Genomic DNA, 121,896 nt, shown 5'->3' on the forward strand with positions numbered 1-121,896 from the left:
GGTTTGGAGATGAAGCAAGGAGAAAGAAATCCCTCACAGATAAAGAAAAGGCTTTGGTAGGTCAGAATAACCTCAATTCCACTGTAAATCTAGGATGAAGGTCACTGTAAGCTTCTATTTGGCTATTAAAAAACTTGTCCCTCACACCTATTTATGTTACTAATTACTTTCTAGCCTTACAGAGTGCTCCTGCTCCCCCCTCCTAGCTTGCTCTGGCCTTAGCCTCTTTGCCTCTGTCTCTGGAGAGGTGCCACATCCTCCTATGACAACTCCCAGCGTGACCTCGCAACACTCTCTGGTCCCAGGTTTCATTTCTTCCCCACCCCTGGAGCAGGTCCCAGAGCCATACCTGTCACCATGCCTTCCCAACCAGCAGCCTTCCTTCCTGCTGCACAAGCTCCTCCAGTTGCATGCTACTGGATTCCACTGCCAGTTGGACTACCTTCTTTTGTTGGAAGACATGCAGACACAACACAGGTACAGCCCCAGCAATAGCTTACTGAGTTCATGACAAGGATGCAGTAGGAAAGCAGGAATCCTCATTAACCCTCTGGGGACATTTTTCCCTGTTCACATGTCCTGGACCCATCTGCTCTTGTCTTGTAGAATCATAGAATAGTTAGGGTTGGAAAGGACCTCAAGATAATCTAGTTCCAACCCCTCTGCCATGGGCAGGGACACTGCACACTAAACCATCCCACCCAAGGCTTCATCCAACCTGGCCTTGAGCACCGCCAGGGATGGAGCACTCACAACCTCCCTGGGCAACCCATTCCAGTGCCTCACCACCCTAACAGGAAAGAATTTCCTCCTTATATCCAATCTAATTGTCTATATATGTCTATATTGTCTTATATCTAATCTAATTGTCTTGGGCAAGTCCTAACAATGGTGTGTGCTATATTAAGATAGCCTGCAAAAAGATACCTCTGGAACCACTGCTCTCCATTGCTTCTGATTCCTCTGCTCCTTAGATCTCATTTTATCAGTCCATCTTGCTCACACAAGAGGTCCAGGCCAAGGATCACAGTACTGCAGTGAAACCATGCATGTTCCAGAAAAGCAGAATTCACTTTTCCCCAGATACACGCTGCAGAGGATCAGCACTACTCAGGACTCTTTACTAAGTGACAACCACCTCAAAAGATGGCCCAAGCAGAGAACTGGAGCACCTTGAGCAAATTAGTATAGTGAAGAACTGGTGAGAAGAAAATGACAGGTTTTCTCAGGTCAGAAGAAAATCTTCAGCCAAAGCTGGATGACCACTAGTGGCTAATCACAGAGCCCACGCACAGAGAATTGACTGGAAGCCACCCTCTTAGACCAGGATGTGGGTTGAGTCATCCTGTGGCTGCAATGAATCAGAACCATATGACAAGTGCCCTGAGGTCTTGCGAGCATCAAATGGAAGCAGCATGTGGCAAGACAACGTTGAAGGCTGTGTGAGATGTAGCACAGTGATAATAAATCTCCTGGAGCAGTCACCTCTTCACCTCTTCAAAACTTGCACTTATCTCTGCCTCATGGGCCTGAACTCTCCAGCACAGACTCTAACACAACAGGATCTATGATCTGGTGGACCAACTGCAGCCTGCAAGATACGCCTCTAGCATGGCCTGAGCCCATCTGCTTTTGTCTTGGGAAAGCTGTGACAGTCGTGGGTGCTGTATTAAGCTAGCCTGCAAAAAAATATCTCTGGAACCATTGTTCTCCATTGCTCTATCTGTGCAAGACTCTCTCTGTGATTTAATCCAGCACTGTTGCTCTGCAGTCTCTGTATATTGCATACAGCCTAACAGTGAAGGAAGTCAATGGCAGCAACATACCTCACTCTGTTCAGAGGCTGACAGGAGCTTAGCCAAGCCAAAATTCATGCTGCAAGGGTTGCTGCAGCACTCCTTGGTAGTTCTTGGTAAGAGGCTAAAGGGGAAAACTACTTTCACAATGACAAGATGCAAATAATGACTATCTCTGACATCTCTTAGAAAAGCTACTTCCAGAGACAATAACTGATCTGAGAAACAGAAGGCTGAACTTTCAAGAAAACTGGCCCCGAACCCCCACAAAGAACGGACTATACACTGGGAAATCTATGGTGCCACACACCCCTAACTCACGACAGCACAAAATCATCAATTTAATATGATCTTACTACGCGAAAAGGAGTCAGATCCAACTGTAACCACGCCTTAAACTGTCTTAAAATTTGTCAACTGACAGATCTGCCATGCACACACATTGTAAGTGCTCATAGGAACACATCCTCATGGGTCTCTGGACTTCCACATGGTATGCAGATCCTCCCACATCTTTTTCCAGCTACCCTTTCTCAACTTTGGCAAGCCTATCTGTCATTCAATGAATGTTTTGCTTATCCCTCCAGGAACTGAGTTGCAGATCAGATCTTGGGTATTTTATGATGATTCTACCCACATTATCAGGCAGAAATTCCAGAAGGGAATGCTGCCTGGGTTTGCCAGGAATGCTGCTGCCACAGGCATTAGAACAGTCGTCCACCTTCTACTGTGACACTTCCTCCCCTCACATGTACCTCTCAAAGCCACAGAACCTCACAACCAGGATATACCTTGTTGATGCCCTCCTTTGGTCGAGTAGAAAGGTTTGCTCTACTTCAGCCAGTTTTGGAAAGGTATTTGTATTGTGTCAATTCTCTGATGGCACAACAAAACATGCGGATGACTGCATCCAGGGTGTTTAATTAACTAATTGGTCAGTATATCTCCTAAAGTTGTTACTGGAGCATTACCACAGCATCTTCACCTGTCTTCTGTCATAGTCCCATTTTGCAATGCAGAGAATGGTGACTTGTGGTAGTTACCACAGAATGTATCTTTTATGTTTTTATCTAATTCTAGGGCAAGGAAAAGATCTAGGTAGGGAGCAGAGACAGTGAAAATGTATTCCACTTATTATGCTTCACTTTCACATTCAAGTGCCAAGTCCACAGAGATATTTGTATAAACACCAAATTACTGTTTAGCTACCAGACATCTAAGTGGTTTCAGTGACAGTCTGGGTGCTTAAATTCCTCTGTGTGTCCCAGTTAAGCTTTCTGAGATAGACCAGATTTATTATTTTACAAAAAAATAGAAGAATAAAGCTACAACATTATGTGCTGGGGAGAGCAAGAAGGAAAGGCAAGAGCAGAAAGGAGGTAAAATTTGTAACTATTCTTACTGAAGCAAAAAAAGATTACTTAGAATATGACACATGGATCTAAAAGAAATATTGGGATTATTAAGTCAAAAAACCTAAAAGTTCAGAAACTGTCAGTCTGACCCATCTGCATGTGGGCAGTGGCTAGAGCTTTGCAATCCTTGCCATTCAAGCACACACACCAGCACTGAGCTGCCCGCTGTGGAATTTCCACATTATCCCAGGCCACCAGTTATCCACAAGGCTAACAACAGTGTTCCACTTACTCTTTGGGTAAGCTAGAGAATGCACTAGAGACAGCAAGGTAGTAGTTGATAGCAAGATGCTGTTAGAGATAGCAAGCTGTGTTGTGACAGCTGCCATGTCCCAGCTGTTCCCCAAACAGATGGATGAGGAAAGCCTCACTGTTGGATAAACCTTAAACACCTACTCACCTTAAACAACCTTAAACACCTACTCACCTTAAACCAACACTGAACTCAGGTCAGCCTAAAGACAAAAAGCAGATAAAAGAGCATTTGTTCATCACATTCAAGATAGACAGAAATCTGTAGATTTAACAGGAATACTGAGGGAATCAGAAAATTTTTATTCGGATAGCCAGATGATCTGTTTTTTTTAATGGGATTAAAGTATATTGTCCTTGACTGAGACCAATGTGACCAACCAGCTCAGGAGGATTATTAGTTTTGGGTGACTGTTCCCCACGATCTTTAAAACATGCTGTACCACACTCTGACTGTGTTTAATAGCATGAGCTCCACAACATACTTTTCACAAACCAATTGAAGATATCCAGGCTCTCTCTTCCAGGCACTGAGACGTGTTTCAGAGACAGAGAAGGCTAGAAAATGAAAAAGGCAGGCATGTTTTCTCTTTGTCTTACTTCTGTGTCTTTTCCCTCCCATCACCTAGTCTGGCTCAACTCATGAGCATGCAAATCAAGTGCATGGAACTGGCTTGCAGTCACTTGCCCTTATGAGTCAGAAAGGATTGAGCATGCTCAGCCACAAGAGACCTTTAGAAAATGTTGATCTTCTATTTTAAGAAGCCAGTGCTGAGCTACTTGTTGGTGGCCTGAATGTTGGCCATTTTTCATTAGCAAAACAGCCCAGTTGTTACAGATTCAAAGGTCACATTCTGCTGATAGCTGAGGCCCTGGTCTGATGCACATGGGCAAGAGATCACCTGAAAGAAGGTATCATCAGAATAGTTTTAGCATTGCAAAAATACTTCATTCTCCAAACTTAGTGTAAACATATCCCTTTTGTTTGTCTATTATGGGACTTAATCCACTGTCTTTATTCTCAGTTTTATCCTCTTAATCTTGAGGAACAATTGACATCACTAAAGTATTTAGAGTAGATCTTGTGCAATGACTTTCATGAGGGACTGGATCAGGATTTTTACTTCTTAAGGTTTATACCAAAAGCAAAGGTGTCCATTTTGCAGTGTTGCATCGTTTGGCAAAAGATCATGTATCCTATGTAAAGTTATGTGCAAAGTGGAAAGATTGCAGATGTCATTTCTGATCAGGCTTTTCATGTCCTTAGTTAACAGTGTGTCATGCATGTGTGCACAGGTATGTGTATATTCTATGTATATATTCTTGCTGAAGTACAACTGCTTTTGGTGTGTGGTCCGCAGAGATGAACTGCTGAAGTTTGGCCTCAGTGCAAGCTGTAAAAGCTTCATGTCACACAGCAACTGTGACAGTAAACGGTCAACTACACAGTCCTTTTTAACATCAAAGTGTAGAACCTCTAATAATTTTCTCAAAAGCAATCTGAAGACATTTTCAGCTTTCAGCAGCAGAGACAGATTATGGTATTTAAATAAGAGGAAGGTCAGACAGACTACACTTGACACTGCTGGGAAATGACAGATGGTTTTGAGAAAAAACAAAAAAGGTCACTTAAAAAAAACAGCCAAAAGATTCCCGTTTCTTTACTACACTGGTAATTAAAAGAGGTTTCAGAAACAGTCACAGGGAATTTCCCGAGATGTTACAACTTCTTGTCCCTCTCTGTCCCTGCTCATAGACAAAAGTAGATGCACATTATGTAACAGAAGGAAGACCATTATATAACATTACCCAGAAGCGCATTTCCAGCAATTGAGCAAGAGATTATAAAGACAAAGAAATAACACAAGAAACTGCAAAATCTAGCTAGTAGAGAAAGTAACTTATATTCACAAGAGACCATTGTTCCAACCTTTCCATGTTATATTAATTCTATTTGCCTAGATCACATTAGCACTCGAGTAACACAGTTGGGCTGTCTTCCAAAGCACTTCACCTTTCCTTATCTGAAATGGAATTACTAACTTTCCTTCTTTACTAGTAATTCTATTAATAGTTTACACATGTTTTCCTTTTACATAGAGGCATAGAATAAGTGGTTCACTAGGAACTGAGCTGAAAGTGCCCAGAGAATAAAAGGAGTAAACACATGGACACAGTAAGGAGTGGGATCTCAGGAACGCGTTAACAGTGGAGGTTAATAGTGAGTTGCTGACAGATACTCCACGCAACATACAACAGAGCTGTGTCACTGGCCCCAACCAGCCACGAGCTTCTGTTTTCCTCCAGAGACTGTACAGAACTGAGCAAGAGGAAACCCTTGTTAACATATATCTGTTAACACTCCCTGTTCTAGGGCAGAATCACAAATCCATATGGATCCTAACAGATGTCTGTGAACTACTCTTTCTGATGGTGATAACTGAAAACCCTCCTGAGATTCATCTTTCAGCCTTTTGTGATCCCTCATGAATTTTCCTAATACATTATATTTCCCCCATGTCTAAGCAAATCTTCCTTTACTGCAGTTAAAACTCACTTTCAGAATATTTCTATCAACTATTTCAGAATAGAGAAAAAAATACACTATTGCTTCTATCTTTAATTCAGCCCATTATGCACTTGAAGACCAGTACTGTGCCTGTTTTTTCCCTGTGCCTGTTTTTGCCATCTTTCCTCAAAGATCATGTACCTTCAAAGATTCCATATTGCTGTTGCTCTTCTTGGAATTGTCTCCAATCTGTCTATATCCTTCTAAAGACATACTGCTCCAACTAGACATAGTGCTGCAGCTAACATTTTAGTAATGTCAAGTGGAAAATCTTGATGCATCCTGCAAAGCAGGATGATCTTTGTTTATATGATCCCAGTATGTGCCATCTGCAGAGTAGCAGCACTGTTGATGCATTTCAATGTTTTCAAGCACTCGGCCCTTTTTCTGCAACTTAACTACTTGTTCCCCACCAAAACCTGTGACTGACTGCTCGATTTGTTTTAAAATCACATCCTATTTTTGTCAAATCATTCTTCAATTTGCCAAGATGATTTTGAATTCTACTGTCCTTCAATTTGCTGAAAATATTATTGGACACAAGACATGTCCATGAAGCACCTGATTGCTTATCTGAACAGCATCAAAAGCCTCAGTAAAATCACAAACATCTGAAACCTACTTCTTCCTCCATGCTCACAAGGCCAGTTACACCAAGTCCTAGAAGGCAGACAGACTGATCCACTTAGAAATAGTTTCACAGTTTATTATGACTTTAAATTAATCTATGTTGATGAGTCTTAGTGTTCAATTCTTCTTTCTACTTTCCTTTTCACTGATGTGGAGAAAACACAAAACCAGGGTTTGGGCAGTAGATACAGATGTGTATTCAGCTCATGAGAATTTTGCAGATAAAGTCACTGAAGTTAGCAGTATACAAGGAGATGCCATAAAAAAATATTTATAGAATTAAACATAACACTATGTTCAGTTTACTGCAGCAATGCAGGATTTACTGGAAGGTCAGAAACTTTACAAGTAGCAGTAAACAGCTAGTGTTCAGAAGGAAATAGAAAGTGTCATCAAAAGTGCATGAAAATTGTTAGGACAAAGTGAAAAAAATGTTTCTAAACTGTAGTCTAGAAGTAAGTTTAACAATTGGAGGATGTCCTGTCCTTTCCAGGGAAAGAGAAAAACCTGCTTTACATATTCCTGGCACAAAAAAATTAAATCTTATCTCCAAATTTGTTTTTAATTTAACTAGACTGAAAATTCTGAGTAGATACTCCAAAAAAGTGCAGGAGCAAGGCCTTGCTTAAACAAGAAACTTACTGGCTCATTATGCTTGTTCTGAAAAGTTATTCTTAATGGGCTGAATAATATTTCTTTCAACTGACTATGGAAGTGCTTCAGTCATTGCAGTTAAGTATGCTGATGACAGGGTGTTTTTCTTCACATAGACAACCCTTCTGTAGCTTCCTACTATTATGACAACGGAATATTTCCATTTTCATCCATTAGATCTCATGGAACCATTGAAGCTAACCGGTTAATGTGTGGATAAAATCAGTGAAGTTAGGACCTTTAGAAGTCACCAGCTTCAATGTGAGATCAAGTTGCTCAGGGCCTTGTCTAGTCAAGTTCAGAAAAGCTTTGGTTAATATTATTATTTCAGTATTTATCCATCACTAAAGCCTTTCCTGAGGAATGCTGTTGCAATTTGCCATGTCAGTTGGCTTTACCACAAATATTGCATGTGGCTCTCTCACACTAGATGAAGCCGAAGTCTATGACTGCAGCATTAGCACTCTATTTATCATGTACTTATTATATTTTATTCAAATAGGCACTCCTAAAAGAAGTGCTTCTGGCATATATGACATGAACTGTAAGGGTTAAGTAGCAACCAATTAATTTGTAGTTTATTTTCTTGTAATATCTTCGTGTTTGCAGAATCACCTATAAAAGCCTTCCAAACAGTATTAGACCACAGCTTCCACACAAATTTTTGGTACTATTTAGTGAAGAAAGAAACCTTTTGGGCACTAATATAAAATGAGGAAGGTGGGATTTGGCATCAGCAAGATACTTAAAAATTATTACACAATTTTTCATAATGAGAGAGGAGAATTTGTCTGCCAAATAACCATGCTGTGTGGAGCCACGCCAAGTGCCCTAGGGGGCATGGGCAAGTTCACCTCACTGGTGAAATGGAAAGTATGAATGCATCGGAATGATGACAAAACTACATGTAGGAGTGCAAATCACTGAGTGAAAGTCCACAGGCCTACTGTAGTTTCAGCCACCTCATGTCAGCTAATAGAAACAAGTCTTAACACAGGCAGGTCTTACAGTCATGGAAGAGAGAAGCACGGGTAGATACCTATTCTCATTAGAAAAATTTCCATTCAGCTGTTCAGCTTCAAGAAATGGGAATCCCTTTAAACAAAGAAGAATACTCTCCCATTCTTGCCTATGTGTTAGGGTATGCAAGGTTGACACAAGGCTCAGAACTTTAAAACTGATTTATTTACATCATCTCTTCTCCATTGATCCCTGTGCAGGGGGGAGAATCTGACACATGAGAGGAAAGCCTTCAAGTAAGATAAAAAAATAAAATAAAATAAAATAAAATAAAATAAAATAAAATAAAATAAAATAAAATAAAATAAAATAAAATAAAATAAAATAAAATAAATACATAAAAATTTGCATAACCAATTCCAACACTTAAAAATCATTATTTTAATTTAGATTCCTTTGAGAAACAATCCTATTTTTAATATAGAATCATAGAATCAAAGAATAGTTAGGGTTGGAAAGGACCTCAAGATCATCTAGTTCCAACCCCCCTGCCATGGGCAGGGACACCTCACACTAAACCATCCCACACAAGGCTTCATCCAGCCTGGCCTTGAACACCGTCAGGGATGGAGCAGTCACAACCTCCCTGGGCAATCCCTGTTTGAGTCTGTTACCACTTTACATGTTTAAAAACAAACACCCTGAAAATACAACATGTGATGTTCCACAAAGTAAATAGTCTGATGGAAGTGTTTCCTGGGAGAAAAAGAAGAGTTACAGCCTGCTCCAGTTAGTCCGATCCCCATGTTCAGCCATGCTGATTTTTCTTTTTATATCCAAATAGTCAATATACTCTTGCCACTGAACATCCCTATCATTACTGAAACCAAAAACGTATCTGTTCAATGCAGTGAAGCATCCAGATAGGCCTACCTCTAAAGAATAAAATGGACCAGGCAACCCTGCTTCCAGCCATCTATGTCTGTATTTTCTCTTGCTCTTCCCAGGACTTACAGTTGAACAGATGTGCACTGGGACCCTTGAACTGAGTTTTCTCCCTCTTTCCCTGTGCATTGACAAAATATCCCTTCCTTCCACATTCATGGTATAATTCTTACCAGTGTTGCAACCATGTTACTCCTCAGTTTGTTTTTGCAGAGAGGCAGATCCTGCAGACGCTTTCAGCCTTAGGGTTCCCTCCGTACCATAGAGCATAAGGAAGGACATGGGAAGATTTCTTTCCATTTAGAAAGGTTTACCATTTATTAAAGCTCAGTGGGAGACTGGTACTGTCCCAGTGCCATGTTTTCACTGCTATCATGTAGCAAAGTAATATTTCCTTCCTGAAACAGCAGCGCTGCCACTTTCTGTAATACCAAAGTGTTGTTTCAAGATGGTAGATGGACATTCCACCCATGGAATTATCTCATAATCCACTCCCATTTTTTTTGCCAGGCATTGGTTCACAGTGAATGCTGTGGGCAATCATGCAATCATACACAAATACAAGAACTACCAAAGCCTAGCTCAGAGTGACAGATATGCTCATGTTCTGTGACTTGAGGCTAGCTTTAGGGCAATTCAGTTTTCCCAAAAAGATTTTGTGTAATTGCATCAGGTGGTCTTGTTTGGACCCCGTTTTTCACATCTACTATTAAAGTCATGTTATATGACTGACATCAAAGAAGAGATTTCAGGATCATTCCTACAAATTTCCTAGACACGCCCAAGCATTGCCTGCCATGGATACATATTTTGCAACATGAATAATGGGCTTGGTGCAAACTACCTACAGGAGCAATATGGAAATGAAGCATCAGTCTCAAGATCACCTAAGGTTTTGGCTGCTCTGGGCCTGGCCAGATCAGGTAGAACACAGACATGGGCAGAAAGTCTCCAACCATTTGGACCTACCCAAACTGAATGAAGATGCCCGCAGGGATCACCTAAGGAATGGAGAAATCCTGTTCCTCTGGGAAACTGTTCTGAAGAGAAGGGTGGAAGAAGAGTTAAAGCAAATCAAGGGAAGAAAATAGCATTAGTTTATTGAACAAAACTTGTGAAGAAGTGTACTAGGCGGTAAAGGGGCTCAAGATAGTTGGTTAGCATTCAAGGACCGCTTCTTCCAAGCTCAGGATCGGAGCGTCCCAATGAGTAGGAAGTCAAGTAAGGGATCTAGGAGACCGGCGTGGTTAAACAAGGAGCTGCTGGGCAAACTCAAGTGGAAAAGGAGAATCTATGGATTATGGAAGGAGGGGCTGGCCGCTTGGGAGGAATATAGGACAGTTGTTAGAAGATGTAGGGAGGCAATTAGGACAGCTAAGGCCTCCTTGGAACTCAATCTTGCTAGTCGGGTTAAAGACAATAGAAAGGGCTTCTTCAAATACATAGCAAATAAAACTAAAACAAGAGGCAATATAGGCCCACTGCTGAACGAAGTGGGTACCCTGGAGACAGAGGATATAAAGAAGGCAGAGGTGCTGAATGCCTTCTTTGCCTCTGTCTTTACTCCTGCAGACTCTCCCCGAGGGCCCCGGATTTCTATAGCCCCAGAAGGAGTCAGGACAAAGGAGGAGTTTGCTTTGGTAGATGAGGATTGGGTTAGGGATCAGCTATGCAAACTGGACATCTGTAAATCGATGGGTCCGGATGGAATGCACCCACGGGTGCTGAGGGAGCTGGCGGAGGTCATTGCTAGGCCACTCTCCATCATCTTTGGTAAGTCGTGGGAAACGGGCGAGGTGCCTGAGGATTGGCGGATGGCAAAGGTCACACCAATCTATAAGAAGGGCAAGAAGGAGGACCCGGGTAATTATAGACCGGTCATCCTTACCTCCATCCCTGGAAAGATGATGGAACAACTTATTCTTGACTCCATCACTAGGCATATCAAGGATGAGGGGGTCATTAAGAACAGCCAACATGGTTTTATGAGGGGGAAGTCATGTATGACCAACCTTATAGCCTTCTATGAGGAAGTGACTAGGTGGAGGGATGATGGTAGAGCGGTAGATGTAGTTTTTCTTGATTTCAGTAAGGCATTTGATACTGTCTCCCACAGCATCCTCATAGATAAGCTAAGGAAGTGTGGGCTTGACGATCAAGTAGTGAGGTGGATCGAGAACTGGTTGAAAGGAAGAAGGCAGAGAGTTGTGGTCAATGGCGCAGAATCTAGCTGGAGGTCTGTGACTAGTGGAGTTCCCCAGGGGTCGGTGCTGGGACCGGTGCTGTTTAATATTTTCATCAATGACCTGGATGAGGGAACTGAGTGCACCCTCAGCAAGTTTGCTGATGACACAAAACTGGGAGGAGTGGCTGACACACCAGAGGACTGTGCTGCCATTCAGCGAGACCTGGACAGGCTGGAGAGTTGGGCGGGGAGAAACTTGATGAAATTTAACAAGGGCAAGTGTAGAGTCTTGCATCTGGGGAAGAACAACCCCATGTACCAGTACAGGTTGGGGGGTGACCTGCTGGAAAGTAGTGAAGGGGAAAGGGACCTGGGGGTCCTGGTGGATAGGAGGATGACCATGAGCCAGCAATGTGCTCTTGTGGCCAAGAAGGCAAATGGCATCTTAGGGTGCATTAGAAAGGGAGTGGTTAGTAGGTCAAGAGAGGTTCTCCTCCCCCTCTACTCAGCCTTGGTGAGGCCGCATCTGGAATATTGCGTCCAGTTCTGGGCCCCTCTGTTCAAGAAGGACGGGGAATTGCTTGAAGGAGTCCAGCGCAGAGCCACAAAGATGATTAAGGGAGTGGAACATCTCCCTTATGAGGAGAGGCTGAGGGAGCTGGGTCTCTTTAGCTTGGAGAAGAGGAGACTGAGGGGTGACCTCATCAATGTTTACAAATATGTAAAGGGTAGGTGTCAGGATGATGGAGCTAGGCTTTTTTCAGTGATATCCAGTGATAGGACAAGGGGCAATGGGTGTAAACTGGAGCATAGGAAGTTCCACGTTAACATCAGGAAGAACTTCTTTACTGTAAGAGTGACAGAGCACTGGAACAGGTTGCCCAGGGGGGTTGTGGAGTCTCCTACACTGGAGATATTCAAGGCCCGCCTGGACAAGTTCCTGTGTGATGTACTGTAGGTTACCCTGCTCTTGCAGGGTTGGACTAGATGATCTTTTTAGGTCCCTTCCAACCCTTGGGATTCTGTGAATTTTAGCTGTAGATGTTGAAAGAATAGAAAAAGACCTAAAGGCTTAATGCTAGGCACAAAATCAGATGCCCAGATAGTGAGTACTCCAACTAAGGAAATGCTAAATTGCTAATGCTTCACAGGAGGAAACATCTCATTAATAACCTTAAGAGAATAAACACTTGCTCTCACTTCAAAAGATAACTCTCCTCTGCACATTCCAGTCACTCAGTTCCCACCAAAAAGGAAACCTTTAATAGTTTAACAAAGGCTTGAACACTGAAAGAGACAACTTAATGACTCACCAAACATGTTGAGATCCCAAAGAGAAGGGCATGTCTCTAGAGGAAACATCTGGAGAGATCAAGAGCTTTTTACCTTGTTTGATTCTGGAAAACATAATCTTTGAAGCCTAGCTTCTTCTCATAAGTAGACAAAAATATTCCTAGTGGAAGACTAATTTTCGTAAGAAGAATCAATTTTTTATATTTGGGGAAGGAAACAAATATACATATTGCAATATGTGAGTGATATGGAGAATCTGCCAGAGATAAACATATCCCAGGGAAGCTTCTTTATTTTTCTTCATTATCATAATTACTTAATCTTAAAAAAACGGGTGTTGGGTTTTGTGCAACGAGAGTTAAAATGAAATTAATCTAATTTTCTAAATCTCAAGACTTATTTGCCAAAATGTTCTGTCTGAGCTCAGATTTGGTAACATTTAATAAGTGTTGGAAGAAGCAGCAGGGAGCATGCTGAATCTTTGAAGACTACAAATGAAGCAAATGCACACAAAGTTCTCTAACTTCATAGTGTTCACTTCTTGAATTAAATTTAATTTGGCATTGTCTTACAGGTGTCCCCAGATGTTGTTTATACTAGGCTGAGCACTCTGCAAGTATTTTGTGTGATTAGATCCTACTTATTTTGCTGTTTCCCACAAAGGAACCCTAATATTTTGGCTGTCCCTGCTAACATGGACCACCAGATGTCATCCACTGCTGTCACAGTTGAACTGATTGGCACATCAGGAGAGCACACTCACTACCTTCCAGATCATACCAGTGAATAAAACTTTGGAAAAAAACCCTTAAATCTTACTCTCCGTTTGCTTGATAAATGGCACCATGGATTTTCAACACACTGTAATGAACATCTGACAATTTTCAGATTTCCCTGCTATCTAATACTAATACAGACCAATTATTCTCTTCAGATACCTTCCTGGTTCTCCCTTCTCACTCCTTACTTTATTCTGTAACTTACTTTGAGAGGGAGTGTAATGACTCAAAAGCCTTCTTCAAACTTGAAACTGATAATTTCTACTATATACAGTGGAGAGGCATGCATTCAGATGAGTAGGATAAAATTTGGAAATGAAGCAGCTGCTTCAATAGGCTTATTAATATGGGTTATTGAACTGTATAATAATTTCTAAAAAAGCAGCTTTGAAATACATGGTTGGAGTTCATATGTGGTGTTGGTTACAACTCCCCAAGTACTTCCTCTGCTTTGGAGAAAACATCATATAAACAGACACTTACATGGTATTTAATAAGTTAAAACATTTAGTTACAACATAGGCCACTGTATCACATAGAACTTACTCAAAAAATATAATGTTCATTTAGAGTCCATATATTTTATAATTTAAATGAAGGCATGCAATTTGTCAGTAAACATTGCCTTTATAGGAAAATACAATAAAGTTTATCTTTTCCTGTATTTACATAACAGTCTGTCCACTGAGACTTATTGTTATTATTGGCTTGCCTGAAGCCATTAATAGCATAGATCATCTCCTACTTAAAAGCCATGTATTAGTCTTGAATACACTCATCATTCTTACAATGACACTATCACCGGGGAGCCGGCATAAAGAAAATGAGCTCCCAAAATGGGACTGCTAAAACCCTATGAAAATGAATACAAGATTTTGTATCATCAAATAAAAGCAAGTAACACTGTAGTCGCCTTTGTTAATCAGACAACATTATGGACCAGCAGAACATTTTTCTGAGAAAAAGTAGTGTGCTGCATCACTGATGCAAGGGGAAAGCAAATAGAAGAAAGAATGATACTGAAATACACCTGAGACCATAAGCCTGGATCCAAAACTATAGGTCCTGTATATATCCTAAATGTCAGCAGCCCTGGAATGTCCCTAAGAAATAGAATAGGGAACTAGAACTCTGACAAAGCACGCTTTTTTGATCATATCTAGAATGTCACCAGGAAGTCAAATAAAGATATCAGCCTTGTCATCTGAAGCTAAGAGATTCTTTGATGGAATGCTATCAATAGCAAAAGCTTTGATGTTGCTAAAACATCAAAGCTAGGACAAAATAAGGCATGCTAAAACTTTAAGAAAAAATATGTTCTATGAGTACTTACACTTTTAGTTTTCTTCATGACTTACTCTTGCCATTCTGATGGCTGCCAATGCAGTCTGCAGAGTCTTTATGCAATGAGGTAACTTGTTTAAAGGTAGAGGAGATTCTACAGGAAGCAAATGCACATGAATATTTTAATCATATGAATACAATGTCTTCAGGAAGTGATTGTTAATAAAATAGTGATAGCAACAGTAGTGACACATTCATCACTAGGAAATCACAAACCTAAGGAACAGTTCACTATATAGGATAATTGTCTAATAAACTGTACTCTACACAGATGATTATTTTGAAGTAAATTGCTACTCCACAAACAGAAAGGGTAAAAGCTTGCTGCCCTCACTACACCTTGCCTTTCCTTTCAAAGGAATATATTAACAAAACATTGTTCACCCTTCATTTCATAAAACTGCACAATTTGAATAGCCTTTTGAATAGCTCCCAAAGTAGTAAACTTTTATGGCAGTAGGGTGTTGAGAACATCTGTTATACTTCTTTCAAAGCCAAGAATAAAGACATTAAAAATGCAGGAACCAATCTGTACGACATAGTGCCAAATATAATCATAGTGTAAGTCAATAATATTGTCCTGTCTTTTATCCCCAGCCTAAAATACCTCTAAATTGAGCTTGTGTGGGTTACTTTAACACAGTCACGAAAAACAGAAAGATCTACCATGTCACTGAACTCATGCTTTTTCCCTCAGAAGCAGAAATAACTTTCATGTTCAAACCCATCCATTTTCCACTGCATACTTGGCACAAGCTGAAGGCAAGGGTGAGTTCCCAAAGCCATTTGGTCCATTACTGTTACATCTAAATGAGGAAAGAGTCAGCATATGAGCCCTAGCTGAGAGGCAACAGACACCACATCCACCAAGAGGCTAAGGTAAAACTGGCACCCAGCTGCAGAAGTGCTTCTTCATTATCTTAGGAATAAGCAACACTGGGAAACTTAATCCATGCCTGGCTTGAACTAACATGCTTGCTCCTGCTTGGGAACAGAGAAGAGCACTTAAACAGTCAGATAGCTCTACTGGGTGTTAATTGCTATAGTTTCCATTGCCCACGTTAGAAGCAGCTTAAAATACCCTAAATGAGTGCCTGTCCTCTTACATGTTGCTTCCAGTTGGCTTTCAGAATAGGAACATTTGGCCAAAGAAGATACAAGAGATGGACCAGATAGATTAATTGCCTAAATGATTTACAACTCAGCTCAGCAGCTCCGGCCTGATGGCTCTTCCTAATGTTTAAAAAACAACTAAAAACCCCAAACACCACCATCCCAGCCCGGCCCCCCCCTCCCCCCCCAACAAAAGCCACCACTAACACCAAAAAATCCCAACACTTGGCTTATGCAATTATTCTCTGTAGAATAGTTGCTATGTATTCTACAGCTGAAAAACAAACTTCCATTAAAGTCAGTGAGTATTTTACTATGTGACTGCAGCTGGAACAGAACATTGCCCAAAGAGATTTTTGGAAGTGGCCTTATCTATTTTAAGGGCTATTTGCGTGGCATATCCAATGACCAACTAAATTTCAGAAGTCTCAGGAAATGCTTGAAATTTTTAACTCGGGTTAGCTGTGGTCTTTCTACAAGAGCAGGCAACCTAATTCCCTCATTTCGTCCTCAGAAAGACTTTGGAGGCTGAGTGTATTTTCTGAAGAAAGCCCTGAGTTCTCCTTCTGGGAAACCTAAATATTTCCAAGATACACACTTGCTGTTCATAGATTGCTTGGAAGTAAAGCTTTCCATAAAATTCTAGTTTAGCTCAACAAACACTGTCTTCTGTGAAGGAAGTATTCACCTGTTAGAGTGGCACAAATTTTGACACAGTAGATTAAATAATTTCCAGCTCTGGAAATCAAGTCAACAGATCCCTAGTTAGATGGCCACCTTCCTTGCCAGGACATGCTCAGGCAGAAGTTGTACAGACCTATGCTGACAGCATGAAAAGATCAGGTTTCAGGTAGCACACAAAGTTCACATCTTCCTCTTCCAAAAGGTACATATCTAGTCTCTAACAGATTCAAAGAAACTTGTTCCTCGTCAGTTTTTTTACTAGCCTCCTAAACAGTCAGAGAATACTTAGATGTATGTAGAGATCCAGAACTTTAACAAGAGAGAAAAGTACTTAACATATAGCTTGTATCAGGCAGCCCAGCTGACACATACAGATAACTCTGCGCTCATCATTTTGTGTGAACACAGTTCTGACAATATACTCTTGAAACACACCATCTTCATCTTCTCTGGAGTATCTTCCAGCTCTGCTGCTACTGCACTTGCCTGAACACACTTCCGTGTAACTCTGTCTCTGCTTAGGAAAGAGACCCATGTAATCCAAAGACACTATGTTAAATAAGGAATTGAAAGTATCTGTACAGAAAGAGATTTATATTCTGGGTTTCTCTGAGTTATAGCTGGTTTCAGTATGACCAGCAATGTACAAGACCAGCTTTATTAAAAACTTTTCAGTAGCCCAGATCTAAAGCCTGAATCAAAGCTGAAGCTGACTATCTTATTTGCTCCAAAGCTAAAACGTTTCTTTTGTCTGCTTGCTTTCTTTTGTCCTAAACAAACAAAAGGTCATCAACTTTTTACTTGCGAATTTCATGGTGAGAAGATGATTCATATTCATGTCATCCTGTGCCCTTCTCAGTATGGGAAGTGATCCAGGACTTGAATCCTATAACCAATTATTTTGATCCCTGACTGCTTGAGGTGCTTGTCCTTGTTAAGGACATTGAGTTCATTAGGCCACATAATCTGACCTGCTATGTATCACAATCCATACATTTTACTCAGATTGGTGATGACCAAGAACATTGGTCCTGTAAGACAACCCTTAAAACAGGTGCAGAGAACAGGAGAAATCAAGTGTGGTCACTGCTACTTGGAATGGAGGTGTCACTAGGCAACTGCAGGGGCTAGACAGGTTTGTGGGTGCTTGGTGGCAGCAGGGGGATCTCAAGGCACAGGGGAGACTGCATGAAAGGGGAAAAAAGTAAGAGAGAGAGAAAAAATAGACAATGTCTTCATCCAAAATTGGCTCTACTATTAACTCTTTATCTCGTTCTCAGAGCCCCCTTGCAACGCCCTTTTTCTCTCTCAGCTACTTGTTTATTTCACCCCAAACACCAGTTCCCTGCTCCCAGCCTTTCTTCCCTTTTTTCTCTCCTGGTGACCTTCTTTTTGCTACGGCTAGAAAATAAATTTGGAAGCCTCTGGCTTTCTCTGCATAGGAACATTCAAATTAGCCTCACCCCCTAAAAAAATTTTGCCTGCTTCTGTCAGCCAGGAGTTTCCCAGCATATAAAGACCTGATTAATGCGAGATTTGACATTCAAGTATCATTCATACCTATATTTTCAAAACAGATCTAAAAATACTAGCAGAAGTTATTATTATGCTTCCACAGCAGAAACATTCCCTAATTTCCTACAATTACAGCTAAGCCTCATGCAGAAAGGGTATAATCAGAGTAATAAAACTGTTTGTTAGAGAGCTCATTTGGTAAGACTAAAATTGCAGTTTTAAGCAAGCTGCTTGTGCTTTCGCAAAAACTCCAAGCATCAATTCTTTTAACATGAATATGGCATGAAAATAATTTTTATATAATAATATCAAGTCAGTTTTATATTAAAAATTAACATTTTCTGGAATGCAAAAAGAAGGGATGGTGTTGCTCAGCCTATTCCCTGTTAACATCAACAAAGACTCAACCTGACTTCAGGCAAAGCTCATACAAACACCACAACAGAATGAAAACCATTGATAAAAGGAGGCTTCTCTTTAACCTGCACAGAAATGCTTTAATTTATGCTTTACTGTATGAACTGGAGAAAGATGTATTCTGCAAATAAATCTGTAACCTGACTCATGCTTTCTCATACATGATTAACCACTGCCCTTACTATTCAAAGACACAAATCACATATGTAAGAATGAATTTGAAATTAGAGAAAGATTCTGCCATATATCTAGCTAGGCTGGTTCTCATTTTCATTCAAATAATTTCAAATTATTCCTGAAAATACTCAAAATTACTGTAAAATTCCTTGGAGCCCCACTTCAACATCAGAAATGCTGTTTGTCCAATGTGGAAGTAAATACATGTTTTAGATCTTCCTCTAAGAATCCTGGCTGTAGAGATTATAATGATAAATCTCATCCTCACCTACAAATTGCACAAATTAGGAAACTACCTTTGTGATGGAGAAATTCAGCGGGACATGCTGAATGACAGCATGCCAGCTGACATGAATGCCAGCATACACTGACAACCTCTTGCTTCCCTCCCACACAGGAATACACTCATCTGATTAGTCTGCCACCTACATAGCAACTTCTACAAGTGAAAAAATATTCCTACTACCCCATGGATGCTCTTTGTGTTGGTGAAATTGTGATGTCCAAGAAATGGCAAGGCTGATAGAGAGCAAACATTATAGTAAGAAAAATCTAGAGCTTAAAATCTTCAGAAAAAAACCCCCAAAACTGCACTTTGATAATCACAGAAGTGAGTTATGGACATCAAGAAAACTCAGTCCAGCTGTATAAGGTAAGGCAACTCAATACTCCATAGTTAACTAAGGCAGTGAGGCTGACCTTCATGTCTGAAGCAGGTTTGATCTGTGTTTAAACATCAGTCACAGTTCTATCACAAGTTATCCAGACCCTCCAGAAACTCCTGGAGATCTAGGGACATTGAGAGCTCAGAAGAAAACAGTCACATTAGGAGCATGCAATTAAAAAGGAATGACCAGCTATGAGCTCAACAAAATCCACAAGGTTAACAGATCCTCAAAAACCCTACCCTTATGCCTGATACAGCTATACCCACACTCACTGAAATATGGCAGACAACACTGGCTCTCATCTCTGTCTCTGCAGATGCTACCATTTCTAACAGTTAATGCCATCTTCCATGTTCTGCTTGCTTGTAGCCTGCTTCTAAGCCAAACCTAGCCCTTCTTCAGCAGGCCCTGAATTCAATATAATCTTTACTAGCCATGGAAGCTGTCTCTTGCTGCATTACCATAAAACAAGTCATGATGAAACAGCAAGCTCCTTTTCTAGACTTTGTTTTCTACAGCTAAATGAGGTACCATATGGTGCTAAAGCTCCCTTGTGTTTTGGGACTGGAATTAGCATTTAAGAAAGCCATGAGAGCCATTTGCTTTCAGAGATTCTATTTTTCCTTTTATCTTCACAGACTTTAAAGGGTCCATACAAACTTTGCTCTCCCGGCACTATTTTCTCAAATATTGACCCTGAACTGAGCTTAATATACATACAGCAGATATTTCAGTGTGTCCAAGGTGCTTAGGAGCTGGGTTTCTTCAAACATCTGTCTGACCACAACCCTAATTTACCCACCACCGCAACCAGAGATCAACCTCTTCAGTCATTACCAGACCTAAACAAAATACTTTCTATTTAGTAGATGATTGGGAAGTAAACCTTCCCCACCATATACAGCTGCCTCAAACACTAAACTAATACCAAACAGCACACTCTCCCTATGTGTAACCTAGATATCACGGCTGGCCACTGAACACAGAGTAAACCATTCTTTCCCATTGGTACAAATTCCAAGTCTGCCTCTACAGGCAGTGCAGGTTTCCTCCTCAAGTGAACAAAACAGGCTTGAGGGAGGAAAGCTATACCAGTATGAACGGGGAAGAATCTTCTAGGAACACATATATATAATGGCAGCAGATCCAACTTGCAAACATGCACTTGAGAGAGAAGAGATGGGACAGGAAAGGGGCTCTCTCACATGATGATGTCAGTGTTAACTTTAGGGGAATGATATAAGCTCAGTGTCCTGTTCACGGAAAATAGAGAAAGAAATGCTACTCCGAATTTGTATGACAATAATTTCACTTCCTCATTAAGGTTCACATTGCTGATTATGTTTTGCCATTGTATTTGCTGAGCCAAGCTTTTGTACTGCACTTGAAAGAAAATGATTGAATGAAAGAACATGCATGCTAGGAAACATCCTGTCAAGTCATTAATGGAAAAGAAAATGCCAATATTATTGCTTAGAGTCTTTTCTCTTTTAAGTGAGTTTGTACTGCTTTCTGTTTCTTTACCTGTCATAGCTGGGACAGCAACAACAATTTTATAAATCTCTCATGTTTTTCAGGAGTTGAGCTGTAAAGCACCCATGTGATGTTTTCTGCTCTTACTAAGTTTAGCTGCCAGTAAGCTAATTCTCAGTATGTTAACAGCTACATTAAAATAAATCTAAGTATTAGTATTATAAAGTACAACACCAATCTGCACTATAACTATAACTATTCCTATTAATAAAATTTCTGGTTTTATTATTAGTCCTTATACTATATTATAGGTTAAATATTGTAAACAATATAGTAGAATTATAAATAAATTTATTTAAAAAAATAAATCTGAATTAAACCCATCCTATGCCTGATCTAAAAATGTCACAAAGGTGCCTTTGCTTCTTATGCTTTGGAACATTAACACTTTGACTTATCTATAGTTCCAGATCTAAAAACAAAGCCCTCAAATAGCATTTTTGTGACAACTGAAACCAATAACCAAAACCATGAACAGTTTCAACCAAAGAAGATAATCAGAAAGTATGCTTTCTGGAAGTCAACAAAATGCTGCTAAGAATCCCAAAGCTATTAAGAAGCAAGCAAAAGCTTGGGTTCTTGGGTTTATTTTGATATCAAAGTTAACTGTTACTCTGAAGCAATGTTTATTTCTATGCATTACATATTTGAGTTTTGAACATGCTATGAGATGGAAAAAGCTATTCTGTCAGGTAATATATTTTATTAAGCAATTCAATATTGCTGAAAAAAAAACCCCAAAACAAACCAGACTTTTTCCAAGAACATTGTCTGGTCTAGCAAAAGATAATACAATTTCCTACAAACTCTGTTACTCATTTTCGTAACAGTTAAATTAATCTGTAGTCTGCTTGGCTTCCTTCCCTTCAGCCTTGCTAAATTTAGCTGTTCATGCCTCAGTCCATCACCTTCATCCTTCCTGAAACCAATAGTAGAAGCAAGCTTCGTTTTTAGTTCTCCACTTTCATTTTGAAGTCTATTTTTTCATTCTGTTTGAAATGTCAGGATTGGGTCAGTCTAAGCCAAATTGTTAAAGAGGTTTCAAATATAATGTGAATCTCATAAAAGTATGTATTCGTGCTTCTATATTCAGACACGGTTTAAAGCATGCAGTGAAATTTTTTTCCCTGAGGATACGATGAGTAATTTTGGAAAATATTTGTGAACGGTGTTCACAAATTCCTCTGAAGAGGCTCATTCAGAGCAGGAGCCTTGCAGGTAATCTGAAGTATCTCCTTAGGAACCATGTCCCCTTGGCTATAACAGGAGTACTGGAAAAATAACAACTATATGTAGAAACTAGTCTTTTCAACTAACCCCTACAGCTGGATTCCTGTGAAAGTAACAGGTAGAGAAAGTCTTTTTTTGCAGACGTGTGTTTAAGATGTCTAGGTTGCATACAAAACAACTGCTTTCGGGAAGTTTTAAGTGTTGAACCCAGGGAAGTTGACTCACACAAATCTATGTACTTACATCCACAACTACAAATTTTAATCAGTATTCTAGGATATAAAGCCCTCTGATTTTACATGCAAAAGAATGAGCTACCAAAGTTCCTCATCCAGTCTCTCTACTTACTTTGCTTGCTCCTGTCATTCCCTTCTGAGAGCATCCCCTGATCTGTTTCATGCGTAGTCATGTCACTTCCATTTCATCCTAATTATTTCAGGATATTTCTTCTAAAGACTCAACACACCTTCAATTCTCCAGTATCAAAAATATCCAGGTGTGTTCCTGGCTTCCTTCTGCCTTTCACCATCAAATTCATTGAGCATATTCTGTGCAACCACAGCATGGAAGCAGCTTCTTCCCTTGTCATCCAACCTGTATTGTGATCCTGGCACTTAAAAGAAGCTCCTCTGGGCTATAAGCAACCTGAGAACCAGTATTTAATCCTTTCCCCTTTTGATTGTCAGGTGTTTTCCAAGCCATTGTATATAAATATACAATCCTTCCCACTTCTCCATTCATACCTTATCACTGGTAAATCGTAAGATTTGCAACTCAGCTTCCATCTCTAGTCTGACAGTTTACAGATCTACCACTGAACACTAAGTACTTTTCTCCCAATAAAACCTTTCTTCCATGTATCAAGTATGTTCTTATAGATGTTGAGACGACATCTGAAGCACAGCAGAATCTAAAAAGGGCTCATAATTCCCTTCCAAATATCTGTCATCCTTTTTCTCAGGGACAATGGATAAGATGCATTCTATCACTAAAATATTCATGATGCTATTTCTAACTTTGGTTTGTTCTTAAGTCCTCACATAGAAGCTTTGTCTAAGTCTCGCCAATTAATTTTCAACACCACCACCAAGACATCCTTCCTTAATCTTTCTTATTAGATAAACAATTTTTATTAGAGTCTTCATTGGCACAGGATGTTTACAGAATAAAAGCATACAAAGCTTTTCTAGCTTTATCTAGCTAAAAGAATATAAAGTGAGCTTGCTGACAGCAGTCAAATGCCTTGTTGACTTAAAAGTTGACCCTTGCAATGTTAAATCACCTTCCCTTGAAAGAAGTACCATTTGATATGGGAAGTGGCATCTGGCATTTTCAGTTTTTGGATTGCCAGCATCCCCCATTCATGGTCCCTCACCCCTCTGTTGCCATCAGTGCGGGTAAGCGCGGCTGGGAAGGGCCTGAGCCCTCTCCCATCACAACCAACACAGATGACCTGATGAAAACCCTTTCATATGGTAGTGGTAGTGGTCCTACAAAAGGAAGGGGATGTTGCTTGGAAGAAGCAGGTATAGGGTGAGCTGGAGCAAAGTGAGACAAGTGAGGAACAAAGGAGAGTTGGACAGTTTTGACTTGCAGTCTCTAGGGATAACTTCCTATATGCAATGCTCTACTTGACTCCTCTCATCAACGGTCCACTGCATGCCAGTGGTCTAAGACCAGAAAGGCATCAGGAGATGGCAAGTACTGGTAATTTCTCCAAAATACACTCCTGTCTTCCATAATGGAGCCTTTATTTTCAGATGAGTGTGCGGCAATTTTGGACAATGCAAGACAAAAAGGAAACTTAACAGTAAACACATCAGGATTAAAATACATGTAGGTCAAGATTAAATCTCAGGTCCTTTGCTGGTGATTCGTTCAAACCCATTTCCAAATAACTACACTGATCTTGAGATCTCAGGAGCTACCAGGAGTTTTCCAAGATCTGTCTACATTAACTCTGTATATAGAGACACAGAGCTAAGACCTTTTTGGCTGCTTGTCTGAGATTGCAAAGTTCACTCCCACATGCTAAAAATCATTGCAGATCCACCACAGCACTGTCCTCACAGCAAAGGCAATTCTTACCTCCCCTCCCAGAGCCTACTAACACTATACTAACCTATTAAACAATAAATCCCAAACCAACTAACACTAAAAATAATAACACAAAGGGGAAAAAAATGAGCTCATTTCATACACTATATTTTACCAAGATGCTCTGATGTCAAAGCACAAACACAAATGACTCAGGGCTGTGCTTGTCACAGAGGAGTACCAAGTTGTGAAATTCTGCTTATGAAATCGCTGAATTGCTGGTTTATACTCCTTTTTCTATCTGCAAGGGTAGGCCAGAATAATTTTTTGACACAAACTTATAATTGGGAAATTTTTGTTAAAAAACCCTCCTACACCTTGTGCACTGAAAACCGTAGCAGGAAACGTAACATAAAAGCAGCATAGTCAGTAAGTGTTCTAGTCAGGGTAAAACCAAAAGAGAAGAAAGGGCTTAGATACAGTTTTATGTGCTGTACCTGCCGAAGTTCCCACATCAGGTTGCATGGGTTTAGGCTCATATTTTCCTTTAAAAGGTATTTTGTCCTTTCACTGTAAATGGAGCTACACTGTCATCAGAGGAAGCCAACCAGACGGAGTACTTTCTCTATAGTCAAGCTCACCATGAAGTCAAACTGAAAGAAAAAAGACACTGGTAATTTGGCTCTGTAATTTCTCCCATTCAGCTTTTAATAAAAACAGGTAATGCAAAACTTTGCTGTTCCTTGTGATTGCTGAGCTGATAAAGGTTGGAGTTTCTACTTGGGAATCTGCCAATCTCTATAGCAAACGGCTTTACCTGGTTTGTATGAATTGTTCAGATATCAGTGTCAAACATACCTAAATACTTCTAAACATGTACTTTGATTTCTTTTTTTAATACTTTAACATTAGGCTTTACCATTGTGAGCTGCTTCTCATTTTTATTTTTAATTTTCTGGCTTTTCATTCCTGTGTATTTTTCTGCATGGGAACTGAACCCTCTCAATCAAAATCCAATCAAAAATTCAACTTTTGTTACGTGTTTTGCACTTAATGTCATCTTGTCATCATTAAGCAAAAGTTATGCATTCTGGGTCTAATTCTGATCAGTAAAATATTTCCAACTGTGAAATCAGGTTCAGTCTCAGAAAGTTAAATGAAACTGGATCCGCCAGCTGTAGGAATGGGATCCATCCCTCCCCACTTACCAGCCACTCAGGGCAGGCAAAGGGGAATCACCCAAGGGATCACCTAAAGTGTGCTCATATCGTTGCCCTGATGAGCTCTGGTCTCCAGCACAAGAAAGGAGGAAATATGTTGCCTTATCTCATTCCCTCATGTCATTATCTTTCCTTGTACTGTGACTGGACCAACCCACATGTCATCCAGAGATGGGAGCCAGCTCCTGTGGCTGCTGAATTCAGGGCCATGAGGAATTAATTGCCTGCCTCATCTGTGTGCCAGATGAGGGGAGAAAAAAGTGTTTCAACTCACCTGTGGCTAAGTAAATGTTTTCAGCTTCATCTCATTACAACCTGTGTGCTGCTAACTCATGAGTTGATCCACCCATGACACCAGCACATGCTTCAATTGCCAGATTTCTCATAGGGCATAGAGAGGATTTTCTCATACGGGAAAATTTGCAGACTGCAGTATAAACATCCCAGCGGCTCAGGCCTCTGGTTACACCTCCATCTGTTACAACTTTAGAAGTTTCTAATGCATCTGGCAAACAAACAAACAGACTTACAAATCCATTACAAAAGTGGAAAACACTTGGAAGGCTACAAGACCTACTTCTATGTTTTCACCAAACCAAACTTTCTTAAAATATAAAACTTAGGTTCTAAAACACTGGAAAAAAAAAAAACCAAAACCTACCTCTAAATGAAAACCAGGGATTGAGGCATTCCCCTCTGCTTAGGTGGTGGAGACAATACTGGGTATTCCAACACATGAGGTGCAGACAGTCTGCTTAATTCAAGAGAATTCCCTCCAAGCTTCCTGCACAACAGAGTTTCCTGTAATAGTACGTTTGTCTGTGAGAAGGTATTATCTACTCGAAGTGTGTCTTGCTAAGGAAAAATTGAGCCCCACTAGCAAAATAGTGAGAGTGTCATTGCATCATTCAGCACTGATTCATCTTAGTTTTGACTGGTATCTACCTGATAAACTACAAATAACCTAAGGTACTCTTTAACACTAAGCACTTTCAGTCTTATTTGTCCAGATCAAACATAAGGAAACAAAATGTGACAAAACTAATTCTTAAAAACCCCACCTTCTTTAGGCTTGCCAGTGGTACCACAGCACTGAAAACTAACACCATATCTCCTTTTTCAGAACTGTGGGGGTATGCAAAAGTGCATTTAATTTTGGGTTAGTCAATTACTGGGGAACAGATGCTCCAGTGTGGTTCAGAACACTCCTTCTCTCTGACTTACGACTTGCATTGCTTTCTCTAAACTCTCATCTCACACTCCATGGTCTCTGCTTCTCTCTCCCCGCTGCTTTTTACTTCTTCCCCAGTAAAAAACAAGAAACAATTGTAACAAAATTAGCCTGTACAACCCATCTATACACTAAGTCCTTGCCATTTTCTATGTTCCTATGAGTCAGTGTTTCAACCACAGTCTATTTTCAGCAGATCTGACCTTTTGTATACCTTCCTTCCATCCCTCGTTCCTTTTCTTTTAGCACACCTTGATAGCCAGTCCCTATCTTCTACCTCTAAGTGATGTTATCTGGTCTCAATTTTACCAGACAACTTAGATAGGTAACAGAAGTTTGTTGACAAGCTGCAATCTAGTGTACATAAAACTGGAGAGGGAGTAACGTATAAAGGAAAAGGGAAATGAGTTAAAACGCAAGCTCCTAATAAAACCCCTTAAGAATGTGCCATGCTAGAGTGCCAATGAACTGTAATGCAGACCATGGGGAAGACTATTCAATGAAGAGCTATAAAAACCTCCTGTAAAATAAGAGCTGCAATTCAACTGTTTACTTTTATTCAGACATGCCTAACTTTTAATCTATATCAATCCTCTATTTTTCGCCTGAGTACTTTTCAGAGCTAGCAAACACTTCCCCAGCTAACCCCATGTAAACACTCCAACTCATCAGTCATACAACACTACATGTCACAGAAAGTGTTTACACCCACACTACAAACTGGCAGCTTCAGTAAAACTAGCTAGAACAAGGACATCAACTAATGGACTTCTGGTTTTGACAAGAGAAGAAGCCTTCACTAAGTAGCTCACCAAATGGCTGGTTTACGCTCAAAATTAATGAAGGGGCTATTGTGAAAAGAAAAAGGAAGTTCAGATGTCTGTTCCCCAAAAGAATATTACTGTATTTCATCCTCAACAAAGTTTTTAATGCCTCTTATTTTCCTGTCTCCTCACTTGAAGCTATGCTTTTTGTCTACCCAAAACCAAGAGAACAGGCTTGGAGGTTCAGCCCACAGCTAAATCACTGCAGTATTTTCCAAGAAATTTCTTACCCCAGTCAGCCAAAAATCCTATACAGGATCTCCCCACTGTTTGTATCCAGAAGGCATCACTTGCTAAAACTCACACTTGTAAGGAAATCCTATTAAACAAAAGCAAATGCATTTTGCTATCCTTTTCCAAGGATACACAATCCCTTTTGCCATGGTACACAGATGAGAGTGGTTACCAAAATTACCTCCCTATCTCCTTCCAACTCCTCAGATCTTTCTGTTATCCCATGCTTTACACTCTATGAATACACTGTATTCTGGGGGTGTGAGAAGAGGAAGGGAGGATGTTGTACGTACCGTATGTTTACACAGTTCCAGTCACAACAGAGGTCTTCAACCATAAGCAGAGTTCCTAGACACTGTGATAATAAACAAAGAGTAACAGCATGCCTGGCAGAGACAGGCATCTCAATCCAGGCTGTGAGCACTGAATCAATCTCCAGCACACTGCAGATTTCACATACAAATGGTAGCTGCTCTCATTTCAGCTCAGTTTCCCTAAAGAGGCTATTCCTGGTGTCTCCAGCACTCAGACCTGCTCCCACCCATGGCATGGGAGGAGCCAAACTGGTGACAAAGCTCCCTGGGCAGCCAGGTACTTGGAGCAGACCCTTGCACTGGCACATCCCAGCTGCTGGCAGGGCCCCTTCCCAGCTAAGCCAGTGTCAGAAGCTCCAGAGCTCACAGTGAAGAAGGGAAAGCATGTCAGTAATCCCACAAGGTGACTCAAAGTGATTCACAGGTCCCACTAAGCACTTTCCTATTGAGATGACTGTGCTCCCTCACCTACACATGCTCTGCTGACAGGCTGCAAACAAGTTCAAATGGTCAGCAGCCCTGCAGCAGGTGCAACCAGCAGAACCACCTTCAGCTACATCATAGAATCATAGAATAGTTAGGGTTGGAATGGACCTTAAGATCATCTAGTTCCAACCCCCCTGCCATGGACAGGGACACCTCCCACTAAACCATCCCACACAAGGCTCTGTCCAACCTGGCCTTGAACACCGCCAGGGATGGAGCACTCACAACTTCTCTGAGCAACCTTGGGCAACCCATTCTAGTGCCTCACCACCCTTATGGTAAAGAATTTCTTCCTTATATCCAACCTAAACTCCCCCTCTTTAAGTTTTAACCCGTTACCCCTTGTCCTGTCACTACAGTCCCTAATGAAGAGTCCCTCCCCAGCACCCTTATAGTCCCCCTTCAGATACTGGAAGGCTGCTATGAGGTCTCCACGCAGCCTTCTCTTCTCCAGGCTGAACAGCCCCAACCTTCTCAGCCTGTCTTCATACGGGACGTGCTCCAGTCCCCTGATCATCCTCGTGGCCCTCCTCTGGACTTGTTCCAACAGTTCCATGTCCTTTTTATGTTGAGGACACCAGAACTGCACACAATGCTCCAGGTGAGGTCTCATGAGAGCAGAGTAGAGGGGCAGGATCACCTCCTTTGACCTGCTGGTCACGCTCCTTTTGATGCAGCCCAGGATACGGTTGGCTTTCTGGGCTGCGAGCGCACACTGCCGGCTCATGGTCATTTTCTCATCAACCCAGGTGCAGGACCTTGCACTTGTCGTGGTTGAACTTCGTAAGTTTGGCATCGGCCCACCTTACAAGTGTGTCAAGGTCCCTCTGGATGGCATCCCTTCCCTCCAGCATATCAACTGAACCACACAGCTTGGTGTCATCGGCAAACTTGCTGAGGGTGCACTCAATCCCCAGTCTTTGCATGCAGCCATCCAGCCAGCTCTTTATCCACCGAGTGGTCCATCCATCAAATTGGTATCTCTCCAATTTAGAGAGAAGGATGTGGTGTGGGACAGTGTCAAACGCTTTGCACAAGTCCAGGTAGATGACATCAACTGCTTTACCCCTGTCCATCAGTTCCGTAGCCCCATCATAGAAGGCCACCAAATTGGTCAGGCAGGATTTCCCCTTAGTGAAGCCATGCTGGCTGTCACCAAGCACCTTGTTGGTTTTCATGTGCCTTAGAATGCCTTCCAGGAAAATATGCTCCAAGATTTTGCCAAGCACAGAGGTGAGACTGACTGGTCTGTAATTGCCTGGGTCTTCCATTGTTCCCTTCTTGAAAATGGGGGTTATATTTCCCTTTTTCCAGTCGTCGGGAACTTCACCTGGCTGCCACGATTTTTCAAATACGATGGCCAGTGGCTTAGCAACTTCATTCGCCAGCTCCTTCAGGACCTGTGGATGGATTTCATCAGGTCCCACGGACTTGTGTGCGTTCAGGTTCTTAAGATGGTCTCGAACCAGATCCTCTCCTACAGTGGGCCCAAGGTCTTAATTCTCACAGTCCCTGCGTCTGCCTTCCAAGACTTGGGTGGTGCGGTCAGAGCATTTGCCAGTGAAGACTGAGACAAAGAAGTCATTCAGAACCTCAGTGTTCTCCAAATCCAGGGTAGCTTTGGAGAGGGCCCACATTGTCCCTAGTCTGCCTTTTATTCACTATGTACCTACAGAATCCCTTCCTGTTACCTTTCACATCACTTAAAAAGACGAGTGATGCCACTGCATCACATCACAGCAGGAGCAGGGAGAAGAGTGTCAGGACTCCCCTCAGGGAGCATCACTGGCCAGTTTCATAACTCCACGGACAATATTGTCAAGGTTAAAAAAAAAAAGTTAATCTACCAGTAATGTAGACGTCTCTGCACTTGAGAGGGGTTCCTGCTGGTGTTTACTGCTCCCCTTCCAACTGAGCAGGCTGAGTACTGGTAAGGGTGAGAAACACTGGGGGTGCACAGCAGAGAACTGGAAAAAATTCAGAAGTCACCGATCTCCCACAGGGAATGGCAGTGCCTGGCACAGACCAGCACAAGGTGGCTGGTTCACGCCCATCTGGCAACAGAGGAAACCATCTAATTGTGGAGGCTGGCAGGGAGTTCCGGAGATCACCCAGGCCAACCTCTCACAGCAAGGCTAGCTTCAAACAGCACCCATACACCTCAGTTTGCTCTTATCTCATGGCTTTCAAGGCCTGAGTTGAAGTCAGATGCAGATGGTGGTAGTAATAGAAATATAAGGTGGCTTAAACCAGGTGAATGCACATGGTGCCTTAACTAAAAGGACGGGGGATACTTCCACCGTATACAGTATTTGTTCCTCTACCCTCCTGTTCTCTCTGCATCGTTGGCCAGATGCAGTTCACTATCTGCTGGAAAACCAAGCAGTCTCCTCATCTGTGTTAAAGAATAAAAGGAAAAGGAGCCAAGAGTCACTTTCACAATGAAGATATTGTGTCACAGACTTCCTTATTACCCGTTCTGCTCATGAGGGAGCTGGGGGTGGGGAGGACATCAAAACCCTTGGTATGGGAAGCATTTGAGTTGACATTCAAGTACAAATAGCTTTGTTCTATTAGACTTTATGCCACCAGAAGTGATTACATCAGCTGGAATTTGAATACACTCTGACCTGGATTTTCAGGAGCTCGCAGAGAAGATGGTTGTCTCAATCCAGCTTCACAGATGTATTGATTCACATAGGGTTTGCTCTTTTATTTTTTGAAAAATAAAACAAATCAATGTATAGAGACAGCAGATTGACAGATTTTGGGTAAGGACACAAATGATTGGGTCAGGGAATGGGAGCAGTTGGATTTTTTATTCCCCAGAAAAATATGGGAATTTCTATCTTGCATCACTGTTGGGGTATCAGCAGGAATGTTGTAAGCAGGTTGATCTGAGAAAGTCAGTTAATTTCCTGATCCTGCTACTATGTTTGCTGTTAATCTGTCAACTGATACTTGGACAATGAGTCATCTCATTACCAGCAACATGTCATTTTTCCTTATCAGCATTTCTAAGATAGCCTGGAAAACAGAGTGTACTGGAAACCTTACAGGAATCTTCTGCTGCTTCTTTTGGGAAGTTACCTCGCAGACCTAGGCCTTGTGCTAATTACCATCAAAGATCTGCTGTTGTCTTACAGTGATTTATGTAATATTATATTAGTAAGGAGACACAAAGAGCCGTATTTTCTCATAATATGAAGATTGCAAAGTATCAGAAGTTTTCTCCAAGAAGTATTAAGTCAGTTTTATGGTGGCAAGGAACTCTAACAATTTTAGCAGGGAGGACAAGCGAGATGAGGGTGCTGATCTATTTTCCTTGACAATTGTCAGTATCATCTTTAAAGTTTTTAGTATATAAGAGGAATGTTTCTAATTCAGCTGAGTTGATTTAGAACACATCTCTAATGTCCAAGTGAGAAAATGCTTCTGTGATCACTCAAAAGTTATTTACTGTTGCAGTCTACTTTCGTTTTCCTTCTTGTGAACGTCCCTGTCATAACAAATTACCTTAGGCAATTTAGCAGTGATTGTTACCAACCGTTACAAGCCTCCTCCTGAGCCTCACTGGTGATTCAGCAGTTCACCTTAAGCTGTCTTCCTCCTCTATAAATCACCTCCTTCAGACCTGCTATTCCAACCTTCATTCCTTTTACACCATGCTTAGTTCCACTCCCTGTTCATGATTTCCTTTGGCTCCACATTCCCCTTGGCACAGCTGGTTTCTCAATCAAAACAATCCATCAAGATTTTGCCTCCCTCCTCCGTAAGGAAAATGGTAGCATCTAAAGCTACTAAATCTCGCTGCACAGAACTTCGCTTTTAAAAAACTCATTTTTATTTTGTGAGGGTTTTGTTTATGAAGGAAATAAGAGACAAGGATACCAGGACACACTGTCTTCCTTCAGTCTCACTTTCAAAATATCTCTAAAAGTTGCAGAGCATCATTAGGGATCTCAGCTGTGATTCTGACCATGCTCTCTTGCAGAAAAACAGTGTCCCAGGCTGCTGAACTCTACGTGACTTCTAAGGTCTTTGAAACACAGACCACCCTCCCCTTCAGCCCATTTTTAATAGGCTGAGGCTCTGAGAGTTTCTTTGCTCAGTCTCACCCTCATTCGTGCGATACACAGAGATTACACTGACATTCAGAAAAGAACAGATTTCAACAAAAGAGCTTTGTAGACCAAACTCACGCAAGCTTTAGTGATCTCTTCAGTAAAGAGCTAATGATTAGTTTCAATTCTGAATTATATGTGGTATTTTCTATGTGACCTAGCACCTATGGTTATGACTCCTAACAAGTTAGAAGGCATGTAATCAGAACAGATTAAACAAGCAGGAATGAAATTGCTTTTTATGTGGCAAAATAATTCATGGTTATAAGAAAACCACAGCAATTAGGGTAAAAAAAAACCAAACTCAGAATGTATGTAAAATAAACACACGGGGATGATTCAGCTGCAAAATGCAGAATGATCAACTGCCTTTAAGAGTGGTGGAATGGAGGCTTTTGCTGTCACCATTAGAAAACAGAAGCAGCATTTACAACAGGCTTTGCTTCTAGATAATCCTCAAATCCCCCAAAAAGTCTCAAGTAAAATGAGAGCCCAGTGGTAGGAATATCATTATTTTCAGCATCTGTGTACATTTAATGTACAAACTGTGCACAGCACCTTCAAAATAGCCCACATTTTTCATTCGCTTTTGACTTCAAACCATCCATCTAAATAAATTAAAGGATTAAAATACCTAATACACCATAATACACATGGTCAGTAGCCAACTAGGAAGAGCTTTTCATTAATGAAGTTATTAGATTAAATATACATAATAACATGCAGAAAATAGATGCCTTGTGTGCATTCCTGGTTGCTATACAATACCAAAAAGATAAGCCCAAGTAAAGCAACGTAAAGAAAGGAAAAAGCACTGGCTTTTGATGTCAGTGTTGAAACATGAGACCATATCCTTCTGAGAGGATGCCATAGATTGAATTTGTACATAGCAGCTAACAGATTTTTTTTCATAATAAAACTAAACTTTATCTGCAGAAAAGATGTGTATTTGGATTATTAAAATCAACTAGGAAATTGATTATTTTTGTTAGAGCTAAAAGTCCCTCTTTTAAAGTAAAACGTTGTTATGACTCATTTCCATGCTTCAAAATTAAATGCATTTAGTTTTGTCTCCAAATCAGGATAATAATTTTGGATTAATAGAAAAGTTTAAAATATCAAGAAATAGATAATGTTTCTTTTCTTCTAAAAATGGGAGGAAAACCACCCCATTTGGTTTGATTCCAAATTACTGTTTTTCCAAATGAAGCAGTTAAAGTCATAGAAAGCTCCAGTTTTTCTCTGATGCATGCAGCTGTTTCTAGACACCTCTGAACATCTGTCCTGGGTTCAGCAGTAGCAGTCATTTTCCCCCTTCTTAGTAGCTGGTGCAGCGCTGTGTTTTGACTTTCGGCCTGGGAACAGAGCTGATAACACCTATGTTTTAGTCTGACCAAGGACTTTCTGAGCCTCATGCTCTGCCAGGGAGGAGGGAAAGCTGGGAGGAAGCAGAGACAGGACACCTGACCCAAACTAGCCAAAGAGGTGTTCCATACCACAGCACGTCATGCCCAGGGGAGGTAACTGGGAGTTACCCAGAAGGACACTCTCTCTTCTTGGTCAGGCTCATTTCGGTGGGTGGTATTGTATTCTCTTCCCTTGTTATTTTCTATTATCATTATTATAATTGGTGGTAGCAGCAGTGATTTGTGTTATACCTTAGTTACTGGGCTGTTCTTATCTCAACCCGTGGGAGTTACATTCTCTCGATTCTCCTCCCCATCCCTCCGGGAGCAGGGGTGGAGAGGGAAGGAAAGAAAGAGGGGGAAAGGTGGGGAGTGATTGAAAGAGCCGTATGGCTGGGTTTAAACCGCGACAATCTGTGTACCCCTTCCCATGTGGCCCTGGAGGAGGGAGATGAAGGCCACCTGCCCCTGCAGGGGCAGGTGGGGACACCAGAGCACTGTGCCCTATCCCAGCCTTGAACCTGTCTCACTTGCAAGCTCCTCTTGTGCTATCAAGCTGTTTCCTTCAAAGCCACCATGAGTTATAGCTACATTATGCTGTGAGTTCTGGGAGGGCTCAGGAGCTTTTGGTTAGAAACAGCAGATGCTAAGTAAAGAATAATAGTTTGAGGGTAGAGGAGTAAGAGTCTGTGGAACTGGTCATGAGGGGCAATGTGGAGATGGTACAGGAAAACTGTACAGCATGGAATAAGGTGAAATGAAGAGACAAAGGAAAAAACAAACCTTTTTAGCTAGTACTTTTGAAAGGAAGTGCCAGAGCACTTTTGACTGTTGATCTCTCAATTTTCATTCCCCTAAAAGGAGGTCCAGTAGTAAAGTTAACCAAGATCCAGAAAGCTTTTGGAGGCAAAACTAGCACTGAAGAGTAATATGGCATCACAAAAAAGAAGGTGGGAGGCAGGGCAAAAAACACCCAGAGAAAGAGAGGATGAATGAGAACTGTAAGTAGAAAAATATCAGTATTCAACAGAGAAATTCTTGCTGCAGAGATAGTTAAAATTAGCCAATGTTTAGATCAATTTCCACATATTTTGTTCTACTACCTTCACTATGCTGCTTGAGGTCTAACCCAGGATATCAAATGGACAGGAAACTCCCCCTTTACTACATGAAAAATTCCACCCACTCTGTCCTAAAGGAGCGTTATTCCCCTTTTGTATTACAAAGTTGAGAAACCCCCCAAAAACGTTTCATATCCTTATGCTTTTGAGTAAGCTTTTTTCCCACCCTTCCAGAATCAGACACTAACTTTGGTTCAAAGCATTGCTGAGGTCTGCATCAGCACTTCCTTTTTATTTGGAAGGGAGGTTTAATTCCCATCTTGATATGCTGCAAGCTAAAACCAAGGTTTTACCTGGGAGAAAGGATTAAAGCCCACTCAGGGTTTGGTTTTATGTAGGTTTTTTTTCCCATTCTTTCTATTCCAGGTGCAAACCAGCTTACATCAGCTGGGATGACACCACTCAAACCAATGCAGTACCTGCAGGTGAGGATGAATGCTTTCAGAGTGTTGCTCAAAGTCAGCACAACTTGTTTCAACCAATCTCCAAAAGAGGAAGCGGTTCTGGAACCGATAAAACAATGTTTTAGCCAGCTGTCACTTGCTCAAGCTGACAGCAAAATGCTAAAGAGAAACTAAATTAAGGAAAAGAAAAAAACAAAAGCTGGAGTGTTTTGATTTAGTAAAGTTTGAAGCTACCTTTTCCAGGGAATGCCAGGTAAACTATCGCTAATCTCTCCAGTCTTGTTCCTTGGTGTGGTTTCAGAAGTTGAGCATCCTTCAGCATGCTGTTTCTCCTCTTCTGATTATCATTTTTTTTTCTTTCTTATTCTTCTTTTTTCCCCCTTTAATTCTACTTTTTTCCCCTCCAATTTTCTTTTATCAACCCCATATTTGTTATGAAGCCTCTAAGGTTTATCTTCTTTTTAGGCAGAATATTCCTACTGTGAATACATCAGACTTTCTGAAGACCAACAGAAAATATGTGAAATAGTTCAAGGGTACTATATCTATAATATATTATACACTGTCAGCTAATTCAAATAGGTTAGCATGCAGTAAGAGCCAAAATAAGAAACACAGCAGTACAGTTTTATCAACTGCCAGTCCTTGTAGCAATAAAGGCTAAATATAAGAAGATATTATCCCATCATAAAATACTCCTGGTACGATAGCAAAGACTTCCAGAAATATTTGAAAAATCATGGCAGTCAGGTGAAGTTCCCGACGACTGGAAAAAGGGAAATATAACCCCCATTTTCAAGAAGGGGAAAATGGAAGACCCAGGGAATTTCAGACCAGTCAGTCTCACCTCTGTGCCTGGCAAAATCTTGGAGCACATTCTCCTGGACAGCGAGCTAAGGCACATGAAAAACAACAAGGTGCTTGGTGACAGCCAGCATGGCTTCACTAAGGGGAAATCCTGCCTGACCAATCTGGTGGCCTTCTATAATGGGGCTACAGAATTGATGGACAGGGATAGAGCAGTTGATGTCATCTACCTGGACTTGTGCAAAGCGTTTGACACTGTCCCACACAACATCCTTCTCTCTAAATTGGAGAGATACCAATTTCATGGATGGACCACTCAGTGGATAAAGAACTGGCTGGATGGCCACACACAAAGAGTTGTGGTCAATGGCTTGATGTCCGGCTGGAGACCAGTAACGAGTGGTGTCCCTCAGGGATCGGTGTTGGGACGGGTCTTGTTTAACATCTTTGTCACTGACATGAACAGCGGGATTGAGTGCGCCCTCAGCAAGTTTGCCGATGACACCAAGCTGTGTGGTCCGGTTGATATGCTAGAGGGAAGGGATGCCATCCAGAGGGACCATGACACGCTTGTGAGGTGGGCTGATGCCAACCTTATGAAGTTCAACCACGACAAGTGCAAGGTCCTACACCTGGGTCGGAGCAATCCCAGGCACAGCTACAGACTGGGCAAAGAAGAGATTCAGAGCAGCCCTGCAGAAAAGGACTTGGGGGTGCTGGTCGATGAGAAAATGAACATGAGCCGGCAGTGTGCGCTCACAGCCCAGAAAGCCAACCGTATCCTGGGCTGCATCAAAAGGAGTGTGACCAGCAGGTTGAAGGCGGTGATCCTGCCCCTCTACTCTGCTCTTGTGAGACCTCACCTGGAGTATTGTGTGCAGTTCTGGTGTCCTCAACATAAAAAGGACATGGAACTGTTGGAACAAGTCCAGAGGAGGGCCACAAGGATGATCAGGGGACTGGAGCACCTCCCGTATGAAGACAGGCTGAGGAAGTTGGGGCTGTTCAGCCTGGAGAAGAGAAGGCTGCGTGGGGACCTCATAGCAGCCTTCCAGTACCTGAAGAGGGCCTGTACGGATGCTGGGGAGGGACTCTTTGTCAGGGACTGTAGTGACAGGACAAGCGGTAATGGGTTAAAACTTAAACAGGGGAAGTTTAAATTGGATATAAGGAGGAAATTCTTTCCTGTTAGGGTGGTGAGGCACTGGAATGGGTTGCCCAGGGAGGTTGTGAGTGCTCCATCCCTGGCAGTGTTCAAGGCCAGGTTGGATGAAGCCTTGGGTGACATGGTTTAGTGTGAGGTGTCCCTGCCCATGGCCGGGGGCTTGGAACTAGATGATCTTGAGGTCCTTTCCAACCCTAACTATTCTATGATTCTATGATTCAATGATTCTAAATAAGTACAAATAGGTGTTTAGTGTGCGCAGAATGTCATATGAATTCCTCCTAGAACTCACTCCATGCTTCCCACCATGTGTTTCCATGTCGTCAGTCTGCCACCATTCCCTTCCCTACAGCACCTCTTGCAAAGACTGCTCTCCCTTTTGGCATGTAAGTGTCACAGCTCTGGAGTTCACATTCTTGTGAATAACTGTGACAGTGCTGAGTTCGTTGTCAGGTCTATTCTGCAGATCTGACAAGTGATCACAAATAGACCTGATCCAAACGAACTGTTCTGTTTGGATCACAAGGTGGTTCCCTATTTTGTCACATTTATATTCACCCTTTTTTTAACATAGAAAAGAAAGACGGCCATAGTTCAAATCAAAGAAACAGCTTGCAAGCTGTGAATCCTTGTTTCCTCTGAATTATTGTCTTTATGAGTTACACACCACAGCCACAAAAACCACAGAACTTCTGCCAGGTCCTCCCTGACGCAGCAGTATCTCCAGCTACCCCCAGGTTTTCTGTACTGTCCCACAAAATCCTCAGTCCTCTTCCACGTTCCCAAAGGTCACCTCCCCTCCCACACACACTGCAACATCACACTTATGTCTCATTTGGCTTTTAGCTAAAGAACAGACAGCACAGGGTTCAATCAGTGCAGAGCTGCGCATTTGTGCTGGGGCCAGCAGACAGCTTTCACACACTGCAAACCAGGGCTGTCCCTCCTTGCCCCTTTGTAAATGCTTAAATAAAATGGTGTAAACATCTTTCGCCTCTTCCTAGCCAGTGACTGATTTTAATAAAATGTGAGAACATGTAATATCTTGGGACCCCTCCTCCTCTGATTCTGCTGAGTTGTGTAACAAGTCCACAAATTACTGGAAAAGCCTGATGGATGCTGTGGTTGTGTAACTGTCATTTCTGTCTGAAACAGAGTGAAAAATGATACTATCACCACCACACAAGTTTCAGCTTGGAATCGTAGACTGATAGATCAGTTAGGGTTGGAAAGGACTTTAAGATCATCCAGTTCCAACCCCTCTGCCACAGGCAGGGACACCTTCCACTAGACCAGGTTGCTCAAAGCCCCATCCAAACTGGCCTTGAACACTTCCATAAACAGGACACCCAGAACTTCTCTGGACAACCTGTTCCAGCACCTCACTACCCTCACAGTGAAGAATTTCTTCCTAATGTCTAACCTACATCTAGCCTCTGTTAGTTTAAAGCCATTCCTGATTGTCCTGTTACTGAGGTGTTTAATGCTGTCTTTGCCTCAGTCTTTAATAGTCACACCAGCCATCCTCAAGGTATTCAATCCCCTGAGGTGAAAGACAGAGATGAGGAGCTGACTGAAGTCCCCATAATTCAGGAAGAAAAGGTTAGAGACCTCCTGCTCCACTTAGATATACAAGAGTCTATGGGGCCATATGTGTTATACCCAAGTACTGAAGAAGCTGGCAGAAGAGCTTGCTAAGCCACTCTCCATCATCTATCATTAGTCTAGTGGGCAGGTCCCAGAGGATTGGAGATCAGAAAGGGGAGATAGGAAGACCCAGAAACTACAGGTATGTCACCCTGACCTCAGTGCCAGGAAAGGTCATGGATCTGATGATCCTAAGTGAGGTCATAAACCATGTGTGGGAAAACTAACAGATTAGTCACAGTCAGCATGGTTTCATGGAGGGCAGGTCCTGCTTGACCAACTTGGTCTCCTTCTATGGTAATCACTTTCTGGTTGATGAGGGAAAGGCTGTGGACATTATCTATTTGGACTTAGATAAAGCATTTGACTGTCTCCCAAAGTGTTCTCCTGGATAAATTGTCTGCTCATGGCCTGGATAGGTGTACTCTTCACTGGGTTGGAAACTGGCTGGATGGCTGAGCCCAAAGAGTGGTGGTAAATGGTATCACATTTAGTTGGCAAGTGGTCACTAGTGGTGTCCCTCCGGGCTTGATGTTAGTTCCAGTGCTGTTTAATATCTTCGTTAATGATCTGGATGAGAAGATTCAGTGTACCCTCAGTAAATGTGCAGATGACACCAAGCTGGCTGGGAGTGTTGATCTGCTGAAGGATAGGGAGGCTCTGCAGAGGGATCTGGACAGGCTGGATCGATGGGATCCAGCCAGTGAAAGAGGTTTAACAAGGCAAAGTGCCAGGTCCTACGTCTGGACCACAACAACCCCATGCAAGTCTACAGGATTGGGGAAGAATGGCTGGAAAGCTGCTCACTGGAAAAGGACATGGGGGTGCTGATTGATGCCGTTCAACATGAGCCAGCTTGTGTCCAGGCAGCCAAGAAGGCCAACAGCATCCTGGCCTGTATCAGTAATAGTGTAGCCAGCAGGGCCAGAGAAGTGATCATCCTGCTGTACTCAGCACTGGTGAGGCTGCACCTCAAAACCTGTGTTCAGTTCTGGGTGCCCCACTACAAGACACTGAGGTGCTGGAGCAGGTCCAGAGAAGGGCAACAAAGCTGGTGAAGTGTCTGGAGAATGAGTCTTATGAGGAATGGCTGAGGGAACTGGGCTTGTTTGGCCTGGAGAAGTCTCAGGGGGGACCTTATCACACTCTACAATTACCTTTCAGGTATTTGTAGACCTGGGGATTGGTCTCTTCTCCCAAGCAACAAGCAATAGGACAAGAGGCAACGGCCTCAAGCTGCACCGGGAGAGGTTTAGATTGGATAGTAGGAAAATTTCTTCACAGAGAGGATGATCAGGCATTGGAACAGGCTGCCCAAGGAAGTGGTGGAATCACTGTCCCTGGAAGTGTTCAAAAACCATGCGGATGAGGCCCTCAGTGGTATGGTTTAGTGGTGATCTTGGCAGTCCTGGGGTAATGGGTGGACTTTATGGTCTTAAAGGTCTTTTTCACCCTAGTTGATTCTATAATTCTGGAATTCCCACCCAAGCAGAATGAAAATGAAGTTCTTCACTGAAAGCCACTGGCAAAGTTAGAGTAAACACCAGTTACCTTTGTGTAACTGGAGTCCAAACCTTGCTTTGGATTCTATGTTGCTTTTAACATGCTACTGTCAGGACTCTTTTACACCAAAAGGCAGAAGTACTGCAAGAACAAGCTGTAATGGCATAATTATTAGAGAACCCTTACAACACTGGAGTTTACACCTTTACACATGTACTGTAACAAGCAAAACAAGCTTCTAAATCCCTCTCCTTGCCACAACCAGCTAGAAGCTTAGAGGGCACTACATCTACATTAAATAATTAACATTTTTTACAACAGCATTAGGAAAGAGATAAAGCCCCATTACTTGTTTTGTTTGGATATTAGTGCTTTGTAGATAACACACACCCATCAGGTTTTTGGGTATCTGAGAAGACCAGTTACTGTCAAGTTAAATTTAGATGCCTGTATTAAGAATGTTTTGATTAAATTCTTCTAACAAAGAAGTGAATACAGCTTTACCAGAATACATGTTATAGATTTCTTCGCTTTTCATTCACAACTTCACTGTAGCCACCAGGAAGGTATAGCTACCAAGAAAGCTGTTTGGCATAGGAGGGTGAAGCAAATACAATAGAACTTTCCTGCTAAAATGCCTGGGAGGCAAAGAGTGAATATTTACTTCTGACTGCTATCGTATTTTTTGAGTTAAAAAGCTCCTACATTTTTGAGTTCTTATTTATTGCTCCTGAAACTAACGGGAAAAATACATCGGGTCACAGCAGATGAAGAACATGTATATTGGTATATTTTATTCTTCCATTTGGTTTTCTTCAGCAATAATGATTAGAAATATAACTAATCCTCAGGGAATGCTTAGCTCTCAGAAGAAATTTTGGCAGCAAGAAGCAGATGCTGGAAGTATTTGTAAATGCAGAAGGTCCATACTGTACCTCTAGCTGCCTGGGAGACAGCTTTTTCCTCTGTGTTTGCAAAGTTCCTGGCACCTAGAGTTTGTAGGATTTCAAAACCATATTATACATAATAGTACTTAAAACAGTGAGGATCTATCAGTACAGCTAATTTCTAGAAATAACACTGGTGCTAGCACATAAGCACTGATTTATCCCATTACTCTCTGATTAAGAGAGTTGAGAAAAGAGAAGGGAAGCAGCAAACTGAAGTTCAATAGACAAAGGAAGTAGAACAGGGAATCAGCTTGTTACACTGATATGGCTGAGTGCATGTGCCTTTCCACATATAATATGCTCTGCTTTTTTGTTATCTGTCCTGAGCTTTCAGAGTAAAACAGTGCTTTTCTGCTAGCTGCGCCAAGAGCGAAGGCAAGTGAAATTCCTTCTATTAAAAAATGATTCAATTACTCAGGATACAAATCTAATCACAAAAAGAAGGGAAAAAAAAATAAATCTAAAACCCTGTTGTGGTTTAAACCCAGTCAGCCATAAATCAGCCACGCAGTTTCTCACTCACTCCCCACCTTCTTTGCCTCCCCCTGCTCCAGAAGGGATGGGGAGGAGAATAGAAAAGAGTGTGACTCCCACAGGTTGAGATAAAAACAGTCCAGTGACTAAGGTATAACACAAATCACTGCTGCTACCACCAATAATAATAATGATAAAGGAGATAACAAGGGAAGAGAATACAACATCACCTGCCGACTGATAACTCACCCCACTCAGCAGTCAAATAGCCTTCCGGGTAACTCCCAGTTAACCTCCTAGGCATGACGTGCTGTGGTATGGAATACCTCTGGGTAATTTGGGTCAGGTGTCCTGTCTCTGCTTCCTCCCAGCTTCCCCTCCTCCCTGGCAGAGCATGAGACTCAGAAAGTCCTTGGTCAGTCTAAACATTTGAACAGTAACTAAAAACATTGGTGTTATCAGCTCTGTTTTCAGGCTGAAAGTCAAAACGCAGCACTGCACCAGGTACTAAGAAAGAAAAAAAATGACTGCGACTGCTGAACCCAGGACAGTATCCACCCCTTATTCCATACCATTCACGTCATGCTCAGATCCCACATTTTCAATATACCATCACTCTTATCTCAGTGCACTCTTATCTTAGTGCATGGATCAGTCCCTATAAAGCTGCTGAGTGCATCTGGTCCATGATGTCAGGTTCCATCCCTTGTAGCAGTCTCTCAGAGCAGGAGAGGCTGTGTGCAGTGTTCACACTCGTGAATAACCTGAGCAATAGTGTCTATTGTTAAGTCCACCCCTCGATCATGAGTCCATCTCTGTGTTGCATCTCTCCCCTGATAGCCTGAGGTGCCATGGGCCCACCAGGCTCAAAATAATTCACTGTCCCCTTTAGCAGTTTCTGCAGCTTGTTGCTGGGGACTCCACACAGCTGCCTTCCATCTCCAACGCTTCCAAAGCACTGGAGGGGACCAGTGGACTAGATACTCGCCCATACTGTCCCACACACCCTGCCACTCATGACTGTCCAGCCTTGGGGAAAACCTCTTGGTCCTCCTATATAGTTTAACCCTAGACAAGACCCAAACCTGACTCTGCTTAACTTTTGAGATCAGACAAAAAGGTTGTGGGTAAAACACACTCTGCGTGTGTGCCAACATGCTGATCCCCATCACAATCAGCAGGCAGGTCCCAAGGGTATCCAAAGGCCATTCAAAACCTTCAAAACTCTCAAGTGATACTGCTGTACTTGTCACTGGGGCTGGTGTAGCTGCTGTGCTTGTCGGCTCTCCCACCATCAGTTTCACTTTTTCTAAGTCCAGATCTTACAGAATCATAGAATAGTTAGGGTTGGAAAGGACCTCAAGATCATCTAGTTCCAAGCCCCCTGCCATGGACAGGGACACCTCTCACTAAACCATCCCACACAAGGCCCATCCAACCTGGCCTTGAACACTGCCAGGGACGGAGCACTCACAACCTCCCTGGGCAACCCATTCCAGTGCCTCACCACCCTAACAGGAAAGAATTTCCTCCTTATATCCAATCTAAACTTCCCCTGTTTAAGTTTTAACCCATTACCCCTTGTCCTGTCACTACAGTCCCTGATGAAGAGTCCCTCCCCAGCATCCCTATAGGCCCCCTTCAGGTACTCTTCCTCCTCTGCCTTGCTGGGAAATGCTGCGTGGTCTCCTGCATCCTCCACTTGTGCTGGGTGCCTGAGGCTGGACCCAGCTGAGACTCCCAAAGGTGGCATCTTGCTCTCCACGTCCTCCTGGGGCTCAGGCTCATGGGGCTTCGCGGGCGGCTGCTGGGGAATGCTCCTCCATCGCCTCCTCCCTCTGCTCTGTAGCCACCTCCTTCCCCTCCTCAACCGCCCCAACCTCCTCCACCAGCAGCTGCTCCGTCCCGGCCGCCGGTCCCGCTCCCGCCACCGCTTGCTCCCCAGGGCCGCTCTGGCTGCTGCCAGCTCCCTGGGCCACTCCCCCACAGTTCCCCGCAGCCTCACAAACACGGAAATGAAGACAAGGGCCAGGATGGCGAAGAGCAGCGGGACGGCCAGGTACAAGTCCACGGCCATGTCCATCTCCCCCTGCTGTCGGAGCCTGCCCATATTACAAATAATTACCATGAAGTAAAATGAGACAAGAACCTTAGCCCAAGGCCCCCAGCCAATAAGAACTAACACAGCAAATACTGGCTGCAAGTAAGGCACAACATGCTGAAAATGTGAGATCAAGAGCAACAGAATTGAGAGCCAGTAAATCAGCAGTGTGACGAGTGACTATTAATCCGAAAGAAAAAATAAATGAGTGCTTATCACAAATATGATTAGACACACTCTGGTCAGACATGCCGTTACCTCAACCCTTCATGCCCTACGCTGGGCGCCAAAAAGAACTGTCGTGGTTTAAACCCAGTCAGCCATAAATCAGCCACGCAGTTTCTCACTCACTCCCCCCCTTCTTTCCTTCTCCCTGCTCCCGGAGGGATGGGGAGGAGATTAGAAAAGAATGTAACTCCCACAGGTTGGGATAAAACAGTTTTGTAACTAAGGTATAACACAAATCACTACTGCTACCACCAATAATAATAATGATAAAGGCGATAACAAGGGAAGAGAATACAATACCACCTGCCGACTGATAACTCACCCCACCCAGCAGTCAAATAGCCCTTCAAGGTAACTCCCAGTTAACCTCCTAGGCATGACATGCTGTGGTATGGAATACCTCTTCGGCTAGTTCGGGTCAGGTGTCCTGTCTCTGCTTCCTCCCGGCTTTCCATCCTCCCTAGCAGAGTATGAGACTCAGAAAGTCCTTGGTCAGACTAAAACATTTGTGTTATCAGCTCTGTTCCCAGGCCAAAAGTCAAACCACAGCACTGCACCAGGCACTAAGAAGGAAAAAAAAATGACTGCTACTGCTGAACCCAGGAGAACCCCCCATATAGTGTACTGGCTAAACTATGGAATTAATTTCCAGCAAGAAAAGGAAGCAGAACAGCAAACTTAGGGCCTAGGTTTAAGAGTGGTGGGAGGGGGGTTTTGGTTATGAGCACAGCATCAGGATTTGTTAGAAAGCAGATAAAAGAGAAAACTATCAGTCATGGTACTTGCAAAAGAGGGTTGCTACGTAGACTAATTGTCCACCAGCCAGTTCCAAGCTAGTGATTTTGCTTCAGCTTTCTGGCTTAGGAAACACACATGCTGCGCAATACAAAATGGAGATGTCATAAACTGGAAAAGCAATTCCCCACAGGCGAGTTGCAAGAAGCATCAGACAGTGCTGAATCCAAGATGAGCAATGGCTGTGGGAAGAGACGAAAGATACTAGATGGAAACAATTAACAAGTAATTAAATATTATTTTGCTTACCCCATCACATGAGTAGCAAAGATATTAAAGCATTACTCACTTTCTTCAGACTCCAAATTTGGTTTGGGTCAATCATATTGGAATTGTCACTGGCGAAAAACTCTGATGCCCTGGAACACTGCATCTTGCAGCTCTACGTCAGCATGGCCCTGCTGACCCCACGGGCATAGCCTCACCACATACAAGTCCTTTCCCTTCATACATCATCAGTCTACGCAGCTTCGCATCAGAATCTGGCACTTACTTTGCATCCAGGGAAGAAACCACTCATGGGAGTATTCGAGCCACCACCCTCAAACACACTTACTATACAGCAGAAAAGTCCAGTGTGAGTTAAGGTCATTTCATTTAGCACAGTGACCCAAACCAAAGCCTCCCCAGCCTAGGATTCAGGAGGAGAAAGCCTTCTCTTCCGCTCCTTTGAGCTGGGATGAGCCGGTATCAAGTGAGCTCTAGAGTGGCAGTTACAGGAGACTCCCCCAGAGGAAGAAAGACATAGAAAGAAAACACCTGAAGAGCAAGCCAACCCACGTGGATCTAAGTGGGAGAAGGAAAAGGACAGAGGCAAGCATTTGCCTTCTCAGGCAGAGTTTTCCAGGATAGGTTGTAAGGGATAAGCCTCCACTTGCAGCAGGACATGTGTATGAAATGTATTAGTTCTCACCCAATGCAGGCACAAGGGAGTGATCATCTGACTGCTTAAGTGAAAAAACACTGCAAACCTGACAAAGCAGCTGGCAGTACTCAAGACAGTTTTCTTAGGGGAGGAGGGGAGGCTGTCAGCAGCTGCTCAAGGGAAGTCTTTTGGGATTACCAGGAAAAGAGAAAACCAGCAGAGAAGAGCACCAGATAAGAGGGAAGGCAGCTGGTAGGCATTTGCTCTTTCTATAAGCTCAGCTGACTGGGCCACCTCTGAGCTTGCAGGTTTTATAAGCTGCAGGCATCAGAGGAGCATGCTCGCACAGTATTAAATTGTTCCAGCTCTTGGCATCCATACTTCCTATAGCCATTTTTCTGAATGGCTTGATGTATTCTGTTGTATCAGCTATTTAGACTAGCTCCAGAAGTTTTGTAAATACACCACTTAAAGGCTTTCTAATTACTCAAGTATGCTGTTTTCTGGGGGTGTAAACTTCCTCAGATTCTGTGAATGTCAAAGAGGTGTGTAAACACCATTTTTAGCATTGCCTTTTCATACCTATTTGTTAAAGAGGGTGCATCTTTCTTGTCTTAAAATCAGATTATCTGTAGTCCAACCTAGATTTTGGGCTACTTAATCCCCTGAATTTTTCACTGATTAGTCATGAGGACAAATAAAAGTACCTGCCATCTAAAGTCTCCCTGGAAGTGTAGGTAACATAGGCTTCCATATCCCTCAAAATCCCATATCTGTAGTACTGAAGTCTCTCTCCATAGAGTGAAACCTAAGAAGTCATGTTTCTGCCTGCCTGGCCTACTAACCATCCAGCTTGGTTTGTTAGCTTTGTGGTTTCCTACAGACAAAACCTGTTATCTCAAAACTTGACATGGAAAAGGCACTCCGGTCCATGTGCTTGTTGATTTTTTTTAACTTAAGCTTATACCTGATGACACAAAAGTAAGTTTGCATTTATGTTTTATAACCAAAGGCAAGTTCCCTCTTGCAGGTCACTGTGCTTCATCGATGTGGGAATTTCCAGAAAGAACTAGATAACAGAAGGTAAAAGCTGTGTGTGGATGTGCAGTCTGTACCGGTCCAGCAGTAAGAATTTGAGGGCTAAAAGCATCTGTGTCACGGTGGGAAGCATGTATCAGAGCAGCAGCCCACCTGATAAGTACCTGACATGTAGTGCACTGCACCAGGGGACAGTGATGGAAGGTGTCTCCAGGCACATTGCTTTCCTTTTTGTTTCTCCTTTCTCTCCTCCCCCTGTCCACACCTACATCCTACATGATCACAGCAATCATTATAGTTTGGAGAAGAAGGTGATTAGTAAGCTTTTCAAATCTTGTTTTTGAAAAGAAAGATTAAAAAACATCATCATTTTCTGCAATTAAAGGCCCGTCTGCATTAGTTTGGTTCCCTTTAAAGTCTGGAACTCTTGCGTTGGTTGGTTTTGGGGTGTGGGGTTTTTTTCTGTGTCCTAAGCAACTTCAAATTTCCATAAATTAGAAATACATTTAAGTTTCAGAAAACAATTATTTGGCAGGGTTTTTTATGAGAAAAACATACTGCAAAGACAGCTCCAAACTGTGCTACAAAGACATTTCAAGTTGGATTGTATGCAGCAATGCAGGACCAGCCTAAATATTGGAGCAAACTGGTACATCAGCCAAGGCCAGCACACAAAGCCAGGGACTTAGATACATGTGAATTACATGTAAATGTGACAGCAGGACACTGAGTGCGCTCGCAGCCCAGAAAGGAAACCGTATCCTGGGCTGTATCAAAAGGAGTGCTACCAGTAGGTCGAAGGAGGTGATCCTGCCCCTCGACTCTGCTCTTGAGACCTCACCTGGAGTATTGTGTGCAGTTCTGGGGTCCTCGACATAAAAAGGACATGGAACTGCTGGAACAAGTCCAGAGGAGGGCCACGAGGATGATCAGGGGACTGAAGCACCTCCCATATGAAGACAGGCTGAGAAAGACAGGGCTGTTCAGCCTGGAGAAGAGAAGGCTGCGTGGAGACCTCATAGCAGCCTTCCAGTATCTGAAGGGGGCCTTTATAGGATGCTGGAGAGGGACTCTTCATTAACAACTGTAGTGACAGGACGAGGGGTAATGGGTTAAAACTTAAACAGGGGAAGTTTAGATTGGATATAAGGAAGAAATTCTTTACTGTAAGGGTGGTGAGGCACTGGAATGGGTTGCCCAGGGAAACTGTGAATGCTCCATCCCTGGCAGTGTTCAAGGCCAGGTTGGACAGAGCCTTGTGTGGGATGGTTTAGTGGGAGGTGTCCCTGCCCACGGCAGGGGGGTTGGAACTGGATGATGTTAAGGTCCTTTCCAACCCTAACTATTCTATGATTCTATGATTCTATGATTATTCTCTTAAACAAGGTAATCTGGGAATAGAACCATGGGGGGTTTATATTTTGAGAAAGTCCAAGATTGCTTTTTTTTTTTTTCAGATGCAGAACTACAACTACTTCTAAAGGGCTGCATGGGGGTAGGCATATGGTGGAAGCTTAATTCTTGTGCATGAAAGCAAGGATAAGTAATGCTGCTGAATGACTGCTGAGTCCACTAAGATAAAGCCACATCAAAGAGGTATTTACTCCTTCCAATGGAGTGACATTGGATGACTATTAAGTGTTCTGTCATTAGAAATTGCTTCAAGACTAATTCAGAGAGAGCATAGTCTGACAGGCCGAAGAGATACTAGCTCTCCATTTAATCCAGACAAAACACTAGATTAACTGAGTCACTAAATCCATTAATAACATAGATCATTTTTCAAATCATAAAAAATCATAGCTGTAGACTATAACTGTGTTGTTTTTCCTCTGTAAAGTGCCTGCATTTGGTCAACATGAATAAGAACAAATCCTTTTACAGAAGCGAATATTGACTCAGCATGACTCTAAACTTTGTACATTCTCTCCAAAGCACCTGAGAAGCACACTTCCCAGCAGCTCTGAGAACACACCCACTAAGCAAAAACATGTCCCTTTTTCAGTGTTACCTCAAAATTGACAAACTGGGTATCATTTGCAACAGCCTAAATGTCGAGAGAAGCATGTTGCTAAATTGCCCTTGGGAATTTGGGAACTCATGCAATTTGTAAGATCAAAGAGTTCAATATTTAACCATGTGCCTAAGACCCAAGACACAGTTACAAACAGAAATACATAAAATCTTACTTCTTTGACCTGTATTAAATTAGGATTTTTGAAAATAGAAGGTGGATGATGGTATTATCAAAAATCTCATTTTATAGCTTAGAATCGTAGAATGGTTAAGGTTGGAAAGGACCTTAAGATCATCAAGTTCCAACCGCCCTGCCATGGGCAGGGACACCTCACACGAGACCATATCACCCAAGGCTGTGTTCAGCCTGGCCTTGAACACTGCCAGGGATGGGGCATTTACCACTTCTCTGGTAAACATCCTGTTCCAGCACCTCACCACTCTCACAGTAAAGAACTTCCTTATACCTAACCTGAACTTCCACTCAAACGTCCTCAATTTACTCTCAAATTACAACAGATTAGTTGTCGGCAGATTAGATAAGAAGTCTGTGTGGCACATCATGTCACATTGTAATGAGGAAGGAAGCTAGGAGAATTTTGGAACAGAAGAGAGAAAGTTGGTTTTGGTTTGCTTGCAAAAGAGTATCATGATGTTCCATTTGTGTGGTAAGGACTTGTGGTAAAGACTATGCGGAAATGCAAATATAGGAAGTAACATCTGTACATTTAAAACATCTGTTTTAAAATCCCAGCACCATCAATGCACAGAATTCACTGTGCTCTCACACTCAGTGGTACAGTTTATGCTGAACTTTCAAAGAAAACAGGAAAAAAAACAACTCTATTTTGCTTATCTTCAGTATATGCTTTTGTCTATGTTTGGCTTTTCATTGAATTGCAAAGGCCTGAAGTTACATGTTTGTCTGAGTCCTCTGCTCATAAGCTTTTCTCATACATACACCTGAAGTTCTGTTATAACACACTGTTTCAGAAAGTGCTTCAAAGTATAGACGATATGCTAATGGTTTCAATCACTGACAGTTTAGAGCCTAAATTCCCTTCAAAGCATTGGAGAAACAGGGACAGGCTATGTTAGGATTATGTCATGATGACAAAGTACAGTTCCATTTCTAGCAGGGAATTAAAATAAGCCATTCGAGACATTTACTAGCCAAATTTTCATTTGAAAACATTTTCATCTTTTTTTTGAAGTATTCCAAGCTCATGCCATAACGAGCCTTTAAACTGAGGTTCCAGATCTGATTGGCAAGATGTTCAGTAAAGATATAATCTTGGAGAAATTCCATATTTAGGGAAATGCATTCTTGGTGTGTGTCCAAGGTCATACAAATCTTGAGGATGTAAGGGAGACAGGAGTAGGCAGAATCATCACGCAGTACTTTCGTTGTTGCTTTGATCATCCTCACTGCTGTTATGCTATTCTCTCAATGCCAAATGAGGCAGTCTCACTTGACTTGACAAGTGGAATCATATTTTTGCCTGCAGCTGACTAGGACTCTTTCTCCAGTAGTAAAGTATTTGTTATATCAACTCTTCAGCTTCCTGCAAAAAAAGGAGAATAATCCCCATGGGTTTAGCTGCAACCTTTCTTGTGGGATTTGCTCATAGGCTTCCTATAGCAACATATCCAAGTACCAGTTAGCCTTAATCTTGCTTACTTAGAGAGCCAATAGTACATGAAACAGACAGTTATAGGGTATAGTTGCAATATATAGTTATAGCATAGCATGTAACTCATTGAAACCACAGAGCACCCCTGTCAGATGTTCAGTATTTGCCCAGCTGAATTAAGTGGCATTTCTAGAACTGAAAGGGTAACTTTGGGATACCTCAAAATGGCTAATCAGCTCAAATAAATCACAGACTGTATTTTGCCTCCTGCATTTGGCAGAAAAGAATACTTTCTTCTTTTTGTCACACAACCCCAAATATTTAGGATTATAATAATCAGAAAGATCAGGAACTCTTTCAGCTGAATACATGTACAGCAAGAATTCCAGTTTTGTATTCTTCTAAGCTTCAGATTTTGCTCTCAGGATGTGTCATGTTCTTACACCAAAAAAAAAAGGGTTGCTCTTCTATAGTATCCGGAGAGCAAAGGGAGTAGGAGTTAACTATTAAGATAGCAGCATTTTGTACAGTTTATGAAAATTATTTCCTGTTATGAAAAAGACGTAGTGTCCAAAATTGCTGTTCCCTTTATAAGTTCCCTTTGTAAGCACATTGTTGGAAATACTAAGGGTTCTTGCTTCTCCTGGACAAACAGCCTCTGTAAGGTCTCACAACCCTCTAGACACAATAAAATGACAAAGACATTTATGGATGATGATGCATAAGTGTTCCTTACACACTCTTTACATTATTTGAACTTGCTCTTTTCCGGTCACTGTCCTGAGAAGTTTATTAATAATTATAGATAGCTGATTATAAACATTAAAAAGCCATATGGTGGACATGAGAAGTCCATACGGATCTCTGCTGATCGAGACATGGAAGACCTGCTTATCTCTTCATGCTTATTTTTTACTGTGTGACTTCTGTGAGACTGTGTAGTAATGTTCTAACATAACTGTTCATCTAGCAACAGGTGGCTGTTTTATTCTATGGGTTAGGATGCAAAGGTTTAATTCCACTCCTCTGAAATCCGCTTGAAAGAATCATTTATATTGTAGGAACCAGTTTATATTCCTTGCCAGGTTTTTGCATGCAAGTGACAATTTACTGATGTGACTGTGAAGGACCAATGCTCCCTTTTATTAAGAAGCTGCTTAATGTACTGCTCTCACATCATAAATTTTGTGAAAATTATTCAAGCTTCTCACAAATGTAATAATAAAATTTCACCATGGCTTTTTCAACTGCATTTTTCAATATTCTGGTTCTACAAAACTGAAAACTATTTAAAAATAACATGTGATTCTGGGGAAAAAGTAAATGGTTTGCTTTTGAAATAACATGACAATATTTTAGTAAGAAAAGTCTGAAAGTCTGAAAGTCTGAAACTCAAATAAATGGTACCTATGCACAAAGAATCATGTCTGTTACCAACATGAGTAGAGAGAGGAATGAATAAAACGAAGCAGAACACAGTCTTAAAAGAATTACCATATTTATTTTTTATTAAAAACAGTACACCAAGGTTTAAAATATAAATATCAAAATTATTGCACAGTTGGCTAACTAGCTTTGTTTGGCAGCAATATCTTACAACATCATTGTTCAATGATATGCTCTGGCAGGTTAATCTGCACGAAATCCACTATGTGCACCTTTTCTGTTTACATCATAAATAATCCTACAACAGTAAGATAATTGTTCTGGCGTATGTATAAAACATCATACAGTAATACAATACATGCTTTATAAAAGCTGGAAAGAAGGAAAGAAGAGAGTGTCTCTTAATGCTTCCCTTACACCTTTGACTCAAATTTAAGCAACAGATATTTACCCTCCCATTTGCAGTCATTTAACATAGGCAGTTCCAAGTATACATACAAATACATATATATTAAGAGGATTTGTAATAAATAACTATTGCTTTTATAGGCAGCTTCAAATATACAATCTTCTGTATGTCTTCAAGAAACTAATGTCCTAGTTTAGTCCATAAAAAAAAAATGAGAGTTCATCCACAGGTAAATATCCTTAATTAGAATGTGACTCTGTGTATGTCCCAAAGAGTTTGTCCCAGTGGGTGAAGTAAGGAGCATAGTTTGATTTGAATTTCAGATGATGGAGATCATGATGTGGTGCTCCTCCATACAAACCAAAAGGCACAAGTCGGTGAGTTGACCATGGAAGGTCGTATCCTGAATGGTCCTCCACTGACAACCAAATATTTACAAGAAAGAAAATAATTTCTGTCAAAGGATGGCATCCAAGGAGTACTGGGTTGATAGCAGCAAAAAATCCTAGTGAAAGCAATTCCCATACACTGGAATATTGTGTAGTAAGAGCAAATGTTGATACGTGCTTGTGATGCACCTTGTGGAAGGTCTTGTAGAGCCAAGGCACCTTGTGATGAATCAAATGCCACAGAAAGTACTCAAAATCAAACAGAAGCAGGCAAACTACTACTTCCAGCAGGACCTCAGGCAGCTCTGGAGCTGTCACTGGCAGATTCATTGGTTTCCAGTACCAGTGGAGAAAAGTCACTGGGAAGATAAAAACAACATGGTGATACACACTTTGAATAATGCACAGCACCATCATTCCAAGAGTTGGATAGTTCTGCGGCTGGATTTTGTATTTTCTCAAGTTTGGTAGTCTTGTGCTTAGAAAGTCCAGTGCAATATATGGAAGACAGAAAGCCATGTATGCTGTAAAAGAAAACAGCACTGGGAAAAACGGAGACTTGATCAATGGCTTCTTTGCTGTGACAAAGTCCCAAAGAGGCTGAAGGCACAACCTGTCGTGCCCTCTATCCATCACGTAGCTGAGCAGCAGCACTCTGTCTGGCAGGCTGCAGTTCATGCTGATGGCAGTCTGAGAGATCTGCGAATCCTGCAAGCCTTTATGTAGCCAGTTCAAGGAAAACTCCGCCCATTAGAAATCCTCCTTAGCAATACGTAGCTTTAAAGAGGAAGTTCCCTTTCCTGTTATACAGAAGAGGTATAATGCATTACAATCTCAGAACAGAATTAGCTGGCTAGGGTAGTCACTGGAGATCAACAAGAGACTTGCACAATGGGAAAAATTAGCAGAAATGTAGAATTCTAACACTGGCATTCATAGAAAGAGGGTAGGAACATTTTCTACTCCACTTAGAGCACACATGTGGAAACTGCTGTCTCTTAGTAATTTTAAATTGTGTTATCCTTTGTCTTTTAACTTTATAGGTCAGGAAATACAACCTATAATTGATTTTTTTTTTTACATGACTGTTATCAAAGACGCAAATGTACCTAAATCATCCAGGATGTTTTTGGATGATTGTGCAAACACACATTTTGTTAATGATCCCTTGGGTTATACAATAGGCTAAGGCAAAACCTTAAAGAGACCTATACTATGCTTCCAGTCTGAATGTGGTAGCTGTGATCTATCCCCATCTACTTTTGAGGTCATGCCCTCCTTTATGTTCCTGTATCTACATGACATGATAAAATCCACCTGACTCGACTAGATACAAAATTGAGCCAGTGACTTTGGAAAGAAAACACATCCCCCAGTTGCTGGGAGGAATACAAAGTAAAATCTCTTAATGCTTCCAAACAGATACTTAGTGATAAGTATTATTGCAGTATTACAATGTTCACTCCACATCTCACCAGCTCGTTGAGCTGTATGATATGGAAATTGTTCTTTACCCAAGTATCAAACTAACTTATGCAATTGGAAGTTCCACTGTTTAGACCTAAGTCCTTTAATGGGTCTTCCTTTGACTGTAGGCAAGCACACAGCAGAAGCTAGCAGGCTTGTCCCCCAACATTTCTAATTTGCTAGAAGTATTTTAGGGGTAAATGATGGAAGTTTTGATTTAATCACTAAGACATCACTCTTTTGTGCTTTAAAAAAAGGCAAACAAAGCTTTGAACATTTAGGGAAATGAAGCTTGCCATCAGCTTCCTATGAACTCACCTCTTTTGTAGGTATGGCATTTATTCTAATACTGGAAATGAGCTCAACTTCCTGGATGACTTTATTAGCTTGTTCAGACAATTTTAGTTCTTTGCTATTCAGAAATCAAATCTGATGGGGGGAATGGGAGACAGAATTTCCTTGCTTCTCAATAATTAAGAATAATTAGTTAGCAGTGACCTTTCCTGAACTACGCATGGACTTCTCCTAATACTTAAATATGCTTTCAGTTTCCACCGTTTTCTCATTGAGATTCTGCTTTTAAGGAAGTGCAGATTTTGTTCTCTCCTTAGACATGAAGGAGTTTACTGAAACAGCAACATTATTTGTGCTATTATTTAGGCAATCAGAAGTTCTTTGTTGGAGACAGGTATGCTGCAGCCTTCAAATACTCTATTCATTGCATACACATTTTAGAAATGCATTCAGATTCTCTGCTGTTGTGAGACTGTTCTTTTGAACTCAATTAATTCAAAGTGTTGAATGTAGTGAAACTAAAACCCAGTGAGAAACACTCATCTAATAAATGAGGATCTATATACAAGAGCTTCATATCTGTTTTCTGATTGTATTTTATCTGACCTCCATTTCACAACAAGGACGTGAAAAATGCATCTGTAACTCAGTCACTGTCTGGTTCTGAAAATATCCTTGTGAGGGATGCTTTCTGTTGATTTATGTAGTTACAATCAGAAATTAAGCCTCTCAGATGGCACACAAGATTCTCTGTTCAGGGGACTGGAGCACCTCCTGTATGAAGACAGGCTGAGAAAGACAGGGCTGTTCGGCCTGGAGAAGAGAAGGCTGCGTGGAGACCTCATAGCAGCCTTCCAGTATCTGAAGGGGGCCTATAGGGATGCTGGAGTTGGACTCTTCATCAGGGACTGTAGCGATAGGACAAGGGGTAATGGGTTAAAACTAAACAGGGGAAGTTTAGATTGGATATAAGGAAGAAATTCTTTACTGTAAGGGCAGTGAGGCACTGGAATGGGTTGCCCAGGGAAGCTGTGAATGCTCCATCCCTGGCGGTGTTCAAGGCCAGGTTGGACAGAGCCTTGGGTGGGATGGTTTAGTGGGAGGTGTCCGTGTCCATGACAGGGGGGTTGGAACTAGATGATGTTAAGGTCCTTTCCAACCCTAACTATTCTATGTTCTATTCTATGATTCTCTACTTTATTAGCATTATGCAGGGACTAAATTTATTCTATAATGTATTCCAAATCTGCCTAAAGGGACATTGACAGAAATTGCTCAGCTGCCTTGAAGACACTCCTCTGACTAATCCCTAATAGCCATGTGAAGTCCCAAGAAGTTTTAGAACCACTGCTGCCTATAAGCTAAAATCTAAAGAATAGGCATTTTGCCTGCAGATTAGGTCATAGAAAAACATTCTTAAATCCCTTAAGGAAAAATAACAGAATTCTGCAGTTTTCTTACCAGTATACCCTGCACCATGAAGCCCAAGCAAGGCGCAGAATGTGTAGAACTTGTCCCGTTCTGCTGGCACTCCGTAGGACAGCTCAGAAAAATGAATCCTTGTGCATCAGAAGGCAAAACCTCACTCTCCAGTAACATAGTTCATGCTGTTTGGCTTAGCCACCAAAAAGCACTGCTCACATATTTCCACTCCACTAACTCAGGTTTCTTTGTCAGTGCAAGGTACAACATGAAGACAAAGTGAACACTAATCCTTTTTGTATTTAATTCAGCAATACAACCCTGGCTTTTTTTTTCACCCTACTCACGATACTGCCAAACCTCTCCATATGTTACAGGACTCTAAATGGGTCTCAAAAAAATCAAGACTCCTGCTACAGAGTTTAGGTTGAAGGGCACATAGTTTGGAATGAGGCCCTGCAAAGGGTCTGAAATAGATTCCACATGAGCACAAGATGCGAGCACCTACCCCAGGCTCCACTGTTAGGTACAAGCTGCAAGGTAAACATCAAAACACTAAGTGGGTAGGAAAATAAAGAAGAGGCAGCAAGAGGGAAAACTAGGATCAACGTACTGAAAGTATGTCACAGAAACTAATGTCACAGCAGGAGAGGCAAAACGTCTTTATCCCTCCTCCTCTTCTCCCTCTCTGTATGAGGGGACTATTGTCTTACCAAAGATACGGCAACATCCCCGTGCATGCTGAGCCTTCTACAAGAAAGAGGGTGCCGGGAAGCGGGTCGAGAACTTGGCGAGGACAGTAGCAGGGAAGCAGGACAGTCACCAGAGCACAGCCGGCAGCGGCAGCCCCTTCTCTCGCACCGAAAGGGACTGCGGTCCTCGCACCCTAACTCACCTCTGTCCGGGAGCCTGAGCGGGAGGGACGCGCGGAGCGGCGCCGCGCCGGACCGGGCTGCCTCGCCGGTGCCCCAGGGCTCCGCGCGGCTCGCGGCCGAAGCCCCCCGCGCCCCCCCGCCGCGCTGAGATGCGGCTCCGCTGCGCGGGCAACAGCGCCCCCCTGCGCAGGAGCCGCGTACAGCCCGCCCGCTCCCGAGCCGGGGCTGCCGGAGCCAACGCCGGCTGGCGGTTAACCTACAGGGACCAGGAAATGCATCCCGGGCTTTGCTACCACTGTCAGCGATAACACCTTTCTGCGGGAGGACAGCCAGGTAGGCATAGACTTGTCACGGGTGGGGAAGGAAAGAGGGGCGTTGCACATTTACGTCTTTCCAACCTACGGTCCCCTTAGGTTTAGGTACGCTGAGATTCAAATCTAGAACCTCAATCCACAGTATGGACACAGAATCCCAAGGGTTGGAAGGGACCTAAAAAGATCATCTAGTCCAACCCCCCTGCAAGAGCAGGGTAACCTACAGTACATCACACAGGAACTTGTCCAGGCGGGCCTTGAATATCTCCAGTGTAGGAGACTCCACAACCCCCCTGGGCAACCTGTTCCAGTGCTCTGTCACTCTTACAGTAAAGAAGTTCTTCCTGATGTTAACGTGGAACTTCCTATGCTCCAGTTTACACCCATTGCCCCTTGTCCTATCACTGGATATCACTGAAAAAAGCCTAGCTCCATCATCCTGACACCTACCCTTTACATATTTGTAAACATTGATGAGGTCACCCCTCAGTCTCCTCTTCTCCAAGCTAAAGAGACCCAGCTCCCTCAGCCTCTCCTCATAAGGGAGATGTTCCACTCCCTTAATCATCTTTGTGGCTCTGCGCTGGACTCCTTCAAGCAATTCCCTGTCCTTCTTGAACAGAGGGGCCCAGAACTGGACGCAATATTCCAGATGCGGCCTCACCAAGGCTGAGTAGAGGGGGAGGAGAACCTCTCTTGACCTACTAACCACTCCCTTTCTAATGCACCCTGAGATGCCATTTGCCTTCTTGGCCACAAGAGCACATTGCTGGCTCATGGTCATCCTCCTATCCACCAGGACCCCCAGGTCCCTTTCCCCTTCACTACTTTCCAGCAGGTCAACCCCCAACCTGTACTGGTACATGGGGTTGTTCTTCCCCAGATGCAAGACTCTACACTTGCCCTTGTTAAATTTCATCAAGTTTCTCCCCGCCCAACTCTCCAGCCTGTCCAGGTCTCGCTGAATGGCAGCACAGTCCTCTGGTGTGTCAGCCACTCCTCCCAGTTTTGTGTCATCAGCAAACTTGCTGAGGGTGCACTCAGTTCCCTCATCCAGGTCATTGATGAAAATATTAAACAGCACCGGTCCCAGCACCGACCCCTGAGGAACTCCACTAGTCACAGACCTCCAGCTAGATTCTGCGCCATTGACCACAACTCTCTGCCTTCTTCCTTTCAACCAGTTCTCGATCCACCTCACTACTTGATCGTCAAGCCCACACTTCCTTAGCTTATCTATGAGGATGCTGTGGGAGACAGTATCAAATGCCTTACTGAAATCAAGAAAAACCACATCTACCGCTCTACCATCATCCCTCCACCTAGTCACTTCCTCATAGAAGGCTATAAGGTTGGTCATACATGACTTCCCCCTCATAAAACACGAGCCTCTATTCCTCGCATCCTAGGTAAGCAACGCGAATCCTGAGCCCTTGGGTATGCTGAGTACTTGAGGATGAAGGACACACACATTCCTCCTCAGTTTTGATGAAAACACAAAGTACTTTTCCTAACAGAACTAACACATTTTCTTAATAAAAATATTTTCATACCAACACCCCACCTCCCCATTCAAGCTCCACTGAAAACCTCCCCAGCCAGCACAGAAAGCAAGCTTAATTATGTGTCTTTTTAATGAATTCCTAACTATGGCTGTGGATGGAAAGCTGCCAGCAAAGTAAATAGTTAATTCTCCAGCTTTACATTATCAGGATCAGCTTTACAAACAATAACCACCAGGAAAAGATTCTAAAAGTCTTTCATTCAGAATTCATAACTCCATAGTGAAAAATTGATTCACACCCTCTACAACTTCACACGTGCATAATTTCTGGAGGAGTCAGAATGCAATACAGACATTTTTCAGGTCAGCATCCTTAGAAAATAAGACTTGGGCAATCATGTTCCAGGTCTATCCAATTGGTACTGTCTATCCAGCCTTGGTAATCTTTTATTTAATTGATGATTTCAATGATTTTATTCATAGAAAGTTATTTGAAAATAGGCTACTGCAGACGAGAGGCCATTATTAGCATGCTCGTGATGGGCAATGCTGCAGCATGACTTTGTGTTTTGTAAGACCTCAAAGAAAGGGACAACATTATAAGTGCTTTAACGATAGGAAAATCTTCCACTGAGACCCATGTTTTGTTATATACCAGAAAACCCATCCAGCTATCTCTCATATCTTACAGATTAAGGCTATTTGTAACTTTTCATATTATTCAAGTTTCCTTTATTTTAATGGCACACTCACCATAAAGAGTAATTTATGGAAAACTGGTTTATTCTGTTGCCAAGCTGGCAACACTGTTTCTCTTGCAAGGCTCAAGGGAGCAGGAGCTCTTTTGTCATCTCTTCCTATTCTGAGGCACTTCCAGGCGGTTTGAGTTGATGTGTAAACTTTCGTCAGGGTTACCACTATCTACAGAATTACTAAATAGTGTAAAAATGCTCTGCATTGAGCAAGTACATCATTCAGTATGTAGAACCAACAAACATACATGCACTCTACCATCCTTAGGCCTTCTGCACGAAATGAATGGTGTGAATATACTTGCAGATGACCACAAAAAAATGTTTTCCAAGTTCCAAGCTCACGTGGACAAAACAATGTTATGTCTGCATAATCCTTGTATGCCCAGTTGTGTTGTGCATCTCTAAGCCAAAGCCCTGGATCACACACTCACTTCAGATGCACACAGGCCTGTGAGCCTGGCAATCCATCAGCTGAATGGGGACTACTGTCTTCTGGCTTTCCGGCATAGTTTGATCACACCACTAAATGCTGAGATGAAGTCAGCAGAAGGGGTCTGATGCCCTCAGTGATGCCAGTGCACTTTTTATTATTCAAAGCTGACATTCAGCCAACATTCAACATCATATATATACACCTGTAACACAAAGACGTCTATAGACCATGCACTAAGCATGTAAGATCTGCTTTGAAAGACGCACCATCCATTGCTGCTCATTACACCAAGATTCTCTCCTCCAGAAAGATGTTTCGGGTGTCTTATTTTGCACACTTCTTTTCACTGACACCTCTCCAAGTTTGTGTCACACGGTGCTTGTAATTTTAGCAAACCAGGGAGAGCACAACAGCTCACCATTCCCATAGCCACCCCTGCTCCAGCAAAACTCCACAATGGCTTTTGTGAAAAGTTTCCACTATTCTGGCTATATTTCCAGGCATACAAGGAGCTCACCTGCATGCAAAGCTGACAACACATAGAATTTAACACACGTGCTTTTTTGACTGCACATCTGCTGTATACAGACTGTACAGCCTGAACATGTTTATGATTGAAGATGACAAAAGTCAAAAGCTTGGTCAAGCGTACCATGGCAGAGATTAGCCCCCTGCTTTACTATGCGGTTAAATGCTATTTATGAAATTACCAGTCTGTTAAGCAATCCAATTACCCAAAGTTTAAGAATGGGATACAAGATGCTTTCCACCATGTCAGTGGTTTGAAAGGTTAGAAAATGACTCTGCAATTTACAATTGGTACCTTACTTAAATGTCTCAGAGAAGTCCCCCCAAAACAACATTAAAGTCCTTTTAGGCTTAGTAAAAACCTCTTTCAGGACCCAAGTAAAATGCAAGCTTACTTGGCAATTTTATTTATTTTATTGTGCCTGTTCTATGGCTGAATAGCTGTGGAAACCAGACAGCTTTCTGGATTCTGTCCCAAAGATTCACATGCATTCATGAAACAAGAAGTGAAACACAACACATCGCTCTGAACTCCAAGCAGCTCTCTTGTTTATTGAAATATTTCAAGCTTAACAAACATGATGCACACAGCTCTTGCTGTATCACATTTCCTCATAACCACTAAGTCAGCCACTTTGGATTCCAACAGAAACTTCCTTTCAGCAACAGCAAGGTGGAGCAAATATGGCTGCTACAAATATAAAGCAAACTTTGAGGTCCTGATAGGAATCACAACTGAAATAGCGCAAAACACTTTTTCCTTAAACAAAGCCTGAGGATTCCCTGAGTCTGAATTAGAAATTACAAAAAAAAAAAAAAAACCAAACAAAACCAACCAACCTAATTTTTGGCTTATGCATATTTTTGCCTTTTTTTAAAAAATAAGAAAAAAAGTTTGCCTCAGTTTAAAATGCACTATTTTCTATGCCATGTTGAAAATGGGTTTTATCCTGTTGGGATTACTTGACAGAAATCTGTGTTGAATCCAGGCATGGCACAGAGATGATCTGGACTGAGGCAACTGACTCTGGAGGTTGTTTGTATATCTACATTTGGCATGGAACTTTTGTGTAATTCACAGGAGCCGAAGTCTTCTGCATAATCAATGAAAACAGCAAGGCACCTATACCACAGAGAATCACAGCTCCAAAGTCAGACCCCTAAAGCAGATGTGATTCCTTTCCCCCATCAAATGGGGACTTAGTCACGCTCTGAGGTGGAAACTGAAACAAATGGAGACTGCCATTAATACTGCCAGGCTTCACCAGGATATTGTGTGGTTCCTGAACACAACAGTGGCAAGCACCACATAAGCAGCTAAGAAGTAAACATACTTTCAAAGCAGCAGATAAGTAAAGGGAAAAGTCCATGCAAATTAAGTCACTCAAGCTATAAAACTAATGCTTTGGCTCTTCCCTCATCAGTAGTATACTGAGGAGCTTGTTTTTAGTGGTCAGTGCAAAGAAAACAAAACACAAGTATGTTACATCATTGTCCTTGAAAGCCATAACCTATTGACAAAGCTATCTGAAAGTGGTACTACTTTCAGCTACTTCTCTTTTTACTTGCCCTTGCAGATTCCTGCAATGATCCTTATCCATAGCTGGTATGTGAAACATGAAAGGCATCAGCATTAAATCAAGAAAAATGCAGCAGTTAATCACTACCAAAACAGTAGATTTCAACTGACAGTGATGATCTTCTCTGGTTTCATGACAGTTCTTCTGGGTAATATTGAAAGTCATCTAATGCAGCTAGGTTGTATGTGATGGCTCAAATAATGAAGTCATTAAGTGCTTTTTAAAGGACCAGCACCAAATGGGTCACTGCAGTACAAGGAGTATTTCTGAAAGATATTCAGAAACAGCAATGTACTGAGAAATGGCACTGTCTTTTATGGACAGTAAAGTACTTATTGCTTTAACTGTCAAGCACCTGAGGTGCTGGATGAACTAACTTGTCTTTCAGACATGTCACTAAATCTATATGCACATGACATACTCCTTTTGTGTAAAGCCACACTGCTGTTTTTTGAGTACCATACCAGTGTGTGCAAAATCAGCAAGGTACAGTGAGGATTTATGCAGGAGAGAGAAATAACATTGAGAAAAAACAAACCAAATATGAATCTAATTCAGTGGTTATTCCTGGCATTTTAAAAATGCGTCATAAATAAACAATGTAGCATTACTGCCAGAAAAGCATATGTTCCAAAAAATGAATTTCTGGTGAGCTTTGACTGGTGAGCTATGACTTTGAAATACCATGTTAGTTTAGACATACTTCCTAATCATGTTAATTATTTCATTATACATGCGGTAAGGTGCATCAAGGCCCCAGATGAAATCCAAATGCTCCCATTCTGGAATGTTTTTGTGGTAAACCAAGTTTGTGATTTGAGTGAGCAGCATAGCAACATCCTTTGGGTCTGCCAGCCAGTCATGTCCACCAGTCCACACTGCAGTTGGTACAGTCATCTCTTTTATTTTGTAGAAAGGGGGAGTAGACTGAACGAAGGAAAGCAAAACCAAAAGCATTAGACAGAAAAACTCTCCAGTGTGATACTACATTGCAGTGTAACATACTAGCAAATTCAAGAAGAATGTCTCAGATTCTCATTTTCTCTTCCTCTCTTGGGCAGCTAGAGATGGAGTCCAGACCCAACAGAAAACATAATTCTCAAAAGTCCTGCCATATTACAGCACACATAGCAGTAAAGATGTGCTTTGACGAGCTTACAAGACAGTAGGGTAGCAGAAGTCTCAGATGCATCCCACTCAAGTAATTTCTGAACCCTAACCAAACACTAAAAGTGACTGCTACTCTGCAAGTATCATACTGCAATATTACTTATCACTAATTTGACAAGGGGCAAAATATTTTCAGTATTGTATATAGCAATTTGAAAAATATATGGAGATTAAACAGGCTGGAGACAAGCAATACTTGTGTGTGAGTGTTTGTGTGTGTACGTTAATAGGCAAGTCTCCAGTCTGGTTACTGGGTGCCTCTTTAGCATGCAGCATAAACACAGCACCCAGAGAAGTGCCCAAGGAGGTTTTTTTTTTGTGACACTAAAGAATCATATCCATAAAAGATGCCTACCTGGTTGTAGTGAGCTGTATTTGCAGCCTTGCTTCCCCAGTCATAAGCTTTGAGTTCCCCAGTCTTCACAGCCTAGAAATAAACAAATATCCACACATACAAAGAAAAACTGCAACACTTCTATCTCAGGAATAAAAAAAGCGTAAGTAATCTGGAGAACTGGCAGAGAAAACTGACACAAGAAACAGTGAAATGCCAAATGTTAACAAGTGTCACTGCTTTGCCCAGCATCACAAGAGTGAGAAACACTGACATTCACCACCATTAGACTTAGGCCTTTAAGATTTCACACTCTTTCACAGCAACAGTAGGAAAGATTAAAGAAAATGCTTCAGTGTATCCAAAGTCAGGATGTGGCAGCTCCACGCCTACTTCTGAAATATTTACCTTGCTGTCTGAAGGTATATGAATGCAGCATGAAGCTTTCTTAGAAATCTGCTCTGCATGATTTATCATCTATTATTTTTCAGAAACAGAAGTCTATATAACAGGGATCTGGGGGGAGGGAAAGGGGGAAAAGATCTTCACAAATTTCTTCCTGAGCCAACACTTGAAGAGCTACAAGATCACAAGCAGCCCTGACCACAGCTTCCATGGCAAATGCCTTCTCTTTCTTGTCAGCCTGCAGAGCAAGCTTCAGGCACAATACTGTCAGAGCCATGAAATTGTACAACAAGGTGAAATTCAAAATATACTAATAAAATATAAAATGAAGCCCAAGAGAACAGAACAGAACGCCTGACACTTTTCATTGGCTAAAAATACAACTTTTAATCAAACCAAGGTTTGCTGAAAGGGAGCAAATACTTGTTACAGCATCCCTCTGAATTTAGCTTTTCCACTGTATTGTTTGTTGGCCTGATGTACTTATAGTTAGCGTATCTCCAAAGAGGTGAGCCACCTTAAGTCAGTATCATCAGTGAACAGCTGCCACTCTGAAAACCGGTAGTTCCAAAATTTCACTCAGCCTATGCTGCATATATATTTTGGCATTTTATTCAGTTTAAATATCAGATACATCAATATCCTACAAGCAAGACTGCCATGGACATTTTAGATTCTGGAAACTCTACCTGGCTCCAGTGGATCATGTTTTGTACAGATGTCCCTGCAGGACAGTGTGCTGAATACACATCCACTCGACTCTGCAACAAAATAATTAACATGGTTTACTCCTCATAGTGCAGCAGTTCTACCCATTATTGCTTCCTGAACAATACAGAATTTCCCACTCCTCTTAAAGCTGCTATAAACAAAAGTTTAAAAAAACTGGAACCATAAAAAAAAACTGGAACCATACCTATGGATCAGGTAAAAAGTTCAAATGTCTGGGGAATAATTACAATTAACTAAAGAACTTTAAATCTAATAATGATAGCCCTTAAACATCTTTTATATATTAAGAATATTTTAAAAATGCTAGTGTTGTAAGAATTGGGAGCACATTAACTAATATTTAGATGGACCTCCAAAGAAACCTTCTGTTACTCTACATCTAAACTAGTAGCTGTCAGTCCAAAGTGATTAAGAACCTCTTACACTTTGAGTTTAGAAGTACAAAATACCCAGGGGAAGCTTAAATCCTGGCAGAAAAACAAAATACTATCCACTATTAAAACAATGAAAACTGCATGTGCTGGGCAAGAAAACATCCAAAAAATGCACTTTCACCTTGATATAAAAAACCAAACAGATAAACAGAAAATCACCTCTGGGTAAACTGGTACAACCTTCTACTGATTTCAGGGAGTTAGAAACACTTTAAGAAGCATTGTGAAGAAAGGTGATCTCATACTGATTTCTGTTAACTGGCTTTTAGACAATAAAACAAGTCCTATGAACAAGCCCTCTGGAACTCGGACCACAGATGAAGCCATCAGCAGGGTCAGAAATTGGTCCCAGAGAAAATAATTGCACATATCCACCAAAAGAACAAAAAACTTTTTAACGGTTCTCTGAAAATAGTTGAAAACTATAGCTTTCTTCCTCACTTCACTGCAAAAGGAATTAAATACTTGCACCATCATATTAATTCATTTCTTTTACCCGCTTCCCCAGCAGATCTAAAATAAGGTATTTTAGCTTTCCAGTAACATTTTAAAAGGTTAATTCTATCCATCATAACTGCACAACTAATCTATACCAAGAGAAGATATTAATCCAAACTCAGTATGATGAAGGCGGCGTTAGGGGTTTTCTAATTACATGTAAAGGACAATCAGTACAGCGATACACAGTTAATACTATGTTAAAGTTAGCAATAACTTAGCTATTAAAAGTCACTAGAACACACCATATTCAAGTTTCTCTCATTAAAACCACATAGAAGAAAGAACAGGTTGCCACAAAGGTCATCAAGTATTCTGTGAGTGCAAACATGGGTAGCAAGCCACTTCAGCAAAAAATTCTGAGGGAGGAATTGCTTCTTTCCAAACATGTCCTACAAAATAACAAGAACATAGGACAAACATGTAATTGCATAGAACGACTTGGGTTTAGTTTTCATACCACAACATTCTTGAGGTAATTATTTCCATTTGGCCTGGTGACAGGTGTGTCATGAAAATTATTTATCCCCTTATCAACCTTGTTTACAGTCCAATCCAGAAGGTCACGGTTAGTCTTCTGCTCCAAATGATACAGTCCATTAAATCCCACAAAAAGCACCTGGGAACTAGGACAATCTTTCAAGAATCCCAAACCTGACCTCAAATCCAAATCAATTTTAAATTCAGTATTTTACAGAATACTGTACACTGTCTTGTCATCAGAATCAAAGTATGTTAAGCTGTGTCTGCTAATGTTAATGGCTTTGTAGCTGTAACTTCCTCTCTTCAAATCATGTAAGAAAAACAAGTCGCATGAGCTGTGGTGGCTACTTCCTCTTGATGGGTATTTTTAAAACATCCAAGGATTTAAAAATGGCCCACTGAGAACTTCCTTAGAAGTGACACAGCTCTTTAAAGATAAAACTGACCCATGGGTTTCTCACTGTCACATACTTCTGCACTCTAGCCTTTTTGCAAGTCACCATGAGAATCAAGTTCCTCAGCACAACATGAACATCTGCAGAAGGCACTGATCAGCTGCTGTTCTCATCAGACAAAGTTCATTACACAAGGAACAGGAGATTACAGCTGTTAGTATTGCTTTTAAGTTAACTGCCTTTGGAGCAGGGAACTAATAATGTAGAGAGACATGTACTTAAATCTGTACAGCATTAAATCTGTACACGGTACATTAGAGATGGGAGTATCTCCTACAACAAACAGCTCTGTGTGGGAATCTCCATGGGTGGTGGAAAGAAAAGTGATGGTTAAAAATGACACACAGTGGTGTGTTCACAATATCTGACTTCAGGCACTCACTGCAGCCTGCTAGTCTGCCTACATACCCTTTGATGTTCATGGGTAAAGGTAAACTCCTCCAGAGCATGACTCACAACATCTAAATAAAGCTGCTGCTCTTAATCATCCTCTGAAAGATCCTCTTCCAACACTAAATGGTTAATTGTGAAACAAATCTGTTAAAGTTCATGACAATTCAGAAGTATTCTGTATTTAAAGCTATCACGTGACTCTTCTAAAACACACTGACTAATTAATCGTGTGATTTCTGTAGCTGAAATTCTAGAAACATGGAAAAACATGGTTTATTCCACCTATTAACTTGTAAAATATTACTTTAAATGGATGCAAATTGTCTCATTAGGCAGTATAAACCCAGAAAAGTCACTGTTTACTTCCACAGCATTATTATGGGGAAACTGGGCAGCATTCTTGTCAAATATGTTACTCTCTAATCACAGCTATTAAGTCTTTGCTATGCTGTTTTCAATTAGAAAGGGAGGCACCTCATTTGGCTTAAAACACTTATGCTAAAATACAAACCTTGAGTAGCAGGTCAGGAAACACTCCCAATTTTGCCAGAGGGCTAGTAGCAAACTTGACTGTAGCTACTGGTGCCAAGGCAAAGAACATTTTGATTTTCTTAGCCAGCTGTGGCAAAGTTGAAAAAGCAATGAAAGCTGTAAATAACAAGAGAATAATTAACAAACCTCAGTGGTGCAAGTTGGAAGGGAATTTTACGTGGCAATGATCCTATAAAATCTAAGAGCAAGTGCACAAAAATACTTTAAGATTAATGGTTTGATTGTTTTATTTAGGATGAGTTTAGATACTGCAAATTAATCTAGTTACTATACAATACAGATTAAATGAGGCAAATAAGAAGGATTGTTTTCTTCTGAAAAACAAATTCATGCAAACTCACCCAACATTCTTCTAGCTCTTTCTCTTTGCAGGTCTAAAAGCACCTGAACCAGGTCTTACATACAGCAAAATATTCTGTAAATGGGATTCTTTATTCTACACATCTGATGACTCATTTTATTATCCATAGTTCATCAATTTATTTTAATAGAAACTGTACTGGTAGCTACCTGTGACTTCAATGTATCTTTTCAGCAGCTTCCCACTTTAAGTAAACACAGAAAGAATAAGTCTTTCATTTTGTTGTTGACAACTATTCCAGGAAGCAGCTAAAAACCAGAAGCAGTAGATTTCAAATGCCCTATTTTTTCATCATTAAACCATATATGTGGAACTTGATATAACTTCAAACACAATATTTTCTAACAAATGCATCTCTTCACATACCCATTGTGGTACCCTGTGAATGACCAATGTAAAACACTTGTTCCTGGCCAGTTTTCTTCAAAATAAAGTCCACTGAGGCTGGAATGTCATACTTAGCCATTTCATCAAAGCTACAAAGCAAAGATAAAAAGTCAGTTGTGTAAGTAAAGTTATCAGCGTGGAACAGCTGCACAAAGCTTTACTGCACTGCAGATCAGTTGCCTGGACATAAAGAAAAGCTTCCTTTGGATGAAGCAGAACTGTGTCTACACACCAAGCATGGGTAAAAGCAAATTCTACCGACCAGGCTGTCTCAGGATACTATACTGACCATGAAACTCCCCTTTACTGACCCTGCATATGTAACAGCACATGTGACCAGAAAAAAAAAAAAATCTTGTACATTCACAATGTGACTGAACTAAGATGATGGGCAAAGAGAGGAAAAGAAGCCTGCTCGCAAACAGCATATGTAGTAACCTAGCAAGACCAGGATACCTGAAAACCCAGAATTCTTCTTGCTTCACTGTGAAGTGCGTATGTTTTCTGGACCAGGTGTTCCCTCTGCTGTTTCCGAGCCATACATCATAGCCAGCATCTGCCAGCATAAAGCCAAGGCTGTTGTAATCCAAGTTTGTGACCCAATTGCTGGCATCTGCAAGCAAACCATGCTGCAGAAACACGGCAGGCCTTGGACCTGAAAAATAATGCATTTATCACAGCTTCCTGTTCACCTGCAATTGAATGCCTAAGAATAATTTGAGTTATTGAAAGCCTACTTTAGATTTGGACTTTAAATATTTAATCGACTTGACTTGGTCTACTAACAATTCATGTATTATTCATAGTGCCATGAATCATGTGCTTTCACAAACAGCTACTTTTTATCATTAAGAACTTTAAAGTAGCAACTTGTTAGTTTTCTAACTAGAGCAAAAGAGTCCTTGAAGTTCAAAACAGACAGCAGATATGCAATAAGCAAACAAGAGAAAAGTGCTACAGGAAAAATACAGGTACCCTTTACAACTGTTTCAAGACCACAAATACTCAAAAGTGGTCCAAACAGACACCACTAAACTAGTTATGACTCTTGCCTTGCCCCTAAACCTGGAGAAGACATTCCCATATATGCACCACTGAGATCTTTGTTTTCCAGTCAAGACAATGCCAAACTAGCTGCTGAGCTGTGGAAATCTCTGCATATGGTACTGATACTACCTCTATGCAACTCACTTCCATTATCAAAGCTCTGGCAGAACCTGGAGAGCAGTACAGTAGCCAACAGGGGAATCAATATTTCAAAGGACTTTCTCCCCTTGACTTAAATAGTTAAAAAAACCACAATACTTTCTCCCCTTGACTTAAATAGTTAAAAAAACCACAATCAACACCCAGGTGGAATTAAGGAAACCTGACTTCCCCACCATGAAAAGGGAAATGACATCCTTATGTGGAATACAAATGAAAAAAATAAATAAACAATAAAAAAGATGATTCCTGCTTCTACACAAATAAAATAAACTAACATATAATCCCTTAGAAAGAGTCTGAACTTCAGAAAATACAAAGACATCTTTGGGTCTTGCAGCAGCACAGGTATTTTGGGTGTTTTTTCTGCTTTAATAACTGAAATCTGATATCACGGTAACTTTAGTTCAATGCCAGAGATTATTCAGGAATTACCTCCTCCGATGACACATCGTTCTACTACAATACTAAATCACGCAGTACTTCCTCCATTGATAATTTAGGCTTGGATCTTTCAGCAGAAGCAGCCAAATCACAACCATTTCAGTCACTTATACTCTCCATTCTGGGTCATGTCCATAAATGTTTGCTGCGAGTTACAAAATCTAAATAAGCAATATTCCTCCCTCCTAGCAACTTCTATACCTGTGATCACAAACCTATTCAGTGCCTGCTTTTTCCATTTTGTTAAAAAAAACGTGGCACACTGTCCCTGCAACCAGAGCAAATCTCCATCAGTGCCAAAGTGGCACTGGAGACAGTACAGTTCAACACAACTGTTTGCTGCAGTAATACTTCATTGCCTTATGAACAGTGTACAGGATTTTCAAGCCTAACATTAAATTAGTTTTCAGTAATGTTCCCTTTTAGCTGTGATACTTTCTTCCCTTTTATTAAACTCAGATCAACGAACTTCTCACTTTTTGAAAAACTGGCTTTCCTCAGGCTGCTATTTGCATGTTTCGTAACGTAGGAAGGGGAAAACTGCTTAACTGCTTTAATGCTTCTATTCTGTTCTCTATTAGCCTTCAGTTTCTGCCAGTTCTTTTTTCACTTTACCAAGCAGTCACCAGATCTGCACACATGAATTACACAATCACACAACAAACTGACTTGCACAATAATAATTTTGTGTATCACCTTTAATCCTAAAACTCCCAGAGGGGAAATGAGAAAGGTAGGTCCTTAAACTACCCTTTCCATGGTAGAACATTTTGTTCTCTTCACTGCACCCCCAAGAAGTTGAAGACAGATTTATCTCCATGCCCTTCTTACGCATGCTATGCAGGAAAAACTAAAGCAAAACATCATGTGATACATAATTCCAAGGGATCCCATTCACATTATGCAGGTATTGCAAAAGAAGAATTATGGCATATATATGCTGAGTCAGCAGTAACACACCATTGGTATCTTACCGAGAAAAGATACCAAGTCTATAAAAACTTAAGATCAACATGAACTTTGAAATCTTCATTCTTCTAGGAGATCATACTTCCCCAAATGTGCTCAATAATCCTTGCTTTCAAAACCAAAGTACTTTGCAAAACATGAACTTGGGGTCGAGGGTGTGGCAAGGGAATGTGGAGAATTCCCACAGGTAAGGAAATCTTCTGTTTGCTTATGTCATCGAAGGATTTGACAAGATCAACAGGTACAAAGGCAGCCTGTCTTTTTCCTCTGGGCTTCCCTGCAATTCTTAAGTACAAAGACACCTGCCAGGTTTGAGCGGTCTCATCCATGCACTGATCTTCACAAACCCACCTTGTGAGAAACAGCGCACAGTGCAAACATCCTAACTCATACAAAACCAATAGATAAGGTCAGGGAGACTGTTGTTTGGCCATTGGCAGATGAGAGCAGTTTTCCACAAGTCTTGTTCACACATAAGGCTACAGGACAATCACTGATTTCTTTTGAGCTCCATGTTTTTACCTCTTATCCTAGCTTTTTTCAGTGAAAGGGTCCTGAGGCAGTCCTCAGAATATGCGGTTTCTATACAAACAGGCTACTGCCGTTGTATGCATGCAATTGTCTAAAGGATCATTTATAAGGGGTGATGACAAGACTTGATACCAAATTCAGCCACTGCTGCTCAAATACACTGTTAGTTCCACAGACATTGTATGAGGATAGGAAGCCAAAGGCTGTATGTCTCTTCTCTTCTACTTTAGTCTCACTTTGAAAGCATTCCATCATTCAGCCCTCACAAAACCTTCTTAAGTTTTGGCTTACATTCCACCTATCCTTTTTATCCCCTACCTCCTCACTTCTATACCCCGTGCATTCCTCCCATGCACCTTCCAGCTTCCACAGTAAGTCATACAGCTTTCAACAGTGCTCTGGCAGCACATGCCAATGCTCCTCCCAGTCTCCCATCAAATCACATCCATGAAACAATTTGGTCTGGGCCAACTCTTGTCAGCTACCTGTTACTTATCTCAGTTTGTAATATATTTTCACATGTATTGTACTCAGGATGCTCTGAAAGGATTTTATCTTCTCCCTGCCCATTGCAGGGGGGTTGGACTAGATGACATTTGCAGGCCCCTTCCAACCCAAAATATTATTATTCTATGATTCTGATATTGTTTAAATAAGCTTAAGCAGACATGTAAAATATGACACCCCAGTAGTACATACTATTGGTCTGCATGTACCTTACTGCAAAGGCAGCTTCAAAAAGGTTAAAATTAATGAATGAATTCTTATGCATAAATCAGACAGTAATTATTTGGTGAACATTCCAGTAGGAACTCCTCCAGTTCAGTTATATTTCACCAAAAGAGGCACTGCCCCTACTTCTGAAAATGGTCAGACATTTTTAACAAACTTATTTCTTATGCAGAAGCATTTTTTAAAATGGGGTTTGAAATAACAATTTTACAACCAATCTCTTTCCAAGATACTTTATGCCTTCAAAGACACAACAAATCTCAACCTTTACTTTCTACTTCCTAGAAAATCCAGGCTGCTCAAACCCTCAAAAAACAAACAAAAAAGATAAATATAAAACAACAATGAAGGGTTTGCACTATTGTCACATAAAGACAATGCCAGGAAAACACAACTTTCTAACTCCTTCTCCCTTCCTTTACTCAAGTCACACTGCATATGCCTACTCTCACTTTGGCCGTAAGATTCACCAGTAAAACATGCCAACTGTATACGCCATATGGTCTTTAAACCTTTTCTGAATTATTGCAGGAGAAAAGTTTTATAAAGCAAAGAGAGCTTTTTTATGACTTCCCACTTTTCCAACCAGAGATAAATCTTACCCTTACTCCTTTCATGGTCTTTTCTTCCATAAGGAATTCTGTTAATGGAAAGGATATACCCATCTTCTGTTGTCACTTCGTATTCCTCACTAGGGTATCCTCTGAAAGTAATAATTTGACTCTGAAGAAAAAAAAAGAAACCACTTGGGAGTCAAGAAAGAAAAGAAACTACTTTGGAGTCGAAGTCCTCCTCAGTTCATTAACATGTACATTATTAACATGTACTCTGGGTTCCTTCCAAAGATGGGATGTGAAATTAGTCTGTGGTAAGAAACTGCCTACCTATTCAATGCAGACAGGTTTTCTTACGGACTGTGCCAGTATGGAGTCAGGAACTAGCCAGAGCACAAACTTTACCCAGGGAATTTAGGAAGACTCCCTAACCTGTCCCTGTCTACTGTCAGGTTAGTTACTTGTTGCTTACACTGAGAAAGGCTACTGAAGTGTTGGAAAGGAGATGATGATAAGAGGACAAAACACCACAAAGCAGATTTGGCAGACAAAACCCAAAACTGTCTGCTCTCAAGGAATGCAGAAACTTCCAGTAACAAACAGGTGAGGAGAGCAGAAAGCCACTGGCACCACATTGGCATATGGAAGAGAAGGAGGGAAGAGTACTCTCTCCTGAAGGGAAAGGCTTCTTCAGAACCATTCTGGATTTACATCTGAACTTTATATTGAATTCTCTATTATACACAGGACACAATCATGTTTAGGCAATGTGCTGAAATGAGCCACAAACAGCTTTTTTTAAAACAGCAGTTTTAAAATATTAAGGTCACGCTCTTCACATATGCCAGCTGCTGACATTGTCACCTCAGCTTGTAGTTTCATGTGCCATTTCTAACTCATCTTTCACCTCAAGCCTTATTCCTGTTACAGAGATTTTACTTTGCTGACAAGCCAAACAAGACTATAATAACAGAAAAATAAAAAAAGCACACTTCTTTAACACTATGATTTCATTAATAGGTTTATCTCCTATCTCTTATGTCTTGGGCTTCACGTTATTTTCATTTCATTAGGACAAAGAACTTGCTACTTAATAGGTTTTATGGCACCAACTGTGCCTTGAGAAAACTTAAGGAATGCTTGTCATTTCTGTAGTTCTCCTCTTAGGCTGCTGGGCAAGCAGAGAAGGAGCATTTAAATAAACATGCTATTTCTTTTAAATATATCTTTATCACCTACAACATTAACATTCCAAAATTATTTTACAGCTATATTTCACTCAAATGCTACAAGCCTTAGACTAAATGACTATTTTCAGTCCTCAAAATGATATTTAGATGACACTGACAACCCAAGCACTTCTTTCCTTATAGATGTCAAGCATTTACAGCCTGAAGTACCTTCTTGTACATGTGAAAATACAGCACAGTTTAGATGGAGCAGAGGAAAGAGCAACTAATACCAATTACAAACAGCAAACTTCTTCTGGAATTGGCTGATGCAGCGAAAGTTAAGAGAGTAAATGCTAATGGGAATGAAGGCAGTTGCGGGTAAGAACACGGGAGCATTGTACTAGTAGCTCAAGTATGCTTCGTAAGCACGCACTTCTGTAGCAGTTAAGAGTGTCCTGACAGGTCTGGATCAGAAAATATGTGACAGAAAGATCTGTACAGGCAGCACGCAACCACGAAGGACCTGGAAGGAGGAGAAGCGAAAGACGACATCTAGGAGAGGGCCGAAGCAACAGCCAGCTGACCGCTGGCCTGTGGCTGCAGTCCCCGGGGTCTCACTGCGGCTGCGACGGACGGAGGTTCGCGGCCCCGAAGCTGCGGAAGGTCCGCAGACCGCCCGGACGCGCCGCTGCTCCTCGGCCCCTCGCCTCGCCCTGTTACACCCACGTCCGCACCCAGGGAACAGCGCTGGGCACGCGTCGGGCACGCTTCCCTCGCGGCCGCGCCACTCACGATGTTCATGTTCGTTTCGGGGTCCACATTCCTCCTCCCTCTGGCGAACGCGCCCGAGCCGGCGATGCTCTGCAACAGAAGAGCAGCGGCCACCAGTCCCCGCATGCTGGCCCTGCGGGAAAGCGAGAGGCCCCGGCTCTCCGTAACAGGGAAGCACAACTCGACGGGGAGGCAGCAGCGAGCGGGACCCACCGAGCCTTATGTGCAGTCTCCGCCCGGCGCGGTGGCCGCCACGGGGCCGCGTCACAGGGGCGGGGGCTACTGCCCGGCTGACAGGGCGAGAACAGCGCCGGGGCGGCAGCCGCGACCCAGCGGCTGAACGGGCGCGGCCGGGCTGGGCGCCCGGGCGTGTCCTGCGCCGCTTCGCGCCGGGCGGCTGCGGCCCGGCAGAGCCCCGCTGCCGCGCCGGGACCGGCCCGCGCCCACCGCCCCCCCCCGCCTCTCCCAGAGCGGTCAGCGCGGCGCGGCGCGGCGCGGCGGGAGGAGGGCTGTAGGCCGGCGGCGCAGCTCAGGCCATGCAGCGCGGCCTATCGGCGGCGTCAGGGCAGGCCCTCCCTGCAGCGCCCCGCGGGGCGGAAACCCGGCTGTGGGCGGCTGCTGCCGCCCCGTGCCGGCGGGCCGAGGGGACGCGGCCTTGAGCTGCCGAGCCGGTGTGTTTCAGCGTCCCTCAGGTGATCCCTGTGGGGGCACCCCCGCGCCGCGGGCTCCACTGTCAGAAGTCTGTCAGCCCTGAGAACGGCGGCCGTGACTTTTGCTTCCCAGCCCTCCCCTTCGTGTGCGTGTGCTCCCCATCCGCAGTCCCCGGGATCCCCACAGCGCCGCGCTGCCTCGATCGCGCCGCAGAGCCTGCGGCGGTCTCCAGGGCGAAAACAGCGGCAGGGAGGAAGAGGTGCAGCCTCGCCTCCCACGGCATCTCCCCGCAGCGGGGGCTTCGCCGGGGACGCCTCCACAGTGTCGGGAAGAGCCGGTCCTTTGTCAGGACTATAAAGCGCTGTCAGCAATCACTGTTATCCTTCCACAAATAAATTATCTGTCTATCTATCTGTCTATCCGTCATCTTTGAGCACAGTCAAAATATGTCAAATCTAATACAGATGGGCTTAAATTACATGCAAGCACGCAGTTCCAGCAGAATTATCGTCACAGCTGCTTGCAAACCTGCTTTACCTTCATGCCCTGAGGCAACTAATTGGCATGGCACTGCATATTGTAATCTCCCAGAGAAGCGTGCCTGTGGTCAGGGGATGTGTGACCAGGCTTGCAAAAACTTGGACCGAATTCAATCCTGTAATATAAATAATCATGTTACTAGGTGCAGGTTCCGAGTAATATCCTCAGAATAATACGGAAACCTGATACAAAATACACAGTGGTAAAGCAGGAACATGTCAAGAACAGAAATGTTTAGAAAGCATTAAGATTTTAAATGATGCTTTCATAACGTCCCCTTGTTTTGATATATGGATACATGAGTTGATACAAGTGACATGACACTATGCGACCATTTGCATTCCTGGATTCCATTTCTTCAGGACATAATGGTTTTAAAGAACTTGGGTAACAAAAATATTGCTCAGTGATTCGCTTGGGTTTTCTGTCAAATTAATTACAGGGTACCCTTCCCCCCTAGGCAAAGCCCAAGTTATAAAATGCCACAACTGCTGCTGTCCAACATAGTAATTACATGCTAAACGAGGCTAAACTGAAACCAGCATAAAATAGGATATTTGAGGTGAACCTGTCATTTATTATGGTATAGTTCATTTGCATTACTTCAATAATGAAAACTGAATTTCAGGCAATTGTTTTGCTGGCCTAGTAATACCAGGGGAGAATTCTTTGTCAGCAGGGATCTATTTCAGCTCCAAGGAAATTTACAGATACAAATTTTCTCCCTAAAATGTGTAGTTATTTTTGAAGCCATTTGCTATTCTTGCATATGTACAGGACATTCAAGTAAACTAAGTCTTTGTATCAAATATGAATGCAGTTGTTGTTTCCAGCCCATTTCTGGACATGTTTTCCAAGTTCTTACATTTGCTGCTACACCACACAGCTCTCCGAGGACAACAGTCGGGCCAGCTGTAGCTTTCCTCCAGGTGAAAGCAGCAAGGCTGTAGAAGTATTTCTGATTTTTCCTGTGCTGTGCCAAGCAAGTTACAAAGGTGGCTGTAGAAAGGCATTGCATAATAATTTCACTTATTCTATTTTAAGCAATTTCCTGAACTTATTTTATTCAATAGGCATTGTGTCAAACCAAAGCATATAGATGCAACTAAACCTGTAAAAATACGGGTACTAGGGCAATTTTTTGCTTTCCAGAGGAAAATTGCTGCATTTTCCCATATGTACCAGGAAAAACAGACACCTGGGATGGAAGCAGAGACAAGAAGCCCATAGATACTTACTGCCATAGTAAATCATTAGTGTCCACATTGATTCTGGCCTTGCAGAAACCTTTTAAATAAATTTTTCTACAGCTACCTGCAGCCTTTATTTTCCACAAAATACATGAATCTGTGTAGATACCCTTATCCTTTTTCCTTCCCAATTCACTGCCTCTTTTCACCACTTATCAAATACCTGATTGCTAGAACTCTGCATGCTACTCAAAGTAGTAAATGTACTAACCTTTATCTTGAGCTCTGAAACATCAGCTTCAACACACACACACACACAGAGTCACTTAAACACAAGAGGGGTGTAGTTACTAAGGCTCTCCAAATTCTTGTAGAAACCAGGAGTTCTCATAGGTGAGATTGTTTTGTTTTGTTTTAAAAGAAAGGGAACAGTTTTGTTTTGTTTTTAAAAGAAAGGGGACAGGAAAGGAGGGAAAGAAGGAAAAGAAGGGAAAGGCAAAAGACAGCCTTGTCCTGAAGAGTCACTGTCTGCCAGGAATTCACTCTATGTGGCATGAAAGTCCTCACACTGTCTGAATCCTTCACCAGCACAGTGCCTCCCCAGAGGCTTGTGGGCTGCCCCGGCTTCCTTGGAGAGGCTGAGGGTCTCTGGAGCCAGCCAAACAGTCATGACCTGATCAAACCCAGAGGATAAGCATGGCTTGCCGCTAGACCTAGAGGTTCACTCCGCCCTACCTAAATGCTTCGTACACACTTGTGAGGGTGGGGTTACAGACACTTCCTACCATAGAAGACAAGTTTATAAGCCAGAATCTAAAATTCTTGAAAACATACAAATTGACAGTTAGTGATTATATAAATTTATAAATAAAAACATGGAATACTGTTACTTCTTGTTTGTAATTGCAAAGATTTACCATGGTGGCAGTAGCAGCAGTTCTGAGGTGATTATGAGGTTTGATATAAATGACTTTCTGGCTTGTTATGACAGGCGGGCAACCTTGTGCATCCTCACCTGGAAACCTCAACTGAGGGGAGCTGACATTGTCATATAACAGGAACAATGAGAAGCCTTTTGAGTCTCCCTTACATGCATTTTTTATTTGCTTATTCCTACAAAAGGGGGGAGGCAAAGGGAGAGGGCTCAAATTCTACAGATATTCATTATAAAAGGACATTAGAAAGTATTAAATTAAATATATTTCTTAGTAAGATTCTCTCACATTTTTTAAATTGAATGTATTCAAGAATGGAGAGTGGTTCTGTAGTGTTACTTGAAAGATCGTGTTTATGGGTGAAGAGGAAGCGAGTCTTATATAGATACATAAAACAAGATTTTTTTTTGTTAGTATAAGGAAAATCTTCATCTAATGAAAGAATTATTATTAGTCTAGAACTAATTATTAAAGAAGGAAAGTAATAATGCAGTTAAAGGACTTATATACATAAAATGTCACAATAATAGTAATATTGTGGTTAAAATTGTTATGCACACATGCACACATGTAGACTTCTTTAGTTTCTATTTCTTCCTCTAAAGATTGCTCCTCTGGGCATTCAGATCAGCAGCTTCAGGCTTCTGAGTGAGCAATACCAGCAGTCATCAACCACTGGCATCCTTTCTTGGCAGGAACATGATGCCAAGGGTGTGGTTTCTTCTTCCTCTCCCCAGCATCACCTTTGGGTCATTTTTCTGGGAGGGTCATATGTTTGCTAATGTGCTTTTACACCTTTCTTCTTCTTCACTTGTCTGAATCTTCAGATTCCATCCAAATTTACTATACATAGTGCTGTTTACATGTATTAGATATTATTTCTTTGATCTCTTTGTTACCCCTAAAATCAACTTTACCAAGCCAGTTCTGCCTATATTATTTTTTTAAGCTAAGTGTTCAATGAGTTGTTTATATCCGTAGGTGCTCCAGTACCCATGTACATGTTAACATGTAGCCCCATAACTACCACTGCTGTTGCTAGCAACTAGCCATAAGCTTTGCACTGAGTTTGCATGGCCTCAGGACCAAGGCTTGCCAGGCCTGCTCTGTATGAACTTGTCCTGACCTTACTGCAGCTTTATTTTGCTTGGCACAACTGTGGTAGCACTTTCTTGAATTGATTGTATCTAATTTGTTTTACTTTTATCTTTGCACAGTACAACTGCAGTTTTGCATAGAGAGCAGCAACAAACAGTTGCTCTAGGTGGGATGAGATATTTAGTACTCTCACACAGTGACAAAACAGAGAAATATAGCCCTGGTACAACAGCAGATACCTTGCAATGTGGAGACACAGGATGGAGTGCAGGCAGGGGCAGTAAGACATTGTGTGACTGTTATGTGGATGACACAATACCAATAAAAAGAAAGCCTCGATCATGGTGCAGAACTGTGCAAAAATGCATTAGCAGAGGCAGGAGGGAGAAATGACCCTTCCCTAGCCTATGCATGATAACCAGGTCAGCCTATACTAGCCTGAAACATTCTCCTTATCATAGATGCCTCTGCATTTGAACGAAGTAAAAGCTGGAAGCTATTAGGGACTGTTACCACATTCTCCACAACACAGAGTAATGCATGGCATGGAGCCAGGCTAAAAAAAACATCATAGTGAGAAGTTTCTATTCCCCAGCAAGTGGCTCTTCTGCTTCTGCAGATTCGGATAGAAGCTGAAGTTTCTCTTTCTCATGGATCACGTGGGGGCTGGAGCATATAAAAGGAAAGGCATAACAACAGGAAGTAGCACTCCACTGGCTTTGCAGCTGCCTTAAGACAAGTGAGCAGAGAAGGATAACCATGAGGTAAGCCATCAACCCAGTCTCTGAAAGATGCTTTTATGCTATGCCATGGGAAAATAAAGCTTATTATTTACATAGATGTAAGCAGTGAAGGACTTCTTTTGGGATCCAAGTAGCAGAAAGTATTTTACAGACTATTTACTGGAAGATTAAAAATAAAGTAAGGATGCTACTGAATATTGTATTGAATATTGTTACTGCTTCTCTGACAAGGAACAGTGTCTATGACAAGGAACAGTGTCTATGAGCAGAACTTGCAGTCTGAAAATCTGTGTGCATGCAGTTCAGGGGTAAAATCCAGGCTACAGCCATGGCTGATGCTCAGCCAAATGGGTGACTGGCACCAATGCATTTGAGAATTTACTTTGATCTCTATTACTATGAGGACCAGCAAACAGGGCAGTGCAGGTCCTGGGCTGCAACTTTGAGCATTAGAGCAGAGGTGACATTTTCTGAAGGCTGCCACACATGCACAAGAGAGGCACACACGCTCTCAAATAAGGCAAATCCAAGATGCTTATGACAGCTTTGGAAACTACTTGTACCAGTGACACATTGAACTAAGCTAAACTGTATTTAATCTGTATCACAGAGCTGTTTCTCTAACATTCATGAATATTCATTTTCCACCACGCAGCCGCTCGCTCAGTCCCCCCACTCCCAGAGGTTTGGGGAGGAGAATCAAAAGAATGTAAACCCCATGGGTTGAGATAAGAACAGTCCAGTAACTAAAGTATAATACAAAACTACTATTAATAATAATAGTAGTAATAATAATAATGGAAATAGCCAGGGGATAGAATATAAAACTGAAAAGGGAAGGGGGGAAAAGAACACAATAAGCACAAGTGATGCAGCCTGACCCAAGCAGCAATCTGGGTCTTCCAGGTGACTCCTCCCAGTTTGTATACTGGGCATGACATGCTGTGGTACTGAATACCCCTTTGGCTAGTTTGGGTCAGGTGTCTTGTCTCTGCTTCCTCCCAGCTTCTTATGCCCCTCCTCACTGGCAGAGTATGAGACAAAAAGTCTTTGAAGAGGGTAAGCATTACTTAGCAATAACTAAAACGTGTGTTATCAGCATTGTTCTCAGGCTAAAGCTGAAAATACAGCACTGCACCAGGCTACTAAGAAGAAAAGTAACTGTTACAGCTGAACCCAGGTCAGGGGTGCTGGCTGGGACCTGCCAATCACTGCTCAAGGATGGGCTGGGCATCGGTCAGTGGGCAGTGAGCAGTTTCATTGTGCATCACAATGAAATACATACCCTTATGTTTCTTAGGTTTTATTCCTCTCTGTCTTTATTTCCTATTATTATTATTGCTTTATTTCAATTATTAAACTCTTCTTATCTAAACCCACAGGTATTTACCTTCCCCCCCCCCCCCCCCCCCCCCTTCTCTTCCCCATTCCATCAGGGTGGGGTGGGGAGAGAGTAACTGGTTCTGTGGTACCTAGTCATTAGCTGGGCTTAAACCACAATACCTAGTCAGGGACACAAGCCCCCACCCAGCCTTCCCAGGGGACCCTCAGCTCCATGGGCCAGGGGAACACGAAGCACTAGGGGTCCACTAGAGTGCCTAGGGAAATGTGACACATTACAGGATGCAAGGTAAAGTATTTGGGGATTGCACAGGACTTGTTGTGGGACCAAGGGCAGAGAAACAAGAGATCTGAGCGATCTGTTGCAAAATCACAAAGAGGGACTAGTTGTATCTAAACAGGGTCTGGTCATCATGCCTGCATGTATGTGTCTAGGGGTGAGCACCTGCATGGAAAGAGGTTCCCTGACCAGCTACTGGATATCCAAAGTCAGTTTCTGGAGATCTATAGGGCAAGTGAGTGTGTGGCCTGTACCAGCAAGTAGAATGGGCTGGCACCCTTGAGGGCCTGTACATGCAAATGCCAGGAACTGGGGAGACTGGTGAGATGTGGGAGCCAGCTACTGGATACATCAGTATAATTGTACATAAAAATGGTGCTATGATCTAACAAACAAGGATTTACAAAGGCAAGAAATTAAAAATTAAACTTATAATCCAAGCCATAAAATATACAGCCACATGGGAAAGGAAATGTATCAGTTTCGCTATATTTTGAGGGAAGTTTTTTATTTGAGTATAATTTCTGGGTAGACCTCAGAAGTTGTTACCAGCATAGGAAATATGTTCCTCTGGCCCAGAGGCGTGCCAGCTTTACCATAGATACTAGCTCTCCTCTGATATCCAGACCACCAGCTCTGTTGCTATGTAAGAGGTGCCCTCATACACTACAAGGAGAGTTACTAAAATAACTATTCAGATCTTTAGACCTCCAGCTTCCTACAGCTTTTTCTTGTTTGAAGTATTGTCGACTAGTGGCACCAACTGTGGTATGGCCTACATTATGTCTGGTTTAAAGCCAAGAGCAGCAAAAACCAAATGGGGTATAAGTAAGTTTTTCTTTGATTTCTTCTAGTACCATTACCAAGAATTCCTTGAAGAGTTCCTTGATGCAGCTCCAGTGTCATTTTACATGGGCTTTGCTGAAAGAAGATATGGATCTAGATAACCTAGAGGAAACAATAGGTGATCAGATCAAGTTTTTTGCAAATTCCAACATAAAAAACTATAATCTACTGTCCTACATATGCCATCTAAAGAATTCAAATGAGGAAGCCCTGAAATATCTCCAACAAGCAGAAGAAGAAGTTAAGAAAAACTACCCAGATGAAATCACCAGGAGAAGTCTTGTTACCTGGGGGAACTATGCCTGGATCTATTACTACATGGGAAGATACAAAGAAGCTCAAACTTATGTAAGCAAAGTGGAAAACAGCTGCAAAAAGCTTTCAAGTACTGCTCCAGGGAAGATTCAGCTTCCAGAGATCTATGCTGAACAAGGGTGGGCATTTTTAAAGTTTGGGAGAAAATACTACGAGAGAGCAAAGGATTGTTTTGAAAATGCTCTGAAGAATGAACCCAATAACCCAGAATTCAATGCTGGCTATGCAATAGTAATGTATCGTTTGGAAGATTTTTCTCTGAGAGAATGTGAAGATGTAAGCCCATCGATTGAGGCCCTGAAGCATGCAGTAGAACTGAATCCAAATAATACTTTTATTATGGCCTTACTTGCATTAAAACTTCAGGACTTGAAGCAAGTTGATGAAGGGGAGAGGTACATTGAAGCGGCAATGCAGAAAACACCTGATTTTCCTTATGTCCTGCGATATGCTGCTAAATTTTATAGAAGGAAAAGAGAAGTGGACAAGGCACTGGAAATTTTGAAGAAGGCCCTAGTGGTGACACCAAAATCAGCCTTTTTGCATCACCAACTAGGAGTCTGCTACAAAGAAAAGCTGTTTCAATTGAAAAAGACTACAAGATATCCACCTCAAGAGCAAGTGGAGGAACTCATCCGACTTTCCATTTTTCATTTTAAAACAGCGACTGACCAAAACACAAAATGTTTTGTTGCCTATATTGGCCTAGCAAACATGTATGCACAAGGAAAGAGGTATGAAGAAGCAGAAGAGACATTTCAGAAAGCATTTCAGATAAACATTCTATCCTATGCTGATAAACAAGAATTCTATTACCATTATGGCAATTTTCAGCGTTTTCACATGAAATCGGAATCTGAAGCCATTAGGAATTACACAGAAGGGATGAAAATTGAAAAAAATTCCTATGGAAGACAAAGTTGCATAAATGCCTTGAAGCAATTGTTGGAAAAGAGAATTCAGGAAGGTTTGGGAAATGCAACAGATTTTGGTACACTTGGATCCCTTCACAGTCTAAATAATGAGAAACATAAAGCAATTGAGTGCTATGAGAAAGCCATTGCATTGTATCCCAACAATGAAGAATATGTGAGTGCATTATGTGAGCTACAACTTTCTATCACAAGCTAAAGCTCCACAAATCTTTCATAAAAAAAAACCAAAAAAAACTAAATCCCAAACCCAAGGACATTTCAACAGGCTCTCAAAACCTTTTTTAAGGTCGAAGTTACAAGCAGATGAAACATCTGGTAGCATCCCTTTCTAGTGATAATGTAGAAACTGCAGATGATGATTGTTCATTTGTCTGTTTATTCACCAACAGAGCATGCTTGGAAAGATGAAATAATAGCTAGGCTGTCTTAGTCTTCAGTGCTAAAACACAACCTTTCTACCAGTGTAAGTGATATCTGTAGAACACAGAGCTTCAAAGATGGAAATCAGATCTTATCTTCAACTGAGAAAAAGATAAGGAGGAAAAAGAAAAGTATTATAGTATTTCATCTCTCCACTTGAAAGGCATGCTTATACACAAGTGGAATTTCTGATGCTTTTTCAAATATTTAAAGGATATCCTTTGTAGTGTTGTTTAGAAGAAACATTTGTTGAAGACTTCTTTAGTTTACTAACTTGCATGTTGTTTAGCTATGAAAAATAACCATTATTTGACTAGTTTACTGCCAAGCTTACAAAACATGTATCATTGTTCTGAACTACTAAAGAGCATCGCATCTATCGGCTGTTGCTTCTGGTATCTCTCTGCTGACCAGTCCTCATGTTAGTAGATAAAAGAAAGGGAAATGGCCATTTGAAAAAATAACAAGGATGAAGTTTTGGCAGGATACGAAAGGGTCAGGACATAGCCCCATTCATTTTCCCAAACTCTCAGCAGAGCTGATTTCAGAGGTGTTGCACCAAAGAATTAAGCTGTGCACAAAACAGCATCCATCTAGTTTACTCTAAACCATACTCTCTCGAACTGCTACAGCAAACATCTGGAGAGGAAGGTAAGGCAGTCTTTGAAATGCCAAAGAGATGGTTACCTGCAGTCATGCTTGTGAAACAAGCCAGGGACAGAAAACAGACACAAGAAATGTACTGAACTGGACATGGAGGGCAGAGTGCAGCTAGAGCAAAAGGTTGCATAAGCACTGAAGAGCGGGGCAGTAGAACACAAAGGGCATATGGGAAAAGGAGTGGGTGCCCACAGAGTCTATATGAATGGAAGAAAGGGCTGAAAGGACAGGGAGAATGGGTGGAGGAGGTGATTGTCTTCAGATACCCAACTAAAAGTTAGTATTCTTTGTAACCAGCCAGACTAATTCCACAGTATTGTACCTTGGTACAATAGATCATAGTGCTCAGAGAAAATTAACACTGTGCTTCCAAAACACTTCTGAGCCCTAGCCAGTAGTGTAGAATGAAGCAGAATCGTTCATTCAGAGACAGAGCCCATCAGGAAGGATGCACACTTATTTCCGGCCATCCTGGAGCATTCCTGTCCCTGCAACACCAGTCCCATGTACAGTCAGGATGACAGACCTGAAGGAGTGTAAACTATGACACCAAATCATGAAACACCAGGAAGCCTCTCCCCTCTCAGCTCAAAGAATCTTTCATAACACAAGCGAAAGTGATCAGGAGCTTAACAGTGTACATAATCCAACCACATCTTCTTCCTAAGAAAGGGAGAAAAAACATCCCAGTTTCCCAGCTGCCTGCCAGCTTCCCTCTTACAAACAGGGGCGGCCCTACCTAGGGAAAGAGCAGGGATGGAGGAGGGAAGGAAGGACTGTGAGCAGGACTGACACACCACTCCTGAAAGCTGGTAGGAACAACAGTAGGGGGGATGCCAGGAGCTAGCAACTACCTGTGGTGGCGTTCTCAGAGTTTTTAGGGCAAAAGTGTATAGCGTAGGTGATCTCACTGCCCTTCTCAGTCTTCAGGCTTCTAGCCTCAGCATCGTTGCCATCCAAACCCTCTTGAGAGCATGGACAGCAGCAGGGAAAAATTCGAGGAAGAAGTGGTGGTCCGGGTTCCCAAAGCCATGGTGGCAAATCCGTGCTCCCCTCCGCATCCCACTGTAAGGGCCTCTTCCTGTCTCTCTCCTGGAAAAGGAACCTTGCAGAAATAAGGAAGAGTACTTTGAGAAAAATGTCCACCTGGCTGCTTATGAAGAGTCAGAGTGGCTCAGTCTCCACAGCAAAGAAATTGATTGTGGGGCATAGTAATGCAAGGAATCTATTTATTGTGCCTTACCTGCTTCGGGCTGTGGAGGATTGCACTGGACCACGGTACTTCCCGTGGATATGCTGGTCAAACACTGCTTTCTAGTTCTTGCCCAGTGTCTTGTAAATGAGGAGAAATATTATTTCCCACAGGGTGGTGCTGCTGCATTGTCTGGTGCAACACAGGGAAAGGCTGAGACTGAGCCTCAGCAAGTGGACAAAACAAAACACCCATTTTACAGTGTCCAAGTCTAGTGGGCAACACCCAGAACCACACAGAAGCTGAACAGCTCTCAATTCACACCCAAGTATGAAAACATGACTGGAGCCTATGCTAGCCGTGGAGGGAAAAGAAGAGTGAAGATAACCTGTCAGGAAGTATTCACTTACGATTCAAAGGCACTTTCTAAATTATATCGAAAATGCTACTGGAATACACCAGAATAGTCACTTAGAAGAAGATCTTATTTATTGAGGGAATCCCAGCCGAGGACTTCCTTGTGATGACCATGAAGTCCTGTTACAGCTTAACTTACACAAGCTCTTCCTTCTCACATAAATTTGTAACACTTCAGAAAGCAAACGCGGAACTGTTGTGGCAATATAAAATATATTCCCCACATAGTAGCACAGACAACTTTTGTTTTTCAGAAGATAAAGTATCGTCCAAGCTGGCAGAAAGGCTCCAGGCTCAAAGTTTTGGGTTTTCTTTTCCTTTTTTCCCCTGAAAACAGGGCTATTTCAACAGAAGGGACTTGATTTTTCCAATGCTGTTTTCACACAAGGTACAATTTATTAAATGTTCCAAAGCTGATTTGATAAAAGATACCATTAGAACATAAGCAAATTCAAAGGAATGATGATTTCCACATTTCAAACCTCATGGAATGGAAAGAGATGGGATAACTTCAGCAACTGTAAGCGGTTTCACTTATGTGGAATTCCCCTTCATTGTACAGAATAGAGTGTTACTCCAGGCAGGATTCATCTGAAGTAGGATCATTCTGTTTCTGTCTCAGGCAGACGTTACCCCAGTCAAGTCTGACCATGGTTTCCCTGGGAGGCAGACAGGGTCAGTTGTGCAGTGCTCCATCCAAGCTCATATCCGTCAGTGTTCAGTAGGGCTGGTGAGCACATGCAGTGTTAGCCTGGCAAATTGTTCATGGCTAGCCCAGGTATCTCTGCTTACTGCTGCACAGAGCCATGACAGGAAACCTCCTTGAAGGACAGCCTGACAGTTTGCGTCGTGTGGACCAGGGGGTAGAAGTTTGGCATGAGGCTTCACAAACTTCAACTGTATTTCTATTTCTTCCACTCACAGTCCTTCCTTCCCTCCTCCATCCCTGCTTCCTTCCTTCTGCTTCTTACTGAGGAGATTCATATCTGATATTTCACAGTGTGTTTTATGCACATTCTGGTAGGTAAGTTTTTAGCCATTGGCTGAAGTCAAAGCAGATACAGTGTTAGAAAACACTTAAATAATTCTGTCATTTTCTACAAAAAGTCTGTGCATAAAACCAGTTGAATGTTTTCTGCTGAAGTAGATATTTAAAACAAGAAATACTGAGGTAAACACATGAATGGAAAAAAGCCTGTGAAAAGAATAACTTGAAATAAAAAAAAAAAAAAAACAAACCCTACTTTAAAAATGCTAACACTGTATTACACAGTTTTGGTTACTAGGATAAAAATGCATATACAATTATTCCAACGGGCTTTTACAATATGCATTTCTGGTGTGAACAACTGCTGACGTGTTACAATGTGGTAAACAAAGAAATTCAATTTTTGTGAAGTAAATGACAATGGTAATTTACAATTTGTGGAAAATTGCTCATCTTCTGTGTAGACCACATTCCTCCCTACATTTTTAGAGTAAAATTTTGCATTAAGATCTAAACCAACATCTTCATCACTTCTAATTAATAAACCCACTTTGTCTTTTTCCAAATGTGCGTAGTTTTCCTAACACGTTAAGAAACACTCATGGATAATTTTTCTCCTTTTTGTATGAACATATGTTAAAACCAAGCTTAGGGCTCAGGACTTAATCACCAGGCAGAGCTGAAAAAGATTGTCATTAGTTTTAAGCAGTCTTTGAACTCCCATCTATCTCTTATTCTGTTGTCGGTGCATGTAGATCATGCTACTGGCTCTGACCACGCTTCTAAAGCGGGGCAGCAGGAAATACTTCGTTTGAGCACAGACAGCTGAAGACAGACAATTTTAGTATGTTATATTTGAAATATGCATGAATAATAAAACTACTTGCCACACATACTATTCATATATATATATGTATATATAAATACATTATACTCCTATGGCTATACTCTTGATCTAGATCAAATTGGTGAACATTAGTCTATGTTATTTTCCCTTATGTGGCACAAAGTAGAATAGGACATGATAAGCAACCATTGGATACACTGCAGATGATTACAAAACTACTAGTTCAGCACTGGTGAAAATTATTTGGACTCTGATAAATTTGCTAATCAACAGAATACAGTTGTATATAGCATCAAAGCACAGAAATGATTCACATTGCAGAATATGAAGTTCCTCCATTGCTGTCAACATTTTCACTCTGGAAACATATGAGATCATCAGTAATTTACCTCATGAACTACATTCAGTCTGCAGCTTCTGTGAAGCAGCCAGCTATAGTATATTCCCCACACAAGTAGAAGGAAACCCATGCAAATCACAGCTGTGGTGTTCTGGTCATCCAGGACAAGTGCCCTGATCAGTTCTTCAGGTGGCACAAACAAGTAATTTGCTCTAACTGGCTACAGCTTCTGGGCCTGAAAAGAGGCAGACTTGCCACTGCAATATGCAGAAACAACTTTGGTAACATCCTCTTTACTAATGGTCTATGGAGTGGGCAGTCTTACAGTCATCTGCTTGCACAGACTCATCGACAGCTGCTGATTTTATAGGAGGAAGATGCTCTGTGTTTGGAAAAACAATAGAGAGCAGAAGAAACTCTGCTCTAGTCTCCTGAGCTTCCTTTGGGCTTCTTCCACTCATGCAGATAAAGCAGGTTTGTCTATCATCAAGCCCAGTTCCCTGGTACAAATTTACTGCTCTTCAGACAGCAGACTGGCCACGGCACCTCTTTCACCTTCCCAGAAAAGGATCAACCGGAGGATCATACCTGGAATGTCAATGTGTAGAAATTCAAGCTTTAAAGATATCCAGGGAAAAAAAACAACAAACCAGCAACCACCTCAAAATCTTGCTGTAGGGGGCTTGGGAAAGTCAGTTTAAAACTGTTTCTGAAATGAAATTGCAATGTATGTACAAAATTTAGGCACACCATAAAAATTAAAGCTGCTCCAGAGACACTTGCAGCATAAATCACAGATTCCTGCCAGATTAAAAAAAAAACAAAACAAAACACCAAAAAATAAAAAACAAACCAAACAAAAAACCAAACCAAAACCAAACCACCGCAAACTAAAATAAATGGCTTTGGCATCTGACACTGGTATTTGCAGAGTTTAATGCAGAATGATACATGAGGAAGGTTTTTGGTGGTGTGTGTGAGTAGTCCATTGAAACATAATAGACCAGAACACCAAAAAGTTTCTTTCATTAATACTATTTTTTAAATACTTCAAATTTTATTGTTCATTTTTTGTGACCGATTATAGGGTTTTTTTTATTATAGCCAATTTTCATCTTCTAGATTACCTGTGGAGTCGCCATACTGCATTTCAAACGAATCTGTGAACATTTGTATCTATAAACTCTATTTTCAGTCTAGCTTCCTTCTATTACTGCATTTACTTGGTATTACTAATGCTGTATGTAGACTTTAGCCAACTAAAACATGACAGAAAAATCTAATTAAGTGATGCCTTATTTCACAGTAGTATCTTCAGCAGTGTAACACTATAGAGCCACCTCTGTCTCAGTCACGGCTGTGCAGTACTGAAACTTGATGCACTTGTCATCTGTTGCTGTAGCTGTTTATATCCGCAGCCAAAAATTCAACATCTTTTTGGTCTAATTCTGCTGTGACAGAATAAGCTATTGCTCCATTAGTCCAGATGTGCTGCTTCGTGCCCGTGTCATTGGTGAGTGACAGCAAATGAGTTCTTTTGATTTTCTTTGCTAGATTTGCAAAGCACAATAACGTCGAACTAAATATCATAGAAAATCCACACAAGAGGAAGGATGCAGTATAACTGCCAGTTGTGTCTACAAGCCAACCTGTAGGAAAAAAAAATCATGGGTTTTTAAAGGTCCACCAGAATTCTGATGATTTACAAATCCTGTGATCAAGAGGGGTTTTATAAACTTCTGGAGTTATCACATATACATACAATCAAACAATACAGGTTTATATCACCATCACTATACTTTTACCTCCTGGGGCAGGGAGGAATTTGTCCTCAGCAGACAGGTAAGATTTTTATGGGCTTTTGTTTGGAGGTCCAATCCATGAAAAAAGGCCTAAAAGTCATCACCACAACAGCAAATAGACATCTTCCAACTGGGTGGATCTAGGTGGCAGTCTAAAGTCATGCTTAGAGAGCCTTGGGATTAAATATTGTGTGCATGACATTCTCATACAGAAACATCTAATGACATATGCCCAAGGCTCATGTATCACTTAAAATAATTCCACTTTCCAATGATTTCTGCTAATTAAATTAAATTAAAAAATTTAATTAAATTAAAAGATTTAAAAGTAGTGATTAACCAGGAATTGATGTGAACAGCAGAGAAAATCCAGAAGACATATATATACATGGCTGTTTGAAAAAGATCTCTGACCTTCCGCAATATTTAAAACTCACTGCTCTCATCCTTACTTCACTGTGATGGAACTGATCAGGAAAATGATGGTTAGGTATTACAGTGATGAGCTTGTGACCAAAGAGTACTGAAGCTGACTCACCTACCTGTCAAAACAGTTTGGAGATGCAAAGATCAAGTCCTCTGCACCAAAAAAAACCCACCTCGGAATGAAATTGCCTTTGCTTACATTTTCAAAATCATGTAATTTCACAGTGAAATCTGCCCCTTCTACTTGCACAATTTCTGAACTATGTGAACTGGTGATGTAACAGCTCTTAGAAGTCCCATTCCATATGGTTTTGCTTCTTAAATTTCAGCTCACTCTACGTGTAGAAATTGTCCCATCAAGACAGGACTCAAAAGTGATCTAAAAATCTTATGAAGGTCTAGGCATATTATTTCTCTGCCCAGGGACTACCTCCACATTTAGTGTGCATTTGCTGTCCTTCCTTTCCTTTTATGTCATACTGACAGGCAAATCTAAAGTAGTGATAAGATTATAGGAAAGTCATTTGTGCACTGACCTGCGACAGGCGGGCTCACTAGATATGGTATGGCATGCAGAAAATACACGACACCCAGTGCTGATGATAAAGAAGAAGTTCCCACTACATCTGCTGTTATGACAGGGATCAGTGTTACATAGGCTCCATCAAAGTAACCAAAGGTAAATGAGAAAGGCACAAGCAAGGGGAAGTTTTGGAGAACTGGTAGGAAAAGACAACAGAGGCCATCCATTCCCACAGCAAAGAGGTAGCAAAAGTGACGATGCTTCTTCAGACACCTGTAAATTTCGAAACAGAAAAGGATTATCACTGGGCACAGCATCTATTTCTACGCCTTGGCATGCAGCACTTCAGTCTCTCTCTCTTTTATATAGCTCAGAGTTAAGCCCATTTTCTTGCACAGTCTTCAAGATAAAAAGCTCATCACCAATGAGCCCAGGTAGGGAAAGCTGCACACCTACAGCTGCAGAAACATCTGGTAAGCTGCAGCCCATGCTGTCTGTGGTGGGTTTTGGGCTGCTCTTAGTGAGGGGAACCACTCTGCCACCAGAATTTCACAGCCTCTGAAGGTTCGGTGTTCAAAGCAGTATTCCATTGGGCTTTACATCCCAGCTCAGCAAGTTGCTCCCAGTATTATGTAAAAATATTACAATGTAGGTCTCTTAGATGCCATCCTTCGCATCAGCCCTTCAGCACTGGTGTTAGTGTAAGCTAAGTGAGATGACAATTCCTTTCTCCCTGCCCCACAAAACCAATAATTGATTTTCCCACAAACTGAATAACCGAAAAAAATGTGTCCTTTGGAATAAAAATCCTTAATTTAGCCAGTCTCTACTGATGTTACAGATGCTGAACACAGACGTCTGGAGTGAGCTGAGCTAACAAAGCATGGTGAGTTCTTACATACTGGAAAATGTATAACAATTTTAGGTCAGTTCTTCTGAGTATCTGCCCGACAGTGGTGGGCCACACCTTTGACACTTTCCCATTACTTTTGTGTCTCTCCAGCAGCACACAAGAGTTGTAAAGGCAGAAGAAGTAGAGTGAGTTCCTCTAGGAAATAAGAACAGAGGATCATGCTCATCATACCTCAGAGGCAGGAGTTATATTTCCACTATCAAATGCAAAAGAATTAAACAAACTCAGAAGAGATAGAAACATTAAAGGCATTTTTAACAAAAACATCAGTAGGCATTTTTGAAAGCTGGACTGTGTGCTGCGGGTTTGGGGGGGGGTGTGGTTTGGGGTATTTTGTTTGATTTTTGTTTGGGTTTTTTTGGGGGGAGAGAGGGTTTTTTTCTCTTTTATTTATTTATTGTTGTAGGTTCAGGATTTTTCAAGTTACACATGCTACAGAAAAAATCCATAATGTTAACTTTTATGTCTATTATACCTCACTTGCACCAGCCTCCCACCAGGTAAAGCTTACACTTGCTTAGCCAAAAGGCATTACCTTCTGTCTGTTAGCCATCCAAAGGTGATATTTCCAATGATGTCTATGACACCGAGTATAGACATGAGGAAGGCAGCCTGGTGGTGACTCACTCCAGCGCTCAAAGCATAAGGCACTAGGTAGACAAAAAGAGGGCTACAGCCATATGCCATAAATAAAACCGACACTGCCAGCACCATGAAGCCTGGCATCAGCAAAAAGTTATATTCCTTCCATGAACAGTAGCATAAACGTTCGTGAGACCACACTTTGATTAAGGGTGAACAGATCGACATTTGCTTTAAGTCTCGTTTCTGTGCTTTGGGAACATAATCCTGTTCAAGAAATTCAGGAGCAGTTTTACGGTCTTCCTTAAGAGCAATGGGCCGCATCAAGGCACCACAGACACAGAGGTTTAAAACAAAACCTCCCAGGATGAGTAAAGCTCCACGCCAGGAAAACTGCTCAATTAAGAGCTGGACCACAGGGGCCAGGATGAAGGTACCGATTCCGCTTCCTGACATGGCTATTCCATACGCCAGTGCTTTTCTTTTGTTGAAATATTTGCCCACCATTGCAATGGCTGGAGAATAACAGAGTGCAAACCCAAGACCTAGAAGAGAAAGCACAGTGCAGATAGCTTAATACTAAGCACGACATATGGAACACATTAACTTAAACCACGCAAACTACTTTCATTAGCACAAAAAAACAGGAAGCTTTTTCTGATCCTCTATTTTGCAGCCCAGTCACAGTGTGAAGAGAAACCAAGATGACTCCTTTCTTCCATGTCAGTCACTGACTTGACAAACCTAATGGATCATCGTTAATCCACTATAACAAGACTCAGAAAGAAGTGGTGGGATTCACTTAATAACAAGACCAAAGACGATCAATAAACATCAGAGAGATGGTGTGTCAGCCTCTTCTGGATGCAAGATGAGGCATTGCCCTGGGGTCTGCACAGATACTGGCACTGGATATAGTGTCCTGATGAGGTACCACTTTGTTTTTCAGTCTGTTGCAACCCTGAACATGAATTTTCAAGTCTCTGAAACCCAGTACAAAGAGTCTGTCTCTGTTACTAATGTTCTACAATAAACCTTTTTTAGTCAGCTAAACAAACTCCATGCAGCAGCTGCTTGGAATCCTGGCCATTTTAAATCCCTGCCTACAAATAAAGGGGGGGGGGGGGGGGTTAAGCCTCAGAAAGTGAAGCCACACCCATTAGTAAACAAATGAGATCCATCTCTGGGACTGCAAAAAAGATTGTGGTCTTTGCTGCAGAACCAGGGAGCAGATTTTAATCATCAAATGCTTGCCTTATCACTAAAATGTGTATTTCTGAATGAGCTGCAGAAATGAGTTCCTGACTCGGGTTTTGTAACACATCCTGCACTAAGGGTAAAACAGTCCCCACTGCTTTTGGCAGAACTGGCCAATACAGGAGATAATCACCCAGTGCTGTAACCAGCTTGCCACGTCCTCCTCAAAGGCCACACTGTACGGGGTGGACACTAAGCCTGCCTAGACAGCATAAGTGGATTAGAAGGACTATGGGCAATGGGTGCCAGCTCTGCCACCTCTCAAGAGGCAAGGGGAGGAGCAGGGCAGAGAGCTGGGGTTGGACCTGTGTGGGCAGTGGAGCCAGAGGAGCAGCCCTGAGCTGGACATCATTACTTGAGAGCTGTAAAAATCACACTCTATTTGGTATACACACTGCTTATTTTTTTTTTGTGAGTTGGTGGAGGAAATATGCCAGAAAAAGTCAATAGTAATAAATGTCCTGTGAAAAGTGGAAATGCAAAGCTTGGGGCAGGAAACATTTTTGTGCCTCTCAGAAGAAACTCTGCTACTTATGGACACTCTGTATCTCACCTCTTGCTTCACTCTTCACAGTTTCAAGTCCTGAAGCTTTTATGGACTTAGACAGTCACCAGTTATGATCATACCCCCTCTCTGGGCTGGGGCACCACATCCAGCCTTTACCAAGAGTTCACCTCTCCATTAATCAGTCCCCACAGACTGGAAGTTCACTGCTTGTAGAATTGGCTCTTTACAACTTCATGTACAAAGTGCAATCACTTTTCCACTTCAGTATTCACTGTGGTTCTCACAAAGGAAGCCTTGATGGCATTAGCGTGGTATGTGGCACAGTCTCTCGAGTTATAAGGAGCCTTTTTATTTGTTATGAACACATTTGTCAAAGATTAACACTGTAACACGGGAGTGACATGCACTACTATAAGGATTTTTATTTTCTTGAAACAAATAAGCTGTGGCAGCATGTGAACTGCAGTAATTCCACCAACTCATTAATAAACAGCAGGAGACCAAGTACAAGGGCTTATATCACCGTGGCTACCAGATCAGTATTAATGAGGAAGGAATGTCAGTGTGATCATGGGCACCTCTCAAGTTCCTCTGTGTGCAACAAACACAGGGAGACAAGGCAAAGATATTTGTTATCACCATATGAACACAACTGAATGAGCTGCTACAGCAACACTACCAGCCAGCACTTTGTTTGCTTTTCAACTGGAATATAATGTAGACAAAAATAAAGTGCACAGCTGAGGAACCAAGTGTTCACCCAGTGCACCTTTGCCTGATTACTCTTATGTTTAGATTAATTTTTTTTTAATATGCAAATATTTTTGGACAGCTTGGGGCTCCTACTACAATAAATTCCTCCCAGATCACAGGGGGGGAAAAAAAGGAAAACTTTTTGTGTGTCACCTGCAACAGCAGTCTTTCCTGACCTCCCAGCATCTCAGAACTTCACCCATAGTCCTCTCTCTAACAAAAGAGTTGCTTTTTCAGGGTGCTGCACCTGGGCTGTGTGAGACTCACTGAGTGCTGAAGCCCTCGCAGGTTCTATTTTTACAACGAAGGGAACAACTCTGAGTATTTCCATTCAATAGTGTGGTAGCAAATGCTATGGAGAAGAGATCGCCCCTCTTGAAAGGAAGGACCATTATTTTTAACATTCCTGTGCTGTTTTGCTGGCAAGAACAAAGGGGCTGAATGCCTCCTACCTGTAAGGACTCCTAATGATAAGTAGAGATGTTCCAGGCTGGTGGCAAATGAACTCAAAATTAGTCCAGTAGATGCAAGCAGCCCTCCTAACATGATGCCAACTTGGCAGGATACATGATTACTGATCAAACTCCCAAGCGGGGCTTCAAAGGAACAAATACATATGGTAGTTAATGGCAGGTCCTCACACACAGTTCATTGCAACCATCATCACCAAAAAGGAAGCAGTAAGCAGGCAGCAGAAAACAATGATCACATGCACAGAGTGGTCTCCCAACATCCCCCTATCACAATGCTGTAAGCACCAAAATCTTCTAAAAATCATCTTCCTGAAAGTCAGGATAAAACTGAAATTTACAGTAGCTTTCTCAGCAGCCATTTGTGTACACCAAAGTCATTATGGGACACAACTCATTCACAGTTCTGGGGGCCAAGAGAGGCCACAGTGACAGCTCACACTCTTCATTACTCCATGCTTACAACACTGAGACCATCCTCTACCTGGAATTTGCACTTCAGCCCTCATTAACTTCAGATGTCCTTCCTCACTCCTCCCTGGCCCTGTGGGCTCTGCATCAGCACCAACCAGGAGAGGTCTCACACATTTTGGACCATCTCCAAGGCTTCTACCCCTTTTTGCACTTCTTCAATGTTGATGGCTCCCAGATCACCATGCCCCTACCATGGGGTATCATCACTGGCCCTCTCCCTCTCTCCTACCTCTAATGCCAGGGCAAGGTTATCCTTATTTCTCTTTTTTAACTCAAAATATAACCTGGCTGACAAAGAAGAGTTGCTGTGTTTCATTCCAGCTGTGTCATTGTGCCTTTGTAGCAATTCTCATGGATTAACCCTCTTACACAGGATGAGAAATTGGGTACAACTACTGCATTGATACATGTCATTTTTAGTAACACTGAATTTTCTTTTAAGGGAAAAGACTGCTTGTAAACATACAAGTTTGCTAAAAGGAGGAAGACTGTGACTTGGTCTGAAGGCAAGACATATATCCTGTACTAAGTCTCAAGTATGGTTCCAATCAGAAGGTAAGAGAAAGAACTGCTCAGTTAGCAGATCTCGAACATGGCTTGTCCCACTAGACCTCGACAAAAGTACATTTCTGAAAACTTAGATCATTTGGCAAAACAAAGTTCTACTTCTTTTCTGTAGCATTTTTCTGCAATATGAAGACACTCCCTTCCTGCAAAGCCATGCTGGAGGAAGCAGCTTGAATATACCATACCCCAGAGAGCCCACAGTATCTGTTTCCCAGCTGACTCCACCAACTTGTGAACATCCTAAAACCAGATGGAGCTGAAGAAAAAGCAGCCATACTAGTCTTAAAAGTGTAATACGCACCACAGAGCATCGTAGCACAGTCTACAATGGAGTGGATCCAAGCTGTTCTGGCATAGTCTTGCCCGAAGTATGTCTGGAACTCCACAAAAAAAATGGAGATGCACCTGGGAAAGAAAACATGAACTTGTTGAACATAGGATATTTGCCTCACAGAAAACACCAGTCTTGCTCTTCAGGTGTAAAGAGTACCCACTAGAAGGTCCTCTCCATCTCCTGGGAAAATCAGAACTATGGTTTGTCTAAATCCCAAAGAGATGGAGACATTTTTAAACATTTTTAAAATTCTAAGGGATATTGGAAATGAAGGTCTACTTTAATGCACAAGGGGCAAGATATGAATTGATGTGTGCAAGCTGAATAATTCCAACAGTACTCTGTGTAAGGCACCTAGGCTAGGGTGATTCAACTTGAGAAGAATCCTTACTTTGCACTGGCAACAACTGAGTCACAAATTGCTATCCAACTGTTATCCCAATCCAGTGGGATTAGACAATAAAGCCAAATTACAACCTAATTCAGACAGATAACTACTCCAGAGAGATTCTGAATATTATAATACCATGTTTCTCACTGTGGTATCTGACATTAGACTTTTTAACACTTGTATTATTTTTTTAACTAATGTGAAATTGAAGTTGTAATTATCACCAGCAGTTTATAGCCCACATTATGATGTTGTTTCCCTTGTACACAAAGCCCCAGCTCCCCAATGTTTCACTGACCTGGTTGCTTGCTAATGGCAGCATTCACATCTGCACCAACTGGTGGGGCAGGGCCAGCATAGTAGGCCTATAGAGCCTACATCCCTATAGCTATGTGTTCATGGACGCACAAGTACAAAGTAAAAGCAACTCCTCATGAACAGAAAATCAAAACACAGCAGGAGCCCATAGACCTTCCAACAGTTTATTAAAATGCTTCCAGAAGAGATTATTTTGCTCTGCTTAATGAGTCTTACTTTCTACCTGTCTCTGCAAGGGAACAGATTAAAAAGCTGTATAGTTTTATTCTGGTTTCTGGGTCAGCAAGAGATCCCTTTCCCCCTGCAATGAATGGCCACTGTCTTCAGCCTTTTTCTTTCACATTCTTCATCCTTGTAGATGTTCTAGATGTGTGCCAGCCATTAGATGACTTCTTGGATGTAAAACATTTCACACATGAAAAAGGAATTAAATCCGCTAGGAAATCTCTAGTATTTTTATGTAATTAGTACCTTTGCATACATAAACTAACACTGTGTGAATGTTTCCATTCCCCTTTTATGCCGTTGACTTCAAGACCCTAGACTTTAGATCCCCAAACATGGCAACTTTATTTTAAAAGAAATGTAAAATGTAGGTAGAAAACACTGTATTTACATTATACTGACTGTCCAACAAGACACTGTCTCAGTGTTTCTCACTTACCAGGGTGCTTCTGTCTCTGCTTAATATAGCTTAAATGTCCATGTTCACACACACCAGGCTCCTCTGTCTCCAGCCGACATCAAAGTCACTGCGGAAGCCATCTCACCCCAGATGTATACATTATGCTTATGCAGGGCAGCAGTCTATTCTTGTTCTTTCTATTTTTAAGAAGTATTTTTGAGAAAATGTTTTCTGCATATTTCAGATACCAGAGGGGTACAAAAAGGGGCCCCCTCTCTAGGGCATGGACCTTCTCAGACAGGATAGTAGCTGAAATGCTTGCAGTAGGAGAAGCGGGTATTTACAGGCTTCTCAGACTCAGGAGCCAAGGAAATCCAGAGACCAGTAAAAACGAGCATGGCTTTGGGGTCAGAGGGATGCAGCAGACCCAAAGAGACCCTACACGATTTCTCCCTCCCTGACCAAACCACCAGAGCCTGAAATAATGCTGCGTGCCCCAGGCTTTGATTCCATAAGAAATCAAGGAGATGGTGCCGAGAGACAGAGCAGCTGTCAGAGGAGACGAGACTAAAGCCAGAAGGCTTATAATCTCTCAGCCTCCCCCACAACCTTGGGGATTTCAGGAAGCCTTTAAAAACGTAGCAAGAGAGAGGTTTGTACCTAGCCAGAATAACATTAACCCCTGCAGCTGTGGGACATCAGGGAAGATCCCAAATCCTCCTCCTAAACAAAAACACCAAAAAATAAATGAAAAAAAAAAAAAAAGGAAAAAGGAAAAAAAAGAATAATGTAATGCTACAAACAGATCAGAAAGATGAGAAGCAGCCCCTTTACCTCGTCACAGCCCTGGTACAGATAGTGACAAGGAAGCAGCCGGCAACGATCATCCATCCCCAGCCTCCATCGGGGGGGCCAGCGTGCTGTGCTGACCGCGGCGAGGCCATGGCACAGGATGGGGTGATTCCTCCCTCCTCCCTGCCTTAGTGGCAGGGACTGATTCGGGTCAGCACGCCGAGCACAGGCCTTGGCTGCCCAGCACATGGGTTACTGGCCATCTGATGAGAGAAAACAGAGAGTGCATCAGGGTAACCTGCGCAGCTGGGCTAGGACATACTGCTTTAGCTTCAGTGCATAAAGGTGAGGGCTTTTTTTCAAACGCAGCTTACAGAATTTGTTGGAAGCAAAAGTGCCATTAGAATTTGGTCCTCTGTCCGGTATCATTTATTTCAGGGTAATTTGCCCAGCAGTTACATCCTAGAGAATGGCAAAAAGAACCTTTCATAACCTCACAACAAGATATGTGCTTGTCAAAGCTTTTGAGCAGTGATTTAAGGTGAGCAGGGTTGAAACAATGTCCTTGAAAAATATCAGTGAATAAAAATATCTGCAAAAGATGGCAAAACTATATTATACTGCCATCCAGTTACAGAAACTAAAAAAAGCTACCATTAACTACCTGTTCTAGGTCTTTACGTATTCCTCAAGTATCATTTATTTTTGCCTCTGTGCTAGACAACACATTTTACTTTAGGCCAAAAATGCTGTATACTGTTTGGAAATAAAATTTACTGTTCTATTTTCTCTCTTCAATAGGCTTTGCTAAGATTCATATGTAAGCAAATATTTGTATAAAGCTCTCTAATAAATCAGAGCCCAAAGCAATGCCCATGACAAGCATTAGAACATGTACTAATGCTGTCTTTATTATTCTTTTTCCCTCCTTGTCATAAACATCTGTTTCATTGTAAGTTAAACTGCATCTTAAAGCCTTCCAAAGTCTGTGTTATTCTCTGTGTTCATATGGAGTCTAGCACAATAAGGATCTTCCCTGCAGCATGAAGTGTTTTTACGATATAACCTGCACTAATGAACTAGAAGAGAGCTCAGGTATGATAAAAAGATAATCTCTATCTAAAAGATAATCTGCTTTCGTTGTCACTTCTGTGGCTCTTTGGAGAGATACACAGTGCTCTGCTCTGCCTAACAATATAAATGCTTCACTCTCTGTATAAAGAATAGGTCACATCTTAAATGGGACAGCTGATACAGCTCCGGTTTATATTAGATAGCAATGGTCAAAGCAGCTCATAAAGATCAAACATGAATTCACAGCTGGGGTTACAAGAGGTTTTGTAAGCAGTCACCAAACCTGGCACAGCAGCTCCTAAGTGAGTTTAAGGGGTCCCAGCTGGATGCAGTCATTAGAAGTCCATTCCTATAGCTGATTAGAAAAACCACACAAAGCAAATGAGGTCCAAATGAGTTTACAGTTTCAAACCTCATCTTTGAAGTACTCAATTGCTAGGGTGTATACATACATAAAAGATCAATGAAAGCTCTAGAATGGAGACCAGGACAGTTTGCCTTTTTTGATGCAACTTTCTAATACACAGCAGAACATGCTGCTGCAGCTGAGAGAGCTTTCTGAGCAGCCTCTGTAGGTACTCACATGACCCCGAGGACATACCTGGCCTCTTCACAAGCCTTGTGATGTTTTGCTTGAAGCGTAAAGTGCATTTTTTGACCTTACCCATTTGCTTCAGGACAAATACACAGCAGTGCCAGCGTGTACCCAAACCCTCTTTGTCTACCTTCTGTGGTCTGAAACAAACTCCCTGACACAAACACAGACAAACTGAGGTAGAAAGGAACAGCCTGGCTAATGCAGTAAAAGAAGAAAGCACATGTTGTGTAGGCAAGTATAACAAAATCTGTGAGGGAGGCTGAAAATGTTTGCATTCAAGTTAGTTAGAAGGTGCCAGGCACGTGATACAGAAGACGCATCCATGAACTTGCCATTTGACACGCACATTCTGTATTTGCATTCCAGCATGTGCTGCTAATTTGTGAGCAGACCACACATCTCATGTATTGATTCCACCCAGGCAACAAACAATTTTGTGGGGTTTATATTACATTTTGAGTCAGCTGATATGAACTAATGACTTAGTTTTTATTTTTAACTAATAGGATCAGTTATATCTCCCTTTCTGCCTAGCTTCAGCAACAGCTGTCTTATTAGATACATGCAAATACTGGATCAACAAGTTATCTGATGGCTAAGGCAGCAATCATATGATTCTTCATGTTGGATCAGTGAGTGTCCAGATTATCAAGCAGTACAATTTGATACAAACCACCACCACATCCCTGTCTACTTAGATGGAAAATAAAATTCAATACTTTTTTTGGTGTCTGCGTTTGACCTAGACACGAAAAAGCTGATATCCAGTCTAGCATGAAGCCAGAGAGGCTGAAATAGGTTATATCCTGATTTGGCAATCAAGTCTCGTATTATATTATCCTGCCAAATTCACTTGAACAAGTAGAGCAAGTACCAGTGCTTTGCATCATGTGGCCACCACATTTTGCATCTAACACTAAGGACCTCAGAAGTGGATTTATTGTATTATTGCAAGTTTAATATGTTATATTCAAATGCCTGAATGATTGAATAGCCCATAAGAATCCAGCACAGCCACATGAATTAACAGGACGCTGAAAAAGTACAAATTACTTTGCTGAAGGTTTCCTATCAATCACAAGTAAAGCAGTTAGTTAGGAGGAGTTTGCATAAGGAGATGATATATAAGAGGGATCCTGAGCAATTCAGACATATATCTGCAGCACATTTGTGTAGTCTTATCAAGGCAGGGTTTCTTATTTTAGATCTGAGCAGTACCTTTCGCTGCCCCTTCTGGAGGGATGAAGAATTCATTTTAAATTCTGATTATTACGGGTGGAGGGGGAAGTTCCAAGAATGCCAGGAGGGATAACAATAACCCTCCCATAAGCAGAAATGTACACAAAATTTTTCAGAGTCAACAACCTCCACATACAGAGCCCTGACTAGTTTTAATGTACAGACAGCAATAGCTGGGTGCCATGACCTCAGCCTAGATCTCTGGCCCTGCTTCCCAGACAAGCTTCAGATTGGCCCTGAGACCCTAGTTCACATTTAACTGTACGTTAACGTACTTGGGAAATATTTGATGACATACCAGGCTAAGCAAACATAGATTAGGTATTTGGTTACATGATTACTTGCTGTTATTTTCTCAGAACCTTGCCTGCCAACATACACACGAACAGGAAATGTTTAATGAGGTTACAAGCAACCAAAACCAACCATATTATAAGAAATGTCCAACCAACACAGAAATAGGGCACCCAGCCTCCCCTTAGCAGGACCAGTGCAAACCTCATCTTGACTTCACATTCACTTCAGGGTGAGTACTGTGCTTGTCATAGTCACTGAAGTGATAGGCAAGTTAAATAATTACCTTTCTTGTTGCTGCACATATCTAATAAACACTTATTACATCAATCTGGCAATTTTATTCTGAGGTTAGAAAACTTGATTTACTTAAACCCTGGTGCTGTTTTCTAATTAAGCATGTAATGGATAGCACAGATCACAGACTCTGCAAATGAAGTCAAAGAGACAGAAAGCACATACTTTGAGCAACTCTTACTTCCCCTTCCCAAACTTACCTTGGCTTACTCTCATGCTGTACCTTTTTCTTAACCTTTCTGGTGCAGGATAAGACTCTAACTGCATATCTGTTCCACCTTTGGCACTGTATGGTCTGATGCCCACTGGCAGCACTAGTTATTATAACACACCTTGGATGTGCACGTAAGTTCCTGCTGCTTGAGATGACTAAAGGAAAGCTGGGCTAAAAGAAAAGCTCATAAAAGAGCTCTTGCACTTTGCAACCTTTGCTAGATAATTTTTACTCAAGCATTAAGTAAATGTGCTTTGCCAAGAGTTTAAAGAAGATGTAAGTGGGGTGAAGGTGGCAACAAATTCTGCTGATCCCCAAGAAAGCCTTAGTTACCTAGCGTGCCCTGACAGCTCACTAAAGAGTGACTCTGTTCCCCAAGTTAATACATTAGGTTTAATCTAGTAGGATAAATAACCTGTCAGTTAGGTTATCTAAAGAAAAAACAGCATCTCCCTTACTCAGTCTGCTCAGCCAGCAGAAAGGAGTGGGTGAGGTTACTAAAAAGGCACTACTATAACCTTGCACCACATCACGAGGTCCTTTTTGCTGGGGAAAGGAGCACAGAAATCCATGGCAGCCTAGCAACTGGTCAGCACAGCGACAAGAGCCACTGACCTTTTAGAACATGACATGCAGCCAGCAAAGCACTCACTGCCCCCTCCACCTGCCCCTCCTCCTACCGTACAGATTTTCTTCTTTAAACAAATTGATTTAATAATGATATCACAACAATGTGAAGATGTAAAACATTTGTGTGATGAAGAACAGAGGAACAGCAGGTACAGTCATGCTGGCCAGCCTGGAAGGTTGCTTTTGTCCTCCCTTGTTCAGCTGCTCCATTTAGAGCATTGATGTACCTGGGCAGCTCGAGATATGCCACCTCACCTGCCAAACAGTTTGGGTGCACCATTTGGAGAAGTATATGGCTTCAGATAGAAGGCAAGACATTTGAACAGGCTGCCCAGAGAAGTTGTGGATCCCCCGTTCCTGACAGTGTTCAAGGCCAGGTTGGATGGGGCTCTGAGCAGCCTGGTCTAGTGGAAGGCATCCCTGTCCATGGCAAGGGGATCAGAACTGAATTATTTTTAAGGTCCTTTCCGATCCAAACCGCTCTATGATTCCATGATAGAACCACCGGCACAAGGTCAAGTTTGTACCACAGCTGCCTCATGGCAGGAGCACTCATCCCCCAGACCATACTGTGAGTTTCACCCTGCTGCTTTCTGCTGCTTTGCACTATACTGGCTACACAAAATTGAAATGCCTTTGCAATTTCTGTCAGAACTGCAAGTTTATCCCAAAAAAGCTGGCCTAAATATGTATATCAGCATAAATAAGCACAGAATCCAATACTTACTTTTACTTGTTAAATAATACAGAGATGCACATGAGGAAAGAATGATGAGCCTTGCCAAGAATTTTCTTTCAGTGCAAGATACATAGATAAACATAAACTGTACATACCATTTGCTACCTTCACAGAGGTGCTGGGTTGGGCAAGGCCTGAGAAATCTGCGACAATTTCTATGTCCAAAATGTCAGAACACACTCCCAAGAACGGGTTCATCTGCACCAGTGAATTTAAACTCTATTTCTGTTGTGAACAACACCACACACAGCTTTCACAGTCACTTTGAGAACATCTTTGTATATGAATTTTACAAAGAACAAAACTAAAGCAGTTTAAGTTTTGCTGGAGAAAATTTGTTACTGCTTAGAGTGAAAGGTAATGGAATTGCATATATTTAGTACATTTACCTTATGCACCTAACTCTAGTGCAGTTTTAATATTTCCCCATGTTTACCCAATTCACATAGCTCTATGGATGGTTCTTTCTTAACTTTTCTTGTTCTTAAAATTGTACCAAGCATATCTGTCGGCATTTGCTACAGTCATGTTAACCTGCTGCTTTGTGTTCCCTTTTCTCTGACTGCTGCATCTTCAATAAAGTAAAAACCAACTATAAATAAAGAAGGAACACAAAGAATGAGTACCAGAGAATAGAAGAGAAAGAGAGAAAGAAAAAAAAAATAGAGTATCGTATGTACTATGTGATAGTGGATCGTAAGATGTGTGTAAGATTAAATATTTCATAGGTTTTGAAAGAGTTAATTTCTTTTGCATGTCTTGAAGGATCAAGGATAACCACATCTGACCACTGATCGCTGTCCTCCCCAGAGTCTTACTAGCCCCTTAACTCATTCCCTACAGGCCATCAAATACAGTAGAGCATATGTAAATGGGGCACAGTACTTGATACGAGCACAGAAGATGCGGAAAGTTGCAGAAGGTTCTGTCAACTATATTATTAGGAAATGGCAATTTTTCAGCCTCCTTTTGCTTCTCCCTGCTCCCACCACACCAACTGCATACCATCTAGGTACTGCAGTGAGCAGTCTGGCAAGACAGCTAAACTCCAAATTGCTCTTAAATACACAGAAACTGGACTCTCTAATTCTGTACAGCTCTTGCGATTCAAAGGCTATTTCTAATCTATTTTCTTCAATGCAGAGCTGTCTCATTCTGCAAACCAGGTTAGCTATTTAACTGAAAAAGAACAGCTTGGTTTGATTTCAGCAGAAGCTATTTATCAGGAATTGTATCATCATGACTTCAACTTGCTTAAAAACAACCCAAGAGATCCTTTCCAATCCTTTGTTCCTAAATAAAAACAACTCCACTGAGCATCTTAAAGCTGCTACTCTATATTCTCAGCTCTCTTCTCTGCTTAAAAATGTCTCTGTCTAGCCTCTACATAAAACCAAAGCTTTTCTAAAAAGACTGGCAGATGGTCCACACAAATTTCCCTTGTGCAAGCCAATAATCTTGAGGATTTTTATGTACCTATATAAGAAGGGTACACACTCAGCTTCTCAAACACGTACAAATTCAGTAGCTCTCCAGCCTATTACAAATGGCTAGCAACAAGAACCACTCACCTGGAAGTCCATTTAGGAAATTGTACCAGAACCAAAGTAAAAAACAATTTAAAATCCCAAACAAACACACCCCCACCTTGGCTTTTAATTGCTGTCATAGCACTAACACAGGAATCACATTACAACAGATTGTAATAACTTTTTCCATTTTTTAATCTGTAATATACCTGCATAAATCTGGATGGCTTACTCAGCAAATCGTTAACTTCTTTTATACTTTTAAGAGGGGCTTACCCTGTGATACCAAATAAGAGACACATTAATGACCTATTTGCACTCTTGCAATATTTTGGGGCTTCTAATCAGAGAGTGGATGTCACAGTGATAGGCATCATATAAATATCTAATACAGTTTGCCTGCTAGCCAAAACATATCAAGATAGAGAAGATGAATCATATAAGAACCCATCTTATTGACCCTCATCACTATGCTGAGCAGAAAATGTTCATTTGCTTCAGTTTAGGTGTATGAGGGAAGGAGATGGCTGCTGAAGAGGATGGACTGAACAGAGCATAGACGTGGGAACAGGAGAAGCAGCATGGAAATGAAGGGATGTTAAACAGCTAGTAGAGAGCTGCCAGAGAGGGGCATAGGTGAGTGGGTGGTGCAAAAGAGGGGCAGGAGTTGAGGAAACTCCTTTTAACTCAAGAGAGAAAATACTCAGAGAAGAAACATGAAAAAGATGGTTAAAGGCTGTAGAACAGCACAACATCCATTAGTCACTCCCCTGTGAAGAAGCACATTACTGGGAAAAGAATAGCAGCACTGGCCTCCCATAACGATCATTTTGCAACGCTGGCTCCTTAATTTGTCAAATTTGCCAGAACCTGCTAAAGCAAATGGCATGGACAGAGCCCTACTAGAAATAGTTACTGTCTGCTGAGTTGGTACCACTCAGATAAGAAATGTAATGTGAACATCCTTTTTCTCTGGAAACCACTGTATGAGGCTGGCAGAAGACCAATGGCCTGGCAGGAGGAGTCTACAAGATACAACGGAAACTCCTTGACCCTTTAATATAGTTTCTGGCTAGGTTAGTCCTTGAATAATCCAGGTTAATTATAGCAGGTAAAACAATATAAAGGAATAATTTTGTAGGAAAACCCCTTTGCGCAGAAAGCTTGACTTCAGCCTACCTAAGGCCCCCTGGAAACATGCATTTTTGATCCACATTGTGAAAGTTTTTTTAACCAGCAAGTGCAGTGCTTACCGTTTCACTTTTCACTGTGATGAAAACAACAGAGGGCTCAACTGCTTTCCTTGAGTCCACAGCTATTACCGAAATCCAAGCTGAGCCCATCAGCATGCAGAGCCTCAGCAAGGTTATGGTCCAGCATGTTCCATCAAACGTATATTTTCTCCCTGAAAGAAAAACACTAAGTATTACCTAACTGACAGCCAATAGCTGTGCTGCTGTGACTGGGACATGATACCATCTCTGTCTCCGCTTTAACGTGTTTCTTTTGCTTTCTTACAAGTAAATGAGAATAGCGAAAAACTGTTACAAAAAGTATCAGGAAGCCTTTTGGTGAGGAAAGGATCTGCCTCTGCTGTCCAATAACTGCAATCATACACAAGACTTCTAAAGCAATGTTTGGGAGTTGCTGGTGTTGAGAGGCTGCTGATGACATATCAGTGTGTATTGAGAACATAAGATAGTTTCACAACTGCCTGATGCTTATTGTTTTTCCAATATCTCTACATTTTTTAGTATTTCTACATTTTCCTAATATTTCTAAAATTTATTTCTAATAATTGTTTTATGTGCATGATGGCATAACTATACACATAATTATTTTTATCACGCTGTAAGCAGCTGTTGTGGAAGGGTTTTTTTTTTGTTTTTTTATAGAGATAACTATACACTTATTGACTCATAATTACATTTATCTGTTACTTTTGAAATATATGACAAATCACTAATGATGACTAAACAATTTCCCAAGCAATTCTAATTTATGGCTAAACGTGAGAATGCGATAGTCCAATCATTTTCTGAATCATCAGGCACTTATTTATATCCCATTATATCCTTAAAGAAATGCTAACATACAACTATAATTGTCTGGAAATGCTGAAAGAGGATTTTATTCAAAGTGCTCTTCAGCCAACACTTTTCCTACATCTGGTATATTAATTTTCCATCTTCAGGAAAATCTTGCCCTGAGAAAGAATACCACTGCAAAGCTCCTGCGGAACATGTGGGAATAGGACATTTTTTCTCAGACCACTATGCAGTCAGCCTGTGGAAATCACTGCTCTTCCTTTCTTTTACAGATTCTGCACCCCAGATTCCTCTTTGGCAATAAGGATCCAAAAATCAACCGCTCATAGGTTGACTGTAGATGAGGTGGCAAAGGAGTTACCAAGAAGATGCTTTCCTGATCCCTCCAGAGAAAATCAGGATGTTATCAGGCACCCCCGGAGGTCTCAGGCACCAACAGTGCAGCTGTACGTAGATAAAATTCAGGGGCTGAAGACTGTGGAGACACATCTTCCTGCATACACCTGGAATTACCAAAGGCCACCCAAAAGCTGTGGTTGCTGCCAGCTTTTATTCGCTGTCTCTGGTAAGAAATCAATGTAGATGGACACCTGTTCCAGCACACATCCCTGGTGTGGGTCACAGCCTGGGGAAGTGCTGACAACTGTTCTGTGGTGTCCTGGGAGAGCTGCCACCCAGCGCTCAGACAACCCCTGGCAGACGGGAAGCCAAGCAAGCAGGGGGCAGGACCATGGGAAACCATAGTATGCCATCACCTAGAAATCTCAGTGATGTACTTACAGAAAACATACTTGTACTTTGAACTCTTTCACAGTTGTCATCTTTTCAGCCCTTCCATTTATGGAAGGGCCTTATTCATGTTATGCAAAACTAATTTGTTTTATAACGTCTTTTAGGTTCCTGGTTGAGTTTCAGTAAAATAAGGAACTGCATTTAAACGAAGACATCTTTTTCCCCTGTTCTTGAAGTGTGCAGAGCCTCAATAGCAAAGCACTGAATAGCATTGTCAGGTTTTTAACAATTCACATGGAAAAATATTTTTCACTAATAATTTTCAAGATGTGAATCTTAGACAGGGAAAGGAGATTACTCTTTAGAAATAAATCATCTTACAGAACAAGCTATCCAGAAGATTGTCTCTATTTATCAGGTGTTCTAGAGCTGCTGTTACTGTCAATTCATCATCTTCACCTTCAATATGCAAGATTTGTTTGCAAAAACTAATCAGGCATGAAAAGCAAGGCAGGTTATTTCCTTTTGTTCGCACAAGCTTATGTTCTGAAACAAACCTATTAGGACACTTAATGCCAAACGTGCTCTTCTAATGGACAATTTGCACCATATGATAGCGAATTGTCACCTTGACCATTATTTTTCTAGGGAGGTTTTCGGCTGTAAGCTTGAACTCTAAAATTTAGATAGCCCTGCCATAATATCAAAGCCATTATTAATTTTTCTTTTAATAATGATACTATATAATCATTGTATATACAACAGTACACTAATATAATCTCCAGCAGGAATGGAAGTCTCTAAATACTGAAAAAACAACAGTTTAAGACAAAATAATCCATCTGCTGTTTGCTGAAACAGGCTTCCAACAGCAAGTACTAGAATGTTGCTTTACAGGGCTAGGTATTTCTGAGAAGTCATTACTCAGATCACATTTAATCCATTAAAAAGAAAATATACAATATACTGTATATATTTTATATGTATTATAAATAAATAATATAGCTGTAGCCACATACCAGTGAATACATCTCAGTACAGGAAGGCTTATTTGTGTATCACTGCACACAAACTTCAGAAAATGGCAGGGAAGCTACTAAGCTTCCCTGGAAAGAAACATCAAATACTAAAATGAAAGACAAGGAAATAGATGGAGGCCAAGAGGAAATACTCTTAGCATGCCATAAAAAACCCCAATAAATCTCTGACCAGGAAAAACATATTTGACAGCATGCATATTGTGAAAACATGCATCTACTCACAAGTAACAGTTTATCTTAGTGAAATCACACGCTGAATGTTAACAACCAACCAACATGTCTTGGGCAGATCAGCACATTCTTCATGCTCAGCCTTCCATTCAGCCTCACCAAGCCATCCATATTTCAACTAGATCCTTGCTTAACAGCTTATTTTAGCTTTAAGGGAGTCTTTAAATCTTTGAGAAAAGTGCCTCAAGTTCCCTCTGCTGAGTGAACACTGGTGCAGCTGCTTGATTACATCATTTGTAGGAGTGATCAGCAGGAACTTTCCATGCTACTTAAGGGTGTACTTCTGCTAATTAGTATTGCAGCCCAGAAATACAGTTTCTCTTTTCTTTTGTTAAAGAACATTTCTCTCCACAGAGAGGAATGGTGAGTGAAACATGAGAAAATCTACCTGTCCTATTAAGTGTTTTACCTTTGATATCCAGATTTCTGGCTATTTTAATTCTTTAAAAGATAATTTTCCATTTTCTCTGAAGTTCCCATACAGCTCCTCAGCTTGTATCCTCTTGGCTCCATAGACACGGAACTGTCAGCAAACCGAATATTAAAGAGTTCAGAGCTCACTTTTAAGGAATAGATGTGTAGCTGGAGAGAATGCTTGAAAAAATAGCTGACCACAAGCAGCATGGGATTAGCTTAACTCATAAAAAGCACAAGACCAAGGACTCTGCAGCAAAGGACCCAAGAGTGCCTCTGGCAGGAAAACTAACCCGTAAGAGGACAGAAATTCTACCAGAGAGAGTTCGAGTTACAGTACATATAAAAACAGGAAACCACTTTACCCAGATTCTATATGTTTGTCTTTTCTCTTCAACAGCTACACTGAAAAGGCAGGTAGATATAAAAGACGGAGGAAAAGAGCTCATATGGAGCATCAAGAAAAGATGTTAGGGAGTCATCTCATTAAATGGTAGACAGCAATGATAAGAGAGCCCATAACAAGTGACATTTTAAAGGACTTGAAAAGAGAAAAAAGAGAGAAAGAGACTGATGCTATCTAAGAAAAACAACCCAGAAATCTGTGTCATAAAAGACTTTATAAAACTGCTCTATCTCTTCTTCCTATTAAACCCAGTCCCAACTACAGCAGCTGAGAGCAGCAGAGCATTTACGACCACAGAACCAGCCCAGCCTGCCAAATCTCCTGTAAAACATCCAAACCCTTCTATCAGCAAATTCTCAAACACTTCAGAAGCAGTCAGTGCAGGCTCTGCTGCTTTATGTGATCCTACAGACCAACTGCAGGCCATTTATCACAGCATCTTGGACCACTGCATTAGAAAGTTTGTAACAACAAACATTGAAAGAAATTCAGGAAAAGACTGTGGAAGTAAATATAGCTTTCAACCTGATACCATGCTCCCACAGGAGTTACGAGAAAGTTAAAAAACCAAAAAGTAGTCCTGGCTCCTCTATCTCGGCTTCCTTAATGCTGTTACTGTTAAGGAGCCAACATGAAGAAATGCATTTGCCACCTGTTAAGATTAGACAGTCATATAGGTATCATTTGGTCAAAGACTCACCACATGTCAACTCGGGAAACAAAGAACAAGAGACTTTAAAGGAGGACTCAACAGTCACCCTTTTATCCTGTTATTCCAGCCCACTGTTCCTTAACTAGATCCCATTATCAATAATCTTTTTAGTGGGATCAGTTTCACTTTAAACAGCTTATTACATGGATGACAAAAGAAGCTAAAACAGCTCAAGAAGGACCAGACAACAACAACAAAAAAAAAATGCTTAAACTTAAGGTTTATATCTTGATACACCAAGGATGATATTCCTTAAAATCTTCTCTAGGTTAAATGAAGTTTTTTCTGTGAAAGAGAACAGACCCTAGTGGTTTTTATTTCAAGAACATCTTCTATTTACAATGGAATTCACTCTATGTAAGGAATAAACTATGTCTATTATGACTGTAGTATTTGAATTTCATCGGCTGAATCACCTGAAAGAGTAACCTGGAGTACCCCAAAAAGCAGTTGCTACATGGAACCGCTGGTTCACCCACAAGCTCATTGAGACCCTAGTAACAAAAGGATAATCTTTCTTACAATCTTATTGATCTCACAACAAAGCTGATACAGGAAAATTAAGGTCAAACTAAATTCATATCTATCTCTCAGCCAAGAGGTCTCTCACTGAATGAAGCTTCCATTTCTGGTTAAGTAACACCTGTGGATGTTGGCAGCCTGAAAAACACCTGAAAGATGTTGCTAGCAATGTCTGCCTACGAACCGTCCTGTATACAGCTCTGTTTGACGCTCTAATCCTGCACTGTTTTTCCTCTTGAGCAGGCATTTCACATCAGGGCAGGTTGCATTTGATACACTTTAAATTACTACAGACTTCCAAATCCACCTGAAAGTAAAAAAAAATCCCAATCAGTCCTCAAGTGCAGATGATTTCCTTTTCCTCCTCCGCAGCCACCTTAAGACACACTCCGCTTGTTTCATGCATTATCCTGCCTGTCACCACCTTCACATCCTCTAAGGTATTCTTCCATTTTTCCCCTACCCAGTTCTTATTTAGTGCTTCTGTGCCAACTGCATAGTCCTTCCCTGACAGGAGGCACTGATACACTGAGAACACCATTAACATGCCTGCTATATTCTCTAGGAGCAATAAAACTAACTCTTAATTTTCATGGCTTTGTCCAAGGAGCAGCTTCGTGTACCAGGTTTCACAGCTGTCTCCCAAGATTTAATTTCTCCTTTGGATAAAAGTGAAAGAGTAAAAATTGTCTGAGAAAGAAGCCCTGAAAAATACCTCACCAATATGCTCGAGGTACCCATACAAGAGCTTTTATTTGAAGTAATTTGTTATCATGTACTTTCTAGCAAACAAGCAGAACTTGGAAACTCTTGACAAATGCCATTTTACCATCAGCCATGTGTGGGCTGTTTCTGTGCAGCATGCACTGTAAGCAAAAGACAGAATTATGTCATGTGGGTTGTAACTCCACAGAGATTACTCTCCACTCCATGAACTTCATTAAGAACAAACTAGCTGTGTGGGATAATTTACTCTTTCCAACTTGCTACTCCATCAGGCTAAATTAAATGGACACTGACGGAATGAATTCTGTTCACAAATGAGAAGGAGATGAAACACTGGCTCACACTGCCTTGCTCTACTGCCCTACATACTCTGCATCTGGATCCCTAAGCAAACCAAAATGCTAACTGTTCAAAGGTTGGGTACCAATGAGCTAAAGAACAGGGTGTAGAAATAATAGTGTTTGCTTCTGTAGGAAGCCAGCTCTGGCTGGGATGCACAGAGATGTCTCTGCTACAGTCTTTCTTTTCTTTTTCCCCAATTTGAATTGCAGCCATATATCATTCTGCAAAAATTAAAATGAAATTTGACCAATTTAATTGTTCTTCAATTACGCCCTGTTTTGACCGCTGAAATTTTCACATATTTAGGGTGGAAGCCAGGTCCCTCAATACATAGTGACACAAATTGCTTATTTTTATTGAGAGTTTGAGGGCCCTTTGTGATCAGCTGTGCTGCTGCATTCAGGACATTCTTCATCCAATGCAAATTTCTCTGTTGTCATCAAGTTGTATTTTATAGCAGCTGCGTTTCCCAAATTAAATATTTGGGCCACTTTAATATAAAATATCAGCTGCACAGAGAAATAGGCTGAACTGTTTGAGATGAGGAAACAGAAAATATTAAACAGAAAATGTTAATTCTATACTTAATAATGAAAAGATTTTATACAAAAAAGCCCCAGATGCTACTGGAGCACAGCACTAATATCACTCAAGTGGAGAAACTACCTGGTCTTTGTAGTAACTCAGTCCCTTCACAAGAGGAAGTGTTGCTCCTCTCATCTGGCTCTTCTTGCTCTGCCTGGTTTCCATTCCGATATTCTCTCTATCCACACAAAGGTTCTTTGCAGCCCCTTCAGAAAAGACACTTTTGCTGGCTACTGCTAATATCATGCTATAGCTGTCCTAAGGACCATCCAGATTAATTAAATAAACTCTGTGACGGAAGTTTAGCAAAATAAAGTAAAAGGGACTCAACAGGCATGACTTTATGAAGAAGCTTCCCAAATGCCTATTGCTTTTAGCCAAAACAAGTAGTATTGGCTTGTTAGATTAAGCAGGTTAGACAGATAGTATAATTTTCAAGCTTTTATGGAAGAAAGTGTAGTCTAAGGGGATACTGGCATGAAAGCAGCATGGCCAACAGATACAGCCAATAGGGACAGAACTCTCCAGGAACTTATTGCAGCACAGGACATGACCATAGTGAGAAGAGGTGGGCAGCAGTTCATTATCCAAACTGATGTGAGCTCATCTGGAAGGCTGCAGTGCTTAAAAAAAGACTGTGAACTACCAGAAATGAGGGGAGTTTTCTATAAAAACATGAAAGCTACTTCTAATGAGAAGTGTAGCAACATCAGCACATTCAAACGGGAATATTTCATCAAATCAATTCCTTAAGTGCCAGCTCAGAACACTAGGTTATAAACTCAAAAGTTAGCCCATAGGATGAAAAAGGCAGCCCCTGTGCTCTCACAAAGTTCAGTGCTGCAACACATTTTAAAACCTCCTATGGGTATTTATTGAACAGGGACTCTGAGCAGTGCCTGTATAGGCAAGGCTGAGTGTGGTCCCCTGGCCCAGGAAATCTCCACCTTAACAGCTGAGAGACCGGGTGCAGCATTTCAGTGACAAAGGTGAAGCTGGCACATGCCTTGAAAGTGGAACCATTTCTGGTTTTGACCAATCTTATTTCAGCTCTTCTTTTCCCTGTTCTTTTAGTGGCTTTTACGGGGAAATGAAGATGATGAACTTGAAGGGCTGATTATTGGCACAATCAAAGGAGAGGAGCAAATACAAAGCCAAGAAATTACCAACCAAATATCCTGGTACCTTGGGGAAAGCATATGAGTAATGCATAAGATTTCATGTGGGATCACATAGTCCATTGCAGTATCAGCAAATGAAGACAGAACAGAGAAGGACCACAAAGAAGCAGTGCACAGTCCTGTACTACTGGCTTCTCAACTGCACACTAACGAGCTCCAAACACTCTGTAGAAAGAGCTTGATGTCGTCAAACACGACAACTTGATGAGGTGAGTCCTAAAATGGACAGGAGGAGGAGGTATTTGCTTAGGTCAATGGACTAAATTAACAAGTTTTGTACGGTCTTCAAGAAGCTCTCAAAGCCAACAAAGTATTAGATGAGTGAATTGCAATGAACACTCTAAGACATGACTTACTAAGTTCTGTAATAGTGCCAAAAACACTGTGGCCAGCAGGAAAGCCATTTGAATCAAGAGAGACACATTAAGAAACTCAACAGCACCACAGACTGAGAAACCCCTGGAGAGGCAGGGGAAAGATTCCACTTCCACATTCACATTTCACATCTGAGAAATGTGAGTCATCACATCCACACTGGGAGAAATCCAGAAATGCAGGAAGGAAGGAAGGAAGCTTTGAATTTAAAAAAAAAGTGAAAGCCAGGAGACTGGCTCCATCCTGAACAAAGGGAGAGAAAGTGGTCAGCACTGTCCCGCTGTGGACTGAGGAGTTAAATTCCCAACTTCAAAATTCCTTGTAGGTCCTATTCAGAAAAGGGGATGCGGGAGTTTGGTGGTTGTTAGCTAAAATGCCTTGGGTTTTGTACTCAAAACTTGCCTCTAGGATCTTGTGCAATGGCTGGGAAACACCTTTTATTTTTTAAATATCTGAAGACAGTGTTTTCTTCTTCTATTTGCCTCCTGTCTGGAATTCTGCAACCAAGAACTAAGTTTCTGTTACCATCTGTCCTGGGTTCAGCAGTAGCAGTCATTTTTCTCCTTCTTAGTAGCTGGTGCAGTGCTGTGGTTTTGACTTTCAGCCTGGGAACAGAGCTGATAACACCGATGTCTTTAGTTGCTGCTCAAATGTTTAGACTGACCATAGGACTTCACGAGTCTCATGCTCTGCCAGGGAGGAGGGGAAGCTGGGAGGAAGCAGAGACAGGACACCTGACCCGAACTAGCCAAAGAGGTATTCCATACCACAGCACGTCATGCCCAGGGGAGGTACCTGGGAGTTACCCAGAAGGACACTCTCTCTTCTTGGTCAGGCTCGTTTCGGTGGGTGGTATTGTATTCTCTTCCTTGTTATTTCCCTTATTATTATTATTATTGGCGGTAGCAGCAGTGGTTTGTGTTATACCTTAGTTACTGGACTGCTCTTATCTCAGCCCGTGGGAGTTACATTCTTTCGATTCTCTTCCCCATCCTTCTGTGAGTGGGGCAGGGGGGAGGGAAGGCAGGATGGGGGGGGGGGGGTAGTAGAAACTGTGTGGCTGACTGGGTTTAAACCACGACACCATCTTTTCATTTGCACTCTTACCTAATGCTTAAAAAGAATTCAAGAGAAGCTTCCAAACATGAGGTACACTTTTACCCCAGAAGAAATTGACTATAAGGTGTGTGTAGGCAAGAACATTGGCAAACCGAGACAGCTGCGGAATCCCAGAGGTCTGGTCACATCTTTTGGAAAGCTATGGCTATCATTTTGATGGTATCACCAAGTGTCAAGACCAGAAGACACATTTCTCTCGACAGGCACAGACCAGCTCTCATCTAGAAGAAGGAAAATTTACAATTCCCAGTCCCTCCCAGATTGCACAAGAAATAAAAGGGTAACAAATTACTTCTCCATAAATAACCTACCAGTCAGTTAAAAGAACAATCATGTACACTGTAACCAAATACCCACATATGGCCTAGGGTTGCACATTACCATTATTTCTGGACACTGTTATGACAACCCTCTGGCAGCAACTAATGTACTTACCATTCAAAAAGCATGCAAGGACTATATTCCCCAGAAAGTGAATAGATGTTTGTGACAAGCAGAACAGTTAAAGAAAGCAATATTTTATAGAAAAAGGAGCCCAGTTTCTCTCAGATGTATTGGTTTTACATTAATTTTAACTCTATTCACTTAAATAGTACTGCCCAACTTACACTTTCCATCTACTTGCAAACCTGTTTCCTGGTGCGTTCAAGTATGGAGCTACATCCACAACATAGACCAGAAATATAACACACCTAAAAAAGACAGTTGTTTCATTCTTCTCTGTTACTTACTTAACACCCTGAAACAATATCCCCGTCAAAGCCCAGAAGATCATCTTAATATAAAACACCAGAAAAGGAGGAAAAAAAAGACCAACAGTCCTTCAGTGGAAAGAGGTAGCTTTGTCTAAAAGCAAATACTAGAGACCACTTCATTTACTGTCTTCTCACTTCATTATCCCATCAAATGAAACAAGCAGAAACCAATAAATATGACACATAAAACAAACAACAACAAAAAGTGCTGCATCATTTAGGCCTCACAGAAAAACAGCAGTAAGATCCTGTTTTGTGGATAACCTGCAATTCTCCAACACTGAACTGCAGCTGAGAAACCAACCATTCAATGACTTTTGTATCATATGCAAAGTAACTGATAGAGTTTTACTAACAAAGACTAAACACGTCCCAACTCACTAATGAGATACATTGCCTCATTCCTTCAAGCCAGCTCCATAATTCCTAACTGCCACAGGCTCTGGGGAAGAAGGCTGCCACAAATTGCTGTGTAGTCTTACCACTGAATAAGTTATCTTGCCACCAAAGTGATAATCTTCTGCCTCAGGGGCCTGCACAGCTTAAAATGCTGCTGAGACAGAAGTGATGGATTTTTGCCTTTACAGTGAAAGGAAAGACACTGTACATGCATCCTGGCTATACCCTGATCTGTACTACCATGGTGTCTATGCCCTCATTTGAGCAGGAGGGCACTCAGCACCAACATGCCCACCAGTACCAAAACCAGATAATGTTTCTTCCAAAAGCAGGATGAGAGACCTTAGCTCCCAAGATTTTGTACTCAGGTCATAGCTTGCCCTGCATGTCATTATCTCCAGCATCATACAACTGTAAGAGAGACAATGAGACAATCCAGAAAAAGGCAGTCTCCATCTGGGTATATTCATTCAAAGCAGCTGAATTCATATATAGTCCTATTGGCAACAGCTCTTCCACTTACCACATCCTAACAACAGACAGCTAACAGAGAAGAAAACAAAACTATCTTTGCAATCCAGTAGGCTGAAAACACCTTCATTTCAGTGAAGAAAAATGGCCTGGACATCTTGTTTAGGCTTAAAGAATTGCACCTTTCCAAATTTCTCCATACCACAGGTGAGGAGTCAACCTCCTGCAGGGAAGTTGTAGTTAGCAGTTTTACCGCTCACAGACCACATTGATATTTGTCAATTAATACAGGCAACAATATAGCTCATGAAAGATGCACTTGGCTGTCATAAGGCTGCTGGCAAGAAGTCCTTTTCCTGTTTGAGAGGATGGATAAAATGAGTTTTTTTCTATTTAATCTGCTTGACACTGTAAGAAGATAATCCAAACTGCAGTTGTAGTGACCCACCACACGACAAACAATAAAGGTAATATTGTTCTTAAATCTAATACAGTTTATTTTTCTTCTAACCTGAAAGTCTGGGATTTTTCTCTGTTGAATAAAGACTACAATGGCAAGTAATTACTTCTTCAAGTTCTGTGAACAAGAAACCATTCTCTAAATATGCAGACATACTACACATGAATTTATGTGCTGTGTTTTCTTGCTGGCTACAAAAGGATCATGACAGAGAAACAAGGTGTCTGAAGTAAGAATGACAGCAAGTCCTAAAGCAATGCACAAAAGCAGCAGTGCTTTCCAGACTGAAAGAAGTGGTAAAGATTATAGAAAGTAAACACCCCACTGATTTTTCAGTTCCACTGTACCAATTAAAACGGTGCTACATGCCCGATCACTTCTGCCATTCAGAATTTAACAGTAGGTCTACATTACATTCAAAAGGATATGTAACATTATGTGTATATGTAAAAGTGTAAATTGCATGCAGGTGATAATTATGTTCTCCAGGATCCGAAGCACCCTCTTAGAAGTGGTTTAATCTTCCCTTTAGAACTTTAGGCATACACCTATCCAGCTGAATATAATCTGATTAATAAAACTCATGTGCTTACAATGTCGAAACCTACTTCCCAGAAAAATGGTCTTTTGAAATGCCCATACTACAAGAGAGAATAGTACAGGAAATGCATCCTGAAGTTACACAAACACATAGCTATACATCATGAAGTAAAATCATTAGGTGAAACATCAGAATTACAACAGAAATACATAATCAGTTCCCTGTGCATGCAGCTAACTGCACGTGCATACAATTGCATTAAGGTATCTGAGCATTCAGCTACGTTTTTGAAGTAATGGCCATAACCACATGTCATCTACTGCTGACCACAGTTAGATAAGCAATTACTTCTTTCAGCAGCAGCGACGCCAGCAGAAACAGCCCTTACCTCCTGCTCCCTGCTACACATTCCCTCCTCCCAGGCCACCTTCTCAGCCCTGACACAGCAGCCACAGGTCAGGTAGATCAGAGTTAAAAGCAATTCATAACCAAAGAAGAAAAGGCACTTTTGAACTCGTGGCAGTTCCCCGATGCAGTCCACCTCCAGCCCCACAAATGGTTGTACTAGTACAGCTCAGAGGGTGGCGGGGGGCTGCTTACGCAAGCATGGTTCTCTAAGGAAACACATGCCAAATTTCTCCCTGAGGAAGCAATTGTGTTTGCACCAAAACATCTGAAAAATCTTCCCCCCCGTGTCCAGTCCATAGGATCTTGGCCTGGGAATACAGATCCGGAAGGGATCCCTGGGGGTCTCCTAGTCCCCGTCCTTGCTGTCATGGGCAAGAACCAACCTAGGAAATCCAGTCAGTCAGGAGATCTACAGCAGCGAGCCACTTGCTAGGTAAACAAATACAGCTTGAAGCTGAAGTGAATGTGCAAGCTGGGGGAAAAGAAGGTTCCTGAGATTCCCTCTTTTACGTATCAATTAAGTCAATTCTGATAAAGCTTTGTAAATCAAGTTGCACACTGTGCTAGGTTGTCCTTCACTGTCACTTTCCAGCTTGAGTTTAAGGCAAAAGTTAATGATTGAATTTTAAAGGCATTAGCGTGAAAACCCCTAAGGGTAGCCCAGAGAAACCTTCTATTAAAGTTCAGCTTCTGTTACATTGTTGCAAAGTATAAAAAAATAAAAATTAAATATAATGTAACTGAAAAAAACAAAACAAGAAACACATAATGAGTTACATACATACAAGAAAATAAATGTGAAGAGACAGTAACTGCTAATTATTTGAGGTGAGTAATAATACAGCTCTAACTGAGGCATAATAGAACCACTCTGAGCAAAATGCAATCCTGTTTCACTTCATTAAGTTTCATGTTATCCTCCAATTTCGCAGCGCTAACGGAAACGTTTCCTCTTTGCCACTGCAGGAGAGGACTTACAACAACAGAGGGACTCGGCTACCCCAACCAGCTTGTTAACCTAATGAAATCAATTCAGTCAAAAGGCTACCACACAAACCCAAATTCATCCCAAATGCCTATTTAACGACTTATCCCTAGACATATTAAACAGAAAAAGTCAATAAAAGAGTGTCAAGTTATCAGAACATTTAAAATAAGGTTATTACTCATTGTACTCTTTGGCATATTTTTTTTTTTCACTTAACAGTTTCTTGACCTTGCTCAGCCTGTCTGTGAACACAGGATTTCCTGTAAGACATAGGCCTACAATATCACCTGGCTTAAGTATATTATTGCAAATGAGGTTAAGTCCTGCAATGGGTCCTGGAAATTAATTGTTGAATTCAGATCAAGCAATGACCGCAATTAGCCACTTTCACAGGCAGCTCTGTCTGCAGAGCACCACAGACCAGCTCTCCCAGCCCATCACTGAGCAGTCTGCACCTCAGTCTTCAGTGCAATTTTGGAGGCCACTTCCACACGCATGTGTGTGAGCCTAGGTGATGGCCAGGAGGGCCCGTACGCACATGGAGGCGGCACACACAGCAGAGCCTCACTCTGCACCTCCAACAGCCGCCAGGCTCTGAACAGGGAGTATTTCTCCTTACACAACAGAAAAAAAACGTAATCAAGTTTTCCTCATACCATCTAGGAACTTGAAACGCTGTTTATTCTTTCACTAACTAGCATTCTACCTAACCAACATCTTATATATCTGCATGCACATATGTACAGTTTCTTAATAGAACGACGGGGGTTACATTTATTTCTCATTTACTTCTTAACGTTTCTGTCCATGGTTTGTTCTATGCTCCGCGGTGCCTCGGGGCACAGAAGCTACCCATCCGAACCCCCTCCGGGTCGCTGCGCACCGCCGCCGGAGAGCCCCGCGCGGCCGGCCCCGCTCCGCTCCGCGCCCCCCAGCGATGCCCGCACTGTTGGAGCCCCCCCAGCCGCATCGCTCCCCCAGCGAGCAGCGCCGTCCGAGCCCCGCGCAGCCCCTACCTGCAGGCGGCGGCCCCCGCCCTCGCGGAGCCCCCGCGGCAGCGGGACGCGAGGAGCGCGGCCCCCGGGGAGGTGTCTGCGGGGCCGCGGGGCGGGGGCCGGGGCAGAGCCCGCCCCGAGCAGGACTTCACCCCACGGAGCCCCCCGCTCCCGGCGGGGAGGCAGCTCGGGTTCTCCGCCGCCCGGCCCCGCTTCGCCTCCAGCGTCCTGCTCGCGCTGCCTCCCCGGCGGGCTCTCCACGGCTCCGGCTCCGTCAGGTTGTCAGCAGAGGGACCAGGTACCTTCACCAACACGAAAAGGGCGTCCTAACAGTGGCACAGGTACTTTCATCACATTGAGAGGGCCCCCCCCTCCCCGCCCCCATCAAGGCAAAGCCTGTACTGGGATTTCTGGATCAGTGCTCTCAGGCATTTCAGAAGGTATTTTTAAACCGTCCCCAACTCAGGAAACACCGAAGAGCGGGAGTAACACCAAAACTTGCGCGCATGGCTGACCCTCTGTCACACACACCAGCCCTGCGTGCCTATACACCATTAGAAGTCATGCTGCCGTCGCTTGCTAGTCTAAATTTTCAACCTCAATTCAAAACCCCAGCGCAGGGGAAGGACTCACACAG

General features: G+C 41.8%; 4 protein-coding genes across 10 annotated transcripts; 1 reads left to right on the forward strand and 3 right to left on the reverse strand.

Annotated features, from left to right (window-relative positions):
- Positions 1 to 52,264: 52,264 nt before the first annotated feature.
- On the reverse strand, positions 52,265 to 57,117 carry CH25H (cholesterol 25-hydroxylase). 2 transcript variants are annotated; one of them, XM_065672891.1, is made up of 2 exons: positions 57,046 to 57,117; positions 52,265 to 53,767 (listed from the first exon to the last, which is right to left on the reverse strand). In XM_065672891.1, the coding sequence occupies exon 2, from the start codon at positions 53,643 to 53,645 to the stop codon at positions 52,818 to 52,820; it is 828 nt and encodes a 275-aa protein (XP_065528963.1). In that variant the 5' UTR covers positions 53,646 to 53,767; positions 57,046 to 57,117; the 3' UTR covers positions 52,265 to 52,817. The 2 variants fall into 2 exon arrangements, with proteins under 2 accessions (XP_065528963.1, XP_065528964.1); XM_065672892.1 differs by having other exon boundaries at positions 56,864 to 57,090.
- Positions 57,118 to 61,086: 3,969 nt separating this feature from the next.
- Positions 61,087 to 75,107, reverse strand: LIPA (lipase A, lysosomal acid type). The gene is made up of 9 exons (XM_065671870.1): positions 74,744 to 75,107; positions 72,828 to 72,948; positions 68,800 to 68,998; positions 68,323 to 68,432; positions 67,555 to 67,691; positions 65,958 to 66,104; positions 64,738 to 64,809; positions 63,665 to 63,736; positions 61,087 to 63,066 (listed from the first exon to the last, which is right to left on the reverse strand). Exons 1-9 carry the CDS (start codon positions 74,846 to 74,848, stop codon positions 62,833 to 62,835), a joined length of 1,197 nt encoding a protein of 398 aa, XP_065527942.1. The 5' UTR covers positions 74,849 to 75,107; the 3' UTR covers positions 61,087 to 62,832.
- A 4,723-nt stretch (positions 75,108 to 79,830) lies between these two features.
- IFIT5 (interferon induced protein with tetratricopeptide repeats 5) lies at positions 79,831 to 84,394 on the forward strand. The gene is made up of 2 exons (XM_065672893.1): positions 79,831 to 79,900; positions 82,355 to 84,394. Exons 1-2 carry the CDS (start codon positions 79,896 to 79,898, stop codon positions 83,790 to 83,792), a joined length of 1,443 nt encoding a protein of 480 aa, XP_065528965.1. The 5' UTR covers positions 79,831 to 79,895; the 3' UTR covers positions 83,793 to 84,394.
- Positions 84,395 to 89,379: 4,985 nt separating this feature from the next.
- Positions 89,380 to 121,599, reverse strand: SLC16A12 (solute carrier family 16 member 12). 6 transcript variants are annotated; one of them, XM_065671876.1, is made up of 9 exons: positions 121,281 to 121,598; positions 107,063 to 107,214; positions 99,238 to 99,458; positions 97,037 to 97,140; positions 95,677 to 95,820; positions 93,144 to 93,251; positions 92,660 to 92,774; positions 91,225 to 91,484; positions 89,380 to 90,109 (listed from the first exon to the last, which is right to left on the reverse strand). In XM_065671876.1, exons 3-9 carry the CDS (start codon positions 99,345 to 99,347, stop codon positions 89,847 to 89,849), a joined length of 1,104 nt encoding a protein of 367 aa, XP_065527948.1. In that variant the 5' UTR covers positions 99,348 to 99,458; positions 107,063 to 107,214; positions 121,281 to 121,598; the 3' UTR covers positions 89,380 to 89,846. The 6 variants fall into 6 exon arrangements, with proteins under 6 accessions (XP_065527948.1, XP_065527943.1, XP_065527944.1 ...); XM_065671871.1 differs by having other exon boundaries at positions 92,660 to 93,251; positions 121,281 to 121,599; XM_065671872.1 differs by lacking the exon at positions 121,281 to 121,598 and adding an exon at positions 109,902 to 109,956 and having other exon boundaries at positions 92,660 to 93,251.
- Between the last annotated feature and the right edge of the window lie 297 nt (positions 121,600 to 121,896).

This window comes from Lathamus discolor, chromosome 3, assembly GCF_037157495.1.
Source record: "Lathamus discolor isolate bLatDis1 chromosome 3, bLatDis1.hap1, whole genome shotgun sequence".
In the NCBI taxonomy this organism is placed as follows: domain Eukaryota; kingdom Metazoa; phylum Chordata; class Aves; order Psittaciformes; family Psittacidae; genus Lathamus; species Lathamus discolor.

What these genes read in the sequence shown, in the direction of transcription:
- SLC16A12 (XM_065671871.1), bottom strand. Translation starts at nt 99,347, where the DNA reads ATGGCCTCGCCGCGGTCAGCACAGCACGCTGGCCCCCCCGATGGAGGC. An exon ending in TGTACCAGGGCTGTGACGAG is followed by an intron (nt 97,141 to 99,237) that starts GTAAAGGGGCTG and finishes TTTCTTTCCCAG; the next exon opens with GTGCATCTCCATTTTTTTTG. An exon ending in ATCATTAGGAGTCCTTACAG is followed by an intron (nt 93,252 to 95,676) that starts GTAGGAGGCATT and finishes TTTCTCTTCTAG; the next exon opens with GTCTTGGGTTTGCACTCTGT.
- LIPA (XM_065671870.1), bottom strand. Translation starts at nt 74,848, where the DNA reads ATGCGGGGACTGGTGGCCGCTGCTCTTCTGTTGCAGAGCATCGCCGGC. An exon ending in GAAGAATTCTGGGTTTTCAG is followed by an intron (nt 68,433 to 68,799) that starts GTATCCTGGTCT and finishes TTTGCTTTGTAG; the next exon opens with CTTTGATGAAATGGCTAAGT. An exon ending in TTCACAGGGTACCACAATGG is followed by an intron (nt 67,692 to 68,322) that starts GTATGTGAAGAG and finishes TGTTATTTACAG; the next exon opens with CTTTCATTGCTTTTTCAACT.
- CH25H (XM_065672891.1), bottom strand. Translation starts at nt 53,645, where the DNA reads ATGAACTGCAGCCTGCCAGACAGAGTGCTGCTGCTCAGCTACGTGATG.